At 35.0% G+C, this 144,179-nt stretch overlaps 3 protein-coding genes across 4 annotated transcripts in view; 1 reads left to right on the top strand and 2 right to left on the bottom strand.

Annotated features, from left to right (window-relative positions):
- Positions 1 to 56,089: 56,089 nt before the first annotated feature.
- Positions 56,090 to 56,989, bottom strand: CAPZA3 (capping actin protein of muscle Z-line subunit alpha 3; the record flags this gene model as incomplete). The annotated part of the gene is made up of 1 exon (XM_081058211.1): positions 56,090 to 56,989. The coding sequence occupies one exon, from the start codon at positions 56,987 to 56,989 to the stop codon at positions 56,090 to 56,092; it is 900 nt and encodes a 299-aa protein (XP_080914337.1).
- Positions 56,990 to 58,914: 1,925 nt separating this feature from the next.
- Positions 58,915 to 97,209, top strand: PLCZ1 (phospholipase C zeta 1; the record flags this gene model as incomplete). 2 transcript variants are annotated; one of them, XM_081059596.1, is made up of 12 exons in its annotated part: positions 58,915 to 59,031; positions 64,180 to 64,411; positions 68,826 to 69,027; positions 73,803 to 73,947; positions 78,362 to 78,511; positions 80,962 to 81,204; positions 82,484 to 82,640; positions 86,725 to 86,841; positions 87,879 to 88,051; positions 92,650 to 92,782; positions 96,210 to 96,359; positions 97,124 to 97,209. In XM_081059596.1, the coding sequence occupies 12 exons, from the start codon at positions 58,921 to 58,923 to the stop codon at positions 97,207 to 97,209; spliced, it is 1,899 nt and encodes a 632-aa protein (XP_080915722.1). The 2 variants fall into 2 exon arrangements, with proteins under 2 accessions (XP_080915722.1, XP_080915721.1); XM_081059595.1 differs by having other exon boundaries at positions 58,921 to 59,031; positions 82,493 to 82,640.
- Positions 97,210 to 122,213: 25,004 nt separating this feature from the next.
- PIK3C2G (phosphatidylinositol-4-phosphate 3-kinase catalytic subunit type 2 gamma) overlaps positions 122,214 to 144,179 on the bottom strand; it is a 276,846-nt gene continuing 254,880 nt past the window's right edge. The window contains exons 33-35 of the mRNA XM_081059023.1: positions 143,484 to 143,578; positions 129,177 to 129,302; positions 122,214 to 122,758 (exon numbers count right to left, since the gene is read on the bottom strand). Of these exons, the coding sequence (XP_080915149.1) occupies positions 122,606 to 122,758; positions 129,177 to 129,302; positions 143,484 to 143,578 (374 nt within the window). The 3' untranslated portion in view covers positions 122,214 to 122,605. The remainder of the gene's footprint in view (positions 122,759 to 129,176; positions 129,303 to 143,483; positions 143,579 to 144,179) is intronic.

Genomic DNA, 144,179 nt, shown 5'->3' with positions numbered 1-144,179 from the left:
GGTGCTTTTACAGCTATAGATAATGCAGACAGAATTACCTCTCTCTAGAGAGTCATCAGAATCTGCTAAGGTGCTGCTGACAGCCTGCCTTGTCTGCTGCAACATAATAAGCCAGTTGGCTAAGTTACTAATGAGGCCAAGCTCAAGGTGCTGAACCTTAATAGAGCCAATCAGCTTTGTACCATTCTATAGTCACCCATTGTTCCTAAACGCTATCCAATTGTTTTATAAATGCATGCTGTCTTTCACAACAGGAACTGGGCAAGAGAGGAAATGGAGCAAGACAACTTTATCATTACTGATAAATAAATAGCCAAAATAAACAGGAAAATTAAGTAGTATCAATTTTGTGTTTGAAGTACAACAGATCATTACCATGGTAAATTTTCCCCCAAAAAACTTATGATTCTTCTTATAGATTATTTGGCTATTGACCTCTCCGACTGTCTGATTCTCTCTTTTACACACAAGTGTTCAAACTTTATTCACGACAGATTGTTATTCTAATGAATGTAGAGTAGTGCTCCACATATAATAGGTTGTTAATAAATGTTTATTAAATGACTTTTTGAAATTTTGAGTGCGAGAAAGAACTAAAATGACTTTTCCTTGTTAACTTGCATTGTCTTTCAATTTTCAAAACCAAACTGTAATTATGTTCATAATTCCAAATATTTTATTAAACACAGACAGTCACATGAACACTTTTAGCTGACTTTTGACTTGTCTTCTGAGCACTCTTTCCTTATTCTCAACTACCTCTTGGATATTTCCATCTAGATGTCCTGGTCATTAGTGAGAATAGTGCTTGAGAAAGATGATAATCTTGGCCACAGGATCACAATATAAAAATTCCTGTCTGGTCACAATAGTTATCTTTTAAAGTCTCCAAAAGTAATATGTGCATAAAGAAAAATGCCAGGAAGATGCCATATTCCTATTAATAACTGTGGCTCTGTATGAAACCCTAATGTAGCCCCCCGCTGAAAGTGACAGATGACTTTTACTTTTAAAAATGCAGAGCTGGCCAAATCTTCCCATTCTGGCCCAAGGTATGCATTGGTAGGTAGCCATAAATTCATCTCCCAAATGGTACAGAAATATGAGCTACGACAGTGTCATAGAAACTGTTCTGAAATCAGTAAACCTTAAAGGATTTTAGCTGAAGTAATTGTAAATTTGATCCATTAATAATAAATAAATTTGATCAATTAATAATAAATCACGATAACAATTCATTAACAATACATTTATTAATAAATTTATAAATTTATTAATTTATAAAGTTATTAACAACAAATAATTAATTAATAATAATCAATATATTAAAATGAATAATTAATAAATAAATACGATCCATCAATAATTATAACAATTCATTAATAAATTTATCAATTTATTAATTTATAAATTAATAATTAATTAATACTAAATTAATGATCCATTAATAATAAATAAAATAATAATAAATAATAAACTGGTCCACTTTGAACTTTTGTAAATATTTCCCACTGCATATGAAAAACATTGTAAATTATGCAATGAGTTAGAGTAAGCAGAGGAAAGAAATTGGATTGTTCATATCTGAACAATCCAAGACTTATCTAAGAGAAAAAGACTTACCTAAGAAAAGCTCTGAAATAAGTGTGCCTAAAATGTTCAAAGTTCTCTCTTGAGAAATAAGGTAACCTATACAACAAGAACACAGCACTGAAGAAAACAATAGGCAGATTGAAAAACACCCAAATAAACAGTACAACAATCGAAAATATAGTTATTGAAATAAAAATCTTCATAGATAAATTAACAGTAGACTAAACAAGGTTAAAGAGAGAATTACTGAATTTGGTGACAGCTTTGAGGAAATTACCTAGAATGTAGCATAAAGAGATAGGAAATATTTAAGAGATGTTTAAAGATATAAAAGATAGATCTAAAAGCTCCAACAAGTGTTTAATACACAATACAGAAGAGAAAATAGGGGAGGAGTGAAATAGGAGACACAGTAGTTGAGAATTTTCAGAATTAAAGAAAGATTTGCCCACTCAGGAAAAGCACAGCGTCATGAGAAAGACTAATAAAAATAAATGCATACTTAGAAATGGTTTATTCATTCAGCAACAAAAGTTTTTTGAATACCTGGTATGTTCCAGGTATTGTTCAGGGCACAGAGGATTGAACAAAACAGATGAGTTTCCTGCCCTCATGGAGCTTACATTGTAGTGTATGGGTGGGAAAGAGAGAAAATAAATAATACATCAGGTAGTTATGGATGATAAGAAGAACATAAAGCAGAGCATGAGGAGTAGGGAATACTGGGGGCAGGGCAAAGTAGGTAAGGGTTCTTATTTTATATAGATCGACCAAGGAGGACCTGGCTCAGACCTGTACTCCGACAAGGGCACATTTGAACAGAGAGACCTGAAGGAAGTGACCCATATGGGTATATGTATGCAAGTAGCAGTGAACAAATAGGAGGATGTCTGGCATGATTGAGGAACAGCAAGGATCCAGCTAAAGTGGAATGTTAATCATCAAAAGAAAGACTGATAAGTTGAACTATGCTAATATTAAGATGTTCTGTTTCTCAAAAGATGTCATTTTGGTAGATTAAAAGGCAAGGTGCAGAATGCAGAATATATCTGCAATATGTATTTCCAATTAAAGGACTGGTATCCATAAAATATAAAAACAACATAGTAGAAAGAAAAAGACAGAAAACAGTAGAAAAATGGGCAAAATATTTGAACATGTCATCAAAAAGTAAATGTTCAAAATGCTTATGAACATATGAAAAGATGCTCAACCTTGTTAGTCCATAGGGATATGTAACTTAAAACCACGTCATGATGCCATATCACACCTAGAAGATGGCTAATAAAAATAATACTAAGAAAGTGGCAAGGATATGCAGCAACTAGCATTCTCATACATTGCTGGTGCGAGTGTAAATTGGTAAAACTACTTGCAAAACTGGGAGTATTTAATAAAGTTGAACATAATTTTTCATAGTTGCAGCTATATATCCAACTGAAATGTTTTAGTCTTTTCAGGCTGCTATAACAAAATACCGGAGACTGGGTATCTTATAAACAACAGAAATTTATTTCTCACAGTTCTGGAGCCTAAAAGTCTGAGGGCCGGGTGCCAGCATGGTCGGGTGAGGTCCCTTTCCAAGTCTTAGTCTTCTTGTTGTAGCCTCACATGTTGGAAGGGGTAAGGGAACTCTGTGGGATGTCTTTTATACGAGTACTAATCCCATTCATGAGGGCTCCACCCTCATGACCTAAGCACTTCACAAAGACTCCTCTCTTAATACAGTCACATTGGGTATTAGAATTTCGACGTACCAATTTTTGGGGAAAGCAAATGTTCAGACCATAGCAAATTTGTACATTTGATTACCGTACAACATGTACAAGAATGTTAATTGTATCACTATTTGTAATACTAGGTTGCTGCAAAAGTAATTGCGGTTTAAAAGGTTAAAAACAATTGCAAAAAGCACAATTACTTTTGCACCAACCTAGTAGCTAAAACTAACCAGAATATAGTAGAATAGGTACAAATTTTATGGTCTATCCATACAGTGCAATACTGTATAGCAACGGAAATGACTGAGTTGCTGCTACATGAAATAACATGAATGAATCTCACAATCATAGTATTAGGCAGACTAAGCCAGACACAAAAGAGTACATATGCATGATTCCATTAATAAAAAAGTTCAGAAACAGGCAATACTATTCTGAGTAGCAGTTACTTTGGGGCGAGGGGGTAGATAGTGATTGGCAGGAGGCAAAAGGAGGCTTCTAAGGTGCTGCTAATGTTTTACTTCTTGATGTGGGTAGGATTACACAGATTTGTTTACTTTGAGAATATTCGTTGAGTTTTACACTTAGATTTTGTGTATTTTTCTGTTTTCTGTGTATATGTTGCTGAACCTTTTAGGAATGACCAAGAACCCTTCTTCTCAACCTTTCTGTTTTATGATTCTCTGTGAAGGAACTATGTTAAAGAATCCAATATTTGTTAAGGAATTTGGGTTATATAGGCTTTTTTTTTCCTATCCTAGGAAAAATGTTCTTATTTTTGGTGAAGACATCTGTAAGTTTATAAACATTGTTCTAATGCCTTAGTAATTGTTATGAAAACTCTGCATTTCTAGGTTTCTAGGATCTACTGTACATGGAGTAGCACTGAAAGTCGTTGATTTTTCCTTTCTAGCTAAACACCAAAACCTTGCTGCTCATTATGTTTCCAAGGAGGCTTAATCATTAATTTTTCAGCTGAGCCACTAAGTAGACTTAGAAGGATCACAATTAATAGAAGTGCTTTAGTTGCTTCTTCAGAGAATGTAATTGTTCGATGTTTTATTTCATAACCTGTCAATTTTTTTGATTCACCTGGCCTCATGGTTTAATGTCACGATTTAGAACTGAATTCAGAAATGAACAGGCAAGAGGCTAGCACAGTGGACACTACATAGACTATATCCTGAACTATGTGGTTCAACAGAAAATTCTGTTGTGTAAATCACTCTGGAAAGATCCATAAAAACTCAGATATAAGGGAGAGGGAAAACTTTTCATTTCCCACACTCAGTCTGCTATCGAGCATTCTCATCTAGCTAAAGTAAAAAGGCAACTTTTGGTTGAATTTGGAGTTTCAGATTCTCCCAATATCAACACTTTTTAAAATTCAATTTTTAATTTTTCTTCATTTGGTTATTAGGTCATCTGAAATAAGAGATCTTACAGGGGAAATAGCAATGCTTGATATATAAATGTGGTTGACTCATTTTAGGAGTAGAAGTATGGCTTTTTTAGACAGTAGAGATTCACTGAACTGAGGGAAAATTACTTTTCTTCTCCATTTCCCTTCCTGTGATTTATAATGTAAGAGTGACTTATTGGCAAAACATTTGGCTCACGGTGGATGTAGGAGACAGAAAGTAAGCTTTTCAGTTTGGCAGTCAAGTTACTCCCTCCTGAACATGTTAAGATGTTTTCCTTCACAAGGGAGAGAAGAATTTTATGAGCCAGTAAATGACTTAATACAGAGCTGATAACCAAGGAAATCCCGAGGCCAATCCTTGATGCTCACGGTGGAGCAGTCATGGAGAATCTAAGGAGATTTGAGTGGTGCTAGTTATTTTGGGGACCCTTTTGATCAGACTTCTTGTCTAAATTTTAAACGATAATTTGATTTTATAAAATATTTAACATCTATCTTCATATGTAGAGTTATATACCGTAAAAACCAACTGGGCAATAATAGTTTGCATTTCAATTTGTATTTAATTTACTCTCTCTCCAAATATTTCTGCTTATTTGCAGGGAGAAGTCAGGTAGGAATGAAATGGGAAGGAAATGTGTCTTAAACCTTGTTTGATGTCTCACTTTATTCTTTACTTTCCTGCAATTTATGATCTGAGGACTGGAGTTTTGAGCCTCCATAAAAGAAAAGGTAGGTGTGGTAGTAATGTCATTGGAATATGCAGTAGAGAAATGCGCTGGAATCTGCCTTAATTTTGTTTATGATCACAGGGCATTCGCTTGGCGAGACAGCTGGTTTTATTTGAAGCCTTTAATGAATTAACTTACAAGAGAAACAAAGAGAGATTGCTCTTCCCTGAGTCTTATCATCTTTAGTCTGTGCCTTTATGATGACTATCAATGTTTAGTTATTTCAGCTCATCTGAGCACAGTGCTTATCAGTTCCAGATCATTAATTCAATTCCCATATGGGCCACTTGACTTTGTTCAGTTCCATGGCCACAGGTTAACTCTGAACTGTCATCTCACAAATAGGTGCTATCGCTCACTAAAGACAGAACCACAGATTGTGAATGAATAAACTCAAATCCATCTCCACTGCCAGAAGGGAACTCAAAACACAGGCACACACCATGGCAAATTCGTTTCATCTTATATATATATAGAAAATAAAATAATGAGTTTTATTTATGTTAGTATTTGAGGTCTGTACAGCACTTTTAAATTAGCTCATTTAACCCTTAAAGCAACTCATTGAGGTAGATATTTTATTTCATTTGTACTTACCAGAAAATGACACTTCATGAGGTTAAATATGACAGAGGGGAAAGATGATGTGCTTTGGGCTCAGATAAAGTTGAGTTTGAAGTCTGGCTTTCATAATGTATAACAGTGTGAAGTGGGAAATTTACATAGTTTCTTAATAAAATAGGATAAAAATATCTGCCTTACATTATAAAGGTTAAAAGAAATGAGGCCTGTAAATCACTTAGTGTTAAGTCTGGTATATAATATTTTATGAAATGATGCTTGAGGTCACTCAATTAATGGCAGAATTAGGACTTGCCCATGGGTCTTTGACTCTAAGTTGAGTGCCCTCTCCTCTAAAAGACGGTTGATGTTATGCGAAATGAAGAACGAGGTAAAAAGTCACAGTCATTTTTTTTCTATATCGTGGTTCCCAAACCTACCCGTGCATTAGGAGTACTAGAGGAATATGTGTTCCCTCTATGTCTGTTCTCCACATCTACCTGGGCACCTGGCTGTCCAGCTACAGACTATGTTTCTCAGTCAAATGTAAAATAAATCTTCACCAACAGAATGGGGTGGAAGTGGTATGGGTAACTTCTGCCCTATTTGCTGATAAAATATCACTTGGCTTGAACTTCTATTCTCTACTCTCCCAAGAGCTGGAAAGTGAATATGACAGTGACCTCACTTTGACCAAACAGTCAAGGGCAAGACCTTAGGCATTCTGTTTGTAAAAACACTTCTTGGTTGCCAGCGGGTTGTATGGATGAACAAGGAAGGAAATTGGGATCTTTACTGATTAGGTGGAGCCCAGCTACTCCACCTGTCGGGTTGCTCATGTCAGGACTGTTAAGGGAGAAAGAAGTGCATTCTTATTTATGTTGCCGTATGTTTTGGCGGGGGCGGGGGGAGGTGCTCTTTGTTTCAGGAGCTTAATCTCTGAGCCACTGAGGGAACTTTTAAAAATATAAATTTTCTTTATATAAGACTTTACATGAGTTACTGCCGCCAACTTTTCTGCCTGTTACTAAGGCAGAAAAAGAATAGTTTGACTAGAGTAGAACTTAAAAGTTCCCTTCAGCCCTCAGATTTTATGATTCTATGATTCCGCATGAATAGTAAATGTGGAAGAAGAAAGAACTGTCCTTATGGATGTCTTCCCTCTCAGTATGGTGGGTAGATCAAAAACGGCAAATATTCACACATTCTCTATATGTACCCTATATGCTCTAGTGCTTTTAATCCTCATATTGACTCTGTAAGGTCAGTGCTGTTACTGAACCCATTTTTCAGACAAGGAATCCAGGCCCAGTAAGTTAAACACTTCGGCAGCAGTAAAGCCAGGGTCTGAACACAAGCAGGACAGCTCTAGGATCTCTGCTGTTATCCAGAGCACCAGCTACTCTTCACATGTGGTCCACAGACCCACCTGGAACCCTGAGACCCTTTCAGGAGGCTTACAAAGTCAAAACTACTTTCACAATAATACGTAACATTCTTTGACTTTTGCACTGCCACTGCTTCTGGAGTATACAGTGCACATTACTAGTGCCTACGTGGCCGATGATGAAATCCTTACTTTATCAGCCGATGGAATGTGTGCTTGGGTGCTCTTGTGTTTTGAAATTGTTTTTCAGGTTCAATTGCTGATATGATAAACATTGGTAAATATAGCCCACATCCATAAAAGATCTTTGGGTTCTTTGGTCATTAAAGCATGTACATGGGTCTTTAGACCATAATGTTTGAAAACAGCTGAACTCTAAAAAAAAAAAAAAAAAAAAAAAAAAAAAGGAAAGAAAATACAAATTTGCAAGCCCTACCAGACTTAAAGTCATAATCTTTGTGAATGAGGCTCAGGAATCTATGTTAGTAAAATGTAGCAATGGATAGCTATACTTGAAAACCACTGGTCTATGTAAAACAGAGATCCCTTTCTTTGGAAGCCTTCCCTTTTTATAGAACAAGAAAGATTCAGAGGAGAGAAAGGATAATACATATAGAGAGAAGCATAAAGCAAATGACCAGAGAGAAGCTGAGACAAGACTGAAGGTTCCTGATGTGTCTGGTGGTGTTTCTACTTTTGGATCCAGTCCCTCTTTAAGGTTGACTTAGCAATTCTCCTCTTGAGACCCTTGCATATCTTTAAACCTGTGAGGAGAAAATATTTGTTATTTATAATGTTTCCTACCTTCCAAGTAGGTGGGTACCTCACCCACGTGGCTGAAGTATGTGAGGCTGGGGATTTAGAGACCTCAATTGCTTTGCATGAGAAAAGGGGCTCAGGTCTCAGTCTTAGAGCTTGAAAAGCTGGAAGAACAGGACTTTAAGGGGAGAGATACACTGCTGCACTGAGAAAAGATGTTTCGGGAAACTTTGGCCATAGTGGATGGAACATAAACCCTCTTTACCATCTCTTCATGAAATTTCTAATGACACGTCTGTTTTAGAAATATTTTATTTTAATTTTTCAATTACAGTTGATATACACTACTATATTAGTTTCAGGTGTACAACAAAGTGATTAGACATTTATATAACTTACAAAGTGATCACCTCGATACATCTAGTACCCATCTGACACCATGGTTATTACAATCTCATTGACTATATTGCCTATGATATACTTTACATCCAATGACTATCTTTCTGTGTGTAGGTAGGATGTTGAAACATCTGGATGCCTGGGATATTTAAAAGTATTAAGTCCACCTTTCAGATTGGTGTGAGGTGAGATGAGCAGCTGTCTGTGGGATCTGACCAATATCTCTTACAACAGTTGGTTTCTATAATTAGCGACCAAAAAAGCACCAATTTGGACTATTTATACTAAATAGATAGAGACATAGCCTTTCAGTATAATCCTCATGCTAACTTCTATATACCTATTCAATTTTTGACACTAACTCTGTGTTTTTCAATAATGACCCTTGAATGTTTATTTCCTCCACACCTGATACTTAAACTCAATTTAGATGTCAAATTGAGTTTAGGAAGACAAAAATGATGCCAGCATTTTCAGCTGGGTATAGCAGTCAGCTTTATCTTCCTGTTTTAGGCTGCTACTCCTATTATGATGAACAGTCACACTTCACTTTGCAACAGCTGCATTTTGTTGATGTAACTTGTTATGTTTGTAAAAAGCCTATAGGTTGCAAGTTGGCTTGAGTGCGCAGTGCTCTGATTAATGATCATCTGCAAAATGACAAGTGATAAAGCACTTGAGGATTCAGTGGATGAAGAGACAACCTTGTAGCATTATTGGAAGCTCTTGAACCTCTAGTAAAAATACTTTTTGAAAAATGGGTTAACACGTACATTTTCCAAGAGGTTAGAATTTGGGATAAACACCTCCATCTCTTGTCAAAGAGCTATTGCCCAGCAGTCTTACACTTTAGTCAGATAAAATTCATAGTGTGTATATGGTATTTGAAAGCTGTAGAAGACTTCATAGAGTAACACGTTTTTATCTTTTGCGTTCAGGTTATAAACTAATAGAATACAGAATTTGTATTTATAATCAAAAGACAGCATATTCAGTATTCTAGGAATATCCCAGAAGTATTAATAAAGGAAAGCTATGCTGGGAGAGTTTATTTGTCTGTGAACTGTTTCACTGTTGTTATTTTGTTTAGCTTGGTTTTTCTAACTTTTCAGAACAGGAGAGTAATTACTTCTATTGCTATAGTCTTTTTTTCCTGAGGACACTTGTGTGAGACACTTGTCATATTTTAGATGAAATAGAATCTCCCATTGACAGCAATGCCCTTTCATTTCATTCTATTATTAAGAATCCTTTTTTACAGCTCAATTCTTAAAATTTACATCTGGAGTAGGAAAATAGAGGATTCTAAATATGTCTTTGAGAATTCATATTATAGTAAGTCTTCTTGTCACTAGAGGATTGAAACATAGCTGCAGATTCCATTTGAATATGCTTTCTGGATGCACAGTGGGATTCAGTTAGTGAACAGGATGAAGAATGTATTGAAAAACAAGGGAATATTAGGGATGATAATCAGCAAGCATTAAAAAGTTTATGTTTTTAAAAGTGATCTCTGAATCAAAAGTCGTAATTACTCAGTCACCTGCTGGGTTCATTTGCCCTTCAGAAATGAGGACATCTTAAAAATGTAGAACATTTTAATAGGATTGCTCCAGACAAGCTAGTTATGTAAAATTTTATTTGACAGGCTGGAGCTTGTTTTCAATATTCTCATTCCGCATTACATGAAAAACTGTATTCTAGGGTACATTGTGAAAGGATAAATTGTAGATAATATAAAAATAAAATAAAGTGATCTTTTTCTCCATTTCTTTACCCAGATTATCTTCCCATGGCTGTGACTACTAGATCCCATGATAAGGCAATTAAATAGTCAAGTTCATTTACTAGGGTTACTCCAATGACAGGCTGGGAAAACTTATACAAATAGACATACCATTTGAGCATGCAATTTGATAAAATAAACTTGATAAAGCATGATACTGGAAATGGTAAGGCATTGCAACCAATTACTTTTTTTTTCTTTCTAAAGTCTTTGTAAAGACTTTCCTACAAATTGACTTTCCAATCATGTCCTTTAAGAGAATAGCAGCATTAACTTGGTTATTAATAATTTTTTATCTTTTTTGAAAATTTTGGACACATTTACTATTTTTGATAGGAGGGAAAGAGTTCATAATCTTGCTGACTTTCAGTCTATGTTCATGAATATATAAATTTTGTCCTCCAGGTCAAAAAACAAAGCAGACTGAATTGGATGGGAAATGATGAGGATCACTCTTCTATAATCTGTTCTTTCTCTGGGAACAGCCTGTATCAGAATCGCATCCGACTAGCTCATTTTAGGGTACCTGGACTTCAAAACACCACCCTGCCTTGTTTCTCTAGATATGCATTCCCAACATTATTTCCTTCATCCTTTTGAAGAACATTATAAATCAGAAAATCTTACACTGTATTTCATAATTCTTATTTTATTACTATGTTAATTGTAGAAAATTCAGAAAAGATAAATAAAAGTCCCCTAGCTCTATCCCCAGACATAACTGATATCAACATTTCAGTTTCTTTTCTTTCTTTCTTCCCTCCCACTCTCTTTTCCTATCCCTCTTTCCCTCCTTACTACCAGATTACATAAAATTGTAAATAAAGAGCACAGTTCTCTTTATTTACAGTCCTCCAATGCATTAGAGAACTCATCATTTGGAAACAGAATGCCCACCTGGCCATTTTGGTCCATCAATTCCTCAGGTACGTGATGGATGTACACATACAAAGACATTTCCCAATATTTAGGATGCTGCTTACATTCGTGTGCTACTTGGCTACTTCTCCTACAGAATCTTTTCATAGAGCCTCATCTGTAACTTTTAACATAGGTGTTAGAGACTGTACTGACGTGGCTGCTGTTATGAGACAATGTCTTATCCTTGTTTTAAGCATAGAATCAGGTTGTGGAGACCATATGGAAGGGGATAGCAGAAGTTTTTGTGCTTATGTTTTTGTTTCCAGCATAGTCAAGAGCCACACAGGGGGAATGGGCTATTTATGAACAACATAGTAGTAAATTACAGGTTCTTGAGTCGGACAGACTTAGTCATGGATAAGTGATCTTAGAGAAATCTCTCAAATCATTCAAACTCCCATGTCCTCATCTATAAAATATAGATAATAATATGGTCCAGCTGATAGGGTTTTTGTGAGTGTTACTCTCCCTCTCATTTGCTCTCTTGTTATAAGGCCTTCCTCCAAAATAAGCTACTGTATTCATTTTGATAGAAGTTAGAGTTTCTTAGGTCAAGTTCTTGGAAAACGCTCTAAGATAGATTTCCAAGCAGGAAGTTTTTCAAGGAATGTTTTCTTACTCAGGACAATACCTGAAAAGGAAGTAGGGGAGGCAGGAAAAGGCAGGGAGAAGCTGACCTGTGATGCAGTTATAGTAAAGGCCTTGGGTGATCCCCCAGGGAGCTCTGGATCAGGGATGGTCATTCCGAGTTGTTCCAGATTGAAGTAGGGTCTGGGCCTTTGTACCTCTGCATCGAGCAGGCGCTGGCTCTGGGCTGTTGCGGGGAAGGGGCATGCACCTGGATTCGCTGGCTCCCCTTGACTGAGTGTAGTTCCCAGAGAGGGATACAGCTTTGATGTATCAGCAGCCAACACTCTTGGCAGCTGGGGATAAAAAAGTGCCTTACTCATGAAGGCGTATCACCACATCCTCTACACTCCACCCATATGCTACTTGGATCTACTGCTAGTCTGGTGGCTTACTTTGAGGTGCCTAGATCTTTATCCCTGAGAAGTCTTGCTTTGTCATCATACTTTTTAGGGATGTAGCTTCTGTTTTTGTCCATTTACCGTCAAAATTTGGCAGCAGAGTACCAAGAGACAGTCAAGTGACAAGTGTGTCCATGCCACATGCCTACTGATGTTCATGGTCAGTGTGGTAGCCCTTTCCTTGGCTTTGCCTTTGGCTAATAGCCAACTTACTGTGTTCTCAGGTAGAAGCATTCACTGTCATGGAACCAGACCCTCCACATTGGCAGAGTTCACATGTGTATGGGTAGAGCACACAAATTCTCCAAGTGTGTCACTGGAAGTGTGGTAAGCAGAACCACTTCTACTGCTTTCTACTGCCGAGTTCTTGGGCCCGTGTATTATTCAGTAGGGGCCCAGCACCCCATGCAATAGTCATTGCTTTAGGGCATATGTTGAAAAATATATATACACTGAGGGGAAAGTAAAGTATATTACACAATAACAGTCACTAAAACTCCTTTAAGAGAGTTTTAAAAAATATCAGTATTCTTGAAAATGCGAAGGGAAATGTAGTCATAGTGCTACGAAAGTTTCTTGAAGTTTTTCTTTCCACATCTCTCCTGGGATGATTGATCACCTTCATGGCACCATTATTTTGATTCCCTCCCTGTATCCACACCTATAGTGGTTTGTTAAATTAATAGTCGCCGATAATCCTAACACCCTGTATCCATGCCCTGGTGTGATCCCTTCCAGCATTGACCCTGGACTTGGCTCTGAGATTTTCTTTGACTGTGGGAATTGCTTTCGTTAATGGGACATTAGCAATCATGACACAAAACACTTGTCTGTTGGGGCTTGTTCCCTCTTGCTTTTGCAAACCAACCATCACCTCCAGGAACCCTGGGTTAGCTTATCAACGATACAGAGTCTAGTTGAGAGCTAACATCAACTGTCAGACTCCTGTATAAGGGCATCTTAGATGATCCAGCCTCAGCTAAATTGTTAATTAAGCCCAGAAAAGATCTGCAGAAGAATCCCCCTGAATAGTGAGCGAATTAAATGATAATTGTTTTAGGTTACTAAGTTTTGGGGTGTTTTTTTTAATGGAGCGATAGGTAACTGACACAACACCCTTTGCCTTATGACTGTGACATTTACTAAAGAGGCAGAGTCCATTTTGCCATGTTGATTCTGAGTTTGGCCATAGAACTTGCTTTGGACAATGGGATATTAGCAGATATGATTCAAGTAGAGGTTTGAAAAAGCATTTGTGTGTTTTTGCGTTCTCTCTTGCTCTTCTGCCTTTGTATTGAGAAAGCCTAGCTTGCTAGAGAAGAGAGTTACTAGCTTGCCAGTTCAGAATTGCTTCAGTTCCAGCTGAAACTATTCAAGGTCAGGTGACTTGCAGTTGATTGCAACATGTGAAGGAGCCCAGCTAAGGCCAGAATGGCCAAGCCAAAATGCCAGCCTACACTGATAACTCACAGACTTGTGACTAAATCAATGTCTATTGTTTTAAGCTATGATTTTTGGGGTAATTTGGTATACAGCCTTATTGTGAATAGACAACTAATGCATCACCCTTGCGTGTTATGTGCTCACAACAGTTGCTATGAAAACACTGTTTCATTTCACTGTAAATGAAAACACTGTTTCATTTACCCAAATCTTTCCATATGGTTCTCTGAGTATTCTAAGTTTCTCAGTGTATGTTTCATCCACTTTCATCAACCATCTTGGAGACTCAGGTAAAAACTCTATATTTTTGGTTCTGCTCCCAAAGGGCCTCTAGCACCACCTCAAACCCAATGAGCTTCATAACTCTGATATTTATGTAGCCCTCACTTTTATGATAAAACTGTTTTTTTGAACAATTGATTGATAAAACTCACATTTTTTGGGACTGAATCAATTTGGATTCTTAAGGCTTAGCTATTATATATTGTTCTTAGATAATTGACTCACTACAGCAGTCCCTCCAATAGAAAAATAAAAATGGAAGATTTCTCCCCATTTTGATGTTTGGTTATGAATCCTGCATGCAAATCCTTGCTATGTTTTAGTCTGCTGTACAATCCTTTCTATGGCAGGGAAACAGTCTACCAGGGACATGGAGAGTGGTGTTTTGGAATTTTGAAAACAATTTAGATGCTGGGTCCTGTACACTCTCAATTAATCCTCTAGCCTTATCAATTGCAAAACCTGCTGTCCTTTCAGCATTTTTAGTGGTTTGTGCTAATCATGACTCAAAGGACTCCTGCAGAAATGGTGCTAGCTAGAAATTTTTCTCTTTATGGTGTTAGTATAGCCCGTATCTGTGTAAGTCTGGTTGGACCAATTGAAAGACCCACAACAGCCACCAAGTCTCCAGGGGAGCCAGTTATTAAAACAGAAATATGAAGTTAAACTAGTTTAAGTGTGTCTAATTAATCTTTCCCTTGCAAAAAATGGCATGTGTATGGGATAAAACAAAACCCACTGTTTATAAGAAGTCCTTAATTCTTTAAGATACAAATAAACATTTAAAGCAGTCATCGTTATTATTCATTTTATTGAGTAATATTCTATTATAATTTCCTCAATAGAATTTCACATAGGTTGATCATTAACAGTATTGAAAGAAACTGTAAGTTTAATGTGTAAAATATATTGGAGTGTCCTTAGGTTTTTTAAAGGATCTTTTTGTGATTTTTGCCAACCAGCTATACTTTATGGATGATGTTTAATGAACCAGAAATAGCAGGATTCTTTTATACCTATAGCTAGTATTCCTTTCATTATTTAAGGTGAACTGGACTATGATGTCTTACAAAATAATATTTTGTTTTGACTAAATGGCGAGAGGGGTACTAAGTGCAATATAATAACAGCTTTCCACTGATTACCCTGTATTATTCTAGCTGCCTTATCTCTTACAATTGACCTTCATTGGGTAGTAGCTACTTAAGCCACTTCCCTTACAAGAGATCTGAGGGATCAGTAAATGAATACTTAAATGCACCTAGGGAGTAGCTTTTAGAGAAGTCCTTTTGTAATTCAAATAATGACCCCCTAACGTTTTATAAGGGTTTTTCGAGGAAAGCTTGCTGTTGCACTGTACACTCTCCCATGGGATAAGAGTGCTTTCTCCAAAAGGCAATGTGAACACATGTTTTAAAATATATTACACGTTTTGAAGTGAATAGTAAGCACAGGGAAAAATAATAAAGTCGAAAGAAGCAAACACAGAACTTCAATAATATTGAAGGATTTCTAGTGAGAATTGGTATCTAAAGGATTTATAGCATGTCAGTTTAACAAGAGGAAGCAGAAGTCTATGGGGAAAAAGAATCAAATTGACATAAACAAGAATAAAGAACAAGGAGTTCTCTAAACAAAGGTGAGCTGAATATTTAAAAAAAAAAAGCAGTAGGGTAAGATTTTATAAAGTATTTTTGAGTCTCTTAATAACTTCTCTCCTCTCCTGAAGGGCCTTACACAGTCATATTAAATGTCAAGTGTTGCCACAAAGGGTGATGCCCTTTCATTGCTGTCATCACCTATTTGCTGAGCATATAGAAGGTTTCTCTGATTAGAAATCATTGACAGAGAAGCTCAGCATGGTTTCTTTTGAACAGCCATTAAGGAGTTGAAGACTGGTATGCATCAAATCAAAATTCCTAATTGTTTCCAAATGGAAAAATATATTATCTTCTATAATTTAAAAATGACTTTGGACATGTGTTCAGATATAACACACATTCAGATCTGGAGCAATCAGATCAAAGTCTCTTTTAATTAATATTGAATTTAATATTTACAACCATTGGATCTGATTCGTACAGGATCAAGTGTCCTTTCTGGTTCTTACCTTTGGAGATTACCTATCTTTCATGTTACTTGAGAAGAACCAGAACATCGTAACATCTCACAACTGGAAGGGCCTCAGCTTCTGTTTTGCTTTGCCTGAGTTAATGGCAGAACCACTGCTAGAACCAAGTCTCCACCTTCCATCTCCCATGGTCTTTCTACAGTAGCACTACTCCACGTCCATAGATATTGAATTTTAATACAGTTGTCCTCCAGTGATTTATTTATTATTTTCTTAATGGAGGGAAGGGTTGGAGTCCTTCAGCCTCTGCCTTTTGCCAGCTGTGAAATTGATTCAAATTACTAAGCTTCTCTGGGATTTAGTGTTTCTTTTTTAAAATGATCAAGAAATTAGATTAATCATTAAGGTCTCTTCAAATGCCCAGATTCTGATTTTATGCTATGCTTTTCACTACTGAACATGTTACTTTTAATATCTGAGAAGGATTTATCAGACATCTTCTGATTAGTGCATGATGAGGAAATCAGTCTTCACAGCTCTCAGAGCTGGTTAATATCTCAAATACCAAAAAGATCCATAATGTGTGATTCCCGTGGACAAAAACTCTGGGCTTTTGTAGATGTTCAGTATCTTCGTGGAGAGTTATGGAAACCTCTTCCTGATATTTGCTAGCTTGTGACCAGTTTTTTCTCTCCTGTCCAGTAGTGTTAGGATTCCTTCCCCCATCTGAGTGTCACAAAGCCCCTCTTGAGCCATGTGGACATCAAAACAACGGGAGTGAGGAAAGTTTGTAATCTTAATTCATCAAAGAATTGGGTTAAGGTATTCCCCAGCCTCTAGTGGATACACACTTCCATTCTCATTCTCTGACATCTATGTTTTATATGTGAGAAAGTCGTGTTTGAAATTCTGAGTCTGTGGTCTCCCTCCCACCCCCAACATGTGCAGATACTTCCAGAATAGGAAAGGTGTGATGCTTGTCCTTGAGGACCACAAAACCTGGACTATTCCATTTCACAAAAAAGTATGATGTTACAGCTTAGCTCCATTAGACGTTGTAAATATCTAAACAGGAGAAGGACGTGAACAGCATTTGGACACTGTAAGGTGAAGATCTCCAAGTAAACCATCAAGTTCTGGTGTTTGGTGACAGCAGGGGCGGACAGAGTAGAATGAAAGATCATGTTGAAAAAGTGATTCTCGAGTTAGACAAGTACCATCAAAGCATTTGTAGCACTCGCTGATGTCTCCAGTCTTATAGATGAAGAACCAGGTTCAGAGAAGTTAAATAATTTATCCAAAGTCACATAATTAGTAGCAATAGATCCAGGTTTTAAATTCACATCCATGGAATTTCACAAGACATTATTTTCCTATCCCTTATCCAAATCCCTTGGTATCAGATATATTTTGAATATCAGAATTTAATAGGCAATACAGTGCAAAAATCATGTATTATATAAACAGTTACTCAAGGTCTGATGCTCCCTGTAATCACATTCATATTTTGGCAGAGAAGCATGAATATTCACCTAAAGGGAGATAAATGAAATCTATAAATAGCCACATAACATTTCAGGACAGGTTTTGCAGCCAAATGATTCATGTCAGTTTAGTTTTGCTTCTAAAATACTTATGAGCATTAGTACTGTCTGGATTTCAGGGTTCTGGATTTAAGGATTGTGTGTTTGATTGCTATTCTGCCTGAGTCTGTTCAGGGCGTTTTAGTGGGCCCAGGGTTTTCTGACCAAGGAGACTGTGTCTCTATCCGGGGCCTCCATGCAGACCTGTCAGAACTGGTGCTGAACTTCAGGGGCTTCGCCTCTCACTGTGGAGGGTACAACGCACAGACAGGGGTTGTGATCTGAGCAACAACGCCCAGGACAGTCAGAGCCATGCAGTGCACCAAGCCAGGGGGAGCCTCTGGTGTCCATAGTTTTACTGGCCCTTGAACCTCCTTCGTGCCAAAAGTTTATAGATTGAACCATTTCAATGATGTCACATTTGGAAGGTCATTGAAAAATATAGGACTTACTCTGTATAAATTCACATTGCAGCCAAATTCAGTGAAGCATGTCTAATTTGAAAAGTGATGGGTATCTATTGTTAATGAGCTAAAGCTGTGTTATTGTAAGGTTATTTGAAAACAGAGGGAGATTAGAAGTGGAAGTGACAGGGTTCTCTCCGTCCCCTTCCCTTCCCCACCCCCCACAGGCTAGGCTGCTGAGACAGGGAAAAGCTAATATGTGCCTGAAATATCTTAAAAACTAATGTGTAATCATTTTTTAACACAGTATTTGAAATATGACTAGTTGATGGCTTTTTTATTGTTGTTGTTCTATAGCTCCTATTGGTTCTACATCTTAACATGGTATAAGCATTAATAATTTCTAAAGTGTGATTATACATAAAGTTAATGTTATGAGGACATGAAGAATTCGTGCCATGGCAGTAGCTTGAAATATGGAGGTACATTAGGTTGCACCCAAAATAAATTTGACCTTGGTGCTTCACATGCATTAATCACTTTCTTCTGGGCACAATAACAGAACACTAATGTAAATAATGAATGCGAAATTTTTAGATTAATTTTTAGCATTTAGTTTTTACAGGGTATGAACACAAACCGAGGTACTCTGGTTCTCTTTCAAGCGTTCAGATTGCAAGATATTTTTAATTTATTAGGCTTAGAGTTGTTTTTTTTCTCTTGCATCAACTAAACTAAATAACTGTTACTATAAAGATAGATGGTGTCCTCTAGGTGTTTTGTCTTTCCCTTATTTCTAGAATCAAATCCATGTTGATAAGGTTAGATGATAAAAACTGAGCATGCTAGATTTCAGCAAAGCACCAAGGATCAAACTATATATTAATATCTATATATATGGTGATGGATGAGAGTGAATTTATACAAATAAGAATCATCAAAGACATATATTGTGCTGGAGCTAATCTGATTATGAAGTTTTAAAATCAAAGTAAATCTTTTTCGTAAATTGACTGAAAAGCATATATGCTAAGAGTTAGTACCGTCTTCTGGCTGGATAAAGGTCCCTAACACTGGTCTTTACCCGTTATATTCTAAGACTTAGAACATAATTTGAACTTTATTTAACTTTGATGTATTTAAGATTGCTATATTCATTTTGTTTAATAAACATAGACATTATCATAGAATCTGCAATACTTTGATATTCTGAATTTATATTACTACACTAATTTCACCTATTTAACATTATAGAATCAGATAAAGTGGGATGAATATAAATAAATGAATAGAAATAAAAGAGCTGAGTCAGTTTCTATGATTGAGAAATAATACATCCATATTTATTTTGCATTTAGAAAAATAATGTTCAACAGTTCAGTTATTATTGGGGGCATTACTTTTCCTCCTAAAGAGAGGTTTGGTTATGAAGAAATGTTTCAAAGACTGTTTACACGTAAATTGTATTTTTCTTCCTGCTACTAAGATATCTATTTTCAAATTATCCTTAAAGGGGCTTATGGCTGTATTTTCATTCTTTATGAGGATTATTTCTGTTAAAATAAAATCAGCATGAGACAAATCTTCAATCATACATATAAGTGACTGAAGTTTGTATTTTGCATTAAGATTAGAGCCTAGAGCTAGCTAAGAATTGTTTTATAATTAGGTGATATTTCAGTTTTCTCAGATACATTTTTCTCCTGAAGAAATGTGGGAGGATACCCCTTAGGATGGTTTTAGTATCATGCTGGTAGCTACTGTTTATATATGTCTAAATAGAAAATGTATTTTCTTAATCATTGTGGAATGAGGCTAGCATGTGTTTCAGTGTTGTTTTCAGTTTGAGGATACATATCATGATTGTTATGACATATATTAAATTTTACATAATGAATTAAATATTGATATCTCATAATCCCATTATTCATAACAATAATATAAAATGTTCTACACGATATAGTTTCTGGTGAACATACTCTACTTTCCTGGAAGGGAATAGTTGTGGCAATTTACTGTGTGTTTTATTGATATGATCAGCGAATGAAACACAATTATAACCCTTTCTGTGAGATGATATACCATGCAGAATGGGAAAATTAATCTAACTGCGGAGGCTAGCAACCAAAAGCAATTCATAAATGGTTGTTTTAAATAAACACAGTTTTAAATAGAGAATATGTCAACTTAAATACTTTTAACTTTTGCATAGATTTTGAAGTCTCTCTTGAAAAAAGGGCCTTTTTCTGAGACGTGAGCCAGTACCAGGATTGTAGCCATGGATTCATGAGTAGATCACTACTCATGTGTGTGAGCAGTGGTAGGGTCTTATAAATTATTTAAATGATACTACACATGACACTATGTCACATATTTATGAGCCCTAAGATCACTGTAAAGCTGCAATGGGATAAGAAATCTAAGGCTTGTTTAGAGTATCCATTTGGGGATATAGGTGAAACTTGTCAAGACCTTGCCTCCCATTATATGGCCATGACAGTAAAATCCTATAAAGTTTACGTAAGAAAAGAAACATGAAAGAAAAAGGGAAACTCTACCAAGTGACAACACCACTGTTATTCTCTAGCAAGTTTATTCTTTCTTGCACAGCATTGCAATCAGAAAGCATTAGTAACATGCACTCACTATTTAATAATATAAGTCTAAGATTGCTTCATGCATTTGTTTCCAGTATGACTGAATTATATAATACATGTCTCTAGATAGAACAAGATGGATTCAGTCACTGAGCCAGAGGTTTCTTCTGTGAGAAGCGTAATGTTGATTGTTGTAACTTTCCTTTTTCTTTGCTTCCATAGCTTACAGATCCCCTTTTATTGATAAGTACATATTCTTCCTGGAGTAATATGTTTTTCTATTTCCAACATTCTGGGAATCTTCATAACGCCCCCTACAAACCAATAACAGAGCTTAGAAGTCATCTTCAATGAACTAATAAGCTAGTAGCATTGTAATTTTGGAAAATTGATTACCTTTTAAAAAAATAAGATAAAGTACACTCTAGATCTATCCAGATGAGGCCAGAATACTAGAATTCATAGGATTAAATAAATTGGTAAGTATTTACTAGAGTGGGCCATAGATCTGCAGGGAGAATCAAAATAATCAGAATAGCTTTATGTAATGTAAGATTTTCAATCAACTGTGCTTTAAAATAAGTATTGTCTATGGTCAACTAGAAAGAGATTTGGGATTGACAAGGTTCAAACAGTGTTTCTTGGATTATTAACTTGAGAAAAATAGATCTTTAAGATTTCAACTGGGAATTCTTCCTTGAGCTTAGTTATGACAATCATGCCATGAGTGATTATACCCATGAATCTAATCTCATTCCCTATTTTAATTGCCAAACCCAGATCATTATACTAGAATATTAAGAAGGTTGTAGTATGATTTAAATTACATATGCTTTTAAGTGCCTTCTGAGGTCTTTGATGATGGCCATTTTGCTTCTCATTTTCCCTGTCAAATAATAACAATCAGGGTGTGCCTCATTTACACTCAACTAGATAATTATTTTTTTCATTCAATACATACTTTGTAAACACAAACAGTGTGCTCAGTTCTGTCACAGAAAGAGTTTCTGCCCTCAAGGATCTTACATGATAGGGATGAAGGACATATAAATAAATAAAGAAAGAAGTATATAATATGTTATATGGTGATAAGTTCTCTGGGGGAAAATAAAGCAGGATAAGTAGGCAGGGAATACTAGGAAAAGTGGGGATGCAGTTTTTATTTTATATAAAGTAGTCAAGAAGGGTTTCACTAATATGGTGGAATCTGAGCAGAGACCAGAATGGCGTGACTCTGTGGTTCTCTGGGGGAAGAGCAGCCAGGCAGCAGGAATAAGTGCAAAGGCACTGGGTAGGATGGGGGGCATGTTTGTAGTGTTTGAAGCAAAAGGCCAGTGTGACAGACTGATAATGGAGAAGAATGGTACGGTATGAGTTCAGAGAGACAATGGAATGCCAAATTATGCAGGGCATTTTAAGCATTTAAGAAGTTATTTTAAGTGACTTGGGAACCCACTGTAAGATTTTGGGCAAATGAATGACTTAATCTAATTTTATATTAAAAAGATCAATCGTATATGTGTGAGACATCTATAGCTAACATCATATTTAATTGTGAAAGACCACATGCTCCCCACCCCCAAGATCAGGAACAAGGAAAAGATATCTGCTCTAATTATTTCTTTTTAACTTCGTATTGGAAGGCCTAACTAGGACAATATTGCAAGAAAAGGAAATACAAGATTCAAGATTAGAAAGAAAGAATCAAAATGATTTATTCTCAGATGATGTTTTTTAATGGAGAAAATCTTAAGGAATCCAACCAACAACAACTAGAATGAATAAATGAATTCATCAGCAAAGCTGTAGTTTACTAGGGCAATATAGGTAAGTACATTTATTTCTATATACTAGCAATAAGCAATTGGAAAATGAAATAAAAAATGTAACTCATAACAAAAACAAAACGTTTCTGGATAAATTTAACAAGATTTGCAAAATTTAAACACAGAAAACTACAAAACATTGTTTGAGTGACATTGAAGAAGACAAATTAAATTGGAGAGATACATCATGTTCATGGATTAGAAGACATATTAAGATGGCAGTCTCCTTAAAATAACAGCCAACTTAGTGACTTGAACTTGGAGAAACAAATCCCTATTTAGGAAGTCATGGCACTTGGGATATTCCACTGAGATTTATAGATATCTGTGTGACTAGTCATTAGTCAAATAATTTTTTATTTCTGGAAAGAAAAACAAAAGGCTTATAATTGTTTATGTAAAGTGATGAGTTTTATAAAATTCTGGTCTTCAGCAAATATACAATATTAAACTCTATTACAAAGGCCATTGTCCAGGAAGGCTTATCTTTTGAAACCCAATCAGTATATTTGAAGTAAAAATAAAAAATGTTTTGCTGAAACAAGACTTTAGAATATTCTGTGTTTACAAAGGCAATTTGCTAGTTTCTCCAAATTATAGCTTTATTCATTTGTAGTATGTTCTTTCTGAGTCTGCTACTTGCTTAAAAGTCTGGGATTCTCAGGACAATATTTTACGTAATAGTCAGGTTTTGTATATGCTACTCCACACCTAGTAAATAGAGGATAGTATTAGATAATTTGTGGCTTTTATGAAGACTCATTCAGAGTCATTAGACTTCAGTGGGATTTAGAGTGGTTAATGGCTACTGCCAGATAGAGGAGTTAGAAATTGCTACCATGTGGTTATGTTTTACCTGTTCCTCATTCCTTCTCTGCCCACTTCCTGTTTTAAATTTATATTTCCATCTTCTCCTGCCTCTTTTGGGTGAGCTGGATGTATGCACTTGCTATGACAGACAAAATGATAAGTTTTGTTTAATGTGCTGTCACATGATCTTTCTAGTTAATAATTGCCAGAAAAGGACTTCGAATCCTCATTTCTAAAACTCAAAATTTTTATCTTTATGTTACAATATTTTTTGGTACCTATTCTCTCATTTTTAACTGGGCAATGAATAGCAATGCCTTATTTTTTTAAAAAATGAGTGGTTACTCTGTTATATATTTGGCTAATAGTTTATCCTGGAAGGAATATGAGGAAACCTCATCACTCACAGCTAAGCATACGTACGGAAGTTGCTTGGGCACTTGGGAGAGTCAGGATTCTGGTTTTATTGGCCTTCAAAGTTTTTTAGACTAAAACTATTTTGACCATATTCTTTAGACGAGAGCTTTCAAACTTTGCTCATTCATTCATCTTTGTCCTGGAGGAGATTCAGAGTAATTTTCTGAGAAGAGTCCTGGCTCTGCTCTGCTCACAGCAAAGGTGATATGTTAGATTTTTTGATTTGTATCCTTTTTTTTTTTCTTTGCAAGGAACAGAAATCCACTCAAATTAGCTCAAATAGAAATGGGGTTTATTGTGAAGTCATAGGGTTTATGTTAGTTTGTCAGGGCTGCCATAACAAAGAACCGCAGACTGAATAGCTTAAATAACAAGAATTTATTGTCACAGTTCTGGAGGCTAGAAGTCCAGGAGATTGAAGTGTTGGCACGGTTGATTCCTTCTAAAGGCTGTGAGACAATGAATTCTATGCCTGTCGCATAGCTTCTGGTGGTTTGCTGGTGATTCGTGGTGCTCCTTGGCCTGTAGAAACATGCCTCCTATCTGCCTTTATCTTCATGTGGTGGTGTCCCTGAGTGCCTGTGTCCAGACTTTCCCCATTCGTAAGGACACAGTTACATTAGAATAGGATCCCACCCTACCTTGATATCTACAGCGACCCTACTTCCAGGTCACATGCTGAGGTACTGGGGCTTAGGATTTCAACGTGAATTTTGGTGAACAAAATTCAATGGATTTTCACAGAACTCCTTTGTACAGTGTCCACCTGGGCTTCACAGAAACTGGGCAGCTCTGGAATGTTTCTACCATTTTGCCTCAGGGGTGTGTTTTCCTTCTCTGTTTCTTTCTGCAGGTGCGTTCTATTTTCTTCTCTAAACCTGCTCCTCCTGAAAGGCTTTTGATTTTGGCCACTCCCTAGCTTTGGCTTGTTATGGTGCTGACTCTGGCTTCTGGGTGTTCCTTGGCCTATAAAAGCATGACTCCTGTCTGTCATACTGATACGTGGCACATTTCCTGACCACTAACCAACTGGGGTCTCTTAAGAATGTTAACTAACATTCTTAAGAAAGACACTGCGATTGCTTCAGCCCAGCCTTAGGTTGCCTGAATCCAGAGTCCAGCTTGGGTTCAATGAGCAGCGGCTGGGGATGGGAGTGGGGCACGACCTCTAGGCCAGCGATGATGTACTATAGGTGAAATCTGATACTTTGTGAAGGTTCCAGGGGCAAAGCATGGATAAGGAAATTATATGATTGAAGATAGCCACACATTCTTTAGCCGTCCTCCCACTGAAAGGTAAAATTTTATGTTGGTATGAGTTCTTTGAGAACTAGATACCAGGATAGCATTAAACGTGCAAGGATGTTATTAAAGGCAATGCCTGAGTGAAAGGAAACAGGGAGGGAGACAGGAACAGTTGGGAGAGGCATCAGACAGCAATGCAAGTCTGGCTCTGAGTGAAAGAGAGACGGAGGGAAGGGTAAAAGCATCCCAGGTTGTTGTATATCTAAAGTTTCTGCAGAGCTGTTGGGGAGCCCTTGGGCCAAAGTTGAGTGACAGAGGAGTCTTCTGTCTTCCAGGAATGGGTCTGTGTTATGCCCGACATACTCAGTCACTGGTGGGGAGATAGGAACTTCAAAGTGCAGTACCTGGGCCCTTCAGTCAATTTTTCTCCCTATAGTAGGAGGTCTATAAGCCTGTTTTCCCCTCCACTTGAATCTGAGTGGGGTCTGTGGCTGCTTTGACCAATAGAATATTGCAGAAGTGACACTTGCCAGTGTCCAAGCCAAGGCCTTAAGAAAATGGTAGCTTCCCCTCCCTTTCTCTGAGAACACTGTCTTCTGAGAGCCCTGGGCCTCCATGGAAGACTTAGGACCATCCTGAGACATCCATACTGGAGCGCCTATGTGTAGGTGCTCTGGTTGGCAGTATCCACTGAGTTCATCCTTCTAGTCATGTTTGCTAACATTCCTGATGCTAAGGGAAGCTGGACTGGACTCTCTGGCACAGCTGAACACCCTCAAATAACCTCAGTCAATGCCATGTGGAGCGGAAGAATCACCAGTGAAACCTGCCTGAAGCCTTGACTTTATGAATCATAAAACATAATAAATTGGTCATTGTTTTAAGTTTCTATGTTTTGAGGGTAATTGTTACAGTGATAGATAACCAGAACATGAAATCTCTCATATAGGTCATACAATATCAGATAATTCCATCAGAGGTGAGAGAGTCCATTTAGTTGGGTCCTCCTAGAGGAACAAACAGAAGGGGAAAAGCAGCATGGCATTGGGAGAACCAACTTTGAGACCTGAGTTCTGAAGATTGATTTTGTTCGCCTTTGGAATTTTAGTCAATCCAGAATGATATCCTGTTGAATTTGATAAGATAAAGAATCGCTAGAGCCCTGTTAATGCTGCCTGTATACAGGACTCATATCAAAGAGTTAACTAGGCTTCCCTTTCAGTAGGATTTTGGTGATCTAGAAAGGCTTTGAGGCAGGGGTTTGAGTGATAGCAGCAGGGACTAACAGAAATTAGCTGTCTGAATTTAAGCTCTCTTAGGGGGGAAACTTCAGGTCCAGCCAGAGTAGGCTTGTTCCCCTCCCTGTCCCCCCATTATGAGGGAAGTAGGCCCATGTACCAGGAGAATCCTAGAGCCAAGTGGAGAAAGAAGGTAGAAAAACTAAAGGTAGAAATAGAACAAGAGAGTATATCTTAAAAGTTCTCATTCACCAGAAAATAAAAAATTGTAATTGTCTGTGTTGATGGATATTAACTAGACTTACTAAGGTGATCATTTTGCAATATATTCAAATATCAAATCCTTATGTTGTACACCTGAACCTAACGCAATGTTATATGTCCATTATATTTCAATAATAGTAATAGTAAAAATAAATATGAGAGGTAGAAAGTGCTAGAAACAGGGCCTTGGACTCAGAGTGTTAATTTTCCTCTGTGAATTCTGGCCAGAAGTTCAACATTACTTGATACTTTTACCTCAGTCAGATCACACTTATAAGGGTGTGACCGCTGACCTAACACCTGCCTATCCTGTGCCATAAATGTGGTGTGGCTTGCTCTAAATCTATAAATGTTAGCCACCATGGAGTTTCTGATAAAAATAATAAATGATAAATACATTTAAAATCACAGTGATCATAAGAGAGTAAATGTGAGGTATACATGGGGAGGATTTTTATCACCCTGGATAAGATGATTATTAACCTATGAGCTTCTCAAGATTACGTCTTCCTGTGGGGGTTGAGGGAAGCCAGAAAACTGCACATTGAGGAGAGCTAGAAGTGGGGAAATGAGGACAGAGCCTGTAGCTTTTCTTGTTACAATGGACTGTCTTCTCTCTTACTACTCTCCTGACTATGACTCTTGTCAGCCATCATGAAACCACATCATGAGGGGAAAAATAATTCATGTGTAAGTGGGAAAATACTTACATTTAAAATAGTAAAAGGAAAAATCAAGAACTGTTAAAAACACCAAAAATGATTATGAATGTACATTACAACCAAAAGTTAAAGAATCATTTGAAAAAATGAAATAAAAGGATTATAAAAAATATGAAATTTCAGAAAGTTAGGAATAAAAATCAGACTAATATTAGAGAGTTAAAATGTTAAGAATGCTAATAAGATGAATGTCTGCAAAGAAAAATTAGATTAAGAAAAAAATATACATATTTTAAAATTACAGAGGAAGTAAAATTTTTTTTAAAAAAATCAAGAGATTTAAGGAAATATAAATGAGCACCTAATGCATTGATCTTGTAATAGGGGAAAAGCAACATAAACCATAATACACCAGAATAATGGGAATCATGCTGCTTTTTGGATCCCTAAGATGAAATAGAGCCCACAGAATAGAAAGAAAAGAACATAGAAAATTATTATCCATTTGAATGAAACAGCATGCAAGTGGTGAACTTCTGGTAGAGTACTGGTTGGAAATATATTCCTGAGGCTACCTTCTGTGCCTAATATGTGCGGCCCAGTGCCCCTCAGAGAGCAGCTCACAGCTGGGTCTGGTCCTGCCTTCTTCCCCTAGACCTGTGCTCTGCACTGTGGGCACACCTGTGAGGCCCAGCTTATCTGCCAGTTAGAAATCTTGGGCAATATGGTCTGAACTGGGCTCAGTGCCCAGAGCAGTTTAGATACTTGGCAGAAACCCATATTTTGATTATATGCTAACAAATTACTTCTATATTTTAATTTTTAATCAAAAACACACCATTTGTAGCTAGCAATAAAAAATACAAATATATAATTATCACTTTGAGGCTTTTTAAAATTTGGTAATTTCATTATTGTTATCTCCGTGAAGGGAAAAATGTTCTACTGTTTTTTGCCTGTTCTTTTCAATAAGATTCACTAATAATTTTTTAATTAGTATGAAGTTTTCTTGTGTAGTCATTTGAGTCCAGCCTTTGTCACTTACTACCTATTGATTTTAGATAAATACTTGATTTCTCTTATCCTTGATTTCCTGGTCTGTAAAGAGATTAGAATTTAACTCATAGGATTAATGATTAAGCAGAAAATACAAAAAATGAAACTAAAGCCCTTTCCATAATAACTGCCATATAGTAAGCAATAAATGCTGTTAATTATTACTATGAATTTATTATATATGACAACTGTGGAAGTATTGACATCTTTTCTACATTTAAACATTCACAGCAAGAATTTTAATATATTACTACAACTATTCATGTCTTTTGCTGTTATGGTATTTAAAAAAATCCAAGCTGTTACAACCTAAATTAAATGAATATTCTAGCATTTAAATATGTTGACTTCTATTATCAGTGAAATTAATTTCATTTCTGAATTATTCTAGTCAGCTATCATTGTTGTAAAGAGATGCAATTAAGTTTGGTGGATTTATCTTACAGTCTGGAGTCTTGCTGGATTATTGTCTCTATTATAGTTTCAATCATTTTTCCTTTTGGCTTTCCAGATACATATTTGTACCATCTGCAAATATGTTTCATTTACATCTTCATTCTTGTGTTTATACTCCTACTTCTTTATTCGTGGAATAGTAATTGCCAATAATATTAATACACAATTGCAAATATTATAATCATATATATATATATACATATATATATATATAAATATTAAAAAGGAGCTATTCATTGTCTTTTTCTTCTTTAGGGAAAATTAATATATATTAAATAGATCAACACATGGCCTGAAATAGACATGCTCTTTGACAGTCAGTAAAGAAAATCTCAATGACTTTAGTTTTAGAAACAAAATTTGAAACAAATATTGGATTTTGTCAAATGTGTTCCTGGTACTTACCCCGAGAAACTTAGAAGGTTTAAGCTTTTTTTCCTCCTTGTTACTGTGATGAGACACATTGATTATTTTCTTAGGGCTATATCAACTTGAAATCCCAGGATAAATTGTTGGCAGTTTTTATAATATTTGGATATTTGTATATCTTTTCATAATTGAGATTGGCCTAGCTTAATCTTTTTTGATATTTTCTTTTTAGATTTTGGAATCAAAGTAGTTTTTGCATTATAGATATGTTTTGGCTATGTTTTAATTTTAAATATTTCTGGACAGTTATTATTACATTATCTATGTATTATTCTTTAATATCTTTACAAAGTTCTGTAAGAATATGTGATAATGGAATACTCTTATTATGTAGTGACTTTTTATTTGTTTGTCTTGTTGAGTTTTATTGATGTGAGGCTTTTTTGTTGCATTTGTATGAATGTATTCTATTTTTGTAAATAGTTATCAATGCTTCTTTGTTCTCTAGTTAAATGAATGTTATAGTTGAGAATATTGGAGAATATTTAAATTAAGCATTCTTTTAAAATATAATTTATTAAATTAAAAAAAATTATTTATCAATGATGTTGAGTTTTTCTGTTGGTTAATGAAATACCAGCACAGAGGATTGGATTGAAAAACTTAGACACACAATGGGACATAAATCTTATCTAGTACCAAACTTTAGAAAATAAGGCCAAGGCCCTAGACAGTCAAGAGGTTCAGATGCAATCGAGAAAAGTTCTTCATGTGTTGAATATGCCCTTCAGACCTGGAATAGATAGATCTGTGTGTGATGCTGATGGCAGCACTGCACACATGTCATGAGAGCATGTCAATAATGAAACATGTCTATTTTATATCCTGGGTGACTAGCTCATGTGACATTCTATTTACAATAGATAATCTTTAACTGGAGACTTCCTGTTGAAGGCTTTTCAGAAATAAATTCCCTTTTCCCTAACAGATATTCCCAGTCTGTTTATCCAGAGATTTCGTTGACAAGGAGGTCACTTGCCTTTTGCCTGGGTGGTTCTTCCACCCCATGAAGGGAGTGAATGAATTTAAGCCAGCTGCTTTAATCCCTTTCTCCTATTTAATTATTATTTCTGGCGATCAAGTTTTGCTGAATTTTTGTCTCCCTTTCTTAAGCATTCTTGTTTTTGCTCTTTGTTGCATCATTTCTCTTCTTCAGCTTTATTTGGCTTAATAATTTGTTTCTTTCCCAAGTCTTAGGATGATGTCAGCTAACGTATATATTCACCAAAGTATATTTTATTTTAAATATTACTTTAGCAATATCTTGTGAATTTTGATGTCTTATATATTTTTTCAGATATTTTGATAACCTATTTCTCCCTTAAATAAAATTTTTAAGAAGTATTTTAAACTCTTTGTTATTGGATAACAGTTTTTGTCTAATTTTGCTCTGAATATTGAAATGCAGCACAAGTTTCTGCCGTTTGGTATCTTCCAAATAAATACTTTAGCTTCAGAATAGCATGTATTTAGAGTGTCTACAAACATCTATGAAGCCCCTAAAATGTGCCAAGTACTCCTAAAATGGGAGAAGTAACTTTGGATGTTATTTCTTCTATTTCTTCTCATTTCTTAAGGATTTTGTTATTGTATCCTCTTTCTCTGTCGTTATCACTTTTTCCTTTCTGCTAGATTATTATCATGAACATACTGTTTTGTCTCCAATATTAAACGGGACAGAAGGACTTTGGGGGACTCAGTACATGTCCTAATCTTCAAAACTTGTGGGTCCGTTTTCTTATATGGCAAAAAGAACTTTGCAGATGTGATTAACTATCTTAAAATGGAGGCATTGTCCTGGAGTCTCCTGGTGGGCCCAATAAGAGGGAAGAGTCTTTATAAGAGGGAAGCAAGAGGATCAGAGCCTGAGAAGGAGATGTGATGATAGAGCCATGTGTGGAGCCATGACCCAAAGAGTGTAGGTGGCCTCTAGAAACTGGGAAAGGCAAGGAAACAGGTTCTTCCATAGAGCCTCTAGAAGGAGCATAGCCCTGCCAACCTGTTTTATTAGACTTCTGACTTTCAGAACTGGAAGATAATCAATATACCCCGTTTTTCTTTGTTTGTTTTTTGTTTTTTTAATTAAAGTTTATTGGGGTGACAATGCTTAGTAAAGTTACATAGGTCTCAGGTGTACAATTCTGTAATGCATCATCTATATATCACATTGTATGTTCACCACCCATAGTCAGTTCTCCGTAAGGCACTAAGTTTGTGGTAATTCTTTTACAGCAGCAATAAGAAACTAACACGTTCAGGAAACTGTACTACCAACTGAGAGAGTGCTACCTTATGTCCTACTTTAGTAGCCATCTTTGTGCAATCAAGTTTTTCAATATCTTTGCCACTATAGCCACCTGATATAAAGTTTAACCATGTCTTTTGTTGTCTTTCTGTCAATTATTGTTCCATTGTAATACCTATGTGGATAAAATGATAAACTGATCTATAGTTACAAAGGAGTGATATAGAGACTATGCCCTAACTTTTAGGTTGCAAATATTTTTTGATTTAGGTGTAACTCTTATAAGCAATAGCTTGTTGAATTTTTTAAAATTTAATTAAGGCTGATTTCGTTTTACAGAAAAATTTAGCTTCCTTCCCTAATAGTTATTTTTTTACTTCATTCAATTGCATTATTCATTATCTGTTTATAAATTAAAATTTAAAGATGTCATTCTTTGCTTTCTTTTTTCATTTGCATGATATCTCAATGGACATTAAACTTTTCAAACTGCATTTTATTTCACACTGTTTTTGAGAAATTTCAAAGTAAGTTATTGATATTAGACTATACATCCTAATCTTCAAAATTCCCATTGAAATAAATAATTAGAAGAAAAATCTCAGATTACATCTGAGGAGATAAAAATCAAACTGTCCTCAGGAATAATTTTTGTGCCAATGACTATTGTAGGATAATGCAGGAAACTTACAGTATTCTGGGGGAAAATTGTTTGAATTAAATACCAGGAAATTTTTCATTCATGGGCAAGGACACAGGAAGTTTTCAGATATGCACAAAAAAATGAAAAATGTGTCAAAGAACCCAGCAATGATGAAGTAGCAATTGGAAAGAACTAGTAGTGACCACTAAAGTCAAATGATTTTTTCATTTACTCTTTCACTCTACTAAAATTTATTGAATGATTATTATGTCTTGATTGCTATTCTAGGTGCTGGGGAGATAGCTATAAACAGATCTTCACTGTAGAGTTGACATTCTAGTGGAAAAGAGAGACAAAGAAGCAAAGTAAATAAATGTACTATACACTCTGCTGGGTGGTGATGGGTATAATGAAAAAACTAAATCAGGAAGCGGGATAGAGCAGGAGTGTATGGAATACTGTGTATGAAGTAATTTTAAATATAATTATTGGGGCTAAGATGACATTTGAATAAAAATATGAAGAACGTGCTAGACCAAGATTTTAATACTTATTTAAATGCATTACAAATCAAACCCAGTGTTTTAAGGTTATAATCTATACAATAAAACCAAAGAATGTATTATTAAATTTCAGAGAAAGTGTTTTAATGCAGTACTTTAGTGTAGTAGTAGAGTTCCTGGGTTCAAAGTCCAGCTCCACCACATAAAAATTTGATGACCATTGGTGAGTTAAACTCTCAGCAGCTTAATATTTCTATCTGTAGTTGGGGACAAGAGTAATACTCATAGGGTTGTAGTGAGGGTGAAATAAATTAACCTTGGAACAAGGTGAGTACTCAATAAATTTAGCTATTATTGTTATCATTCTTATTATTATAATATTAAATCTACAAGGATTGGAAAGATACATGTAGATCAAGAGTAGGAACTCCTGCTTTTCAAAAAAGGAAGTAAAATAATATTGCTCTGTTATTGAATGTACTAGTTAATGTAAGATAGGTCATTGCAAAACCATGGGATTCACTAGTAGAAACAAGTTTGATTCTGTCTCTTTTGAATTTCTTAAAACAGAAATAGCAGAATAATGAAGACAATCACAAATAGAATGTATGAAATAAGTGTAGGAAGATAAAGCAAACCTAACAGTCATGATATTTAATTAAATGGGTTAAATCTCCATATTAACAAATGAATTCCATCTAATGGCTTTTTCCTTTTTTTAAACTAAGGAGCAGGCTTTACACAAGAGTATACCATTATAAAAAGAAACAAAATCAAATATATAGGAAAAGTTTTTAAAAATTTGAAAAAGCAAGGATGGCATTATTCACACCAAATTGGAAGAAATAAAGACAGAAGTAAACACTTTGAACAAGACAGTTATTTCAAAATATTGAAAGCTACAATACATAATTGAGACAAACAAATCTTGAAATAATAACATTTTATAATTTATAGATCAAGATCTGTTAGAAGTATAAAATGAAATGCACAAAAAGTATAGTGGGAGATTTTAACTTTTCTTCATATATCTATGTTAGAGCAAGAAGACAGAAAACATAGATAGTACTTGAATAATCTGGTTAATTTTGAATTAATAGTTTGGTATATAACTTTATAATCTACAATCAGAAAATCTTTTTTGTTTTTCAAGTGTTAAAGGGTCATTTATTAACGTAAAATCTTAAAGGCCAAAATAAACATGAATACATTGCCAAAGTAGAAAGTATACAGAAATTGTTATCAATTTGGAACATAATTAGCAGTTGCTTGCCAAGTTGAAGATGTGCATAACCTAACATTGGGCAAAATCAGTCCTAAGTACCTTATAAAAATTCTTCCTCATGTGCACAAGGAGATCCACACAAGAATATTTATTATAATACTGTCCATACTTGCAGAAAACTGGAAAAAACATAACTGTTCATCTACAGAAGAATAGATGCATGAGCTGTGGACTATACATGTAGTATAAAGTTCTATAGCACTTCAAATGAATAACCTATGATTGATATATGCAGCCATGGATGGATCTAAAAAATAGAAAATTTACCTAAAAAAGAGCAAGTTCCAGAAGGACACAGTATGGCACCACCTATATAAATTTACAAACATATAACAGTATATATTTTTAATGGACACATGGAATATACACCATCAAATTTTTAAAAGTAGAAATTCTAAGTATTAAATGCAGTGTAATGATTGCCTTTTGGAATGTAGGGGCCAACCATGTAAGCCATATTCTTGTTACTTAAAATAAAACTTGAATTAATAACACAATTTTAACAAAACAATTCTTCAATCACTTGGATATTTAAAACATCCTCACAAATTACTATAGGATCAAAGAGGAAATAATTCTACAGCTTAGTAAAGAAAAAATAAATATAAATTATATCAAGACTTACGTAATTTGGCCAAACATATACTCAGAAGTAAACACCTTCACATATTAAAAAAAAAAAAAATCAAGAATTCAACTCAAAAAGATAGAAATAAAACAAAAAAATAAATTTAAGAAATCCAAGTGGAAGGAGATTATATATTATATGTTAGAAAATAAAAAAATAAGAGATAATGAAAAATAAGATAGAATTAAAAAAGGACAGTCAATATGATTGTATATTGATGAATATATACAAGAACCAGTGTTTCAAAGTAAGCCAAACCAATGAAAAATATAAAAAGAATATGCAAACTCAACTCGAACTGAGAGAGGATTTACAATAAATGAGAAGTAGATAAAACTCATAAGAGATTTTATGCTTATTAAAGCATACAACTTGAACATTTCAGTGACAGGAATTACTTACTGTAGAAAAAGTATTAAAGTTTACTTAAGATGTAGAAAACCTTTCTAATATAATTGTTAGGAAAGGAATTGAAAAACAGGCCAATTATCTAAAAATATATGCTCAGGAGTAACAAAGTCTTTGAAAATTGTTCCTTTAAATTTTGAAGGAGTAGCTCATTTCAACAGTCTATGCTTTGCTTTAGAGCACTGATCCCACTGTGTGTGCTATATCCTTCATGCGCCCCCTCCCCTACTCCACCCTGCCCTCTGCACCAGACAGTACATCAGACTCCCTGTCCTCTGCTTTTGAACTGGGTCTAGCCAAATGGGAAACCCAGCAGCAGACAGGAGGAAGGGACGGAAGGAAGGGTGAAGTATTGATTCTCTTGACTCTCTTTCTGAGGAGTTACCTGTTTTAAATCCCAATTGAAGATCATATGTTTTCTCAAGGTGACCATTTCCAAGTTATTCACTCATTCCAGGTGCTGGTAACTACTGCTCCCAGCATCTAGGTGTGTTCAGTTTTCTTCTTTAGATCTAGGTGTGTTATCAGCTCTAAGGTACAGTATAGCTTCTGGTATCTCTATTTTCTGAACACCTCTCTGTACATCTTAACTCCATTAATCTTTGCAATTATCTTAATTTGACTATATGATATTTGTTTCTTGCTGGTATTCATATTGATTCAACAAGCAAATCATTTAATAAAGTATTATGTATAATACCAAAACCTGAAAAATATAGTACATTACAGAATTACAAATTAAACTTGTCTTTCTTAAAAAAGAAAATTCTAAAGGAAATATTAATAAATTGATATACTCCACCATGGTGTAAAACACTCCACCATGAGTAGTTTGTATTAAAAAAATGCAAGACTGATTTGATATTAATGCATTTATTTTACATCAATAGATTAAATAAGGAAAAAATAATCTTAACATACTAAAAATAAGTATTTAATAAAATCTAATGTATTTATGATTTAGAAAATCAATACTTAAGAAAATAATTACTAAAGATTGTCTCAAACTAAGAGCTACATCATCCTTAATGGTGAAACAAAAGACCTTTTCTTACCATTAAGTTATTTTTCACACTATAGTATTTAGTAGTACTCCAGAAGGTCAACGTAACTAGACATGAAGCAATAAAAGCTACAATGTTTTTGGAAGAATGAGACAAATTATTATTATTTGCAGATGTTATCAATTTTTAATGTAGATATCCTAGAATTAAGTAATCTCACTAAAGTAACTGGATTCAAGAAAATTATACAAAATCAATAATTATTAACAGTATAATGACTACTTAGATGAAATAGAGAACTTGCATTCACAATTGTAACAGAACAAATTGTTACATTAGGAATTAGCTTAGATAATATAAAGAAATATAAAGAAAACTATAACATTTTACTGTGGTATATGTAAGGATACTTGAATGGATGGAGATATACATTGTAATATTTGATGAGAATGATTAATATCATGGGCTGGGAATCAAACTGGCCCAGGCTTGGATTCTGGCTCCTCCATTCACTAGTTGCTTAAAGTTCTAAAGATTCAGTTTCACTGTCTATAAATTAGGGAGAATAATGATCCTTTCTAGGATTCTTGTGAGTATAGTAAGTCACAAATTTTTGTAAAGCTTTTATTTAGCACAGTGTCTTGAAAATTATGAGGGCTCAAAAATTTCAGAATGACTAACTTTCATTCTGACTATTGAATTTCATTCAAAATTCAATGATAGGTTTCACAGACTCCAAATCAAATTGAAAAAATATTTTTTAAGGGGAACTTGACAAAAATTCTGACATTAGTCTAGAGGAAAATGTCCAGGTGAGAATGGTCTAGATCTTTTTAACTAAGAAGACTTATGATAATATCCTAAAGTGACATATTTGAAAACATGTGATAACGATTTAAGGGAAGGAAAACAGAAAGATGGAAACAGACACAAGTATATGGGAGGATTTAATAAAGAGGGTCCATTGATTAATGGGATAGACAAGGATATTCACCCAAATGGCATTTACACTGTTGGAGGAAAAAAAAAATCAGTTTGATACCAATTTCACACAAATTGGCAAAATAAAATTCGGATGGTTAAATGTTTAACCATACAGTAGTTTCTCCTTATCTGCTGTTTTGCTTTCTGTGGCTTTGGTTACCCTCAGTCACCCGTGGTCCAGAAACAAGTGGAAAATTCCAGAAATAACCAATTCATAAGTTTTAAGTTGTGTGCTGTTCTGAATAGCGTGATGAAATCTCATGCGTCCTGCTGTCCCACTTGGGATGTGAATCATCCCTTTGTCCAGCGTCTCTGTGCTGTGGACGCTTCCTGCCCGTGGGTCACCTTAGCAGCTGTCTTGGTTATCTGATCAACTGTCATGGTATCGCAGTGCATATATTCAAGTAACTCTTATTTTACTTAATAATGGCTTGCAAGTGCAAGAGTAATGATGCTAGCTGTTTCGATAGGCCAAAGAGAAGCCATCAAGTGCTTCCTTTAAATGAAAAGGTGAATATCGTACAATAAGATATTTTGACACCACATTCACATAACATTTATTACAGTATATGGTTATAATTGTTTTATATTATTAGTTATTATTGTTAATCTTTTACTGTGTTTAATGTTATATTAAACTTTATCGTAGGTATGTATGGATAAGAAAATCATAGCATATGTATGGTTTAGTACCATGTGGGTTTCAGGCATCCACTGGGATTCTTGGAACATATTCCTATGGATAAGGAGAGACTACGTATATCTTCACACTGTCTAATCAGAGGAAATTGTGTGTAACTTAATTTAACTTTCTTATTGAAATGTACCTTGCTGAAAACTGGTAAGTGTACTTTGACATCATTGATAGATTGTTTAGGTTCTCTAGGTCTTAAAATAATCTCTCTTTATAGAACAAATTTACATGCTTGGATACTTTTTGTGATTGCTCCATTTTTTATTTTAGCATTGCATGCATTCTTCTCCAAATTTTTTATAGTAGCTGCATGGTCACATGTAAAGTTATTAATATTTTGTGTTTTAAAATAGTCCCCTTCATTCTTTGGGGGCAGATAGTAAGATCTGGCCTTGATTTACTTTTGAAAATCATGACGTTAGGACTTACAAAGTATTTATTATTGCAAATGGTGAGTTTGGGTGGTCAGAGGGTTTCTCCCAATTCCATATCTTATAGACTTTAAAACAGTTTATGACTTGTTTTCCCCCGTCCTGAGAATAGTCTGCTTAGCTAAAGATGGTATCTTTTCCCCCATAAAGAGTTACTCTTAGAAGTACTAAATAAGAGTGTTTTCTTCGTCTAAGGGAATGATCTTCTATTTCTATCTTTCATGCTGCATTTTACAGATAACTAGGGGTGCTGTGCTTTTCAGATAACTAGGAGTTTCAAAAGAGCTTTGTTGTGATGATACAGTCCATTTCTCTATGCAGAATGCTCCATTTTACTCTCATTATGGTTTTCTTTTCCTGGCTCTGAGGTGACATTTCTAGCCTTTGTCCCTTTAATTCTTGAAGTGGCAGAAACTTGGGGACCATCCTGAAAGTAGCATCTGACACTTTTATCTTTCACCATAAAATGACTAATGAAATGTTGTACTAAGATAACTATAGTGCCTAAAACAAATGGGCGTGTGGTCCCATTGTACTTGACTGATATATAAATATATCAAGTTATATAATGTTCTATTTTGGGTACCACTTATTAGGAGGAAACTTAAAAAACTGAAATACCAGTAGAAGAAAGTAGAAGATAGTGTCTAGATAGCATAGTACACAAAGCATAGATGAAAGACTAGAGAGGTATAGCCTAGGAAATGTAAGCTTGGTTTATGTAATTATGAGGCAGTAATACTACTATCACATGGTATGTTGAAGAGAAAGAACACTGAACTTGAAGTGAAGTGAGTTGACTTCTGTAGTAGTTTTGCTATTGAGTAGCACTGTGGCCCTGGGGAAAGCATGTCATGTCTCAGTGTCTTCTGTACATTTACGGTATTGGATGAGATCGACTTGGCATTTTTATAATACTATTATTTCACTGTCTTTTTGTTATACTGAAATGTGTCTGTGGTTTTTCAAAATTATTATTATTATTACTTTTTTAGAAATGTGGATCTTTTTTTTTTTTTGAACAATGTTTATTGGGAACCCTATTATATAAAAAAACCCAAACCAAAACAACAACAACAACAACAACAAAGCAGAGCTTGTCTGGTTGAATCAATGACAAAGTATTAGAGTCCTACCCATAAGGTTTCCTCCTCACATGGCAGTAGACCTGTCATGTCTCTTTAAGTAGCAGTGTAATCACTTCCACAGAATTTCTCTATGGAGAACACAGTCTAAAACCATAGAAAAACTGGGTGGAAAATGAACATTGACGTTATAGGCTGAACTGTGTGAAATCTCCAATTCTGTGCCCCCACCACGGTTGAAAATCAGAAATTTCAAGTGGTTAATCCTAATATAGAGGTTGAGAGGGGTTAGAGTCTTCCTCTTTCTGTCCTTCGTATCTGTCCCTTAAATGAATTTAGGATTTGGGGCCCGCATAGTTGTTGGTTGTGGAAAGAAAAGAATTCCAAAAACTTCATACCCTTCATTAAAACACCTTACTCCTATTTTAGGTGGGAAAAATTCACCTTGGTATAGCAGTGGAAAAACACATATTTGTAGTAGTGAGTCTGCTCTGCTGTTCATAATTATAATAGTTTTCTTTAATTGGCTTGTAATAAATTAAGTGATAAATTTTCATAATAGAAAATATTTTAAGCCTTTAAGGAATGTTTTTCATGGTTCTCTGAATACAGAAATAGATCTTAATAATTTTCAGTACTAACACAAATATCTGTACATATCCATTTTACTTTGTAGATAATTTAATCAAGTTCATAGTAGGCCATGTGTAATTAAGAAATATCCCAAGCATCTTAAAAAAGACGGAAATGTGTATCAATGATTGCGTTCTTTAAATCTGTCTTAAATAGATTAAGGAATACTAATCAAACTCCAGAGGGTGAAACAGCATCTTATTTCATGAAGAGTCTACAGATTAGAACAGTTAATATGTTGATGTGACTTCAAAGCGACCTTTTGATGGAGAGAAAAATGTTGACAAAGTTATAATATGCTTAAATAAAAATGAACTTCAAGTAGCATCTTAATTATTAAAGTAACTGGACTGGAAAAGACTATGTTAGTTGAAACAGTAGTTAATTTTTCAGAAAGTGCTATGGAATAAATTGACATTCCCAAGTAAAGCAGGAAAAATTGTAGCAGCAAATATATGAACCCCTCTTTGTTTTAACATATTACTAGAGCATGAGCAGGAAGGCGACTTTAATATAGATGCACTTGAGGCTTTAATTCATTAGCAATCCAAGGAGGAATAATAAATACTTCAAATAAGCTGTGCTTTTCATATCTGCTCACTAATGAAATTTTAATTAACTATAGAACCAATTATAAAATTTTGTATAAGATGCTACAAGATTAATTTTTAAAATGTAAATTAAAGCACTCAAGCAGTTTTTCCACTAGGCTTTCTTTAAAAAGACTTTTCTTCTTTTTCTTTCTCTTCATTTTTTTAAAAATTCATAATAAACATGAATACAGAAGTATTTAGGTTTCAACAAGTGAAACTCTCTATATTTCATATATATGGCAATTTTGAAAGTATACAATTGCTTATCACCTAATTTATATTATTGTTAGCCAAAGAGGGATTCTCTTCTAATTTGTAGGTCCTAAATGAATCAGTAGGACCCATGATAGGACAGTCAGTGTAATACAAAGAAGTCTAGAAAGCAGACATCAGCCTAATGAGTTTTTCAGTAAAGTCCCTTGTATTTTTCTGTAAAACTATTAAGTCATACACAGATATTGCTTGTACTGGTTTTTCAGCTCTACAATGGTAGTTTATTTTTCCTGGAGTTATTTTGAATGATTGAACAGTGAAGATGTTTCCCCTGCTCAGCCCAGTAGGCCTATCCCCAGTGACTCTTATACCCCCACCCCATCTCGTCCACCCTGTCTTAAGAGGCAAACTCTGTGGATCAAATTGAGCGCTGCTTACCTGAGGGGGAGGTGACTCTCTCTTTTATTCCTGAGATGATTGGGAGTAATGACCTCCAATTACAACTTCTCCTTTTTTGTTTGTGACATAAAGAGGTAGACTTCTTCTATTCTTTAATAGAAATATAAAGAAGCAAGTGTGCAAGTGTGCAAAATCTCTGTGACATAGAGTAAGGCAAAAACTTTGCCAGATATCTCATGCTTTTGTTCATTTTCTTATTATTAGGTAGAATCCTATTATATTTCTAGCAGCCTAGAACTAGACAGCACAATCCTTATGATGGCAGTTTTCCAACTGGGTTATGAGTATCTTTGGGAGTTTGCAAAAAAAGTTAAGGAAGTGGTTTTTTGGTTTTTAATTTCCACATGTACTTTTCCTAAAATAAATCTGCTGAGAAACCTCCTGAATGGTCAAGTAGATTCTCTTCTGTCACCTTCCTTTTCGTATTATAATAACTTTACCTCCACTCTATAAATCAAAGGCATATCCCTCACCTAAAACTTACTATGGTATGTTTTCCCAGGGTGTACCAAGTTCTAGGGTGCTAAGGATGTTTGACTATTGATCGAGTGTTGTCATGTTCTGAATTCAAATACATTGGAGAGTGGAATAATGCCTCTTCACCTCTTCTATTGCCTTGAGCCACTTGTCATCCTCAAACCATGTGACTGGCTTGAAATGAAGAGCCACAGTATTGGAAATTAGGTTGTCAATGCTTTTACATGTAACTGGAAAATATTCTGACAATATGAAATTTTTTAAGCTACTGGATGAAAACTATAAATGAATGTTTCATGTGACTTCTTTAACACTGGAATTCATTAATTGCTAATGTAGTTAAACTTATTTTCTCAAATTATTTAATAAATATTTCAATTTCAGTCAGTCTAATCTTTTCCATCAATAAAATATTTAATAATTTCTACTTCCTGTTACAAAAAATAAAACTGTATGCTGATTTTTGGACTAAATAATTTTTAGCAGTACACATCATTTCTTTCACTAAATACATAGGGAATTTTGATTGTGGATTTATTATGTTTTATACGTGGTTCTTAATTATACACCAAAGCTGAACACCAGAGTGTAATACATGCATGTACACATTTACCAAAGAAGTACTGTGCTAGATATCATACTCCTCACTTCATAAATAACTCCTAATTTTACACATAACAGTCTTGCAAATTAAGAAATAAAAATGGCATTTTATAATGCTTTCAACTTAGAATATGGACAAATTCAATTATATTAAACGTGACAAATTTTAGTCTTAAAACAAGATTACAAGATAGGCTTCCTCATTTATTTCACAGTGATTATTATATCTCTAAAAATATGTATTAACACTTTCATTGTAAGTGAAATTTTGAAGTCCATTTTTCTTTTTTCTTCTGATTTGGCTGATTGATGTGAAAATGATGGTTGGTTTTGCTAATTAGGTTATATGCTGGACGTTTTCCACTAATTAAATGAGTTAACTCTGCAATTCCTGAAAACAACTATTGAAAAAGGATTATTGCATTAACAAAGGTGTATTGAATTTAATATTTTATTTTCTCCTCCTTGTCTGAGTATATCAGATTAAATAAAATGCCTTTAAGTCAAATAGTTACAGGCATAAGGCTAGTCACTGGATGAATCTTGGCAAAACTTTTGTGCTCTTCCCAGAAGCTGAGAATGTCAGTGACTCTAACAAAGCTCTTTGCACATAATTAGTTTCTAATTCTTTGCTTTCAATACAATAGAAGGGCTACCTGACAAATTGTGAATTGATATCATTAGCAATAGTTGTTGATACTAGATTACTGTATGAATTTTGGTGTAAACCTCAGAAGATTTTAAAGACCAGAGTGACATTGTTATAAGAAAACTCTTGTTACTCCTATCTACTTATGTGTCAGATCAAGTTTGCTCATTGCTTATCTTTATGAAATAAAAAACAAAAAATAAATTGATGCCGAACCTGCTCTCTTTATAGAAGTAATATTCATTCACAGATATTTAAGTTAATTGGAAATAAATTATCTCAGACCGTATCAGGATGACATACATTTGCAATAAATTTTATTTTTTTAAAATCTTTAATAACCAGGTATCAAATTTGTAATATAATTATGTTGTTTTGAACAATTATTAATAGAAGAAAGAAAAAAAATTAGATTCTTAGACCCTATGGGCATAGGAAAAATTATATACATATTTTTTGTAACAGATATGTATTATACTTTCCAGCATGAAAGACTTTTACTTCCAGTATAAAAATATATTACATTAGGATAAAATTTGTTGGTGAAATGACATGAAAAAGTTCAAGGAGATAAAGGAAAAAGAACTATATAAAATTAGAAAAACGTTTGTTTTAATAATTTTTAAAATAGATATATCTAGGGTATTTAGATTCTACTGGATACTTTTAAAAACTTGATATGAATATTTTACTTCAAAATGTCAGTATTTACAATATGTCTGAAATTAACATGCAACCATTTAAACTTTTTATTAAAATAAATCTCGTGTAACTTACAAATGTACATACAGTGGACATACAGTTCTCTAAAATTCTTTTGAGGGTTTTTAAAGATTTGTCAGCTCGGGAGGCCATTTAGCTCAATTGGTTAGAGCGCCATGCTCTTAACAACAAGGTTGCCAGCTTGATCCCTGCATGGGCCACTTGAGCTGTGCCCTCCACAACTAGACTGAAACAACTACTTGACTTGGAGCTGATGGATCCTGGAAAAACACACTTGAATAAATAAAAAAGCTTAAAAAAAGAAAAAAAAAGGTTTGTCAGATGATGACATCTGCTTTAGGGACCATGCACTCTTGATGACTACTTTTAAAGTCTGTCTTTTTGTCCTTTGCTTGAAATAGTTTACCCTGGTTAGTGGCCAAGCCTTTATACCTCCAAGAGGAGACTGTACAAAGGCCTCAGGTATTTTCCCAAATTAAGGATCAAATGCTTGGTTTAATATTCATGGCCTTTTAGTTTATCCCAGTTACTGCTGTAGCTTTCTCTACTGACCAACCATAACTCTATATTCCCATCACATCAAACTTCCTAGTGTATATTCAACAATACCAGGTCCTTTTGTACTTTGGTGGCTTTGTACATTTTCTGGTGCTGGCAGTCATCTTCTCACTGTGAATGGCAAAAAAAAAATCCCAGAACAACTAAGGAGATTGATTTTATTCAGAATATTGCAATAGGGAGAGCATCCCAGATGCGAGGATCAGAGTATCTTGGTAGGGTGGTTTTGCCTTAGATTTCATAGGGAAGAATAGACAAGTTATATGTGGAATGATTTTATAGTTGAGATTGGTTTTTATAATCAGTGCAAGTCTTAGTCAGTCAGATGAACAAGAAATGTTTTCTTCTGTATCGAGCTAGTTTTGGGGGGACAAACAGTTCAGCCAGTCATATATGAAATATGTGGTTCTTCGCAGTAAGCCTTTTTTGGAACACAATAGAGCAAAGGTTTTTGAAAAACAAAAGGTTGGGAGGATTAACCATTTTTATTTTCTAAGGCCATATAACTTAGGTAAACTCAACATTGTCACCACCTTTGTCTAGCAAAATCTTGTTAAATCTTTCAGTCTCAATTAATTCCTTTACCAAGCTGTCATAGTCAGTTCCCCAGGAGTCCTCTTGGAATGAACCCCTGTGGGGAGCAGGTGAGGAAAGCAGTTTTGGTAAAAGAAGGTTAAGCAAACCAAATCTGGCCTACAGCATGTTTGTATGTGTCCCTAAACTCAGTAAGAAGGTGTTTACATTTTTAAAGTTCTGAAAAACAGAAAAATAAAAAAAAATAATACCTCACAGAGACCCACCTATGTGGTCTGCAAAGCCTAAACATTCACTCAACAGCCTTCAGAAAAATTTTGCTTACTCCTGGGTTAGTAAGCAAAAGGGAAGATGAATTGGGGTAGGTGATTGCAGATGTAGTCACAACAAAGGCCCTAGCCACTCTTACAGGGAGCTCAGAAGTGGGATAAGGGAGCAGAGTAGTCCTGAATTAGTACAAGGGGGTGCGGTCCCTCAGCATCAATCAGTGCTCAAGTCCTGGTGGGGTGAGCAGGGCCTGGTTGAGGGGGTGAAGATGGCAGCATCCACTATGCTCGTCTTTCCTAACTTTCCTAAGGGCTGTTTGTTATTCTCTTCTTATTCCCCCCTGCAGTGCACAGTTTATGACTCTACTCATTATGTAATTAGTTCTTTACATGCTAGTATCTCTTATTCAGCAGGGACCTATGCAAGAACAGGGATAGTGTCCTATTTCCTATTGTGCTTCTAGTGCCTAACATAAGGTCTAGTACAAAGAATGGGCTCAATAAATACTCAATGTAAAAAAAAAAAAATCCTGCTTTTCATAAGCTTGAAAAATAGAAAATAAACTGTCCAGGTTTCATAAAATAACTCTTTGGAAGTGCCTTTTAAAATTCATGTTTCTTGTGTCTTCCAGTCAAGATGGTGGAGTAGGTAAATTCTGTGCTCACCTCCTCCCACAATCACCTCAAAATTGAAACTATACTACAGAACAACCATCACTGAAGAATTACTTGAAGTCTCCGTTGTTTTTCACAGCGAGAAGTTATGGAGACTTCTCTTCTTGGCACTGGAATCCTGGACTGGGGAGCCTAGTGGAGGGCTGGGACCCCTTGTGCTCAGGGGGGACCTCTGAAGCCAAGATATCACCCTCAATTTTCAACTGCCACATGTGGGTGTGGGGACTGGTCTGTTCTGTCTCCACCACTCCTTCCAGTCTGTATGTGGCTTCTTTTGTGTTTTCTTAGTTATAGGACTTCTGTTCAGCTAGACTTCAGGTGTTTATCAATGATGGTTGTCCTGTAGTTTATTTGTTATTTTGATGTGGTAGTGGGAGGAGGTGAGCACAGCATTTACCTACTCTGCCAGCTTGACTGGAAGCTTAAATATATATATATATATATTTAGAGGCAGACTATCTCACAGCTTTTTTTAAAATTTAAATTTATTGGGGTGACAATTGTTAGTAAAATTACATAGACTTCAGGTGTACAATTCTGTGTCTCACATCTTTTAGTACGTTAATGTACAATGAGACTCTTCAAGTAGGTACATATATACCATTTTTGAACTTGTTTGTCCTTTGAATCCCATACAGTTTTTAAACCTTATGACATCCTTTGTGTCTACATTTTCATGTTCACAGTCTCCTGTTGGTGCTTTAAAAATTAAAATATATAGTGGAAAAGTTATCTATTTAAAGGAAATAGCAATACAGTTTATTTTCTTTCTTCAATGTATTCATCCATTCAATCATCCTTCTACATATTTAAGTATCTACTAGATAGTCATTATGTGTCAGACTCTTTAAGGGGATCACCAAATTAAGTGAGATAAGATCATTTTCTTCAAGGCATATGAAGGGAACCAAAGTTTTGCTACCTGGAAGCTGCCTTTTGGGATATTAATTTTTTTAAGCTGTTCGTTAAGAAACAAGACTCAGAAAGAATCTTTGACCCTCCCCACATCCTGCCCATGAGATTCAGATAGAATTTTCCTGCCATGTATGTTCCATCTTCCTCAACTACCTGTAAATCACCCTTTCTGACTTCTGAAATATAATACCCTATCCCCCGCCCCCACTTTCTCCTTTATCCAAAATGTCATGCATACCCAATATGCCTCACTGTCTTTGGAGTTTTCACTCTTATGTGAATTTACCATGCACATAAAAATTTGATTTTCTCTTGTTAATCTGTCTCTGTTAATTTTATTGTTATCCCAGCTAGAAGAACTTAGAAGATGGGGGAAAAGTATTAATTTTTTTTAGCCCCCACACATATATCTATAAGTAACTATTTTTTAAAAATTAATTTAAAAGAAGGAATTGAGTGACTGAAAGGCAAAATGGAAGCAGAGTTAGTAATAAGTAAGTGAAAATGTTTTGGAAAATAATTTTGGGAGTGGGTTAAATAAATTTACAGTAAGGGAGGATCTTGTTATTGCAGTCCCTTAGAAAGAAGGAAGCTGAGACACATCTGTGCACAGGTTGGGTAACCAGATCAAATTGTTCTACAGGGTTCTGAAAGGTTTGATATGAGGTATTCATGGGGAAAATGAATATATTGTGACAATTTATGTTGGCTGGTGGGTTAAAAGGACTTCCTGGACCAAGATAAGTAATTAATTAAGTAATTAAGCTAATTCAAACTTTCCATAGACAAATTTCCTGTGATAGATATGTACTGGGAGTCCATAATAGTTTCAAGGAAATGCCCTGAATGGTACTATGTAACTATAAATAGCCACTCTTATTAGATTTTCTTCTCCTCTTTCTTGAGGTTTTGTCATTGGAGATCATGATACTGCAAGGATTTCTGAAGAGATCATTTTGACATGATTACCAGTGCTAGACATGGCTAATTTAATTCCAAACAAACACTCTAGACCCTTCTTGAACTTTAGGCATTCATTATGCTATAATAATAGTTTGGTAAAAGAGCCCAGATTTTCTTTTATTATTATTTTTTTATATATCCAGAAGAATTTGAACTGTTAGATTAAAGATTGTATGAGAATGAGGTACAGAAAGAAGTACTGACATGAACATAGGAAATACTCACTTAGAAACATTGGGATACTGTTCAGGTATCTGCTGAAACACACGTCTTTATGGAATTTTTTGCTTTCTTCACTCTCTCATACCATGACTTTCTCTGAACTGAGGGCTGCATTTGCATGCTCTTAGGGTCTTAGGTCACATTTTTAGGGAATATAAAAATAAATCTGTCCAATTAGTTAATCCAATTCACACCCTAAATTCTCTTTATTCACATGATTCTGGAGCATGAACATGGTGCTTCCAAAGTGAGGGCACTTCACATGTTCTAAAATAGGGATAAACAGTGACTAGGAGATAAGAACAGTATGATAAGCATTACATTTATGTAATAAAATTATTTCAGGAAAACTGTTGCATTTATAATAAAGAAGAGGTTGTTCTTTTCAAGGGAATTAAAATGGACTAAAATACGCAGAAAAATTAATTGAAAGCCTTCCAAACACATGTTTTAGGTAGCGCTACAAACTATATTTATTTATTTAATGACATTCTACATGAACAAAAGGATGAAATATATTTAGTTAATCCCAGAAGTTCATCTTACTAAAACAAAAGCTCTGTAAGGTGTCAGAAATCACATTCAGAGAAATGAATGTGCCTGGTATCTTCCATTTTCTTCCCTTCACCACCCTACCACTGGCTTTGGGAAGCTGATGTGCATAGATTGTATTAATGGACTCTCTTGCCCTCTTGTTTTTTGATTGGGTTGCCAATTGGGAGCTCTGGCAGAAGCTGGAGAAGGAAGTAAAGAGTTTATGACCTTAGCTCTTTTCCTGAGGCGTTTCCTCAGGCTGGCAGTGTCCCTCCACAGAAAGTCATTTCCTTTCTTCTGCTGGCCCATTATATTAACTCCTTTTTCCAGGTTCCAGTGGCCACTCCCTAACCTTGTCCTAAAGATGTGAACGATTTCCATGTCATTCCACTGTCCTGATGTGCCCACATCTTTGTTGATCATCCCTTCATTATACCTTCTTTGAGCTATCCAATTTGTATTTGCATTTATTTGTTTCCTGTTGGGACACAGACTGATTACATTTGGAAGACAAATGTTGTCCCTGGAACCTTCTTAATGGATCTATGTCCATGTGGCATATAGTAAGACATCAAGAATGAATTGTTGGGGAAGTACAATGTGGGAATTATGTTCTTATCATGTACCAGACACTGTGAAAGATCTCTAAAATGAAAAAATGTACTTTTAACTCAGGCATTTGTAAATTAGAATTCCTGAAAGGTGGAGAGTTTGGTTGGATTGAGGATTGATGCTCTCAGAAACTTTCTCTTATCTTGGGGAAATACTGCTTGTGAAGCTCTGGCCAACCTGAGAGACTGGTGAAAGCTCTCTTCTCTTGGACATTTATTCCCCAACCATTTATTGCTCACATAGTATAATAGAACATGCCAGGTATGCATTGAATCCTCATTTAACAAATGAAACAATTGAGTATCAAAGAAGTCATATATTTTAACCTTTCCTAGTGTCACAAAAGTAGTAATTGTTAGAATATGAACATAGATATTCTGACTCAAGGTTTCATAGATTTCCACTACATCATGTATGAATGAAACAAAAATTCGTTCTTTAGTCTATTAAGAGAAACAGGACAAACGCATACATCTAATATTCAAAATAGGGTGGACAAGTACCAAAATAGAATTAGAGAGAGAAAATGTGTTCATATTTAGGAAATGTAGAGAGCGCTTCAGGTGAAGCTTCTATTAGGCTTCTTGGAAAAGGTGGTTAAGTCCAGGTTAGCTATATTTGATCCATGGAAGAGGTAGGGGCACTGAGATCAGGGAGCACCTGGGAATGCTAGACTAGGGAATTTGAAATGTATTTTCTAGTCAATAGGTATCTTTTTTCTTAATCAATTATTTTTTACAATTTTTATTTTTCAATTACATATATTATAGTTGACATACAATATTAGTTTCAGGTGTACAACATAGTGATTGTTTGTTTATATAACTTCCGAAGTGATCACCCCAATAAATCTAATTCCCATCTGACACCATACATAGTAGTTACAATATTATGCTCTATATTCCTTTTGCTATATGTTACATCTGCATGACTGTTCTTTAACTATTATTTATACTTCTTAATCCCGTTCCCTTTTTCATCCACCTCTCTACCCACCCTCCCATGTGGCAACCATTAAAATGTTCTCTGTATCTATTTGTTTCTCTGTTTTGTTTGTTCACTTATTTTGTTCTTTAGATTCCACACACAATTGAAATCATATAGCCTTTGTCTTTCTTTTATTTTTCCATCTTATTTACTTAATTTCTAAAAAATTGTTTTCAATTACTGTCATACAATATTATATTGATATACAATATTATATTCATTGCAGGTGTACCAAATAATATAATGATTAGACATTTATATAGATCAAGGCTTTGAATAACAAAAATGAGTAATCATTTGAGGTTTATGAAACTTAATTTTGCAGAACTTTATAAAATAGATTGGTTATTTTAAAAAATGAAGGCAGACCAGTTAGAAAACTTGATGAGAAGTAACAGAGATTATTGATAAGATGATAAAGGGAATAAGTAAGAAAAATATTTGCTGAAACAGAAAATACTCAATGACTAATTGGATTTTAGGAAATAGGAAAGAAGTTAAGGATGCTTGAAATTTTGGCCTTGAGTGAATGGCAAGACATACTTCTAAGAGCAGAAAAAAAAAAAAAGACAAATAAAGGGTAATTTGCTTGAGGGGGAGAGAGGCAGAAAAGAATCAAAGCTTAGTTCTGGAAATGTTGATTTTGACATTGTAAGGTAGAATTTGTAGGTTATATTGGAGAAGTGTAAATGAAGTCCAAAGTCAAGTTAATTGGAGTCATATGTAGTATAATTATTTAGTAGATGTCTTCTTTTCACTTGTTGAGCATGGGAGAACCGGGGTTGGAGGGGTGGTGGAAGGCAGTGTGGACAAGGGGGAAACTGCAAGATAGGATATTCTTGGAGGTCAAGTAGAACTGAGAGATGTGTTTATGCAAAGCTGTTCTGGCAGAGTGTGGTCAAGGTTGTATTTTAGAATATAGGGCTTCGTGACAGTTCAATAATAAAACAAAAAATAGAAAAATAAGCAACAAAATAAGCCAACAGGGAAAGTAAAAGATGCGATATTCTATAAAACAACACTGTTTTGAAGAGCTATTTAGTGACAGGCCAAGGATAGTGAGTGCTGGAGTTTATTCAATACTGTCATATCTGATGAATACTGTGAAAAAGGGCTGGTTGCTGGAAACCTTCGTGAATGAGTGTGATAATGTAAACAGAAGAAGATGGAGAATTAAAGTTTGTAGGATGCATGTGTTTGAGTGTGGGGTACAGTGGAGGATCAGAAATGAAGGGAATTAGAGAAGGGGACAATAAGATGTAGTTAAACTGAGGAAATAAAAGTTTTTCAGCATAAAGGAACAGTCAAGTTCCCATGATGATAACTGAAGCAAAGTCATTGGAATGAACAATTGTGATATTGAAAACTTTTGAGAATGGGTTTTCATTAGACTGTTGGACTGGAAGCCAGAAGGTGCCGAGTTAAGGCAGCATGATACGGTGTAAAAGGAGTTTTAAAGTGTGACAGACCTGATTGGAATCCCAGTTCTGTCACTTTCCAGCTGTGTCAATTTGGCAAAGTTACTTAAGGACACTCTTAGTTTCCTCAGCTATAAAAAATCATTCCCAGTTGTATGATTGTTATAAGGATTCAATGAGGCAGGTGAAATTGCTTGGTAGAATGCCTAGAACAAAACAGGCTCTTAATTAAATCCATTCCTTTAAGAAAATATTAAGTGGTAAGGAAGTAAAAAAAAAAAAAAAAGAAAACAAACAAAAATAAGAACACAATAATCTTTTGAAAAGTTTCATGGTGAAAAGACCTGAGAAATTTGTAGGAAAGATTGTTTTAGGATAGTTGGAACTGAATATGTTTGCTGATAGAGGAGAAGAACAAAAATGGAAAGAGAAAGTGAACAGTCAGGAATGAAAACCATGGGAGGGGGTGTGGGGATGGGCTGAAAAGGTGAAGGGGATTAAAAAGTACAAATTACCAGTTATAAAATTAGTCACTGGGATGTAATGTACAGAATAGGGAATGTAGTCAATAATATTGTTATAATTATGTACAGTGACAGATGGCTACTAGATTTATTGTGGTGATCACTTTGTAAGGTATATAAATGTCTAATCACTATGTTGTACACCTGAAAGTAATGTATTATTGCTTGTCAACTAAAATTAAAAAAATAAAAAGGTGAGAAAATCAACAACAAAAAGAATGAAAAAGGTCTTTGTGATGAATCAAGAGCCTGAAGGACAAAAGATCAAGAATTTAGGATCAAGTACAGAGGAAGGAGAGTCTTAGGAAAAAGCTTGTATTTCTTTGGAGACTATTTGGAAGGAGAAGAGTGTAAATATATTTTAAGTATAGAGAAAGGAAGCTGTAAGAGTTCCTTTTGAAAGCATGTGTCTTAGTGAAGGGACAACGTCATTTACTAAGTGAAGGAATGATGAAGATGTAGAGTTTAAGTCAAGCAGAAAAGTTTGAAAACATATCATGGAGAAGGCTGTAGGAGTCAACAGAAAAGAATAAATTGATTGCTCATCAGGACTTTCAGACCAGTAGGTGACTGATATGGAGATAGGTTTCAGTGGAACTTAGGAGGTGCTAGCCTGGGAACAATTCTGTAAGACTAATAGTGTAGGGGTGGCCAGTTAGCACAGTTGGTTAGAGCGAGGTGCTAATAACACCAAAGTTGCCGGTTCGATGCCCGCATGGGCCGCTACAAGCTGCACCATCCTTAAAAAAAAAAAAAAAAAAAAAAAAAAGGAATAGTAGTATATCCTAGGAAGCTGCTGAAATTTTCTAAGTATAAGAGCCAGAATCTAAGTGGTATGTCATGATGAGACGATTGAGGAGAAGGTGAGATAAATCAATAACATGGCCCAAAATTGGCTGAGTAGCAGTGACCTGAAAGTACTTTTCATATTGATTCATTACAATCTAATCAACTATGGGGGCTTCATAAATATCTAGAGCACCTAACAAGAGCTCCATTTAATTATCCGAGACCAGCATGATAGGTAGAAGTGAGTAGTTGGGGTTTGTACACTGTGCTGAAGGTTCTCACACAAAGAAGGATAAATGAAGCCTGCCTTAATTTCCAGGCAAGCCTGAGGCTAGGACATGTACTGGAAACAGCAGGGACTCACCTTGACATAGGTGCAAGTTGAAGGATGTAGGCTCCTTATTGCACCTCTGCTTGAATAGAACATGATATAGTCATTAGACTAGTCCTCTGGACTATGTCCCTACGGGGAAGGGGAGAAAATCTTTGACAGAGGATCATGTAAAATTGAAAGAAATATATGGCTTTTGAAGAACTTGATTTTCTCAAACTTGGAGCAGAAATCTCTCTCCATTTGGAGTGGGGGAGAAACACAAAGGTTTTCATCAGAACAAGAGGCAGTCAGTGCCAGCTTCAGAATTAAATCAACTGCCTTAGCATGACTGGGTCACAATATCAACCTTGGAGATCTGCAGAAGAACACATGGTTTCAGCAGGTATTGATGGTTTACAAAACCTGAAGGCCAATTAAACCTACCATGCTTCATATTTTTATTCATTTGTTCATTCTTTCATTTATTGAGCATCTATCATGTGACAGACAGTAATGGACTAGATACTTAGACTAGACAAGGTCCTCATTCTGATGGAGCTTATATTTAGTTGGGAATGGTACTGGAGGGAGAGAGCACTGGGATATTAAAAAAATACTACACTGAGTCTTCAGGATCTGAAGCATTTTGTATGTATGTGTGTGTGCCTAGGCATGTGTATAGGTATGTGGTCATAGTGTAGGTTTAAATGTAGGTGTGTGTGTGTGTGTGTGTGTGAGAGAGAGAGAGAGAGAGAGAGAGAGAGAGAGAGAGAGAGAGAGAGAGAAAGAGAGAGAGAGAGAGAGAGAAAGGTACAGAGAGGAAGCAGTAACTGTAGATTTTCCTGGCTATGCCAGCCTCCATATAAAGAAAATAACTACCAACTAACATCATTGTGAAAATTCTTTTGGTATAGTGTAGCATAAGTTAGTGAAATACTTTTTAAAATTTATTTTGATAAATTTGATATTAAAGAAAAAATTTGATATTCAGTATTGCCAAGATTACTATGGTGAGCTAGACATTTTCTTTTGCTACTGATGGGGTTATAAATTGTTAAATCTTTCTGGAAAGCAATTTGTAATATGTCTTAAGAGCATTAATATGTTCATATGTTCAATATGCATTTTTAAGGAATAATCCAAAATGTAGAAAAGCTTTATGCACAGAGGTACTCACCATAGCTTAATTAATAACGGTAATAAAATGCTCAAAATTTAAATTATGTATGAATAGAGAAATGATTGTCTTGCTGTGGCTCATGCACAGTATGAATATCATGTAAATAATTAAAATTACGTGTTCAAGGAGTTTTAATGACATGGGACAATATTTATGATATAGAAAGCTATGTTAAAAAACAGGATATATTAATAAATTTTTATATACTATGTATTCTTAATATTGTAGACAATTCCATAAAATTGAATGGAAAGAAATAGGCCAAAATGCTTTCTACTTTAAGCATTTTCTGTGATTTATATATGTGACTTTTATGTCCAGGAATGCCAATAAATATTATTACTCTTACTTTTAAGATTATTTTTTTCAGTTACAATTAACATTCAGTATTATTTTATATTATTAGTGTCAGGTGTACAGCATAGTGGTTAGGCATTTGTATAATTTATGCAGTGGTCTCCCTGATTAGTCTAGTACCCACCTGTCACTATACATAGATGTTGCAATCAATAAATATTGTTTTTAAAACCCTGTGTTAGAGTGGGAGCTTAATGCCTCTGTGATTGTTCCATAAACAATTGAGTCATATTTGGGAATTATCTGGAAAATCAACACTTCCATATGTAACCATATTATTAATTCAGATTTTTCCTAAAGAATTTGTCAGGTGGTTATGTTTTAGTGAAATGAGAGCAATTTTTTTGCTGCTTTTCTTTAGAAAGTTCTTAACTTTCAGCATGACAGATAAAGGCCTGTTCTTTGTGCATGGTGAATCCAGTGAAGTAGTAGAAATGACCTTAATTGGGCAATGATTTTAATTAAGTAAGGGAGTGATTTTAATTAAGTAAATAGAAAGAAGAGATATGTTACTTTAATGTAAGGGTAATATTTCTTAATGTGGGATTCTAGGACCCCTTGTTTAAAATGTAGACTTCCTGACATACTAAATGAGAATCTAAGAATGGGTTTTGAGAGACTGTATTTTTAAAGACACAACCTAGATTATTCTGCTCAGATTCTCTAAGAACTACCAGTTGGGAAAGAGAGGTTTGAGGTTTAGAAATTCTTGGATAGGATCTTCTCTGCTCTAACATTTATTAAGTAGAATTAGACATTTTCTCAGTAGCATGAGTCCAAAATATACCTTGCATCTTGGATAAGTCAGAATTAAGGAATGGGACCTATCTACTGCTCTACTGCAGTCTTAGTAGAGAGGTTTAAAATTGGAATTCTTTGAGAACAGACACAAGTGGTCAATAACAGTGCTGGGAACAGTGGCAGGGTGACTGTACAGGAACTTGTTTTGGCTACAAAATAACAGTCTGCCAGTTCCAGTTCCTTTGTGGGTATTCTTTCGGCAGAATGCTTGCCTAACTCATTGTACAGTAGAGTTTACAAGTCTTAATGAAACAGGTCTCCACAAAGACCTGTAATACCCTAGGGATTAAGAGCGCAAATGCCAGAGTCAGACAAACCTGTCATTTGCTATGTACCTGGATGAATTAAACAACTCAAAATCTTAGATTCTTCTCATGAAAATTGGGTTACTACCAGTACCAATCTAATGATGAAAAAGTGTTTTCAAATCATTTAGCACAGGGTCTGGCATAAAGTAAGCATTTGTAAATGCTTATAGTGATGACTTCCCAAGAGCTCAACTATATAAACTTGGGAAGTCAGTATTTTCCAGTTGATTTTTCAAAGACCATGTTAATTATCAGAAAAGTTTGGGGATTTAAGTATTTAAGTAATCCCAAATTCTCGTGTGTGTGTGTGTGTGTGTGTGTGTGTTTGGTGTGGGGTGAGGGAGTTGGCAGTAGATCCAAGTTTATAATAGTCCTTCATCTGAACCAGATTTTTGATATCTGTTCGTTTCATGGAACATCCAACCCTAATGGCACTTATTGAAATCTAACCTCTCGGGGTTGGTGTAGGCCTGAATTGAATAATGTGAATTATCAATTGCAGAGTGACTTTCATTTGCATACATTCTCTAGTTCCAAAGAAAGTCATCCCTATATACACACATACACAGCACACACACACACAAACACATAGAACCTTAACTTTGGATACCTCTATAATACTTCTGGGGTGCCACATTCTATAAATCTATTTTAGGTTCTAATAAATGTCTCTGGCTTTACAGGTTTCTCTAGTGACTTCTCAACTTTAGGAAAATAAATCCCCCGCCCCCTTAGAAACATGACTAAATCAGGTCAAGACAATTTGACCAGGAGCAATCACTTATATTATCCAGTTGCATAATACACTTCTTGAATAGATGACATATCCTAATTTAGGATACATCACCAGATTCAGGTCAGAGAGTATCCTCTGCCAGTCAATAAGAGTGCGGGTCACGGGAAGATCTCTTCGTAGAATTTTTCTCAGGGCTTCATTTGATAACTCCTGTAATTCTTCTAAGACTGCAGCTTGAAATTTATTCTCTTGCTCTTCCACAAGCCTTGCAAAACTTAGAGCCAGTTGAGCTTGGTTGACTATTTCCAAGCTTTCTTTCAGGTCCTTGGAAATTTCAATATGAAGGTTGACACACCTGAAGAAGTGAGCTTGCACAAAAATTCTTCCAGTAACTTGGGTAAGAAATGGATTTATTTGGAAAATCCATTTAGATTTCCAGAGGCCATTCCAGAAATTTCCTGTTTCATAGCTGTGGTCTTCAATGCAAGCTATCAAGAATTCCTTATTTTTCACAGTTTTTCTCAGCACGTTGCAATTTCCTGATGGATAGTGATCATTCACGTACAGTTTTAAGGCACACAGAACAACAGTTCTCAGGTATTCTGTCTCATTCCGAATGATACCGTGACTTTGGATGTCTTGTAACTGGTTTTGAAGCAGGTCGAATTTGAAAGAAAGTTTGCTTTGACAGTCAAAGAATCTGAAGTCACCCATTACATTGTGGTGAGACAAGAGGACTGGGTTTCCATCAATGCAGAGCGGTACAGAATATTTTTGGCAGTGTTGGTGACCTGCACACTCACCTTGATGGTGCATGAGTTTTTCATCACGGATAAGCAGACAGAGATCATCAAAGGCATTTACAAATTCCCCCGGAGGAGCCTGTATTAACAGTCTGCGAATTATTCTTTCTTTCTCTTTCCTACTCAGAACACTACGTGCCATTTTTGGTTGCAGCAGAAGCAAAGCTTCTGAAATAAAGAGTGTTCAAAGGATGAGAAAACATTCCATGAGTCACCTTTCCCATCAAGGTGTTAAACATTCAAGCTTAAGATTACTATGCCTCACCATGAAAACAGGTTGTCTGACCAGCTCTGAGTCTCCTGATGAAGTCATAAAGAACCCTTCTCTATGAGGTGTGGGACTTTTGATGATATCACAGTGGGTGCTTGGATCAAAAACAAGAAAATGACAGTCACCTGACAGCTGGTGCCCAGTCAACTAGTTATACATATTTTGAAGATTTTTAAGAACTTAGCCTCCTGAACAGCCTTCTTCAAAGTAGTGTATCTCCATGTACATGATATGTTGTCAGGGATCTAGAGAAGCAGCCCAGCATTTCTAGAGAATGTTTTGTAGCACTTTGCTCCTTCTGGGACCATAGTGGCGTTGACTTACACTCAGGCTCTCAGAATAGCTGTCCTATGCCTACTGGAAACACATCACGCTGAAAGGTTTGAGGGCTTTAAACAAAATAGCAAAAATAAAGTGAGATTTGATGGCAGTTTATGGAAAAATGCCAGACAGCAGGGGATGCAGCATCTACAAACATTGTCGGTGTGGAGATGGTCAGAACATAAGCAATAAGCCAGAAAATTTCAAGGGCAGTAAAGTGCAGGGGCCGAGTCTTGTTTACTGTTTCTGTGGGAATGAAGTGTGAGCTAACTCCAATGAACAAAGACAACAAACCACAGTGCATCCTCTGCTTTCTCTCTAGAAAAGGGCAGTGACTACAACCGATGAGCATCAAGAAATTTCTTTCCTGCAAAAGGGCAGAGCTAATTACATTTGGACAGCACCTACCCGTGACAGCACCTAATGGGGAGAGACTTCTGAGCGAGGAGAAACGGAATGACAGGTCATGAAAATATGGAGAACAAATATCCATTCAAAAGTTTTTTTCTTTTCTCTTCTTTCTCTTGATTTAACCCCTTAATTCTCATCTCGTTCTTTTTGAAGAGTCCTGAAATTAAGTCTCTCTCATTTAAATACTGATTCCTTCCATATCTGTCCTGAGCTTTGCTGCTTCCCTAGCTTGCTGTATCTTTTCCTTATATGAGCATGCGTTTTTCCATATTAAGTCATAGCCATTAAAAGTAAGGGCTTCTCATTAGTTCTAACAATCTGAAATTGAGTGGATTGTTGAACAGTTTTTATCAATACCTTTCATGATTTTATAGACTGTCATGTTCTTTTCAAACTTAGTTTTCCAGTTGAAGTAATTTGTGTAGTGTATCTGTATATAAGAAGTAAGCTTGATTATTTTCCACTTTCATACCAAATATATATTCACCATGACATTTTTAACCCCTTTGGATGGATCTTAAAATGTTGCTTTTTGGGGTGTGTATGTAGCTGGATATTTGGGTAATGTAGTGGTAATAATTATATCAGATATGGTTACTATTTATTGAACACTCAGTAGCAGAAACTGTGTTCAGTGACGTGTTATGAACTCATTTCATGTCCCCACTTTTCCTAAATATTAATTTGACTACTTTTCAGGTAAGGGAACTGAAGCTGAAAAGGTCAAGTGACAAAGATTTCTTGAAGCCCAGCTGCCTCCCTAGTCCATACAGACTGTTTTTCCCAAATGATAACTTGATTTCACAAATGTTTATTTTTCTTTTCCCGTAGTTTTTATGGTGTTATGCCCTTTCATACCTCTACTACAGAATACTACCTACTTAGTTTTGGTTTAAATATTCTTTATCATAGAATTATCTTGTCCTTTAAGAACAAGATAGACTATTCTTTAAAAATACAAATAAACTGAAGATAGATCAAATATTTCTTTAGGCATTTTAAGTACTTAATGACTTTCTGTGAGAATTTCCTTAACTTCATTTTTTGTGCTTCGTACATGGTTTTTGTCGATGATTCGGGATGACTTTAGAGGTGGAAAAATTAACCTAGAAAAAACTTTTCACTTACTTGAAAAATTACATATTCGATGCAATTATATTCATGTGAAATATATTTTTAAGGTGAGATGATATCTGTCTACCCCAGGAAGGGCTTAACTCAATATAGGGAAATGTTGATAGTCACTTGGACGCTTTTTGCAGAAAATGCATGTGAAATATTAGTCTTTTAAGAATTAAAGCGATTAATTATGCTAAATATATTTATAATCAAGACAGAGAGAATTTAGGTAGAAGGTAGAATGAGTTGTGGATAAAATTTGAAATAATACCAAGTTATCGGTTTAAAACAATCTGCTGAATATACAGGCATGTTCACATCAGATTAGGATTGGTCATACGATTAAATTAAAATCATATACATGATGAAATGATAAATGGATGGATGGAAAGTGATTTATAGAAGAAATGGATAATCTTGAGAAAAACTGTGTTTTACTCACCTCAAAGTAGAAAATCATGCCAAAAGTTCTCTTTGTTTAAAGAACTGGTAGAAAGGAAACCTAGCTCAGTTCTGTCACAGAGGACCACTAGAGGATGAAGGGAAAGATCATGAATAAAGTATGAAAAAAACAAGTGTTTAGCTGAGTTTTGCACTAGTAATATTGCAAATTTCTCAGCCAATCAGGCAAGACTATTAGATTGGCCAATTCAGGTAGTTAGGAAGATAGAAATCCTGATTTTGATTTTGTTTTTTGGGAGCAGCAGACAATACAATCTATGTTGTAATTGTTACCACTGAAACGAACCGGGAAACTCGTGTTACCTTTCTTGCAAGCTAACCAGCTAGCCTGCTATGGTTTCATATTTGCCGGCAGAGGCAGGCTTCCAGTTCACAGAAGAAAGACAGCTTGTGACTCACAAAAATAGCAATTGCCAGAGTATCAGAAATTTGGTGCCATTGCTCTCAGCCCCAGTTCCCAAAGTGTGATGTAAGGAGGGCCAGGTTCCACGTGCATTACCATAGGTTGCGTTACCAGAGAAGAATCTAAAGTTTAAGAAACTTAGATCTTTTATTATGGGCAATAAGCCTGTCTAACCTTTACCCGGGAGGGTGTCATTATCATTATTATCAGGGACAGTAAACAAACCTACTTATTCCCAGAGAGATACTATCTCTTCATTATGCAAACATCCTTGAAAAGCTAGTCCTGAAGAAAGGATATTGGTGTCTCTGCTTGGGGAAAGTGCAGAAACACAATGGAGAACAATGGAGAACTACCTCTCAACAAGCACTTCTCTGGATAAGATATAGCCCCCCCACTCCCCCCACCCTCGCCATAAACCACAAAGAGGAAGTTCAAAAGAGAAAAGCTGAATTTCTTAGGAGACCACAGTAAAAGACAAAGTGTCAGAGTTGTTTTTATGAATCCAAGTACATCTTGCTGCAATAAGCTATCAAAATTTTAATCAATTCATGTCTAATACCACATCCGAAGAACACAAAGTTTTGTGAAAGACCTTTGCACATAGAATTTCCCCTCAGGGGTATCTCCCAAAGGGAGAAACAGCTATTTGCTTTCTGTTTTAATAAAATTCACATTCAACAAAATATATAGGTAGTAGTTATATCTCTATCAAATGTGAAATACTATAAATTTTATTCAGTGATCATCAGGTTGCTTTGAATTATCTGCAAGATAGAGCTATCTGTTTGCAATGCACTTGAGTGAAATGCATGCTATATTTAAAAGCATTATGTAGAATGCTCAACAGTTATAACAAGTAAAGAAATAGCTCATTAATTGAAATTGATGATTATTTAGACATGGCAAGGTTGAAGGTCTATTTTGTTTAGCAAAACCTTTTTGGAGTGGTTATGAAAACAACATTAATTATAAAAATTAGAGACGCAGAGGTTGCTTTGAATACTTCAAAAACCTTTTAAACATGACCTCAAATACTTTAGAAGCATAAATTACATTTAAACAAGTTTGATGGCCATAATAAACCATCCTTATCTATTAAAATAATCCCCCTGGACCCTCTTATAAGTGCTTTGTAGCCTTAAGCTAAACTGCCATGTATTTATTAAAATGTTGATTAAATAGAATGCTTAAGGTAGGTGTATTGGCTAACTGAATTTTCTGGATAGCTGAAGATTCATCTTCTTAAACATCCCATGATTTTGCTTCAACTTTTGTTGGTAATCTTTCCTCACTTTATGGGTATACCTTTTAGTCAGAGTAGATAAAATGAATTATAATGAATCTTATTTTGATGACCAAAATCTTTCAGTGTCTCAGGGTTGTTTTTATTGGCAAGCTCAGTGGGCACTAGATTCTTCACTCTATTAGCTCCTAGCTATGTGGTACTTGGCAAGTTAGCAATATCTCTGAGCAAATGTTTTAATCTGCAGAATGGGGATACTAATATAGTTATCTTGCAGTAGTGTTCTGAATATTAATTAAGATATTATTTGTGAATGTACCTACTGCCAGGTTTGACAAAAGGTAGGCACTCAGTAAATTAGTTGAAGGTACATTTATCATTATGTTAAAAAATATACGTAGAAAATTGCATTACATTTATTGATTTCCTAAGAAGCTGATATAAATTCTGACATGAATTTATATCTTCACGAAGAATTTTTATTATAAAATTTGAGTAAGGAAGATATAACGCTATGAATCTAATGACATACTCTAATCTTTTTAAATCCCTTAATTAAAAGAATCTTCATTGCTTTCATCATTATTTTTAACTTGTAGCATTATAGGAAATATGTGTCATTTTAAAACACATAGCTAGTCTTCGATTACATTCTCAATTGTTGGTTGAATATTATTGACATAAAAAAGTCTGGAATTTCAAAGGTGTGTTAACTTAGATGCACAATACAAATGGACAGGGCTGGCTTAAAACCTTTCACTAAAGAAGTTATAGGCCTGGGTCTTGACTACCCACCATGAACTACCCAGTCAGGAATTTGTGATTGAATCACCCTGTGGGTTATTTTCCATAGAAGTCCCTTTTTTTGTCCCACAATACCATTTGTTCAACATCTACCATATTCTAGGTACCTTATTAGGTTTTTGCACACATTATCTTAACAATTATCCAAGGAAGTTATTATTAGCCCTTTTTCGTATCCTTTTTTCGGATATTGAGGATAAAATGATTAATGTAATCTGTTCATATTTTATATAACTGTGGACACTCATGTCTGGGTATGTCTGACTCCAAAATCCTTGTTTCGTTTTCTCCTATAACACACCAATCCCCCTTTCCTGTCTCTGCTTGGATGATCCAGAGTACTTCAAGTTTAATGTTTAAAGTGAAACTTCTCTGTAATACTTTATATTTGATTCCCAGCTCAGACTGCTTCTTCGATTCCTCATGTCAAACTCTCTGGTAATCACCACTGAACTTTTCCTAATGAAATGAAGAAATCTCCAGCATGTTTGTCCCATACTGTACCCTAGGGGTTCACTTGATAGGCAAAACTGTCAAAAGATGAGACACTAGGCTGGATGATGTAAGCGAAGCAGATATAGATACGACTTACGTAACAATACATTGAAATGTAGAACCATTTCTTGTACATCTTCCATCCCCGTAGCAACATGATGACACAGGTAGTGTTATCTATCCCCATTTTGCAGATGAAAAATATGAAGCTCATAGAGTTTATATTTCCAAAGTCCCACATACGTTGGAGCTACAAATCTTCATTCTGTCTACAAACTGCCAACTTAGCACCACAACACAATGGCCCTTTAACATATGCCCCATATACTCAAGCTGTTTACAATGTAATGAGAAAGTTAAGATATAAATAAAATAGCCTCTTTTGAAATTAAGTGTCTTTCTAAGGTGTACCCTCCAATGTCTCAGTTTTGTATTTTATTTGTACATGATGCTATAATTCTACTAATTACATAACTCCCTCAACTCCAGAGATTTCTGACTTCTCTCCCTTATGTGTCAAAAGGTTTAATGTGTTGAATCCTTCTGACTTTTTCCTTCATAATTTCACTGGCACCTGTTGTTTAGTTTCTACTTACCACCTCCCACTTGGATTATATCCTCACTGTTCCCTTAGCAGTTCTTCTCTTCCAATTTGGAATGCACAATTTACAAGACTCAACTTCTGCTTTTACTAGTCATTTTCTTACTCAGAACTTCACAATGGTTTTGTGGCTTTTAATAACTGGACCTAGCCTAATTTCTTGTCTCTTATCTCATCAAGTTCAAACATGAATTTTCCAGAACAGCCAAGTAAATCTACTCTTTCTTATTGGAAACTACCTTGTTTGTCGCTGCCCCAAACCCTTTGGTGATTATGCAGATTCCACTTCCTCTAGGTATTGAATAACTACTACAGCTTCTGTAGTTTACAGTGACCTTGAGCATCTCTGATTTACTCTCCCATTTATGGTGCAGTCTGCATCTTGGCGACGTAGGAATACCTACTGTCTGGCATGATTTTAAAAAGGCATTGAAATAGAGTGAAATAGAAAAAGATAATGCGTAACTGAAAGACAATCTAGAATACTCATTGTCTCCCATACTTATTCACTCCCACTATGACCCCTTTTTTATTTTTAACAATTTTTAAAATTATAGTTGACATTCAATATTATATTAGTTTTAGGTGTGCAGCAGTAGTGGTTAGAAATTTATATGACTTATGAGGTGATTCACCCCAATAAATCTAGTACCCATATAGCACCATACATAGTTATTACAATATTATTATATTCCCTAAGCTGTACTTTACATTCCTATGACTATTTTGTAACTCCTTTACCCTTTTTACCCACCTCCTCTAACCCCTCCCATCTGGCAACCATGAGTTTGTTCTCTGTATCTATGAGTTTGTTTCTGTTTTGCTCGTTTATTTATTTATTTATTTATTTACTTACTTACTTACTTACTTACTTACTTATAGATTCCACATTTAAGTGAAATTATATGGTATTTGTCTTTGTCTGACGTATTTCACTTAGCATAATATCCTCTAGGGCTATCCATGATGGCCACTGGGTTTTAAGTGGTGATGATCCATTAAACTTTTCCCAACTTTGGCATCATTTCATGCAGTTCTACATGTTTTATCTGAGATAAAAATCCCACGTAAGATTCATCTTTTAAATGTAAGTTACTATATATATTATACAAATACTCTATTCATTTTGTGTATTTGTTATATTCACCAGTCTTGTTGGCCCACCAGTCTTTTTTTCCTTTTCTTTTTTTTTCCAGTAGGATAATGACAGGCTGAAGCAAGGAAGAATCACCATAGAAGAATTTAGATCAATTTACCGGATTATTGCACACAGAGAAGAAATTATTGAGATTTTCAACACATATTCTGAAAACCGGAAATTTCTTTTTGAACAAAATCTGGTGGAATTTTTGAAACAAGAACAGTATATATATAGCATGAATAAAAATATTGCTTCCGAGATCATTCAAAAATATGAGCCTATTGAAGAAGGTATGCTTGCATTTCAAAGTTTTGTCAAATATTTATGTACAACATATTTTTTATGAATTACAATTATCAAATTCAAATTTTGGATGGGCCAGATTTTTTCTGAATAATATAAAATATTGGAAGTTTTGTTTTTGAATTTTGTAGAATGTGTATTTACCTTTTAGAAAGCTACATTGTGTAACCACAGCATTCTTTTCTATTTCATTGTCCACCGTTTTCTTTTAACTGTTTTCATATATCTCTCAAGTGTTTAGAGATAGCTTTGATGTGGAAAGCAGGATGAAGATTCTGTTAAATGTACTGTAATGGAAGAAAGTGTCTTTATATTCATCAGTAAGATTAAACCCCAGTTACAGGCAGTCTTCCTTTTTTATACACTGCATTATTGAAAATATATATGAATATTAAATTACCTAAATTAAAACAATTCTAGCAGAGAAAAATATGAGGTGTGATCAAAAACTATGGTGCATGTTTAAATTTAAAAAACACATTATAGTAAAAGACACATTGCCATTAATTCCCCACAAGGTACTCCCCCTCGCTTTGAACACTTGTCCTATCGTTCTTGCCACTTTCTAAAGCAGTTCTGGAATCCTCTTTGTGAGTGTCTTTAATTGCGCTGTCGTGGTTGCCTAGAATTCCTGAATCAATTCAAAACATTTACCTTTCATGGTCATTTTGATTTTGGGGAAGAGCCAGAAGTCTCATGGTGCTAGATCTGGTGAATAAGGTGGGCAGGGACACACTGTAATGTTTTTATTTGACAGAAATCGCTGTACCAGAAATGATGTGTGACATGGAGCATTATAATGATGGAGGATGAAGTAGGCACTCATGAAAGAGGACTTCCAGAGCTGCTTCAGAAAGTGGCAAGAACTATGGGATAAGTATGTTTGAAGTGACGGGATTAATAGCAATGTGTCTTTTACTGTAATAAATTTCTTTTATTTAAACATTCACCATATTTTTTTGACACACCTTTTATTGCAAAATCACTAATTCTAATTCTTCAACTGTCTATATACATAACTGACTACAACATTTTATAAATATTTAAAAATTTTGCTTTTTCTTCATGTTTGAATACAGTCATCTGGTTTAAATTAAATGACCACTTAGGCTAATAATCCGTCATATAATTTTTTATTTTTGTCTCATGTTTTAATGGGTAAAAAACTTCAGTATTTTTTATTTATGTTCATCTTTAAATAAAATGATGAAGGCATAATGTAATAAAATATTCATATAGTTCTATATTTAGCACTGTTAAAACATGGTGTTTAGTCCTACAGAAATTAATAGAAGAGCTCAAAATATTTATTTAACAAGGGAGGTAGAAAGTCCAAGTTTTGACTTTGTAAGTTGGTTTAGGGTTACCAGTGTTTAATATATAATAATAGGGGTTTTAACAAAACTAAACTTATTCCTTTATTGAGTCATGCATTCATAATTTATTCAAATATTTATTTGTGGCAACCCATGTATGTTTTTAGGGGCTGGAAATGCAGTGGAAACAAGGCAAACTAGGTCCTATATTCCTGATGGGGGTTGGAGGAATGTTGACACTAGATAATTAGACATATAGCAAGACAATTTCAGAGTACTATGTACAATGAAAAAAATAAAACAGAGAAAATGATAGAGACTAAACAACCCAGGAAGTCTAGTTCAGTTTGGGTGTTTTGGAAAGTCCGTTATGAGGATATGACATTTGAGCTGATACCTAAATGATGAGAAATAGCTAGTCATGTGACAAAATGGGAGAAGTGTCTGAGGTTGAGGGAAGAAAAATGTTGGATCTGAGTTGGAGAATCCAAGGAACAAGAGGACAGTGTGTTTGGAACTTGGAGGGTGAGATGAGTTGGGAAAGATGGGCAGGGATCAAACCATGTTTGTCTTTTAGGCCATAATTAAGGTTTTGGCTTTGTGACTCAGTCCTACCTAAAGACTTGGAAGGGTTTTCAGGATTGTAGTGGTAAGATTAAATGCGGTGCCAGCAAGAGTTTGTTCTGATCACTATTAAAACTCTTGCAGGAAACCAAACCACACCACACCACACCACACCACACCAAACCACACCAAACCACAAAACACTCTTGCAGGTTTGCAACAAAATAGCTTGTGTCAGAATGTAAAACAACTACATCGCTAAGCACATCTGATGAGTTCAGTTGACTCCTCCTACTACTCCGCCTCCTCCTCCTCCCCCTCCCTCTTTTCTTCTTCCCCCTCCTCCTCCTCCTCCTCCTCTTCCTCCTCCTCCTCCTCCTCCTCCTCCTCCTCCTCCTCCTCCTTTTCATCCTTTTTCTTTTTCTTCTTTTAATACAAAGACTTTCTCTGAGAAAGTAGTGAATTGAGTTGTGTTCTGGCTCAAGTTCTTTACATCACTGAGGACTGGAAATGGCCAGGTCACCAAGTATTGTCAGTAGTACTGATCTAGTGACTATTAAACAAAAAATTTACTTAGGCACTGTTACCTGCTGGTGGTAAAAGATACACAGGGATAATGGGATGGTGGCAGTGACATCTCGGAATTGTGTTTGCATTTTAATTACAATATTACACTGTTCATCCATTTCATTTTCTGAGCCTTCCTCTGCCTTAGACCCTTTTGTACACAGCCAAGTCCTTGCATTTTATTTACATGCTTATTGATCACTTTAGAGACTTATTGAGGCCAATTTGAATTATGATTTTACAGTCCCAAATGCTGCCACGTTCCTCAGTCTCATTCCACATTGGTATGTGACGTGTACCAAACGAGGGCTTAAAAAATCCATGAGATTAGCTCTCACCTCAATCTAGTAGTTTTTAAGGTCACAAGATTTGTTTGTTTTCTGTTTCATTTCTATTTGATTTCTAATAATTAAGTGAAGGACATTCACTTAATTATTCAGTAGTTCAATAGAGCTATAAGTCAATCACTGCTAATTACACTGGGAAAAATAATAAATTTATATACACCATTACTATTTCAATATATGATGCATTTGCCTCACACTCTCCCATATTCTTAAATTTTCAAGGCTTTGAAATAGAGTTTGCATGTCTATGAACATTCTATGTATTTTCTTCTAGCTTTCAATATTTTTAAACCAAAAAAAAGCGCTTCGATTGCTGGCTTTTCTAGTTATGATTTCATAAACATTTACTTATGTCACTATTTTTCTTATACATTATTTTTAATGGCTGCTTAGTATTGTGTCATATCTTGAGCTTTAATTTGTATCTTCCTGTTATTTAGTTTTTATAAATAATGCTAGTGTGAGCATTCTTGCACGTTAATCTTTATTTGAATCTCTATTTCCATAGTATAATTCCCCAAAATAAAATTATTTGTCAAGGATCACTCTCTAAAGTGAATACTCACACCAGTTTGTCTCATTTTGAGACAAACTGAATTATCAAAAAACAAAAAACAAAAGCAGCAACTAACATAGAGCTAATATATAGGATAGGTGCTATTATTATCACCATTTCAAACAGAGAGACATTAACTGACATGCTCAGTGTATAACAGTAAATGGATTTAACCCAAGATGTCTAATTCCAGAGCCAGTATTCTTTTTAAATAGATAATTTTGGTATATATTATACTGTGTGTAAAGTTATACTGTGTGTAAAGTTCAAAGTTACTTACTAAAGATGATAAGACGCAAATGATCCAGCAATTCCATTTGTAGGCATGCTCCCAACAGAAATGTGTACATATTTGTACCAAGTACTGATTGTTTATAGCAGCACTCTTTGTAATAACCCCAAACTGGAAATTATCTAAATGCTCTTCAAGAATAGAATCCATAAATAAATTATGGTATACTCATTCAGTGGGATATTATAGAATATGGGAATGAACAATGTCTAACTATATGCAACTGCAAGAATAAATCTTAGACACAGTGTTGAACAAAATGAACCAGTCACAAAAATGCATACTGCATGAGTTCATTCCTATATAGTGCAAACCCCAGAGAAAACGAATCTGTGTTGTTAGAAGGCAGACCATTGAATACACTTGGGTATGTGTGGGGTGGGGGATACAAAAAATTAGCAGAAGGTCGACTTCTGACGTGCTGTAATGTTCTGTTCTTTGACCTGAGTGCTGGTTACCTAGATGTTTAGTTTGTGGAAATTCATTGATCTATGACATATATACTTGTATGTATTTTTAAAACATTAAAAAAATCATAGATAATTAAAAAATGTATTCTCTACTTGAATGTTGATAAAAAATAATTCAGAGTATTGGTTAGAAAAAAATTGTTTTCAAAGACAAATTAGAAATAGTATTAATATTAATTGTAAATCAATATTTTAAAAACGTGCTCTACTACTGAATAAGTTTTAAAGTAAGATATAATTTTTACATAGCTAATGATATTTCTGCACCCTTTTCAATTATTTTTTATAGTTAAGGAAGCACGCCAGATGTCAATAGAAGGTTTTACAAGATACCTGTGTTCATCTGACTGTCAACTATTTAATAATGAGTATGAAAAAGTTTATCAAGATATGACTCATCCATTAAATGATTATTTTATTTCAAGTTCACATAATACATACTTGATATCTGACCAATTAGTAGGACCAAGTGACATCTGGGGATATGTAAGGTATTTATTTTGATTTTAAAATCCATTACATTTTAAAACACTTGGAATTTCCTGGTGGTATCTACCTTCATAGGTAATACTTCACAGTAAAAGCAGGCTGTGTGTTAGGAAAACGCATAGGAAAGAACAATTTTGATTTGTGCAAATCTTAGAGATTCAACCTTTAGGTGGCTATGTAATTTATTCTGTGTATTAGTGTCATACGCTTTCTTTCTAATTCTGCCTACTGAACTCTTCTCCCTGATCATTGGCCCTCGGAAGTTTCCTGAATAATTTTAATGCTTCTTATAGGAAGTATATGAAGTAGGCTTAGAATATTTAGCTAACCAGAACATCCTAAATTTTGAAAAATATGATTAAAATTAATTCTCAGACGTCGGGACACAATGCTATGAATAAAGCCAACATATAATCAGTATAATGGTATAACTTGGCATTTATAGATAATAATATAGATTTATATGTCAAGTGATTTACATAGATTAAAAGCAATCTATGCTGTACCTCTAATTTTGCATTCTACAGTGTATTATGAGGTGTGATCAAAAGATACAGTGAAAGTTGAAATAAAAAATGTATTATAGTATAAGACACATTGCCATTAATCCTCCTCAAAATATTCCCCCTCACTTTGAACACACTTATCCCATCGTTCTTGCCACTTTCTGAAGCAGTTCTGGAATTCCTCTTTCGTGAGACTGTACTTCATCCTCTATTGTGACAACGTTCCATGTCACATATTCCTCTAGTACAGCAATTTCTGTCAAATAAAAGCATTAGGGTGTGTCCTCATCCACTTTATTCACCGGATCTAGCACTGTGTGACTTCTGGCTCTTCCCCAAAGTCAAAATGACCATGAAAGATAAACGTTTTGAATCGATTCAGGAATTCTAGGCAGCCACGGCAGTGCAACTAAAGACTCATGAAAGAGGACTTCCAGATCTGCTTCAGTAAGTGGCAAGAATGATGGGATAAGTGTGTTTGAAGTGAGGGGGAGCATTTTGAGAGGGGTTAATGCCATGTGTCTTTTACTGTAATACATTTTTTTAAAACATTTAAATATTCACCGTATTTTTTGATCACACCTTGTATATTATTAACACCAGGCTTCAGTTTAGCGAGTGAGCTGAGGATACAGTAGTGAGCAAGATTTTCAAAGCTGCTACCGTCATCTGTTCATAGGAATAAGCAGGTAAACAAATTGATGTTTTCAGGGCCTGATGAGTCAGTCATATAGAGAAGATGTACTAGGGTAACATGATAGAAAGTAACTGTGGGTTGGAGGGTGTTACTTGGGTTAAAGGGTCAGGAAAGTGTTCTAAGATTTGACATGGTTATAGTCTATGTGACGATAAAGAGGAAGTCTCAGAAAAATCTGGTAGGTAGGGCATGCTAAGTAGAAGTATAATAGTAATAAGGGATTGGCATATTCGAATGTAAAACAGCAAGTGTGGCTCGAAACAAGTAAATGCACAATGAAGGGAGGTGAGTTTGAGGAGGTAGACAGAGTCAATATAGGAAGGTCTTAGAGAGCATGGTAAGGAGAATGGATTCTATTCTAGTTACACTGGGAGGCCATGGGAGGGGTTTTCCTTAGGATAATGTCATAATTTGATTTACTTTGTACTGTGAAGGAAAGACTGATGGTGCAAGAGTGGAGGTAGATGATGATTTGGGAAGATATTATAGCAGTCCAGGTGATGATGGTTATTTAGATGGCGAATTCATGAGGCTGCAGTTGATATAAGTGGTTGAATTTGAAATATTTTAAGGAGGCAGAGTGAATAAGACTTAGCAGGTGATTTAAAGAGAGGTCTGAGGCAAAGAGAATATCAAGATTTTTGGCCTAATAACTTAGAGAATGATGATAGATTGTCAGAGATGGCGAAGCCTGAGAAGAGGCCATTGTAGGATGTGAGGCAAAAGTAAGAATTCAATGGTTCTGACATTCAGATTGAGATACCAATTAGTAATTAAAAGGCCACATCAGGTAGTCAGTTGGGTATATGTGCCTGGGATTTAGAAGAAATATCCAGACTGAAAAAATAGAATTGGAAGTAATCAGCATATAGGTGATATTAAGAGCTATGTGATTGGATCATATTACTTTCGGAAAACCATAGATAGAAACGATATCTTATAATCCCAAGATAATATCAAATTTACAAATAAACATTGCTTCTCTAATTTAAAATCTAAATAAATACATAGCTCCACAAACTCAGAAATGTATCCACTTAGAATTTTGTAAGAATAGCCCAATTCATAGCTATACTTTCATTATAGACATTTCTGCTCATACTTTATTATTTTAATTTTTTTAAAAAGAGAAAATATAAATTTTAACCAAGTTGCTTTAGAAATACAGGCAATTACTTTTGGATTCCAAGAAAATGTTCCACACAACTGAATATTTGAATTTAAATTTAATTGTATATCTTCCTCTATTTCTTTACCCACTTGTGGAAGATACGCTCTCAGAATACAAGTCTTTCAAAATTTCTCTACTTATGAGAGGTAATGTTTACCTATTAATATTTAAATTTCTGGTGCTGATCTTTTTTCCTTCCCCTCATTTGTTAATTATGTGACAAATATAACCTCTTTGTGTCTCAATTTCCTCACCTTTAAGAGAGGAAAACTAATATTAACTGTCCTATAGCATTTAATGTTTTAATCCATATAAAATCCCTGAAACTTATTTAAGTGGAGCATTTCTTTACTGAGTGAAATTTCCATTATTCATTCCCCAAAAAGGGACTTGGTGTGAAATAGTAGAAAGTGGCCTCAATAATACCACTGGAGAAGACACAACTTTTCCTTCCATACCTCTGAGTAAAAGGGGTTGGCATGACACAGAGCAATTCATTCAAATCTTTTTTGCTGGGGACCACATCATGTAGTCAAAACAAGCAGTTTGGTAAAGGTTGGTTTGGATCTAAGGATGAAATAAAAACTACCTAGAGAAGTAGCAAGAGTCAGTATTATTTAGGTTGTCCTTTATGATGAGTTTTATTTCATAGTTGATTTTTCGGTAGTTTTGTTTTCCTAGCAGAGAATTCAAAATTATTCTCCGTTAGCACCTCAGAGAAATGATATTCTGTGTGATAAAAAGGGCAAGACAGTTTAACTAAGAGGAGAGTAAAGCAAACATTCTTTCAGGGCAACTAACAAACTTTACTAACAGATAATTGCTTCTTCAACAACTTCAAATCTAAATACATAAATAAATCCTCAAGCTGAGAAATATATTCAGTTTGATTTCTACAAACATAGCCCAATTTTGGACTTGTACCTAAAATTGGTTTGCCGCCTTATTTTCCATGCAAATATCAATAGATCAAACAAGATTTCCCTAGAAGACAGTTCTAGGCCCGTTCCTCCAATACAAGGAAAAGTGGAGTAGAAAGCTCTAAAATTTTATATTATAGTGCATCTCTGCATGCTTTTATCAAATAATGTGCACTTAGAAAACAAATAACACCCTCAAAAAACCTCAAAGGGTTTATTAGTCATTTAATTTTATATTTTGTATTGTTTTGGTGAAACCTTCAAGATACATGAACTTTATCAATTCCCTTTCCTTTGAATGCCCTACCTCCTCAGTCAGGTTCCTTTCATCTTTTATATATATTATTCCTAAGGGAACACAAGCTCCCTTTATTCCTGAATTTAGCACTTTGACTTGAGGATCATCAGTGCTTTATCTTTTCTATTACACTCTGACCTAAATACTGCTTGAGTTATCTATCTAGAAAATTGACTAAATATGATCCCCAAAGAAGTACTAGATCTCAAAAGTCTCTTTTCTCATATGGTCTATTTGGTACTCTGTATTTCTGTTTGAAGAATTACTGATTCTATATCAAGATTTGGTGCTAGGACTGCACTCCCTTCTTTAAATTGTTATGGCTCAGGTAAGGGTTTTACAAAATCTTCCCATTTTAGGTCAGATAATTCTTTGTTGTGAGGGGCTGGTCCTGTGCATTGTAGAATGTTTAGCAGTATTCCTGGCCTCTGCCTACTAGATGCCAGTTGTAAACCTCCACAACATTCCCAGTTATAGCAACCAAAAATGTCTCCAGACGTTGCCACGTGTCTCCCAAGAGGCAAAATTGTCCTGCCTGAGAAGTGTTGGCCTAGAGACAGAGGGCTAATTCAATATTCTTGGTAAACAAGTATTAATTTGGTTTTCTATGGGGAAAAATGTCTTCATGTATGCAGGGGCTTCTTTGACCTTCTCCTGGTACATGAGTATCAATTCTAAGATCCCAGTGTTTCAAGTTAGCCTTTTTTCATTCAGTTCTCTCTCTTCCAAGATTGTGTTTAGGAGATCATTTCTGCCTGCCTACCCCTTTTCTTCTTATATCGATATAGCTTCCATTTTTTTCTAATATAAACCCAATAAATATTTATTGATAGTGAACTATATATCAAACTTATTTTTATGATACTGACATTTCAGTTTCTGCCCTAATGGAACTTAAAGCCTAAGTAATAGGTAGCAGTTGCAGGATTCAGAGTCTATAGCTCTGCACATTGCATCATCTTGGGGGTGCTGGAACTGTGGTTGCCAAGTATTAGTTCTGTGTCAGTCTACGCTCACAGAAAATAGGAAGAAAAATGTTCAGTTTAACACAACAGCTTGTCTTAATTATGGATTCATTTATGCATTTATTACAAAATTACAAGTAGTCTTTGGAATTTTTTGAGACTATGATATACATGTTGAATGATCCAGGAATGACAATTTATTTTGTTTAAATTTTACTAGTGCCCTTATGAAAGGTTGCCGTTGTCTGGAAATTGATTGCTGGGATGGATCACAAAATGAACCTGTTGTATACCATGGTTACACACTCACCAGCAAGCTTCTATTTAAAACTGTTATCGAAGCGATACACAAGTATGCATTCATAGTACGTGCATGTCTTTGTTAATTTATCGTTATTTAAAAATAATATAATTCACTGGTTTCAAAATTGTATACTGCTTGGCCTTAGTTTACATCAGTGATATTTCAAACTGTGTGTTATGATCCATTAATAGGCAATGAAATTCATGTAGTATATAGTTAATTGTAGATTTATCAAAGTTAATCTCAGATGGTAAGGTACATGTTTCGTGGAACTTTTTGTTTAAATCTATCATCTATATCTATATCTATATCATCTATATCATCTATATCATCTATATCCATATCCATATCCATATCCATATCTATATCTATATCTATTTCATATATATGTGTGTATGTGTGTCACAAGGTAAATGTGTGTATGTGTGTAACGTGTGTATGTGTCACAATGTAAAATGTGTTTCTTACTGTGAATTATGGCCAGAAATGTTTGAGAAGTACTATTCTATATAACAGTAAATATTTTACCAATATTCAGCTATTTTAGCTTCAAGACACAAAAATAAAATATGTCAAAATATGTTATTTCAGTTGTTGACATTTTTATGACTATGGTGGCAGCTATATAGCAAAGAATGTTTAGAAGTTTATTTTGTATTTTAAAGTTATTCAATTTAATAAAGCTACAGATTCAAAGATCTAGTTTTTTCTAGAGCTTCTAAATTCAGATTGCAAATCTCTGTCTATAAATTGAACAGTTTTGAACAGTTACTCAATTTTGAATAATAATCGGTCCCATTTACAAACTTGGCTAATTAAACACTTTCAGATATTTTAAATTGTTTTGTAAACTTTGTGTATTTGATTTCTTTCTTAAGTACTTCAATTGTAGTACAATTGAAGAGATTTAACAAAATCTTACTGAATACTTAATGTATATCTAATAAATTAAACTTACAAATTTGATAAACCTAAAAATCTCCTAAATAGTCAATACATGATCTGTAAATATAAACATAATGTAAAATCACAAATTTAAATCAATTGCTCTACTATTTATTAGGAAGAGTATAAAATACTAAATATTCACAAAATACGAATATAAAATATGAAAAATTTATATCTTAATATAAAACACTGATGTATGGCATTGATTCTGTTAAATATCTAATTTCTAATGATTTCTAAATTTATGTCTTTACCCAAACTTCCCAAACTTCCCCCTTGAACTCTATACCAATATAGACAACTACCCATTTGACATCTGCGTATTTACTAGGCATATTTGGCATAACGTGTTTAGAATTGAGCTGCAGATATTCCTCTTTCTGCCAGACAGGCTCTTCCCGTGGTCTTCCCAGTTTCCCTGAATGGTAACATCTATGTGTTCAAGCCTCAGTCGTCGTTGTCAACTTTAACCCTCCCCTCCTTCTTTTCAGCATCTCCATAGCTTCTTCAGCAAATCTTCTTTGCTCTACTTTCAGAATAGGTATATACCGACTTTAATCCTTTCTCATCCTCATTCTCATTGTCTGGTCAACCACTAGCACCTCTCACATGGATTATTGTAATGGCCCTTATCCAGTGTTCCTGCTTTTCTTCCTCCTCCCTTGCAGTTTCATCTTAATGTATCAGCCAGAGTGACTGTTTGTTAAGTCAAATCATGTCATTCCCTTTCTCAAAACTTACAATCCCACCCAAAATAAAAGCTAAAATCCATCCTGTGATTCCCCAGGCATTAATCACTGGTTTTCTATTACCTCTCTGAACTCTTCTGCTCCTTCCCCCCTCGTTCACTTGTCCATTCTTGCCTCCTCACTCTTTTTTCAGAGATATTTCAAAGCCTTTGCACTTGCAATATATATATATATATATATATATATATATATATATATATATATATATATATATGAAAGCTTTTAATGGGAAAAATAATTTTCACAGAAAGAGCTGACATTTGAAGAATTTTCAAGAAAGATACAAAATCAAAAATAAAGTTTAAACTTACTGGACAGAGATAAGAAAATTAATTGACACACTGAATAGTGAGTGCACTAATCATCAAATAACTAAGCATCTATGTTAGAAGGTGTGGAATATACTGGAAAGCCCAAAGAAAAAGAATGCAAATCAACCATAACTTTTGTAGCCATTATTTTGGTAAATTGCCCTCCTGGTTGGAGATGCCTGCAATCCATCCAAACTATCACACAGGGTAGAACCCATATTTCATCAGTAGGTTAGTACAAATCAATTTAGTGTATCACAACTAGTATTTTAAAATTTGAAATAAAATAGACTTGAAAATGTTAGAGTGAATTTATTAACACTTAATCTGAAATACTCTTCCCAAATGTTTGCATATCAAACTCTCTCGCTTCATTCAGGGTGGGTAACCGAGGGACTAAAAGGAAATAGAGACAGTCTTAAAATTAAAGGCCTAGAAAAGATGGAAACCCCGATAGCTTCTAAGATTCCTATGAGAAAGAGATAGAAAGAGATAGGAAAAAAGGTTTTAACCAACAAAGGCTCAATGAGCCTTCTCAGTTGAACAGGGTAACTCATTTTGGCAGTAACTCAGTTTGGTAGGAAGTTTGAACTTCCTACTCAAGATAGTCAACATTAATTTGGGGAAAGCAGAGCAATAAATAAAATGAACGTGGTATCTATGAATAGGAAAGAACTTTGGTTATAGTTATTGGCACATGTAACTTACTAGAAGCAAACAGATAAGAAATCTAGTTTTTAAAGGAATTATACTGTCAAAACCAAAATAAAATATGACAAAACACAAGTCCCCACTCTAGGGAAGCCTTAAAATAACACTTGGTCAGAACGTGAGCTTCAAAAATTGCTTGGCTTTAAGGAAAGCAAATGCCTCAACACCTACTACTTAGATGTGGCCTAGGAGGATAAAAGAGAAGAGGACCTTCTTAAAGGGTGGAGCCAAGGATCATCACAGAAGCCAAAAAATATGAACTCTACCCAGTTAGTGAAGTCAGGGCATAATCGAGGAATCCATCAACTAAACCATCACTTTGCCTAGTCTCAAAAATTGTTTTTTTATTTTTGGGAAAAAATTTTACATGTTCTCTTGATGTTAGAGTGAGTCAGTATATATGTATGTGGGTATATCTGAGAAGGTTATTGTAATAAGCTGAATAAGGCCCCCGAAGATATTAGGTTCTAATTCCTGGAACCTGTAAATGTCACCCCATTTGGAAAAAGGGTCTTTGACGATGTGATGAAGTTAGGAATTTGAGAGGAGAGGTTATCCTAGATTATCTGGGTGGGCCCCAAATGCCATCATATGTATGTTCATAAGAGGGAGGTAGAGGAAATTTAGCATACATGGAGGAGGTAATGTGAAGATGAAGTGAGGAGACTGGATTGATATGGCTATAAGCCAAGAAATGATGGCAACCATCAGAAGCTGGAAGAGGGAAGGAACAGATCTTTCCTAGAGTCTGTTGACACTTTGAAGTAATTTTTTAGCCAGTGAAACTGATTTTAAAGTTCTGGCATTCAGAATTGTGAGAGAAATTTATGTTATTTTAAGCAACCAAATTTGTGGTAATTTGTTAACAGCAGCCACAAAAAACTAAGATACTCATACATTAAAGAGGTATATTATTATACCTCCTTTTCAAAGGTCTGGCATACTGCAGCATACTCTACAATACCTTGGCTTGTTTATAAGTTGGTAAATTTGTGCCCTGATAATCATATATGGAAACAAAATAAGGAAAATTATTTTGAATAAAATTCAAAAAAGGGTGTTCTCTCTATTTTGTGGCATGTTTCAAATTTACAGTGGTGAGAAAGGGCAGAACATATCTTTGTAGAGTCACCTTTATTTAATATGCCCTCTTTATCATTAAAACCTGGAAATATTTTTATCTTTGTTTTTAATTATAAAGCAATGAGTTTTGATTTTAGAATTCAAAACTGAAAAAGTAGAAAATTAACATTTCTCCTAACTTATCAGTGTTAAAGTTTTTTCCTTCACATTTTAAAATATCTAAATAAACACACACATGCACATGTATGTACTTTGAAAAATAACAATGTAGGATCTTTCTTACTTTTTGGCAACTTGCTTTTCTTTAAAAGACTATATTTTACACGAGTTTCTGTAGCAGTATATCTAGCTGTACCTCATTCTTAACAGATGTATATCATTTATTTAAACGGATATGCCATAGTCTATTTAAACAAGTACTCACTGTTGGACACTTCAGCTACTTCCTGTAATTCTAGTGCAGGTAGTAGTCATTTTCCTTTTTATGTAGATTTAGTGTTCTCCATTTTTGTCACACTTGGAAGTACTTAGTAGTTTAAATAATATTTAGCTATTTTTGCAAAGGTATTGAACATTAGAAGTAAGTTTTAAAATAGATTAATTGCTTGTATTAATTGCGTGGAAGTTATCAAGGGGTTCTGATAAATAACTATAGTACTGGTTCATTTTTTAGACATCTGACTACCCAGTGGTGCTTTCCTTAGAGAATCATTGCTCCCCTCTCCAACAAGAAGTGATGGCAGACAATTTGCAGTTTATTTTGGGAGATGCCTTGCTTTCTGATATGCTTGATGATTTTCCAGACAAACTGCCTTCACCAGAGGTAACATTTTGTTTGAGATGCTAAGGTTGAAAACAAAAGAAAAAAACATGTCACTATTATATTGGCTTATGAAACTGGGCTAGAGATCAATGAAAATGCTCAGATTTGGTTATTTATAGAGCTGTATCTTTGCAGTGTGTTGCTTCGGAAATATTTCTGTGAGCATTTAGGTGAATATATTTTGATAAAGGGAATATTTAGAAATATATGTAAAAGCCCACATTTTTATTGTGTGTCATACCCCATGAGTCCAAAATTTCAAGTCAATTAATACTAGGTCACGGGAATTTGGTATGACCAAATGTTTTATAGGCAAAAAGCTAAGAAAGAAGCAAAAGTCTAAGCTGTAAATAGAGTCTAAGTCCAATAGCTTAGCATCTGGGGTAGGGTATTGCTCTTTTCTATTTTTCTAATCTGCTCCTTTCAATTTTCCTGACTCTATTGGCCCATTTCCATCTTCAGTAGTGCATACTAAAGTAATTGGTTTAAAAAAGCACCCTACCCTCAGGATTTCAGTTTGCTCTGCAGTTATCTTTTTATTGTTTCCTGTCTCAACACAAAATTCCATTTCCTCATCTCACAGTCTATCTAATCAGGCTTCTTCTTTCACCTGCACTACAGTAAATGTCTTGTGGTCCTCAAAAACTTTTCTTCTGGTAAATTCTAATGGACCTATCTCAGTCTTTATCTGACTTGTTCCCTTGACAACATTCAATACTGTGGACGCCTCTTTCCTCTCCTTGAAACTTTTTTTCTGTAACACCACATTCTTTAGGCATTCCTCATTCCTCTCTGGCCATTCGTTCTTAGTTTCCTCTGCTGGCCTCAAATTTTATCAGGTGATAAATGAATTTTTTCTTTTTTGCATGTTAGTATTGTCTAACAACCAGTAGTTTATTTTTGACATGTCATCATTTTGGTGTAGAGCAGTATTTTTATAATATTTGAATATTTTCTTTTATTTTTTCTTATTTAAATGAGTGAAAAACTTAAAGATGAAAGTGTTTTAACAGTAGTAACAAGAAATATAGAGCTCATGATAGAACTGAGATGGTCAAAATAAATTTAATATATGGAAAGACTTTCACCTCATAAGAATGCTCACCAGATTAAATGTATTTAATTATGGCAGAAAATAAATATTAAGTAACTTGTGCCAAGTGCTGGAAACATCATCAAAGATTTAATCTAAGAATCTTGGTCTAATTCAGTAAGTCAATAATATTTAACTTTGTATGAATAGAACCCCTCCTCCTATTATTTATAAATTTATTTGTTAACATTTAGATATGTAGTTTTCATCAAAGATTTTGCGTCCATACTAAAGTAAGGAAATGCTTTCTAATGAGTAAATGAGGAATTAGAGATAAATTCATTTTCTCATACTGTACTCAGTCTTCAGTGTACAAAAGAATTGCTTGGAGACTTGTTAAAGAGGCATAATTCCAGTCCCAAGACTCAAGATTCTGATTCTCTCATTTTGAAGTAGATCCCAAGAATCTGTTCCTTTAACATGCACCTCAGGTGATACTTTTGATAAGTGTAGTTGCAGAGGGCACTTTGGTAAAATCTGTATTGAAGAGTAATATAAGGGCCATGGTAAAAGAGAGAAGGCCCAAAAGGATGGAGTCGTTTGAGTGGGTACCTAAGGATGATGAAGGGAAGGGATAATCGAAGCTTCTTGAAGAAAAAAACTTTACTTCATAGTCCAGATTTCAGTAGCTTTATGTATAACATAGCAGACACTTAATAAGTATATTTGTTATTTAATGAATATTTTAAAAGGGCAGGAATAACTAAGTAAAAGATGAAAACCAGAAGGCTTTGGATTTAGATTGAGTGGCTCTGATGCCATGCTCCTAGTTTTGATGGATGGGAAATATTAAGTTGGTGATGCCAGTGTGCAATACAGTTGAAATGTGAAGAACGTTTACAAATCTTTAAATTTTGTTTATGCTAGATGCCAGACACTACAATAGGTATATTTACATACCTGATCTCTTTTAATATTTTTTATTGTTGGATAAAAGAGTGATCACCTGAAGCATTTACTACCAGAAGTTGTAGCATTCTAATTTCTGCAACATAGCAAATATTTTAACTATATATGATCATATATATGTGTGTATATATACATATATATGTTTATATATAAATGTGTATTTTTCAAAATATTTCAAATAATAGTATTTGTGGAATGTAGTAAAAGAAATGGAGCTACAGTAAGTCCCACTCATAACGGTCTTATTTTTTGATGCATTTTGGTCAATACCATAATATCACTGGTGGCTGTTAGGGCATTTATAGAGGTATGGAAAAGATGAAATGCTTACATATCTTACTGCTGTGAGGTATGTGAGAATATGATGAAAGATTTTTCAATGACTATTACAAATGCAAACTTACCTGTAAATGTGTAACTGTGTCTCTCTTTCAAATTGTTTCTATAGGCATTAAAATTCAAAATACTAGTTAGAAACAAGAAAATAGGAACATTAGCAGAGACCCGTGAAAGGAAAAATTCTGATAAGCATGGTCTGGTACATGAATATGAAGAATGTGAAGAGACAGATCAAGATGAGGAAGAGGAGAAAGTTAAAGAACTGGAAACTTTGGTTATTTTAAAAGACAATTCAAGGAAGAAAGTAGAGTCAAGAAGTAGAATTGCATTACCACTTTTCAGGAAAAAGAAGGTGAGAAGATGCTTTGGGAACATCTTACACATGATTGAAAAGTTGTCTTATTTTCTTATTGATGGAGGATTAAAAAAAATTTGGAGGGAAAAAATCTTTTTCCTCCCTATAGAAACTTTATCATTTAAATTTGGGGGCGGGAATTAGCAGTGGAAAATAATTTTTAAAAGTTATCACTTTTCCTGTGTTAGTTGTTTTTAAATTTTTCTCTATAGTTGAGAAACATTATGTGTTTTCATGTACCATGCATTGTGCAGTGTACAAAAGATAGAGAGATAAACAACATGTCTCTGTTTTCAAGGAGGTCATACTGTCAGAGACAAGAAAATCACTGTTTATGATACATAGTGTTATAAGTATACAAATTAGCGTGACGTAAGAGGTATATCAGGTTGTAAGCGACACAAAACAAATTCATGTGGTTTAAGTCAAATTAATTAATTTTTTGGCCCACTTAATTGGTGCACATAAATGAAAAGTTTAGGGAAAGGGATTCTAATTTCAGGAATGACTTGGTATAGTGTGTCAAACAAAGTCCACAGAATTTTATTTCTTCCTCCAATTTTAGCCTCACTTTCTCAGTATTGGTGCAAGACTTTGCAAAGCTTTAGCTTTGTCTGCTTTCAGGCTCAACGCCAATGGAAGGCCTATCTATCTTTCAACTGATCCCAGCAAATTCTTCTCGTACGTTGGCTGTGACCCGTTATATACACATTACTGAACCAATTACTGTTGCTAGGGGAATGAAAAGCTTTGATTAGCCAGGTCTGATCCACATTATCGATACTTAAGCACATAGATTGAGCATGAGCAAGAAATATTTTCCCAAAACAAAACTTGGGAAGGAAATAACAGAAGTGTAAAGGATATGGATGCTGGGCCGTAAAAGGGCCAATGTACATTATACAACAGAAGTTACTTCAGAATGTTAGATCATACTGGAAATATGACTTACTCATGATTAAAATTCCTAAATTTATAAAATTAATAAGAACAAACTGAGGTCTTTGGGAAAAAGGAAATGATAATTGTCATCCTCAATACTTATTACATCAATTGGGATTTTTAGGTTTGGGCTGTTTCATATTAAGTACTTTTATGATGATTAAATACTATCATCATAAAAGAAAAGCACATAGACCCATTCTAGATAGTTGTTAAGGAGATAATTGTATGAAAAGACTAAAATTATTGATGTGAAAGCATATTTTCTTTGTTGAAAAGAAAATTTTTCAAATGATTAGTGCAAAAATGTGAAATCGTTGTGTTTTATTTTTACACCACGAAGGTAAAATTGGCTCTGGCCTTATCTGATCTCGTCATTTATACTAAAGCTGAAAAGTTCAGAAGCTTTCACTATTCAAGACTCTATCAACAATTTAATGAAAGTAATTCTATTGGGGAGTCACAAGCTCGAAAACTTTCAAAGTTGGCAGGTAAATTCTTATGATTCAAACAGATGAAGTGTTTAAACAAGTTATAGTCACTGCTAAGGTGTCAAGATTGGTCAAAAATATAAAAAACACATTCTCATAAAATTTCAATATACTTACCTTAATTTTAAAAAAGGGTTAAATGCCTCAGGTCACAGTAAATTTTCTTTCACAGAATTTAACCAATAATCAACTTATTTAAATCATGAAATTTTGACTGAGAATGTGTAGTGTGGATACATTGGTAGGTGGGGCTGTGGGGAGTAGTTTATATGGGTGAGCAGAGAGTGACCAGGCTGCAGAGGAAGGCAGGGTCAAATTGCAAGTAACCTGAACTTTATCCTGAGATCAAAGGTCAGCAGGAGAAGAGTGAAATCTCAGGAGTTACCTGATCCCCTGTGTGTTTCTGAAAGATGCCTCTGATAGCACTATATGGGTGAGACTACCTGTAGGGAAGAAATGATGAAAGCTTAGGGAGTGAGAGTGAATAGGGTGAATGTTGTGGACTCAGCACGCATCTAAGAGGTAGAGTTAAATAGACCTCGAGGCTGTATGTCTAAGGTGAAGCAAAAGGAAGAAATGGCACCCAGGCCAGACTGCCAGATAGCTGTACAGTGTGTACTGCCACTGCACACCAGTCGAATTACATGCATCTCTGCATCTTCTTTTGCCTGCCTTCTGATTCTAAATCTGAGGTGAGTTACTCTGTTTGGTAAAGCCCAAGATGCACGAAAGCCAGGGAAAGAGAATGGGAAGCAGACCCTACCTTTTCTCAGAGTTACATGGCGGGGAATATCCTTCACTTAAAAAAGGGATGGGTAAATAACCCAACAGTCAAGTGACTCTCCAGAATCTTCTGAGAAAGAAGATTGTATAGAAACACCTCTTGTATAGAAACACCATGACAAGAAAATCAGCGTCTGCAACTGACTTGAGAAAAACTGTTGGCTGTTTGGAAATGTGGATTCTGATATATCTGATGGTTAACCTCATTAGGCTGGTCACTGGTACCCAACGGTGTTGAGGTACATGTTAGCTGATCTCCTTAAACTGCCTCATAGACAGACCCTGGATATTTTAAGGCCTTTTTAAAACTGCACGTTATGACCAAAAATCAATTCAGTAGGTCTGGACCACAGTTAAAATAAGTGAAATGGAATGGAATAGAATGGAATGGAATGGAATAGAAGAATGGAAAAGAGTGTGTTATATGTACTAAGAATAAGTATTTTTTCATTTATGATTTATAATTGTGTGTGTATATTGTATGTTGGGTCATGATATAACACATATTTCTTACTGTGAAGTCTTATCAACAGGGTTTGAATTTGAATGACCTACTTTATTAGTGTCTGTCCTTTCAAACTATTGGATGTTTTTTTGTTGTTCAGAGGGATGGAATTTTGGGGCACAGCAAATTAGTAATAATTCTTTCAGTCTTATTATATTAGACAGTTGCTCAAACTCTGAAAAGGGACTGGGTAATTCTGAGTAGAGTTATAAAGTGTATCATCCCCATCTCTTTAGAAAGAGTATAGAGCGTTTTTCTTGGACCCAAAATCAATAGTAAATAATTAATGATGTGGGCCAACGTGTACTGCAAGGATATTCATCATTATTAAAAACATAAAAATCATTCAATTTATAATAATGAAAAATCAGAAACAGAACATTTCATAATATAACATTTTTCAGTCATTAAAAAATAATGTGGTAAGTGACTGTTATTGAAATTGAATGGTTTTCATGTTATTTTAGCAAGTAAAAATGGGAAAGTTTATAAAAGCAATATGATTCAGTTAAAAATAAGTTAATACGTATAATAGAACAATGGAAATATATATACCAAGAGGTTACCAGTGATGATTTATTGAGTAAAGAGATTATATGTGGTTTTATTATTTTTTTAAATTTGATTTTCTCATTTATCTAAAATGAACATGAATTTCATTTGTAATGACATAGAATGTTTAATTCCTATAGGTTAATATCAGAAGTAACAATATCATATCATGTTAAGGATCCTTAGTGACCATTCATAGTTATCATTTTGAAGATGAGAAAAATTACGACCCAGAAGAGTACATGTTTTACTAAAAGATAAAACCATCTAGTTTAGGATTGGGTAAGGGATTGTGATACTAGGACACGCAATGTTTATTTATACATAAGTAACTTTAAAATATACTTTCAAGGAGTGTATAACTTCTAAAAATGAGTGCTGATGAAGATAACTGTAATTAATTTTAATTTCAATAACTATTTTTTTTTATTTGATAATGCTTCCTAAAGAATAGTATTCAGGATGAGAGTGGCAATGATTTTGTTCTAGTTTGACTAGCAAATGTAGTGGGGCCATAGGCATTAATCATTTCTCCCATGACTGGTCGCCATATTAGCAGGAATGGTTGTGAGAACACGATCTGCCTAGTGAAAGAGTAAAAACCTTGGAGAAACATAAAATTTGTGTTCAGAAATTTGAAGGAGTGTTCAGTGGTAAAGGATGTAAATTAGTTTTGCATCTCAAGTGATTTAAATAGAATATTTGACAATAGAACCTTGTAAAAATATATATTAGTAGAAACAAAGAATATACTGGGGTGCCAAAAAAATGTATACACATGACTTGTATTCATCTTTTGTTATTAGTGTATATTGAGTATTACAATTTTTTTTGAGATTATCAGATTTATATATTTATTCCTTGATATACTTATTATGTTTCCTCTTTTGAATCTCCAAAACTATTAACTAATTGAATAGATCCATACTTTCTTGGAGTATTACAATTTTAATACTGTTTTATCCTTTCTTAAAATGTGTACACTTTTTTTGGCACCATCTGTATATAGATACTCAAGTAGAAGTGTGTGTATGTGTGTGTCTGTACACTACAAGTATAGAACTTATTTCAGTAAGAAAAGCTTTTGAAATAATCAGAAGTATTGGGAGGTAGCAAGTTGTCTTTCAATGGAAGATTGCAAACAGAGATTGAATGAATTTGGGGGTAAGATGTTGTGGTCATTAGTGTTAGGAGCTTAATTGCATAACTTTAAGGTCCCTTTCAACCTTGAGAATATATTAAATATTCAACCAGATTAATTTGTATGTCATCATATGGCTTTATATGACTTACATGTGATTCTGTCCTAATGTGAAAACCAAAGAAAAGGCAAAATGTGGAAAGATATTACCTTTGTTTTAAAAAAAGGGATGCATCTTATTTTGGAATTTTGTATATCCTTATGTCAAAGTGAAATTAATTTCGATATAAAAAAAAGAAATATGTTATCTAATCATTTTTATCTCAAGTGAATGATTACTATAAAATTGTATAATAAATTATTATTAACTTCTCAAGTTTTCCATGAATTTCAAATATTTTTGCCAAGACAATACATATAAAAATTGCTGACATTATTTATTGTAGAATTATATAATATACGAGGTTGGACAATTAAGTTCTGGAACTCATCTTAGAACAAATGTTACATACCTCATTCGTGAATGTCACTAAGGTCACCTTTGAAGTACTCCCCTTGGGAAGTACTGATGCCAGAGCCTAATCCACCCTTCAAAGCAATTTTGGAACTCTTTTTCTGGAATGGCCATCAGAGCTATCATCGTATTACACTTGATGTCCTGAATGTCATCAAAATGTCTTCCTTTCAATATTTCCTTTATCTTTGGGTAAAGAAAGAAGCCATTGGGGACCAGATCAGGTGAGTAGGGAGGGTATTCCAATACAGTTATTTGTTTACTGGCTAAAAACTCCCTCACAGACAATGCCCTGTGAGCTGGTGCATTGTTGTGATGCAAGAGCCGTGAATTGTTGGCAAAAAATTCAGGTCATCTAACTTTTTCACACAGCCTTTTCAGCACTTCCAAATAGTAAACTTGGTTAACTGTTTGTCTAGTTGGTACAAATTCAAAATAAATAATCCCTCTAATATAAAAAAAAGCAACATCGTTGCAACAAGCTCTTGAACTTAATTGTCAGACCTAGTGTGTGTGTGTGTCTGTGTAAACAAAATCATTTATTTAATTTATTTGAAATCTTTCATATTGTTTTCATAATTTTTTTCAGCCCATGAATTTGTTTTTCATACCCTGAAGTTCATTACCAGAATATATCCCAAAGCAACAAGAACAGACTCTTCTAATTTTAATCCGCAAGAATTTTGGAATGTAGGTTGTCAAATGGGTATGTTATATAGGATATTTAGCTTTTTGCAGAAATAAGATAAAATGAATTTTTTAAATTAAAGGAAGATTCTTGAAAAGAGCTTCTTATGAAAATGTCTTTTTTTTTTTGGCCCTGAGTGTTTTGTGGTCAGGCAATAATAATCATTATTTTCAAGAGTTGAAGTTATTCCTAACGGTGCTGTGGAAGGTAAATCTAGATCAGAGTTGGGGGAATGGAAGTTAAATTCATCAACAGTTAGCATGGGAAGTGTAGGAAAGGAAAAAAAGGAAACCAAAACAGATGTAAGAGGAGAGTGAAGATCAAGTCCGTTGCCTAAAAGATTTGCTAAGGACAAATTAAATTAAATTAAGTGATCTCTTTACCTTTTATACTTTACAACAATTTCTGCATTTACAGTTGAAAAATGAATGAGATCGCATAGCTCCCTGGTTCAAAGCACTGGCATTAACCAGTCAGAAAGTGCCAGGTGTTAATCCTTCTGCTACTGCGTTGTGGCAAGGCCTGTAGGTTTGCAAGGAGGGGAAGAGCAGGGTTAGGATGGTGGTGGTGGGGGTGTTGGGCAATGCATACAGTGGTTATTCACCAGCTTATATAAAGGTATTTCTATATTTTAACAACATTGTTGCTCTGCCTCTTTCTCATTTTTTCCTCAGTTGATTTTGTACCTGAAAGTTTATGGTATAGTTGCTCTTCCCTTCCAGCATTTAATGTATCGATTTTCTTTATTCTCATATTTCCTGGATGCTATCTGATATGTACATTACTATTATATAATCTCTAATGTATGCCATTTTCATTCTTTGACTCGAAGCTAGAAAATAATTTATAGATTAAATTTTGAAACTCACCTTCATATGTTAACATAGACATGGCAAGAGGAACTGCTTCTCCATCATGAATTATTGGCTGATGAAGCTTGCTCTTAACATGTCTGAAGAATTCTAACCCATGATTAGGTTTCCGTGAATCTACTAATTGTTTCTGTAGCCATATCCTCTATTTCCTGACAATATCAAAATCCTTTTTTCTCACAGTGGCCTTAAACTTCCAGACCCCTGGTCTGCCTATGGATCTTCAAAATGGGAAGTTTTTGGATAATGGTAGTTCTGGATATATTTTGAAACCACAATTTCTAAGAGAGAGTGAAACACAGTTTAATCTAAATGAAGTACTAGAAAACAATAATCCAGTTACACTTATGATAAGGGTAAGAATAATTAACTTTTTTTTCTTATTTGGTTATTATAAAAGCTAGATAGTATACATTCACAGTTTGAGTTCCATTGATTTCCTTTAATACCTTTTAAGTTTACTCTGGTCTTTGTGGATATTATAGGTGAGTGGTGTTTTAGCATACTTCCATATTCCAAAAATCTCCTTCTGTTGACTTTGAATGAATGACTACCAGCCTGTGAATAGGAACATTGAGGCTAAAGCCTTCTCCTCTCCAAAGTTTATTTATATTATCCCATCGTCTTTAGGCATTTAATATTAGGAGATAGAGGAGTCTGAGTTCAGCCCACCAATTACTTTGTGGGTATACTGCTTTTTTCTTCCATAACTTTAAGGAGTTTTACCAGGAAATTCTAGGAACTATTTGATTTTCATTAATCTCCATAATTAGACTTTTGTAGTTCAGGACTTCCCCCGCCCCCCTTATGTCTCTGAATATTCCTTGATTACTTAGAAACCAAAAGTATTCATATAGTTTCTTTGAGTGTCTTCCCTTCATGTTTACTAGTTTGTGTCAATTCTATCATTTTCTTGTTTCCTCTCATTTGATTTTACTCTTTGCTGATTCTAATGTAGATATGAATTTTTCACCTGTCTTATTAGTTCCTCCCCCAATTTTTATTTACCTCATATAACTTCCTTTTTATTTATACCCAGCATCCTTCCCCCAACTATCTTGTTATTCCATCTCTCATCTTTTGTTTTATTACATCCATACCTTGTATAATTTCATAGCAAAAGTAGTTGTCTAAAATGTATTGTTTCCCATAAATACATTTCTAAAACTTTCTTCTATAACCTAAGTGCCATTTTTGTTTCCTTTGTTTAAATGTCACCCCATCTTTTGAAAATCCTTAGCTTTTTCTCTCCACTTAATTATAAGCAATTCTAGTTTAGATTGTATCTGCACCTGTTGTTTGCAAATAAATTGGGTGAGTTTGGTCTCTGGATTTCTCTCTATTTAACTGGCTGCTACTAGAATCACATGAACTATCTCAGATTTTATTCTGGAATTTTTGGTACTTATATTGCCGTTCCTGGTCAGTTTTATTGTGTCTCATGTTATATGACTGAGTGTAGTTCTGCTGGCTATACTGACCAATGAGAGCCCTCCTGCTCCTGTCACCTGGCTGTCAGAGGGCAGGAAATTCTACAACCTTTAGACTGCACTTCTCCCACAACTCTTCACATCTTAGCTCCTTCCTCTACTGTCTTAAAAGTCACAGTGGATTTGGGGGCACCACATTTATCCACTTCAGGCCCTAGCCATTTTGTTTTGTCTCAGTTGAGAATGGGAAGAAGTTTAAGATCTGTTTTCCAAAGATTAATGCAGGAAGAGAGTACAGGAAAGAATGAATGGGACAAAAATGATTCTGGCCACCATAGGAAATAGTGTCAGTGAAGTATGTAACTGACATTTTTCCTGATTGTTAGGGATTTTGTGACTCTAAAAGAGGAGCATGTAGACAATAGGTAGAAATTGTCTACAGAACTGGATACAGCCCCAAATCAATTAAAAACTAGTGGTAGTTCTAATGAGAAGAAGCAATGAATCAACCACCTTTTAAGATGCCTTCCTACTCCACACAAATCTTGCTGTGCTTCTGGGGCTTTTCTTTCTCCTTTTCCCCCCTACCTCCTAAGCAATTCTTTCTCACTTTCATTTGTTAGCTCCTCTTTCTCTACCTTCACTAAAATATGTATTAATATGTTGCCTAAGACTTTTTCTTAATCCTCATCTAGAACGAAATTATCTCCTTGTGTCCTTTTATACATGTGCATGGTTTCAACCACCAACAAAGCTCAAATCTTTAATCTGGCCTCATTTTGGGAGTATAAAAACATATTTTTAATAGCCTACTCAGCCATTCCACCAAACTAATCACTGTTCCACCAAACTAAAAATATTAAAGCCTGAACATCCCTTCCTAGTCAAATATACTTCTATTTTATTTAAATCTCAATGAATTGAGTCGAATTCATATCCCCAACTCAGGATAGAAAATTGGGAGCCATTCTTCACTTCCCCATCTCCTTCACTTCCCATGTTCAGTCAATCTCAAAATTCTGTGCATCATACTACTCCTAAATGCCATTCTTATCTATTCCCTAGGTTTGATGTCATTTGCTGTTGTCCTTTTTTAGGAGTTTGTTACCTGTCATCACATCTATTCCTTTAGCTTCCTAAGGGGTTTTCAGATAACCTGTGTCAGTCCACCTGATTCATCTTTCACATGTTTACCAGAGAGATTTTGCTATAGTTCTAAACTTATACCTATTTAATACTTATTTGTGTCTTCTGCTTGCTTTCTTAGCCGGGCCTTGGCTTATTTCTCTAGCCCCATCTCTCACTACTTCCAGCCTTTCACCTAAGTCAGTAACCATAGGAAAGCCTTTTCTGTCTATGATGACAACTCCATGTATTGCATATGCTGTTTTCTTTGGACTATTCTTCCATCTTTCACTGGCTATTGTGTTCTGACTCATTTTTCAAGACTTAAGTGTCACTTCTTGTTGGAAGCTTATTCCTATGCTTAGTTATGCTTCATTTTATAATTTTCTTCTGTTTTTTCCAGACCACCCTATGCATGTACTATGGCACTTATCACACTGCATTGTCATTGTCTATTTACTTGTAATTCTTGTCATTCTCTCCCATTTGTCTAAGGATCTTTTAAGGATAAGGACTGTGTTTTGTTTGATCCTTATCCAGAGGGCCTGACACGAAGTGTATGCTCAATACATGTTGGTTAATTGAATGGATGGTTTCTTTTTCAGGTTGAAAATGTTAAAGAGAACATACAAGCTCACTGAGAAAGTGAAAATGGAAGATAGCTAGTATGCACACATGTTTACAAATGCCATCTGTTTATATTGTGGGGGAATCTCATGTAGGGGTGTAAGTGGCATGGTGTGAAATAGACCGGATTAATGATTTTCCCAGAAAGTTGCTACATAGCTATGTGGGTCTTTCCTTCTTGCTTTGATCATACTAGGGAGCTTTGTGATTATATGATGATTTGCACAAATTGTGGAGGGCATGACTTGGAATTCAAAAAACTTAGTTTTGTATCTTTCTTATGCCCTTGATGACACCATTCAACATTTTTGGTTTACTTGTTGTCATCTGCAAACTAAGAGTTTTGAATTATGTCAGTTATTTTCAAGCTTATGAAAACTATGAAACCATTTTTTAAGCTCCCAATCTCATGCATAAGGACAACAGATGAAAGTAGACCTACTCTTGTTGACAGCTGAGGGTTTTCTGTTTGACATCCATCCTCTGCATTTGTTCCTTGAGGGTTTTGTGAACCAGAGTGTACAAATTATTTGAACAATAATCTCTAAATTATTTTTCAGTTCTCACATTCATTTATTATTATTTATTTATTTAGACTTTTTATTTTTCTTTCTGTCATGAGGGGCACTAAAGGAGAACCTTTTCCTTATTGGTAAAGATCTGTTATCTGTGGAGCTGATATTCAGCTAGTGGGCTTTGGTATTGGTGTATTAGTTATTTATGACCAATGTTCTTTCTAATTACCCTAATATCTAATTCTGTTGATTGATCAATGCCCATTTCATGCTAGTTGTTAAATATTTGCACAGTCACTCTAGTTTCTAGCTAATGCCATGATGTGTGGCTGTAGAAAAGGAAAAAATTATATATTGACACATTCTTGTTTTTTTTTCTTTTCTCTTCCTTCTTTTTCTTTTCAAACTTAATTTTTTATTTGTTCCTCTTTATTACAATCTTCAGAAATTGAAATCATGCCTCAATTTTTACATCGTACATTTTATAAATTAGTGCACTTCAAATATTGATTTTTGTTCGAGCTTTTTTCTTTAAAATGAAACAAATCTTTGCTTCAACAATTAGCTTGACTAACAAAAGGCTAAGTAAAATTATTATTAATTACTTTGTTAAGCATTTTTCTGATACCCAGTACCCAATATGCATATGAAATAATTGATTTTGTCTGACTCAGGTTACTTTTGATAATATAAGCAAAAATGGATACTGTAAAATTTTGTGATAAATTATCTAAACATATAAATTATACTAACAAATACTATCTAGGAATTTATGTGATACTTTCTCTTACATTTCAGAAGTAATATTCATATTGTTTCTTATATTTTTTGCTGTATATATATATATACAATACAAATTTGAACATAGTTCATGTTACCATGAACTGTGTAACTCAGCCTGAGTTACAGTATAAGGTGATCATAGCAATGCCCTTAAGCAATACTTTTTAACAATCATAACAAATACTTGTAAAATAAAAACACATGTTGAACCATAAACTTTGTACAATATGATTTATACTATAATCACATATCAGTAAAATTGAATAATTTAGACATGTTCTTGGTATTCATCTATTGATACTTGAGGATAAAAGAGTTAAATTTTAAGCTTTACATTATTTTCCACTTTCAAGTTTTTTAGGGTAACTGACTTATAATCTATCATTTTTTTGGAATACATATTTTATTGTGAAATTAAGTAGTGATGCAGGTTGATGTTCTGTGAAATTCTTGTATTCAAATATTTTTGCACAGCTCATCAGTGGTATCCAGTTGCCTCCCAGTAATCTTTCGTCATCTAACAAAGCTGACACATTAGTGATGATACAAATTTTTGGTGTTCCGAACGATCAAGTGAAACAGCAGACTCGTGTAATTAAAAGAAATGGTGAGTTCCTAATATATTTCATTGAACTTCTATTAAACTTCTTGTTGGAAAGCTTAAAAATTATATATTGATAGAGTTTTGATACATATTTATTATTCATGAAGCAAATATTTTGCATTATGTTCAAGATGACAAAAGTGTTATGCAGCAAAAACAATTTAATAATGATTTAATGCATTGTTTAGATGTATTTTCAGTTTACAGATACAAAAATTTATCTGACCTGAAACATTACTACTTTTTTTCACTTTTTCCTCATTTTTCTGTTATCCCCAATATCACTGAATTAAGAGAGACATTTGATGGCTGAAAATCTACTTAGCTTCTAGCTTCTGTGTAAAAGAAAGAATTTATGATTATTCTGATACAGCATGTTATACATTTTTACTTCACTACTTGCATTATTTTACATGAAGTTCTGTGGCTTCTGACTCATGCTAAGGATGCCACAGAAACCTACTCATACAATGTTTGGATTCACAATTCAGTCATTTTTGCCAGAAGGGAAATACAAGAGTGGAAGAAATGACTTTGGTAAGATTTTCAGTATTCTAGAATCCCATGATATTTTATGTAATATAGTACTGACATTGCCATTTCTTCTCAGAGGTTTAAATCAGTAAGGGAATTACAAAAGTATAGATTCCTAGGATTAACCCTTGGTCAGGATCACCTTGGAGAAGACCTTGGAACTGATCCTTGAGTCTAGAATGTTCTTTGACTGGATATTCCCAAAGTATATTGGACTCCATTTCAGAGTCTAGAAATATGCTCCAGGCTAAATGGCATTGACAGAGAAGCAGGTGAAGTTTTATTAGTGTTTTTCTTCTTGGCTGATAATCCTTTTTAATGCTCACCAGCTTCTTGCCCCCGTCCCCGCCCCAACACTTCTCTGGCATGGCGCTAGTGCAAACCGCATGGGAAAAAAGATTTGGAAAGTTTTGCTACTTCCTTCTATGTAATCCATGGGAAAGGATATTGGTGATGACTTACTGCCTTAGTTGATACCCCTTAGAGCTGAAGGCACATTACAATGACAATATCTGTGAATGGTGACTGTTAATATCAGGAAGCTTTTAGTAATCGATCTCTTGTTCTCTCTATCCTCTTACTTGAATCTTCATGGCTAAATGCACAGAACATTTACCTATTCAGTGCATCCTGTATAATACTACGATATTCCCTGGGTTTTATGGGAATATCCCTGCAGAAATTCAGTTTGGTTCATCCAGCATTACTGAGCCCATCATTAAAAACCTGATGCTAAGTATCAAGAAGCTTAAAATCTTGGTTTATTAGATGTATTATTATGTATGTCCCAACTAACACTATTGTAGATAGTTTACAGTTCAGTATGGGAGATAAGATATAAGTAAACCTATTACGATAAAGAGAATTGTAGTGGAAAGAGTGAATTTGGAGATAGTTCTAGAGGAATGAATAGAATTTTTTTTTTTTTACAAAGATTGGGGATAAAAGCATTTAAGGCAAAACGTGTAATATGAGTGCTAAAACATGGAGAAGACAAAATTCAAACATGCTAGGGAAAAATAAAGTCAAGTGAGTGAAATACAGGTTACTTAAGAAAGATTAGTGTGAGATAAAATAAGAAAGTTATATTGGGGATGGTCATGGATAATCGTGAAAGCCATGATAAAGCGTTAGGAACTTTCTTTTCTATAGAAAATGAATAAAATTAAACATTTTTAATCAGGGCTATAACACTAATAGAATTGAGATATAGGAGACTTGCTGCAGATTAGATAAAAAGTGTATGAGAGGGAAATGAGAAATACAAAATAGAAAATAGGATATAATTTCACTGTTAGAGGATATGGAAATCAGGGTAGTAAGAAGGAATTGTGATACAAGAAAATGAATGGAGGATGTATGTGAGGAAGACTAGCAAGAGTAAAAGTTTAGATAGCTGGAAAAAAGGGATCCTAAGACAGCTTAGCTTCTAGGGTAATGGCAATGAAAGACATGAGAGTCTGGGAGGAAAAAGATCACATTTGGATAAGGTGTAAAAATCATTATTTTTGATTATGCTAAGGAAATTATATTTCTGACTATAAAATTTGGTATTCTATTTTACTTTTTTTGACAACTAAAAGGACTTTCTCATAATATATATGAGTGTGTGTGTGTGTGTGAGAGAGAGAGAGAGAGAGAGAGAGAGAGAGAGAGAGAGAGAGAGAGAGAGAGAGAAAGCATTTGTAGTAAAGAGTGTATAGTAAAGTGGTGTTGGAAGAAGTAGGTAGAATAGATCAGTATAAGAATTTTATGCAGATATTTTGCAGTGTCTGTGAAGAATTGACTCTTAAACCTACCCCTGTACTCCATGGAATTATTTCTCTTCTTAGGGCAAGGTAATACCGTCATTATTACAGCATGGTTCAAATTAGTTTTATGTATTTGTGGATCTGAATCCTGGATTACTGTCCAGTAAATGTTCATATGTGAACGCAGACACACCACAGAAAACATAGATTAAAGTATAATTAGCCACAAATTTTTCTGTGTTTCTGGAAATGTAACTCAAAGAACAAAATTTGAAAAAAAAAAAAAAAGAGCAAAAGCTATTGACACAACATGCATAGCATTTCCTTTGTCCGTGAAAACCAATGTGTATTGTTTCTCTGTGAACCTTCAAGTCTTTATTAAGTACATTATATTTGATCTGGATGTGAATTTCTGGATTCCATTAATTAAATTATGCTTAAATATTGGAAGGTTTGCATTACACTGTGACACAATTTGGATTACTTGTTGTTAGGATGATCTATTTTGCTAGAGACCTGCTTTACTCATCAACTTTGGACTTTAAAAACAAGTACTTAGTTAAAAGAAAGGTCAAGAGCTGGCTTTAGAGCACTTATTATCTAGTTTTCAGGCCATCGTCTATCCATGGAGCTCTGCTCATAATAGGACATGGTATAAAAAAAATGATGTTACTTCTTTATGTCTCAAGTTCTTTGTTAATGAAATGCCTAAACACAGCAGTCATATTGCATACCGATTAGACGTTTCTTCTCTGAAATTAGACTCCATTTATTTGAATTCTTGTCCCACTACTTAATGGATGTGTATGTAAAGCTCTTAAGAAGTTATGTGGCAGCTTTCTGGCTCAGTTTTTTCATCTATAAATGTGGATAGTAATAACCTTCTTATGGTTGTTGTGAGGATTAAATGAGATTATCTACTTCAAGTTCTTAGGATACTACCCAGCAATAGGAAACACCCAATAAATATTGTTATTGTCATTATTGTTTTCTCAGTGGGTGTATTAAAAATTGAAGTGCTCTAAAACACAAGCTATTATTATTAAAGTACTGAAAAGAAAAATTTTGGAGAACAGGTATTACTCATTTTTCCTTAGAAATAGTGTCTATGATTCTTTGATACTATCTGTTTCTTTATGTTTCAGCTTTTAGTCCAAGATGGAATGAAACATTCACATTTATTATTCAGGTGCCAGAATTGGCATTGATACGATTTGTTGTGGAAAATGAAAGTAAAATAACTGGAAATGAATTTCTTGGGCAATATACTTTACCAGTTCTATGCATGAGCAAAGGTAATACTCCTAAAAGTAAAATGATTGTGCTGACATTTAAATATAAGTTGAGTTTACCGGAGACATGCTTTGATATAACAAATACATCTATCCATGACAGCCAGATGTAAAGGACATTTTATGTATTGACACATGTTTTGTTTCGATGGAATTATAGAAATACAGAATGTGAGATTGGGGTGTGGGATCTCTAGGAAGACTAATTTGACAATCTCAGCATGTATGAACATCTCTTGGATCATAGCTTTTTTGTTTTATTTAAGAATAGTTATAACTATCATAAAGAAATGAAGGATGGGAATGAAAGAGGAGGGAGAGCCAGTGAGTCATTCTTCCCACGTGAGGAGAACCAAGACTATTCTTTCTTGACTCTTTTCAAGGCTGCATTTATGTTACAGTTACCTTGCAGGGTGATTTACACTGTACTCATAATTACCTCGTCTCAGTATGTTTCCATTTCTAACACTCCCTGAGACAGACCCAGGAAACAGAATCTGAAGCAGATGGGTGGTGGCAAATTTTGGAGATGCTGCACTATGAGGGAGGAAAAGCGTGAGCTGTCTGCTCAGTGACTCAGTAGGAAGTCAGAATAGAAACTTAAATATTTCAGTTTTGTGGAAAATTAATATAAAAGATAAATAGAACTATACAGTCATAGTTTTCAACGTATGCTTAATAAAGTATGTTCTTTCTCAGTAGCACTGTAAGACTATTGATGGTTAATTTAGTTTGACTGTTCTAATTAGATACGATTCCCTTTGCAGGTTACCGTCATGTTCCTCTGTTTTCCAAAGTTGGGCAGAGTCTTGAGCCTGCTGCACTGTTTGTTTATGTTTGGTATGTCAGATAGCAACCAATAGTACCTGACATATTGTTAGGTATACATTGCAATAAAACAGCCAAGATAAATTTTGTCTACTTTTTTCCTTTTTTTTAAACACAGAGCAAAATGACTATTTACAAAAATAGAAATATTGAGCGAATTCACTTGTAAATATGCAACATAGAGCAATGGCAAAAAAAGAAAAGAGAAATTTCAGAGTTTCCTGACTCACTGTGGCATTCTTGTCAGTCAGTTTCTGCTGCCTCTCTGCTGCTGAGGCTGCTCTTTCAGCTGGCTTGTATCACTTTTAATTAATAGAACTTAACAACCTTTTAAAATATGTCTGATTGTATAGGATACTTGTATGTTGGCAAATCTTTGGCAGTATAAAAGAAATGTGAAATCTAAGAGTGTCTCAACTTTTCGGCACCCATTATTGCTTATTGTAGTGGGAAGGAATTAGATTTCCAGGCATTTTGGGTCCTTTTATATCCTAGATAGCCCCTTTTATATCCTAGATAGCCCCTACATTCTCTTGCTAGTTCTTAAATACTGTGCACTGGATTTGGTACCCTGTAATTATACAGACATTTTTATGAGTGCATATGAAATTGATTTGTATTCAAACTGTATTCAGACTCCATATCTATAAAAAAGATCTACTGTGTGGATTTACATGCTTAGATCTCTGAATGGATTTGCAACATTTCTGAATCTGTACTAAATGTAATTTGAAGATTGTCTCTTGATTAGAGATAAGATTTCTGTGCTGTTTCATATGCTTAGCTTCTCACCATCAACAGGACTTTGCTTTACTAAATGTCATGTAGGGAAGAATGTAGTTCCTTATTAACCATTCTTCAAAAACCAAGCTTATTAATACTAATTGTACCACATTGTTGTATGGTAGTGAGGTGAATACCTCCTCATAGGTATTCATGGATATTAAATCTGAACTTATAACTAAAATATAAAAAAATGACTATTTGAGATGTACACTAATGCATTAGCTCTTGATAACCAGAAAAGTACAAAATAACTCATCTAGCATGTTTTACTATTATCATAGTTGACCCTCGGAACTAAATATTCAAAATAAAAATGCCACTGGGAAATAAAATATTCAAGCTATAAGTAGTGACAAATGTCCCATATTACTCAGCGCATAATCATTCAGATTCTACCTCATGGGCTCTCTGCGTCTAAGATTAGGGTGCACTCTTCTCCGTAGAGATTCATAGCCAGTTCTCAGAGGGGTGCTTCCATTTTGTCAGACTATGGGAGGGTCTTATTTACATCATCTCTTGTTCAGCCTAATTGTAGGTGGGGTGTTTAACTTTCTCTAACCTCCTAAAATCTTTTGAATATCTGGAGTTCGATGAGATTTAAAGACTTTTTCAGAGGAGTTTTGCAGGAGAGTTCATTAATTCTGGTGCAGGATAAACTTTTTCATTCTTTTTTTCTCATTTATACCAACAAGATTTGAATAAGGGGAATAAAGGATATATTTCCTTTTCTCACCTTTTGTTCAGGTATCAATAAAACTCAGTTCACTAATTTTAAAGACCAATTCTTTCATTTTTTTAACATTCCATTTTAAATTAGAAACGCAATTTTGAGAGGAAACATTAGGTTATTTTATTTTCTGTCTAATAATCTGGGATGTCTTTAAACATCTCTGGTTCTGTTTTTGGGCGCATTATTTACCATTTACTTTACCCTTGAAATTAAACAGGTGTCATCATCGTCATCATTGTTATTATTTTCTCACAAGAACCTTTAACAGATACTACCTATAGAAACTCTGCAGTCAGGGAATGTTCTTATACTGGAGAAAGTTTGGAATGGTGTAATAAGCCAGCTTTAATTTGTGTTTTCTCTGCATGATTCACGTGCAGGAAAAAATAGTGTTGATGAGTGGAAGAAAACAGAAGAAAGGGTAAATAAATCACTGGGCTAAGGCAACAGAAGACCTTTTAACTTTTAAACTCTCAGTTTAAAGTCAGTTCCTCAGGGAAGCTAGCATGATCTCCTGGATTCGGTCATGTTCCTTGGTTTATGTTTCTATACAATTGATAAAAGTGATAGAACTGACTGCATGATCAGGGAGGTCTTGGTGTTGCTAGGAGCTGGTCTGATGCTCATAGTTAGCCTCATGGTGTTCTCCTGTTGAACATAAACAGTTTCACAGAGCATCAATACCAGACAAGGCCCCTCTGTGACCACGATGGATTAAGAAAAAAACAAAACCACCCTGTAATCATGCTTGAACACATGAAGTTGTTCAAGTTGAAAAAAATACAAACCCTAAAAAAATAGCCCCGTCTCAACTCGGCATTCTTTCTGGCATTCTGACCAATGACTTGCATCAATGGTACATGAAAAGTTTTCACTTGATTCAGACATGACATGTGCAGTCTAACAGCAGGGTGAGCCAGCACCTAATCAGATTTGGTGATATAAGCCTCCCTAAATTGAGGGATATGAGATTGAGTGGGGTGCTATGCATAAGAGTGCTATTTTAGACTCTGGGCTTCTGGGCTTGCTAGAAACTTTTATGGAGTTGCTTGCACAATATTTATGGCCAACACCCATAGCCTGAACAATCATTTAATCAATGAAAATTATTTCTAATATCCCTTATGTTAACTGACATACTCTCGTGTAGGTACAGGCAGGAATTTGTATAACCCTTATAGTAGCCACTTCTAGAATATGGATTTCTTATTAGAGTTTAAAAATATTAGCTAACCTCTTTGGAAGATTGATTAAAACTAATTTATACCCACTCAAGCACACCACATACAGAAACACACATGCTCATACATATATACGGAGGTTGCCAAAAAATGTACACACATTTTAAGAAAGGAAAAAAACACTGTATTAAAATTGTAATACTCAATATATACCGATAACAAAAGATGAATACAAGTCACGTGTATACATTTTTTTGGCACCCCCAGTATTACGTATTTTATTCTGAAGTTAATTATAGATATCCAACCAAAACAAAAGATTTGTGCTTGGAATTTTCAGATATATCTATTTAGAATACCCAAACAATTATTTTTGTTCTTAGTCTAGAACAGTGGTTTTCAAACTTATCTACACCCTGAAATCATCCAGAACATTTACAAAAAATGTTTGTAAAATTCTGATGAATTTGGTGTGGCCTACTTCGGTATTATGATTTTTAGAAGCTTTTCAGGTTATTCAAATGTATTGTTCTCTAAGAGGTCCTTGGCCAGTAGCAACAACAAAATCTGGGAACTTTTTAGAAATGCAAAGGCCTGAGAGGAAGCCCACCAAGAAACTGAAGGGAGGGAAGAGAATGAGTTCAGGATATCTATTCCTCCCAACGAAGTCACCTTTGAGTGGTAATGTTCCTCAGTGTGACTTGCTTCCTTTCTTGTATTTGATCAATAAGAAACAGTCAGAAAAAAAATGTCAAAGGATGAAAACAGGTGTTCTGATTTTCTTTTATATTCCTACGAGTGTGATGAGTAGTGGAAACAGAAATCAGCCTCCAGCATACAGAATGTTAAAAGTATATTAAATGGTACAAATTTACTTTTATGTGGTTTTTTTACTCAAGATTTGTACTAGTTTTCTCTTTTTCAAGTTGTTAGACTTTAATTCCAAATTCTATATTGAAACTTACATAATCAGAGATACCACATTAAATGATTTATTGAGAAATGATGTAGCTAGCACATAACAAATGAGTAAAGTAAAGAAACAATCAAAAGCCTAATTCTTATCTTAACTCAGGAAAAAATTTTGGCTAGATGAACCATGAGGATTGAGCTTGGGGGTGGTTCGTACATGATTCTTACAGAAGAGACAGTAAGCAATAGAGGTTCTGAGAATTAAGTTAAAATGAGGAGACACCTGTATTTTCTCATTAAAAAACAGTAACACAAACCAGTTTTCTGAAGTAACATATGCTAATTCTGCAAACCCAAGAAATGTTAAAAACTATAAAGCTATAAATCATGATCAACCATGAAATAAAATAATCTCTTTTAATTCTTTTTCAATTTTGAAAGTAATCTCAAATCTCCTCTTTCCTTCATCATTTCTTTAGAGCAGTGCATAAAATTGTCTGCAACAGTGAAATTATTCTGTATCTTCTCTCTCCAATAGGGTAGCCAGTAGCTCCATGTGATTATTTATCACTTGTGATGTGGCTTGTGTGTACTTGTCATGGGGCTAGTGCCACTGAGGAACTGAGTTTTTAGCTGTGTTTCATTTTAATTAATTTAATTAGCCACCTGGGGCTGGTGCCTACCCTGTAAGCTTCTCAGTTTCAGGCTTTCTCTGTTAGGCTGACTCACACACCATCCGTTATTATCCACATATACCATGATCACACCCTATTTTGCTGATATGTGTCTATTTCTTCCCCACCCTCTCACTCTACTATGGATTTGATCCTATAAAAAATATCGTATCTTATTTGTATGTCCCTTAGAAGTTTACAAAATGCTATCACATACATTATTTAGTTTCATCCTCATAATAAATACAACTATAAACTGTGTTTTTCTTAAGTGATTTTCCCAAATGAAAGCTTCCTAACTGATTTGATCAAGTAAGGAGCTCATTTGAAAGACTGGCAATGTAGATACTAGTGATTCTGGTTATTGGTTAGAAAAGTATACTTAAAATGGTTCAGAGTCATAATGTGAAAAGAAAACTAAAATGGACATCAGGAGACATGTGTTTGCCATGAGTAACAATAATAATAATAATAATAATAATAATAGTAGTAGTAGTAGTAGTAGTAGTAGTAGTAGTAGTAGTAAAGTCATGTGTTAAGTACTAATGATATTTCAAACATTGTGCTAAGTGCATTATATGCACTAACTAGTTTAATAACCATCATAGCAAACCCAGGAGAATTTGCAGATGAAGACACTAAAGATTAAAGAAGTTAACTTCTCATTGCTTATTTAATCCTCTTTAAAAGTGAGAAGAAGATATTTATTTAAGTTCACCTCCTGTTCTCTGTAACACAGAGAACTGGAATGTCTACAACAATAATCTGATTTTTTGGCAGTGTCTATTCTGATGTTGATGTGTGTGTGTTTGTGTGTATAATTTTTGTGATTGTGGAAAAATGTAGCAATCAGAAACAGAATAACTCTTTTGAAAAATTTATTTCCTAAAAGTATTTTTATACTGATCTGGTTTCAAGGTAGCATATTTTTATTTTATGATTTTATATCTGTTATGGAATGTTTGTATACCCCCAAAATTCACATGTTGAAGTCCTAACCCCAATGTGACTGCATTAGGAGGTGGGCCTTTGAGAGAGAATTCAGTTTAGATGAGGTCGTGAAGATGGAACCCCCATGATGCTCTTTGAGGAAAAACAGACAGTAGAGCGCCTTCTCTCTGCCACGTGAGGATGCAATGAGAAGGTGGCCATCTTTCAGACAGGAGGAGAGCTCTCACCAGAAATTAAATCTGCTGGCACCTTGATCTTGGACTTCCTAGCCTCCAGAACTAAAAAAAAAGTGTATGTTGTTTAGGCCACCCAGTCCGTGGTATTTTGTTATTGCAGCCTGAATTAAGACAATATCTTCTAGAATCTCACTGAGAATGAGTTTAAAAATTGGGGTAATTATTTCTATCAAACAGATTGATTGTAAAGATTAACTGAAACAATGTATGTAAAATGCTTACTACTAAGCCTGTCACATAATAAAGATGCAAAAAAAAAAAGCCTAAGTATAGTTGAAAGAGAAAAAGAAAATATAGCCTAGTGGTTAAGAGGATAGATTCTGGCACTTGATTTCTCAGGCTCATATCCTCTGCTGCCTACTAGATGTGGGACCTTGGGCAAAATACTCAATTTTTTAAAAGTTTTCACATCAGGGACATTAAGAGAATAACCATTCCTTTTTTAAAAAATTTTATTTGGGTGACAATTGTTAGTAAAATTACATAGATTTCAGGTGTACAATTCTGTATTACATCATCTATAAATCTCATTGTGTGTTCACCACCCAGAATCAGTTCTCCTTCCATCACCATATATTTGATCCCCCTTACCCTCATCTCCCACGCCCCACCCTCCTTTCCCTCTGGTAACCACTAAACTATTGTCTGTGTCTATGAGTTCTTGTTTCTCATTTGTTTGTCTTGTTCTTTTGTTGTTTTTGGTTTATATACCACATATCAGTGAAACCATACAGTTCTCTGCTTTTTCTGTCTGACTCATTTTGCTTAGCATCATACTCTCAAGATCCATCCATGTTGTCACAAATGTTCCTATATCATCTTTTCTTACCGCCGAATAGTATTCCATTGTGTATATATAGCACAACTTCTTTATCCATTCATCTATCAAATGACATTTTGGTTGTTTCCATGTCTTGGCCACCATAAACAAAGCTGCAATGAACATTGGAGCACACGTCTCTTTATGTATAAATGATTTCAAATTCTTTGGGTAGATACCCAGGAAAGGGATTGCTGGGTCATATGGTAATTCTATTTGTAATTTTTTGAGGAACCTCCACACTGCCTTCCATAGCGGCTGCACAAGTCTGCATTCCCACCAACAGTGTATGAGGGTTCCTTTTTCCCCACAGCCTCTCCAACACTTGTTACTATTTGTCTTGTTGATGATAGCCATTCTGACTGGGGTGAGTTTTTATTTACATTTCTCTGATTAGTGATGTTGAGCATATGAAATATATGTCTATTTGCCATTTGTATGTCCTCTTTGGAGAAATGTCTCTTCAGGTCCTCTGCCCATTTTTCAATTGGGTTGTTTGTTTTTTCTGTCGTTGAATTTCATGAGTTCCTTGTATATTTTGGATATTAGACCCTTATCAGAGGCACTGTTTGCAAAAATCTTCTCCCATTCAGTTGGTTGCCTCTTTATTTTGTCAGTGGTTTCTTTTGCTGTGCAGAAGGTTTTAAGTTTCATATAGTCCCAATTCTTTTATTTTAGCTTTTACTTCCATTGCCTTTGGAGTCAAATTCATAAAATGCTCTGTGAACCCAAGGTCCATAAGTGTAGTACCTATGTTTTCTTCTATGCAGTTTATTGTGTCAGGTCTTATGCTTAAGTCTTTGATCCATTTTGAATTAATTTTGGTACACAGTGACAGATACAGTCCAGTTTCATTCTTTTGCACGTGGCTATCCAATTCTGCCAGCACCATTTATTGAAGAGGCTGTCTTTCCTCCATTGTATGTTTTTAGCTTCTTTGTCAAAAATTATCTGTCCATATTTATGTGGTTTTATTTCTGGGTTCTCATTTCTATTTCATTGGTCTATGTGTCTGTTTTTCTGCCAATACCATGCTGTTTTGATTATTGTAGCCCTGTAGTACAAGCTAAAGTCAGGGAGTGCGATACCTCCAGTATTGTTCTTTTTTCTTAAGATTGTTTTGGCTATTTGAGGTCTTTTGTGGTTCCAAACAAATCTGATGATTTTTTGTTCTATTTCTTTAAAAAAATGCCAATGGGATTTTGATGGAGATTGCATTAAATCTGTATATGGCTTTGGGTAATATGGTCATTTTAACTATGTTGATTCTTCCAATCCATGAGCACGGAATGTCTTTCCATTTCTTTGTGTCTTCTTCAATGTCTTTCAAAAATGTCTTATAGTTTTCAGCATATAGGTCCTTCACATCCTTGGTTAAGTTTACTTCTAGGTATTTTATTCTTTTTGCTGCAATTGCAAAAGGAATTGTTTTTTGTATTTCTTTTTCTGAGATTTCATTGTTAGTATATAGGAATGCAATGGACTTTTGTACGTTGATTTTGTAGCCAGCAACTTTACTGTATTCGTTAATTGTTTCTAATAGCTTTTTGGTGGAGTCTTTAGGGTTTTCTATATATAGCATCGTGTCATCTGCAAAGAGTGATAATTTAACTTCTTCATTCCCAATTTGGATGCCTTTTATTTCTTTCTCTTGCCTGATTGCTCTGGCAAGGACTTCCAACACTATGTTGAAAAGCAGAGGTGATAGGGGACAGCGCTGTCGTGTTCTTGAACGTAGAGCAAAGGGCTTCAGTTTTTCACCATTAATTATGAGATTAGCTGAGGGCTTGTCATATATGGCCTTTATTATGTTAAGGTATTTTCCTTCTATACCTATTTTATTAAGTGTTTTAATCATAAATGGATGTTGTATCTTGTCAAATGCTTTTTCTGCATCAATTGGTATAATCATGATTTTTGTCCTTTATTTTGTTTATGTGATGTATCACATTGATGGATTTGCGGATGTTGAACCATCCTTGTGCCCCGGGGATGATCCCCACTTGGTTGTGATGAATAATCTTTTTAATGCATTGTTGTATTCAATTTGCTAGAATTTTGTTTATGATTTTTGCATCTGTATTCATCAGAGATATTAATCTGTAGTTTTCTTTTTTTGTGTTGTACTTAACAGATTTTGGTATCAGGGTAATGTTGGCCTCATAAAATGAGTTAGGGAGTACTGTTTCTTCTTCAATTTTTTGGAAGAGTTTGAGAAGGATTGGTATTAGATCCTGTTTGAGGGTTTGGTAGAATTCACTAGCGAAGCCATCTGGTCTCAGACTTTTGCTTTTGGGAAGGTTTTGGATGACTGATTCAATTTCGTTACTGGTGATCGGTCTGTTTAGATTTTCCAATTCTTCATGGTTCAGCCTTGGAAGGCTATATGTTTCTAAAAACTTGACCATTTCTTCTAGGTTATTGAATTTGATGGCATATAATCCTTCATAGTATTCTTGGATGATCCTTTGTATTTCTGTGGTATCCGTGATAACTTCCCCTTTTTCATTTCTGATTTTGTTAATTAGTGTCTTCTCTCTTTTTATCTTAGTGAGTCTAGCCAAGGGTTTGTCAATTTTGTTAATCTTTTCAAAGAACCAGCTCTTTGTCACATTAATTTTTTCTGTTGTCCTTTTGTTCTTTATTTCATTTAGTTCTGCTCTGATTTTTGTTATTTCCTATCTTCTGCTGACTTTGGGTTTCACTTGTTCTTCTTTTGCTAGTTATTTAAAGTGTAACATGAAGTTATTTATTTGGGATTTTTCTTGTTTCTTGAGATAGGCCTGTAATGATATAAATTTCCCTCTTAAAACTGCTTTCGCGGCATCCCAAAAATTTTGGTAGGATGTATTTTCATTGTCATTTGTTTCTATGTATCTTTTGAGCTCTCCTCTAATTTCTTCTTTGACCCAGTCGTTCTTTAAAAGTATGTTGTTTAATCTTCATGTATTTGTGCTTTTTCCTGCTTTCTTTTTGGTATTGATATCCAATTTTAAAGCCTTGTGATCAGAGAATATGCTTGGTATGATTTCAATCTTCTTAAAATTGCTGAGGCTGCTTTTATGCCCCAATATATGGTCTATACTTGAGAATGTTCCATGTATACTAGAAAAGAATGTAGTCTGATGTTTTAGGATGAAGTGCTCTATATATGTCAATTATATCCATTTCATCTAATGTGTCATTTAGGGCTGCTATTTCGTTAGTTACTTTCTGTTTGGATGATCTATCCATAGCTGTCAATGATGTATTTAAATCCCCTAGTATAATTGTGTTTTGGTCAATTTCTCCCTTTAATTCTGTTAGTAGTTGCTTGGTATATTTCAGTGCTCCCTGATTGGGGGCATAAATATTGATGACTGTTATATCTTCTTGTTGTATAGTCCCCTTTACCATTATGAAATGTCCATCTTTGTCTCTTGTTATCTTTTTCATCCTGAAGTCTGTTTCATCTGATATCGTTATGGCTACACCTGATTTTCTCTGGGTACCATTTGCTTGGAATGTCAATTTCCACCCTTCACTTTGAGTCTATGCTTGTCCTTGTAGCTGAGATGTGTCTCTTGGAGACAGCATATGGTTGGGTTTAGTGTTTTGATCCAATCTGCTACTCTGTGCCTTTTTATTGGTGACATCAGCCCATTTACATTTAGGGTGATTATTGATATGTGAGGATTTCCTGTCATTCTATCTTTAGTTTTCTGGTAAGGCCATGTCTCCATTGTTTCTTTGCCTTTTTGTTGTTGTCTATTATTTCTGTGTGGTGGTATTCTATGATGTTTCCCTCTGTTTCTTCTTTTATTACAGTATATATTTCAGTTCTGGATTTTTTTTGAGTGGTTACCCTTAAGATTATGTAAAAGAAAGTTTGATATTTAGAGTATTCCATTTTCTTCAGCACGCTTGTTTTTTCCATTTTCATATTCCGGTTCAGACCTTTATTCTCTCCTTTTTTGTTTTGGTTGCCACAAATTGTCCCTGTTGATGGTGGTCGAATAGCCTCCTTTAGTATTTCTTGTAGTGCGGGTCATGTATTAGAAAATTCCCTCAGCGTCTGTTTGTCTGGAAAGGGCTTTATTCCTCCTTCATATCTAAAGGATATCTTTGCTGGTTATATTATTCTTGGCTCATAATTTCTCTCTTCTAATAGTTTGAATATTTGGTTCCACTTCCTCCTGGTTTGTAGAGTTTCTGCTGAAAAATATGATGATAATAATGGGCTTTCCTTTGTAGGTTAGCGTCTTCTTTTCCATGGCTGCCTTGAGGATTCTTTCTTTGTCCGTGATTTTAGACATCTTCAATACAATGTGCCTTGGAGAAGGCCTGTTGAGATTGAGGTAATTAAGTGTTCTCTTTGCTTCCTAGATTTTTGGTCCACAAGTTTGGGAAGTTCCCATCAACAATTTGTTTGAATATATTCTCTGTTCCCTTCTCTCTTTCTTCTCCTTCTGGTATGCCCATTATTCTTATATTGCTCTTTCTGATGGAGTCAGAAAGTTCTTGTAGAGTTTTTTCATTTCTTTTAAGTCTCAAGTCTCTTTCTTCTTCCATCTGTGTAATTTCCAGGTTTCTGTCTTCAATGTCACTGATTCTTTCCTCCATCTGGTCAATTCTACTACCTAAGGTTCTTAATTTCTTCTACTGAATTCTTAATCTCCAGAAATTCTATTTGGTTCTTTTTTAAAATTTCAATCTCTTTTGTAAAATGCTCATGTTGTTCTTTGATTGTGTTTCTGAGTTCATTAAACCGCCTTTCTGTGTTTTCTTGCATCTCGTTGAGTTTCTTCAGAACTGCAATCTTGAATTCTCTGTCATTTAAGTCACATATTTCCATATCTTTAAGTTCCTTTTCTAGAATCTTTTCACTTTCTTTCTGAGTTGTCTTGTTGCCTTGGTTATTCATGACAATTACTGATTTATTATTGCTCTTCCTAGACATCTACAGGAGTGGTTTCTGCAACAGGTTGATAGGAAGAGGTATTTCTTTTGTTTTCCGGTACTTGTTGGTAGAATGTTTTATTTTCTCTCTGACTGCAGCCTTTCTTTTCTCTCTCACACAGTAGTGCTATGTTTTCTCTGCACTATTCCAGCTTCTCACACAATGGGCAGATTCCCTGGGAGACGGGCTTCTCCTCTGTTAATAGTTTGCCTGGGTCACAGGGTGCAGTGTCCGTGTGGGTATGTGGAGAGCTACTGAAGTTCCAAAGCTCGTTCTGCACCTGATTCAGAGCCCATATGTTTCAGCAGTTCTGTTTACTCCTGCAGGGATCCGCCCAGATAGGTGGGGCCAGGGGCGAGGTGAGTTGTGAGAGGTGGCCCAGAGCAATGGTGGTGACCACCACCGCAGCGGGTCCTGCTTCTACAGCTCCCTTCCCTTTGCAGAAGTAGTTCTCTGCGAATCTTTTTCTGCGGTCCACACTTCGCAGAACAGCAAATATTCTGTTCTTTTGATCTGACACTGCTACTGTTCCATTTCTAGCACTTGGAAGGTGGGGGTGGGGAGAGCTCTGGGAGGGAAGGGAAAGGGCGGCTAGTCTCAGTGCCTAAGTCTTCCGTTCTCTGCTAGGCAGTGAGGGCTTAAACCGCCGTTTTCAGTCTTCTTCCCTCAGTCTTTGCTCCGAATTCTCTGCCGTGAGTGTTGGGTTCAGCCATGTTATATGCTGCCCCCTCAGCCCTGTGGGCCATATGCGGAATCCTAGCAGTCCGAGTTCTTCCCTCTCCCGCAGCTGCGGTAGTTCCAGGATGCAGCGAGCTCGGAGTACTTAGCTAGGTCTGCGTCCTGTGCTGGCGCGGCTCCGTCTCCACACTTCTCCCTTCCCTCCTCCCCCTCTCATGCGATTTGCCCACCTTTAGGTGAATTCATTAGTGGTCCTCTTCGTCTTGACTGTGTGCTGTGCAGGGAGTCCTTTGTGGAGTTATTGTTGTTCGATTAGTTGTAAATTCGAGGGGAGCTTTACAGATGCTCACCTCATGCCACCATTTTGATAGAATAACCATTCTTATAAAGATTAAATTATAAAATACGTAATGAATTTGGAACAGCATTTGAAACTTGAATCCCTTATACAAATTAGCTATTGTCACTATTATTATTATTATCATTTTTTTTGCTTTAGTTTTTTTTCAATGGAGGAAGTTACTCTGATAACCCTGAAGTTACTCTGATAAACCCACTTAGAGCTTCTTTCCTTTTCTCTTATTATTTTTGTCACATATCAACTGATTTTTTTGGTTTCTGCTCATATTTATAATTGGCTAGGTGAGCTCTCTCTGCACTAGCGAATTCTGATGAGTGGGCAGATATGCATCAGAGCAGGGTCGGCCTGATATGTGTGTCAGCAGGCACATCCCTGGGCAGTAAGTGTAAATATGGTGTTTGAGCACTTCTACACAGAGAGTAATACATGGCCTTCATGTGGGCTGTTGGTGACTTGGTGTGAGGTGAGCAGCACCTTGCAGAATGGAGATAAGATCTGTGAACTTCCCCAGAATGTTTGTCCTATCTTCAGTGTGCCAGAAGATGACTGTGCAGCAGGCATAGTCTCTTTGGAGAAGGCAAGGGACTGTAGGGCTGCAGCCTTGGTGCTTCAGTGCTGATAGATGGTGGGTACCTATGTGAGTGCTGCTCTCAGTTCTTGTCTCATCTGAAGAATTTTGATGCTGCATTTTTGTAGCTTGGGTTCCACCTCGTTTCCAATAGATGATCAACGTTTTCCTTTCTTTCTTTGATCACCTTAGTAGGAGATTAGTAAACTGATAAACTTACAAAGATGTACTAAACTCTTCATCTCTTCAAGAAAAGTATTGTCAGTAGGGAACTTCTGGTGAATATAAATCTATTTTTTACAAACTGGAGTTTCTTCTTAAGAAATAACATCTTTAATGTGATATTACATAAAGGACATTATTGAGGGTACAGCTGGACTTCTTTTCCTCACAAATTCCACTATCCATTTGTCCCTGAGAGACATAAGAGGTTAGGATAATAAGGAGGTGGAGGCAGGGGTTGGGGAGAGTTTCTGATAATATAGGTTGAGGCTGAGAAAGAGAGATTCTTTAAACACACTTGTCAGTAAGAGATGGTAACTGGATATTTATTTTGACTACATCAAAAATCTGATTATATTTAGGGTATTGTCTCCTGAAGGTAGACCTCGGGTAAAAATCTTCCCACTGCTTCTGTTCCTCTTCAGGATTCAAAGTTTTCCCCAGCCCTTTACCCCACTCTCCATCCTATTTTGTTCACTAAGAAAAAAATCTGGTAGAGCCATGATCTGCGTCCCTCATCTTATGGCAGAATGGTGTGGTAGAAGTTGCGTGGCCTCCCAAGTCAAGTCAGAACTGGATTTGATTGCTGGGTTCAAAGACATTTCTTAACCTTTTTGAGATTTCATTTTCTTTTAAAAATGATACCATAGTTTATTTTGCAGAGTTTTCTGAAGAATAAATCCTATAGTGTGGGTAGAGTGCTTTATGCATATTAGTTCTTCAACAAATGTTAGTATTTTTCCCCTTTCTATAAAAACTGGTGAACAAAGGTTGGTTAAGAAAGGAACTCCAGCAAAGGCAAAAATGTCTTAACATGTTTTTTTTAAAGCAAAACTCTAGCCTCTAGTGTAGTTAGTTCACTTCAATTATATTTCTAAAATACAGTACTTAGTGTTGCTAAAGACCATAACAATGTCTTTTCATTTCAGCCTGAAAGACCCCCCCCCCCTTAGCATTTCTTGTAGGGTAGGTCTACTGATAATGAGCTCTCTGTTTTTCTTTTTCTGAGTTAGTTTTAATTTCCCCTTAATTTTTGAAGGACATTTTAATAGATATAGAATTCTTGTTTGATTTTTTTTTTCTTTTAGCACTTTAAATATCCTAGCCTGCTACCTTTTGGCCTCTATGATTTATGATAAGGAATCAACTAATAGTCTTATGGAAGATCCTTGTACACAAAGAGTTGCTCCTCTCTTGCTGTTTTCAAGATTCTCTCTTTGTCTTTAGCTTTCAACAATTTGATTATAATGTGCCTCGGTGTAAATCTCTTTAGTTTATCTTATCTTACTTGGAGTTTGTTGGACGTTTTGGATGCATAGATTCATATATTTCATTAAATTTGGGAAGTTTTTGGTTATTTCTTCAAATATCCTTCTTGTCTCAGTCCCTCTACCCACCCTCCCTGTGACTCTTAATATGCATATGGTTAGTTGTATGTTTGATGGTATCCCACAGGTCCCTTAGGATTCATTTATTTTTCTTCTTTTTTTCCTGTTTCTCAGATTCAGTAATCTCAACTGACTTATTTGCAAGTGTGTGGATTGTTTCTTCTGCCAGCTTAAGTCTGCTGTTGAACTCCTTTCATGAATTTTTTATTTGTCATAATTTTCAAATTCAGAATTTTTATTTGGTTCCTTTACATCTCTCTCTCTCTCTCTCTTTTTTAAATTTATTGAGGTGACAATTGTTAATTAAATTACATAATTTCAGGTGTACAATTCTGTATTACATCATCTATAAATCCCATTGTGTGTTCACCACCCAGAGTTAGTTCTCCTTCCATCACCATATATTTGATCCCCCTTACCCTCATCTCCCTCCCCCCACCCCCCTTACCCTCTGGTAACCACTAAACTATTGTCTGTGTTTATGAGTTTTTGTTTCTCATTTGTCTTGTTCTATCTTTCTTTTTATTCTCTATTTATATTCTCTGTTTGGTGAGATATCACTCTCATGGTTTCCTTGAGTTCTCTGTATATGATTTTCATTAGCTCTTTGAGAATATTTAAATAGTTTGCTAAAAGTCTCTGTCCAGTAAGTCCAAAGACTGGTCTTTCTCATGGACAATTTATATTAATTTCCCTTATTCCTATGTAGGGGTCCTCCTTATTTATTTGTATGTCTTATACATTTTTTGTTAAACACTGGATATTTTTTATATTATAATGTGACAACTTTAGAAATCAGATTGTCACTTTCCTTAGAGTTTATTGCTACTTTTTATTATAGTAGTTGTTTGTTTAGTGAAATTTTTGAACTAAGTTTTAAAAGTCTGTGTTCTTTGTTATGTATGGCCACTGAAGTCGCTGTTCTTTTAGCTTGATGGTCAACAAGTAATTTGACAAAAATTCCCTTAAACTCCTGCAACCAAAAAAAAAATAAAAATTCTTTTCTAAATCTTCTAGTCTTTGTATGTGGACCTCTGTGTGTGTTTTGGGAAATGCCTTCAACACTCAGCCTGGAAGCTTGCAACTCTGCTTGAGCCTTCACTTCTTGCTTGCGTAGAGCTGAAGGTCAGCCAGAGATGAGAGCTTTGTTCCTTGTCAGGTATTTTATGAACATGTGTGTGTTCATAAAACACATGCCTTGGTTCATGCCTTATGAACATGTGTGTGTTCTCACGATTCCTAGGAATATGTGAAAGCTTTTCCATGCCCTTCTTCTCCAAAACATCTCATTCCTTAGCCTTTTCAATAGTCTGTTGTTTGCCCAACTATTATCCCGTCTCCCCAGCAACAGTGGTTAATACATTTGACCTTAACTTGTTTTTAACCAATGCTCCCTGGCTAACCACCTCAACACTGGGAGATTTCAGAGTTAGGTGAAACACAGACAAGCCCTTTGAACTGTTCTTCATGGAACACCAGACAGTTCAAAACAAACAACCAAAATTCTCTTAGAATGAGGGGTGTTCAGCTGTTCAGCTTCCTCCCATATTAGGAACCTATGCCAGGAAGGTGGGCTACTGCCATTATGGGTGCCACCAAGCTGGGAATTGGGGGATAAGTTCAGGGTAAGTTAAATGCCACAGAACTCTGTTAATAAAATTCACCTGCTTTTTCTTGATTAAGCATAATTTTGTTGCTGTAAAATTTGATTAGTTTCCATAGTTACAATAAAGTGATTCTGACAGTTTTTGCCAGTTTATTTGCTGTTTTTAATGGAAGAATGGACCTTTGGAGTTCTTTACACCACCATTTTGGCAGATGTCACTCTCCACCAATATTATTAATATCTCATATTAGTATGGTACATTTGTTGCAATTAATGAACCAATATTGTTACATTATTTTTAACTAAAGTCCATATTTTACTCAGATTTTCTTAGTTTTTATCTAATGTCATTTTGCTCTTCCAGGATCGGATCTAGAATACACATTACATTTAGTAGTCTTATCTCTTGAGGCTCTTTCTGCTTATGACAGTTTCTTATACTGTTTTTATTTTTTTTAATGAGTTTAACAGCTTCTGGAAGTTCTAGTTAAGTATTGGTAGAAGGTCTGTCAATGGGGATTTGAGTGATGTTTTTCTCATGGTTAAACTGGAGCTATGAGTGTTTGAAAGGAAGACCTCAGAGGTAAAGTGCTATTCTCATCAAATCTTACCAAAGGTACATACTATCAACATGACTTTTCACTTTTGAGATTGACCTTCATTACTTAATTAACTCTGTGTTTGTCAAGTTTTGCCCCCGCACTTTCCATACCATAATCTTTGGAAGAAAGTCACTATATGTAGTTCACACCTAAAGAGTGGGTATTATGTTCCACCTTCTAAATGCCCAATATATACCTAAATTATTTGGAATTCTGCATAGGAGATTTGTCTCTTTCCGCATTTATTTAGTTATCCAATTATTTACATCTGTATGGACTCATGGATAACTATTTTACACTTTAGGTTACAATTTAATACTACTTGTCCAACTTATCCCAGGCTTGGTCATTGGGACTTCTTCTAATTGACTCCCGTGTCCTAGAGAGTAGTTTTCACCCCCATCACCACATTTGATTCAGCTGGAGTATCACTGGAGGCAGATTCCTTACATAAAGCTACAGTTGATGTCTGTGAACAATAGAAATCTAGGGATGATTAATATTTTTGCCATCTGATCTTCAAATCACTTTATCTTCTCAGTTTTAAATTTCATAAATTTTGAAAAGTATTTTATTCAGTAAAAGCCATTTTCTGAAGACAAATACCAAACACCTTTGGTATTTTTTTTTCCTCTTATTATTTCCATATTCTTTTCAGACAATTTTAGCTGGGCATATAGCTTTTTATTTAGCTTTTTACAGTGGTCTCTTCTCTAGCTCACATAGGAATTACATTGGTTCTTGGACCTGGCTTCCTTTTTTACTTTTTTTTCCCCTTTGCTCTCTGTGAACTCTGGCTCAGACATTATTCCTTATTTATTTATTTATTTATTTGTTTGTTTATTTATTTATTTAATTTTATTTTCTTCAGACATTTGTGTTTCTAACTTTCTACTCTCAGAGTTTTGTCTTGAGAGAGATAAAGCCAGTGAATTACATGTTTGTTACACATTCCTTATTCAGAGAAGTCTTGATAATCTTGATCCTCTTGAGTAAGATAGTTCCACCTAACTAAAAGATAATATTCCTATCAAACCAACATCTGATCCAAACCAAGTCCTAATCTGTAATTATCTTTTATGATTCCCTTTAATTAGTCTTCTCTTTGCTTAATTTTCTTTTAGAGTACCAGTTCCATGAATTATCTAGATATGTTTCCTCAGGGCACCCCCTTGGAAATAATTCTGTTCCTTTGAAGCTCAACATAATAATTCTTTGAGTCCTTTATCTGTATCTTTTTGGATTTTCCTCTTAAATCTGACTAGATTTTCATAACCACTTAGCCACTCTGTTCTAGTTTTTCAGGAATGGTTTTCCAGTGGTTCTTATAAAATTCTATTGCTTTAAGAAGGATCTGTTTAAAAATTTCTCATCCTAGGTCTCTCTCCAGGATATTTGCTTTCCCAGGTGTTTCCTCTTTTTGACTGATTTATTTATTTTTGGGTATCAGTATTTTCTGAACCAATAAAAACTGAATTGCAACCTTCAGCATTGTGGCAGTTGGCTGGGACGGGGTCACAGGGAGCTCACCAGACCAATCAGATTCAGATTTGGCCTGTGGGGGCGGGCTTAACACAAGAAAGATGGCGCCCCTTGCCAGCTGCACCGGATAAAGACCAGAAACAGGGAACATGGTGACGGTCTTCCAGCTTCTGTCCCAAAGCCACACACTTCAGGCTGCTCCCTGTATGCCTTCAAAAGCCCCCAAGATGCCATCTCTCTGCTGGAGCCCAAGGTGAATGCCTGCAAGTGAGTGAGTCTGTATGCAGGCCATTTAAGAGAACATCTGGGTTTTCTGCTGCCTTCTTTCTCATCTGGATGGTCAGAATCCCCACTGTTTTTTACAGCCAAATGTTGTGGGGGCTCCCTTTCCAGCATCAGTACTCTGGGCTAGGGACCCTGGTTTGGGGCTAGGGACCCTGGTATGGGGCTAGGGACCCTGGTATGGGGCTAGGGACCCTGGTATGGGGCTAGGGACCCTGGTATAGGGTTAGGGACCCTGGTTTGGGGCTAGGGACCCTGGTATGGGGCTAGGGACCCTGGTATGGGGCTAGGGACCCTGGTATGGGGCTAGGGACCCTGGTATGGGGCTAGGGACCCTGGTATGGGGCTAGGGACCCTGGTTTGGGGCTAGGGACCCTGGTTTAAAGCTAGGGACCCTGGTATAGGGCTAGAGTCTCTCGCTCTTTTTCGGGGAGCCTCCAGGGCTGAGATATCACTTCTGATTTTCAACCGCCTTGTGGAGGTTTGGGACCTGTTTCATATCTGTTCCTATACATCTTGGCATAGCTTCTTTTTTATATCCTTAGTTATAAAACTTATGTTCAGCTGGACTTCTGATGGTTCTTCAGGTTGATTGTTCTATCGTTTAGTTGTAATTTTAATGTGTTCATGGAAGGACGCAGACAGTCCTTACCTACTCTGCCATTGGATGTTCTGTGTACGTATCAAGTATATCACCTTTGAAACCCTGCAGTTCTGTCTGCTGCTTCTTAGCATCCACTGCCCCTTCATATCTGCCCAGCCTGTATTTTAAGGTATCAGTATTTCTTTTAGGGAAATGTCTTTCTCATTACTACTCAGTCTGATATCTTCTATTTTATTTTCCTTCTTCCACTAACCTTGTTCTGATAGTAAGGAATAAGGTCCCTTTTAAACTACTCCAATTCCTTCGTGATTCCAGGGGTAAATAAAAAACTCAGAGCCAGTCTGATGGGCACAGATTTCTAAGTTGCTTTTTCTGTTTTTGGGAATTTAATAATCTCAGTCAGTTTTTTTTTTTTTTTTTTTTTTTTTTTGCATCCTCAGCCTAGGAAGAAGGCATATTCTCTTTATAAAAAGACTCTCTATTCCTTTTGGCTTAAATATTAATAAAATCTGCCTTTCTGTGATAGCAGCCATGGTTTAACTATAATAATCAGAGTTTCTTTAGTTGTCAAATGCAGAGCCTACTTGAGACTGTATTGTTGAGGTAATTTCAGTCAATGGATGTAACACATGAATTCGAGTTTGATCTTGTCTCTTCCAGTACTCACCCTAAAGTCACTTCAAAATAGCGTGCAAGCACACACACACACACACACAAATGCGCACACACACACACACACACACACACACTGGAACACAATTTGGGGAAGTTGATATAGTAGGCAGACACACCTGTCTGGAGCTAAGAATTTTAAGCTACAACTTCACTAGAGTTTGGTGCCCATTTTGAACTTAGCCACTGTACAAATTTCTGGCCTATTAGTTTGAGATCTGGCTGAGAAATTCATTAAAGAAAGCACCCAATGTTCTTTTATCACACAGTCCTTAAAAAGCAAAAGGTTTGTTGTTCCTTATGATTTGTTTTGTTCCCGGGACTACATCTTATGTGGCCTATACTCACTAATGCCTAAGGTTTAATGCTATATCCCTTTAATGAGAAAAAAACAGTAATTTGGTGCAATATATAGCATTACAAACTACCAAGGTTAATAAATCCACATGGCAATGCTTACCAAAGCCTAAAGTATAAGCCGCGTGTCTTGGCTAGCTCACTGACTTCTGTGTGGATGCTATGTTGTCCCCAACATTCTTTCTGAAGAAAAAGCTTCGATTAGGTTTAATCAGTTTAACTAAAATGTGTTGAAAGCATACAAGATCCTGTACTAGGAATAGGAAATAAAATATATCTTTCTATGTGACACTTGTGTTACAATATAAGGGTTAAAATTGCTGTGTGATTGCTTTAGGCACTAAAGTTTATTCCATATGCTATCAAGTCTTCACTTTTGGTACAGATAATATGTAGATAATGGTACCTCCTCAATAATACATGTTTTTTTTTGGGATCAAGTCCTGACATTAAAACATATTTGCTGGCAGTGAGTCTTGTATGATATGGGTCATAATGTTGTATCTGTGGTCTTAGTTTCTTTTAGCTTGTATTTTTTGAGATGTCTTAGTTTTCTGTGAAAGTTTCTCAGGAATTTTCAAGACAAGAATGGCGGGGTATTGTGGACGTAGCCAATTGTCCAATGCTTCAGGTCCCTCACATCCACTTAACTTAAAAATACTTCTCCTGAAGCTGAAGTAGAATAGTATTGAATGTCAACTATAATTATATATATATATATATATATGTATATATATATAATATAATTTTATATAATTATATATGTAATATATAATTTTATGTATATATACTCACAGGATGTAAAGTACAGCATAGGGAATATAGTCAATGGTATTGTAACGGCTAGATACGATGTCAGAGGGATAGGAGATTGGTGAGGTTATCACTTTGTGAGGGGTGTAAATGTCTAACTATTACATTGCTTTGTATACCTGAAACTAATTTAAAAAAATGCTTCTGCTGTCTCTCTCTCTCTCTCTCTACGCACTCACACACAAGTACATACATACATACATACATACATATATAACACATTCCATTTAAGACATCAGCTTTCCCATCTCGTTAGACTTCTTGTAAGGAATAAATAAAATACAGGTATAAAAAGGCTAAAGAAGCTTTAAAACATATGAATGAGAGTTAAGATTAGGGACCTTGTTATTCTTATTCACTGGTGTATCATTCAATCATTTGTTTAGGCATTAATTCACAAATACTTATTGAGCATCAACTAATAGCCAGATATTTGTGGGGTTAAAACAAATAAACAAAGAAGACCCAGTGTATTAGTTAGCTAAGGCTGTTGTAACTAAGTACCACAGAATGAGTGACTTAAACAACAGAATTTTTTTTTTTTCCTCACAGTTATGTAGGCTAGAAGTACAAGATAACATGGTTGCAAGGGTGGCTCCTTTAGAGGGCTGTGAGGGACACACTGTCCCATGCCTCTCTCTTTGGGCAGTTTGCTGCCAATCTTTGGTGTTCCTTGGCTTGTGTCACCCCAATCTCTACCCAATGTTCACATGGTATTTTCCCTGCCTGAGAATCTGTGTTCAAATTTCCCCTTTTTAAAAGGACAAGAGTCATAATGAATTCAGGGCTCACCCTATTCCAGTATGACTTCAGCTTAATTAATTACATCTGTAGTGACCCTATTTCCAAATAAGGTCAAATTATGAGGTTACTTGGGGTGAGAACTTCAACATACAAATTTTGAGGGGATGTGATTCAATCTATAACACCCACATACTATCTACCTAATTTTACAAATAAAGCTAACAAGTTGTTAAATACAATAGGTTTTATGCTCCTGTTGTGACAGATACACCTTTACAAACAGTCAGAAGGACAGGTTTTAATTTAGAATTCTTGGAGATCCAGCTGGACTATGGTAGCCTGAGAAGGATTGGCTCCTGTCCTGCAGCCCTCTGTATGCCCTGCTTTTCTTTCTGCCCCAGGCTCCCTCCTGCATTGGGAGTAGCCTCATGCTCATTTGTGAACACTCCAGCTGGCACATTCAGGCTGCATCCATATACTCTGTAAGAGGCCTCCCCTGGGTCACCCCTAGGACCTAAGCATTACTCACAACTGGTGGTGCAGTTTGACCTCAGATGAATGGACTCTTACAAGAGGACTGCAAGGCTATTGAAGCAGGGAGTTCTGGGGGCCTGGTCTAGAATGAGGGTTCTGGGTGTGGCTAAGAATCACAATTAGAGGAGGCAGGATTCTCTTGGTAAGGGCACCAGGGCAAGGATCTTCCCTGGATCTAAGACTATACTGTCAGTGAACTAAACTCTGTAGTCTTTGTTTTCTCGTGGAAAAGAGACAAAGCTTAAATAAATCCAAACAAACAAGTAAATTGTATAAAATGTTCAAACCTGTTAAGTGTATAAGAAAAAAAAATCGTAGAACAGAGGGGGAAGGATCTGGTATATATCTGGGGACAGGGCAGGTTACAATATTATATAGAGTTGTCAGGATAGGCCTGACGAAGATGGAAACATTTGATCAAGACTTGAAAGAGGTGAGTTAGGCCAGTAGATCTATGGGACAAAAGCCCATAGTTTTTGAAAGAAGAGGCCGTCTGATTAGGTTTGCAGAAGTGAAGTATACCTAGAGTGCCCAGGGAATGGAAAGCAGGTCTGTGTTACTTGAGTGTTATGAGCATGGGAAGATAAATCAGAGAGATAGCTGATGGGAGGCCAGATCACATAGGACTTTTTAGGTTTTTTTTTTTTTTAAAGGTTTGGTGTTTTACTCTGAGATTAGATGCTCCTGCAGAGTTGTGAGCAGAAGAATGACATAATCATTCCAGTTGCTATGTTGAGAATAGACTATGAGAGAGGCAGGGTAAGCACAGAAATAAGGAGACTGTTTAGAAGAAGGCAATTGTGGTAATCCAGGACAAAGATGATAGGAGTTCCTTGGACCAGAGAGGTAGCGACAGGGAGGGATAGTGGTTGGATTTAGGATATATTTTGAAGGTGGGGCCAACGAGCATTGCTGATGTATTGAATTATACTGAAGGGAGTAGATCAAGGATGACTTCAAAGTTTGTTGCTGTCTAAAACAGGATTTGAGGAAAAGATTAGGAGTATAGTTTTGGACATGACGAGTTTGAGATATTAGATATTTCAGGAGGATATTTAGTAGGCAGTTGGGTACGGAGCTCTAACACTTGGGAAGAATTCTGGGCTGAAGTTATAAAGCTGGAACTCATTAGCATGCAGGTGATACTTAAAGTCATGTGATTATATAAGATCATGAGGGAGTGGAGATTGATGAAGAAGAGGACAAGGAGTGAGCCCTGGAACACTCCAACATTGGGGGCTGTGGAGAAGAGGGTGCTTCTGCAAAGAAGACTGAGAAAGAGGGGCCAATGTTACAGAAGGAATGCATAAGTGTGTGTAGTATCCTGGAAGCCAGGTGAAGAGCCAGGTATTGACGAAGACAGACTTACTGACCGTGTCAAATACTGCTGATAACTAAGTCAGATTAGGGCTGAAAATTGGCCTTTGGATTTGGCTACCTGGATGTCAATAGGGACCCTGACAAAAATAGTTTCATTGAACTGCTGGGGGCAAACACCTCCTTGGAATGGGTTTGAGAGAAAATATGAGAAGAGAAACTGGAAACAGAGAGGAGAGACAACTGTGTTGAAGAGTTTCGCTTCAAAGAGAAGCAGGGCAAGTTGTCAGTATTTGAGAGGAAGTGGGATGATGAGAATTTTTTTATAATGGTTGTAAGATCGTGTACCATTGTGGTTGTATGCTGAAGAAAATTATCCAGTAGAGAATAAAGAAATGATACTTGTCAATAGAAGAGAATTCCAGTAATCTTTGTGAGTAGGTGAGAGGAGCTGGGATTCAATGTAATGAGAGATTGGTTTTGGGGTAGCAGCATAGGTCATTTTTCTATGGTAATAAGTAGGAAGATGGAGCATAGAATTTGCTAGGTGGGTAGATGAGGTAGTGGAATCTATGGAGGTTTTCTTTGGACTGATTGCAATTTCTAGTAAAGTAGAAAACAAAATCATCAGCTGAGAGTGAGGATTAGGGGAGGATGTGCTGGGATTTCAGCAGAAAGAAGGGTGTGTAATCATTGTCTCACAGAAAGGGCAAGTGAATGGACTAGGAACATAGAATTATTGCCAGCAGCATTAATGACTTACTTGACTTGAATGATCATTTCAAATGGGACCACATCAGCCCATACCAGGCACTCAAATATTTTCGATTAATAAGTGTACAGACTTTAACATGTTTATATGGTTATATAGATGACTGTATAGAAGAACTTAATTTTTTTTAATTCAAACACACTAAAACATTGAATAAAGCAAGCATTTAAAATCTTTTTAAAAGTAATTTAAAAGGGAGGAATTAAAAAAAATCCTATTTAATTAATTTAAAGAATGTGGCATAATGCCTTGAATTGTACCTACTTTGCAGGTAGAAACCTGTAGGATTGATGAGTATAAAGGTAGGTTCAGAAGTAAGGAAAATACTTGATGTGCTAAGGGAAGAGGATTGATCAGTGGTGAGAGTTTCAGAGTTTGAGATCTTGGAGTTAGGAGACAGTGAAGTTTAAAATGTGATCGTGCCTCTGAATGGGTGAAATCCAGTGATGCTGAATTGTTTGGAGGTGAAGAGGGTAAAAAACTACAAACAAGTTTCTTCCAATAATTAAATTTAAGAATTTGAGGCATTTATGTTTTGTTTTTCTGATAGAAAATAATACAGCATTCTGCTGGAGTTTACCAAACCTCTCTCTCTCTCTCTCTCTCTCTCTCTCTCTCTCTCTCTCTATATATATATATATATATATATATATATATATATATATATATACACGTATGTATGTATACGTGTATATATACACGTATATACATGTATATACGTATATATATGTATATATATATATATACATATATATATAGTTCAGTTTAAAAAATGTGTTGCAGGTATGCTTAGTTCTTGAATTAATTGATACGATTTATTTATTTGCCTGTACCTCTTAGAAAATACATTAAAAGAATCGCTTTTAACTGGAGGCACACAATTAAAATGTGAACATATATTTGATTTAAAAGATGTATTTAAATTAAATGTCCTTTTATTATTTTTACATGTTGAATTTTACACAATTGATCAGCGTTCTATTTGAGGAAAAAGGATTCTAAAAAAACAGTGAAACACAGACAGAGAATAAATAGCTATAGAAGAGTGATTCTGTTTTCTTTTTCTTGTGTCCTTAGTAAACTACACTATCTATCTTTGACAACAAAAATGTCCTGCTCATGTGATAGAGAGACCCAGCAGTGGAAAAATACAAGTAGTTAATGAATAATGCATATGTTCATTGTAATGGTCAAATTATACTGTTTCCTAGTAGATACCATTTTTCTTCATTGAGTGGGACACTACAAAGTTGGATGTTAATTGCTCCCACAAATATGGTTTTGCTCTTCACAATTAGCATTAAGACATGTCCTTGGAGGTCTGTAACTTCATCATATACCACCTGAAAAGGGAGAGAGAAATAATGAAAATATAAATTAGATCTACTAAATGAATCTTTTTAAAAAATATCGTTTCTAATAAAAATATTAACTAGTTGCTAATACCTTATATCTTGAAATGGTAGGTTAATGTTAGAATCTTTCATTTCTAACTCTAATTCTGAAAAGATAAAGGTTCTGCTAACATGATGAATTTTAATAATAGACTATTTTTATAAGAAGCTTAAAATTTACTCTGATTTCATTAGTAATTGTCCATTCCAAATTTAGTAAGACTAAATTAGTCTCTGGGAAGAAATTTAAATACACTTCACCTTTTAACTGTCCTTGAACTTTCTGTGCAACATGGGAACTTGAATGCTATCTCTCTTTGTTGAAGGCTAATGATGATTTCCTCATGTGATTTTAATGCAAGTACACCAATATTTCTTTTGACGTGTGAAGAAGTCACTCTGTGGTTACTTTATTTAAAATTGCTCAATTTTAATTATGAAAATACATACTAATTAATAAAAATATTGATGAAACTGAAAAAGAACAAAAAAGAAAGGAAATATCTGTATTTCTACTATTGGGAGATAATTACAGTTAACATTTTGATGATCTTTATGTTTTCTATATATAATCACTTTTTAAGAATCTGAGTTGTAATTGTATTGTATGTACAGTTTTTTGTCTTGCTCTTTTCCACTTACTAGTCATATAACTTTTTAAAAAAGAGGCATGTTTAACTGTATTTCATAATATTCTGTAAGTCACAGGCATTACCACTGGGTGCCTGTGGTGGTAAGGAAACTTTAAAAGTGTAGTACTATCAAGAAATTAGTCATCAATCATGAAAAGAAGGGAGAATTGTGAGTAAATCCAGCATGGTTGCCAGGGAAAGTCCTTAGAATACATTTAGAGCTTCATATGCTGCTTCAAACTTGCTTGCTTTTTATAAACAAGGTGCAAGATAGAAGTGTTCTCAACATATGCAAAAAAGAAGCAGAGGAAACAATTTAGGAGGAAGCCCTTTAAGTTAATTGGAAAGCCTCCCCAGTGTGTATGGATGTAGTTTCTTGTCTGTTTCACTGGGATTTGCCTCCCATTTCTGAACCCATGAAATTCCCTTCAAGATCTGTTAGCTGCTCTGAACAATGATTCACTTAACAAGTAGGTGATAATTCAGTCAAGGGTGTGAAATCCAATGTAATATGTTATATGTTATATGTAATTATATCCAATGTATGGATATATAGTTATATCCAATGTAATATGTTAACCCTGCTTCATATGGCAGCCCCTGGCTACCTCCTGTTCTAGAATCTTATTCACATTCCAGACAGGAGATTATCTTTCCCCAGGACTGCTTATTCAAATAATTCCATATCATCTATTGAGCTCCTCTGGGATAATAAAGGATTTTAAGGACTGCCTTAAAAATCTCAAAATCCTACCACTGTAATTCAACTTCTTTAACTTCAAAGGGGTGCCGTCATGGTCTCTGTGACCCACTCTCTCTCCTGGACTACTCTAATCTTTCTAGGACTTCAGAGTAAACTCCTTTTTCCTTTTCTCAATAGTAGCTATTTTGAACTGCTTAAACTGTTCTCCATTTTTCTTCCACAACACTTTCAGCAGATGAACCCATCTCCTATTTTATAGATAAATAGATGAAAGGGCCCTCAAAGTGTTACTGTATGTGAAGTAGAAAAATGGAATAACTCTACGCATTAGGCCTTTGGAAAAGTATGGCTTAAGAACTCTATGAATCATATAAATAAACCCTAAAGATGTAACTTGAAAAGAAAAGTGTCCATAATTTATATTTAATCTGTTGTCGATTACATGTATTCTCATTTGCATAATGGATAATAATATTTACCTTTTAACATTGTGGGGAAGAAAAAATGAGATAATGCATACAAGCCTTACTACAAAGTCTGATACATATTAAACACGAATAAATTATAGCTGAAAAAGATCCACCAAATACAGAAAAAAGAACAGCTGTGTCTTGGTATTTTATATTAGTTGACTGGAGAAAACATTTCAAGACAGACTTGAGTCTCCCAAGTATTTAGGAAGCTGTAATTCTCAAGAAATGCTCGTAGGAATTAATTGCCTTCTTGGTTAAAATACAAACTTTTGAACTCTGAAGTTTATATTACTTTATGGAATTTTTTCATTGTGCTTCATTATGCAAAATTAATTTTCTTAAAAGTGACTGAAGTTTTATGGGCATTGCACATCATAGATGACATACGTCTATTAATTCTTTAACTGCATCCTTGTTGTTTAAAAATAAGCATTCTTTTCTTACTGTGCAATGAGTAATTAGAGGATAATGCTAGTGAAGTACACAAATGATTATATTTTTGAAACTTTTTCACCAAATGATTTAATATGAATTCTGCCTTCGCATAAACAGATAAACAATGTACAGCTATTTTGATTTCATTTTATAATACATTTTACTCATGGGCATGAACCAGGTCTTCATTGCCTCCTGACAAATACTGAATTTGTAGGTTTGAAATTATTACATCAAGTAGAAAAAACCTTGTTTAAAGTAATTAATATCTATTAACTTATATATAAGCACTCACTGTGTGGTATTTAACACCAGGGTCTAGTTAATCATTCTAACATGTATTTTAATGATTGCAGTGGAAGAATAATAATATAGAAACCAAAGTGTCTGGTGCTGGTGGGAAGAGAAGTAAAGGAGACAGAACAATGAAAGGGAGAGTTCAAAACAACTGAGAACAGAACTCAGTGGGTGGAGAGAGGAGGGATGAGACAACATAGTTTAGTGGGGTCAATATGGTCTTTGGAATCATGCAATTTTAGACCTGAAGTCTAGTTATGTGGCTCTGGTTGAAATGTTTGACCTCATGACATCGATGTCTTTATTTATGAGTTGAACTTTCATTGTGTTCTGCATATCAAATGAGAGGACCATGCAGATAACAGTAGCTATTGCTTATTGAGTGTACCATATACTTAGCGCTATGCCAAATAATCATACACCTTCTGGAAGATATTTTAAAGTATGTAAAACACACAGAATGATCATGTTCTGTCCTTTCTGATTCCCCCCTTATGCTTTATAATAGGATAATTTCTAAGGAAGGAATACATGTAAAAAATACATTGACTATAATAAAATAATTCTGTTATAAGATAGAATCTGAGTCATTTTTTTTTTAAAAAAGATGGATTTTAACCAGGTGCCAAAGGTAGTAGAATGGAAAGACCATTGGCTTTGGAGCCAGAATCTGAGTTCTGCAGTGCAGTTCTGAGCGTCTGTCACCAGCCCTGCCCCGATTTGAGCCCAGTCATGTCTGCCACCGGGATTTGTGTGTGATGGAGGTTTTCTGGGAGACTGCTGGCAAAGCCTGTTGAGACTCACTCTGTGAAGTGTCAAGTAGACAAGCTTGGCTCTGTATGAAAGCTTTAGTATCTGAAGGGTGGATACCAAAGGGACACTTGGCAATGTCCGTGACCCAGCCTCTCTCAGGTCTAGGTTTTAGGGATGGAGGGCTGTGAATAGAAACAGAAAGAACTATTTTTATGAAGATTTTTGTAAGATATTGGTGATGCAATGTAATAACTCCTTTGTATTTCTCTAAGAGATTTATATAAAAAGGAGAGCAAGGTCATTCTCTCCCATTTTCAGAACAATGCACGGCTTTGGCGGTTTGAGAAATGCCAGCCGTGGTGAGTGGCTGAGTAGTAATCATTGGGAAACAAAGCAGGGGAGAAGTTAGAAACAATGTAGATGCCATGTGATAATTTACGGAGCTCCCTAGCAAATACATTAAAAGTGTCATTGAGGATGCCCAGAAATAATTGAGGGGTTTGGCACAGAGATGAGGACTTACATCACAGCTGAGGTGAAGAGAAAATAAAACCAGAGTTAAAACTGGTATACAGTACTTGTTTTTGCATTTATTAAAAGAAATATTTTTGTTAATACAGACACAGAGTATATCGGGTGAAAATTAAAACATAGCCCCCCCCCCTTTTTTCATGAATGTCTAAATTTAACCAGCTTCTTTGCCAAATTTGTTTATATTATGATAATCATTACTAAAAGAGTTAATTTATTCACACATTAATTCACATTTCTGCACATTTGGATTCTGTATAAATTGGAGTTTACTATGCAAGGACTATGGTTTTTGAAACAATGTTACATGTGTTCAAAGTTCCCCTGACAGTGGTAAGTGTTCATGCTATAAGTATAGACTGATGGAGAAATTTTTGCAGGAATTTTTAATCAGTGGGTCATAAATGTATGAGGGTCCCGAATTATTGCAAGCCAGCAGAAAATTTATGAACCTAACAAGCATATAATCTCCATGCGTATATATGTACTACTGTTTGTAATAATACATAACTCTTGAAATATAAAACACAAGTTTTTAAAAACTCTCCTGAATTGTTAGTGGCTTTTTGTCTTTATGTGCTTCCTTAGATTACAAATGCTGCAGCATAGCACTGAGTCTGGGAACTTGCACGATATCGAAGGAGGGGGTCTTGTACTCCAAAAGCATAGAAAGTAGTGATGTTGTTGGGAGGTTGTCATCTCTAGCTGTTGCCATCATGACAAATAAAATGTCAAAATACCTTTCTTTACTAAATTAGAGAAGTCTCTCTCTCTCTCTCTCTGTTTATATGTGTGTGTTTATAAATATATATATATCAATCTGTAAATATATATTATACATATAAATGAATATTATATTTATCCCAAAACAAAAAATATTTTTGAAAAGTGTCTGAGGATGATATGGTTCCAAGAGACAACTTAGGAAAATTACTGAATCAAGTTTTAAGGACTATGAATATCATATTTAGAACTTTTGACAGTGTACAGTAGGAATTGAGGAACCTTTGAAAATATTTAAACAGGAGATTAACAAATATGACTAGTTTGTGAAAGACATTTTACGTAGAAATATGAAGGATTTAAACAAAAAACACAAGCGAGGAGGCAGATAGGAGACTATGACAGTAACCAAAGTCACAAGAACCTCAAACAAAGAAATGGCGATGGACCAGAGAGAAAGTGACAGATTTAAGAAGCAGGCAGCTGCACAAGGAGAACTGACAAAATTTGGTGATTAGTTGGACAGGTGAGTGAGAGACAGGCAGATGTCATTGGAAGTTATCTTTTGAGATGGCAAAAAGAGGAGGAAAGCCTGGTTTAAAAGTGGTTAGGGAACATTCAAACGGAGCTCTTCAGTAATCAGGTAGAAATGTAGGTCAAAAGGTTAGGAAAAAAGCCAGGGCTTGAGGAATAGAATCAGATGCAAACATAAAAAAAAAAAATCTGTGGATACACCAGATAATTTGAGAGAATAACTATGGAGAAGAGATAAGGGTAGATGGATGATGGAACTCCAGCAACACTACTTTAAGAGGAAGAATGGCAATGAAGAAAAATAAGGGAGGGGTTAGACAAGATGGAAAGGAATTAAGAAAAGGAAGCACTCAAGAAGCATATGGGAGGTGTCAAGAAAGAGGGCACATTCAGCCGTGCTGTTGTGTAACTTCAGGAGAGGAAAGCCTGAGGGCTCAATGGATTGAGCAATTAGCTGTCTGTATTCAATGCCATATGAATAAAGCAGCATCAATTAAGGTCAGAATCCACATTGCAAAGGATTAAAAGGGTGAAAAGGAAGTGATGAAGTGAGTGCAGAAAATGTAAATTAATTTTGTAAAAGTTTGGGGATGACAGGGAGGGAAAGAAAAATTAGATGCTTTAGAAACATTGAGTTGAGGAGTTTGTTTCAATTGGTTTTTAAAGTTTTCTGAATCAAAGATCCAATTAGACAGCCTTAAGAAGAGCAAATAATCAACTGAGCAAGGTACAGAGAGATGTGAAAGGATAGGATCAAGAGAATAAATGTAGGGTTTGCCTTAGAAGCAGGGGATTGGATGTTCAAATCTTATAATACAAATGAAACAAAGAGCTATATCTAATATAAATTAACTTTAATTTAATTGGTATTTTGTATTTGTTTATTTCATTTTTTCAAATGTGATTTTATGAAATGTATTTTTATATACAGATTAGACTATACTAAGCTTATTAGGTAAGGAAAACCAGGTAAAGGAAAGTAAGGTTGGAGAAAAGAAGAAAACAGGGATAATAATAGTATGTAAAATAAATGCCACGTAATCTTAGATTCTTACTGGAGGCTAGCCACAATTTGAAAACTGGTTCATAAGCACTCTGAAAGCAGTATATTTTCCAGTTCTCACAGCATCTAGAATAGTGATCAGCACACAGTGGCTATTTTGGGAAATGTCTTTCCTTTATGGAATAATGCTGCCAATTACTGCAAAATTTCCATATTTGGTTCTTAAGCTGAAAAATGGTAAGAAAAATACAAAATGACTGAACAAGAGATGAACCATACTTACAATTTCATTGTAAGTGGGGTCAGTACATTTTGGAACAGATTTTGTTTTCCTCCTACGAACTTCACTGGGATATGGTAAAAGATAAAATTCAACATGTGCACTGGGCGCAGAGCCATCTGGGAGATGCTGCAAAGGAAAATGGTCATAAATATTAATGCATGTTGCTATCAAAGAAAACAAGTACATAGCTACTAAATATCTAGACCAAAGGCAGGATCAAGATGTATTACCATCACTCTGTTTATCAGAAAATAAGAGAACAATCAAAAAGAATACATCATGGTTCAGAAATAACCCCAGAGTGCAGTTTAAAAGAATAAAATTGTCTATCTTAAGTGTTGTGTCAAAGAACTAATTTAAAAGCCCATTAAATATAATTTACTTTATTTTTCTACAGTAAAATCTAAATTTGCATTTTTGACAGAAATGGTTGAGAGATGAATATAAGGCACAAGCAGAGACAGTAATTAAGTGCCTCAGGATATAGTACACCACTTGAACATCAAAAAATTCAAGTTTAACACATAAAATGAGATGTAGCATTTAATGATATGTATATTATCTAACGTCACATTTTAAAGCAGAATTTAATTCAAATACCAGACCTACAACTTTAATATACTTACAAGATTTTAAAATGGTTATAATTTTATTATCTAAATTTTCCTGAAATATATTAAATAACCCCTTTTAAATTGTGTTCTATGGAACCCCATACATTTTCTAAGTTGCTGCCTGAGCAAGGATGCCAGCTGGGTGGCTCTCTGGATTCTCTCTTCCCGTTATTCCTAACTACTGCGCCCTACCCCACACCTCTGCCATTCTGTTTCCAGAACTTTCCTTCTTCTTTTTCATCTTTCCTTATAATGGATATTTTTATTTCTTAATGTATCATTTGAAGAATGAGCCCACTCTCAACATTTGCAAACTGCCATGTTTCAAAGAAATGGGTTTTATTTTTGCACTCTTGATCAGAAGCAAAGTAAATGGAATTAAAACTCTGAATATCTGGTTTAATAAAACCAAATATGTTTATGTAATTTAAAGAGGATGATTTAAACATTAAACTTGAAGAATTAAGTGCTTATTTTGATACATTCCATGAAATTGGTAATTTTCAACAAATGTATTTTAATGCTTTGAATCACTGACATTCACATGTGAACATCTAGGGTCACCCCAATATCATTAACTTTGTGTTTACATCTTTCCTTAGCACTCAAAAAAGCATATTGGAAATAAGAAAATATGTTATTATTATAGGACTAACATTTATTCATTTCTAATATATGGTAAAAATTCTATCATTAAGAAAATTTGGTTCTTTTTTATCCACAAATTATACCAAATACATCTGGTCACACCCATATGTCAAAATACTAAGATTGTCAAAACTGTCGCTTTAGACAGAGCTCAAGATATCCCTCCCAGACTTGCAAGCTTCCCCCAGGAGGAGGAATTCTGAAATGTATCAATGGCATAATGAGATCTTCAGTGGCTCAGTGGCACAGAAAGAAATTGCTATTAATATTTGAGAGAGTGGATATTTTATTTTTGGTGAGAAGAATGAAGGGAGTGTTTTCACTCTGTGTAATTGTCTCTTATCTGCCAGTGGGTTTGATCTTACCATACCTTTAATCACTGTGTGCTTCAACTTATGGTCAGAATCATGGTTCTGGAAATGGACTTATTGATTGCAATCTGGGGCCTCCAATTTCCCAGCTATGTGGTTTTTGGCAGGCACCTTAACTTTTCAGTGGATCAGTTTCCAAACCCATTATGTGAGAGTACTATCTCATAGTATTTAAATGATTAAATAAAATAAACCATGTAATGTGAGGACAGTGCCTGAAATAAGAGTAAAACACAGTAAATGTTTGATACTATTTTTATTGTTTATAAACTCAACATGAATATGCTCTATGTACTGATTGGACAAGATATCCCTAATTTACTGTGACATTTATAAGTAGCGTTTTCAACCTTGGCACTACTGATATTTGGGGCCAAAGAATTCTTTTAATTCTCTCTTATAGTGGATATTCTGTTGCTGTCATCTAGTAGGTAGAGTTTCAGGATGTTTTAATAGTGTCCTGAAACTCTACCTACTAGAATCCCGTAGTACCATCCTTCCTGCTGTGACAAACAAAAATGTTTCCAGACATTGCTAAATGTCATTTGGGGGAAAAAGTGACCCACAGTGAGAAACACTGATGTGGATGACTTTCAAAAAACAATCTCTAGTTCATTCTTAGGATCCCAGCTTAGTGACCTGTGAATATTTCCACCTGGAAATCTTCTTAGCACCTTTATATAAACTCTAAACAAAAATCTATCTTCTATTCTTCCTCATCACTTCGAAACAGATTTTCCCCCACTAGTTAAAATTCTATTAAATGATACCATTTCTCTTCCCTGGTGCTTCCTTTGTCTTTGATTTTGAAATCCAAGTATGTACCAAGTTCAGCATCCTACCTTTTTGTTTCAGCTCACCCGCCACCACAGATCTTTAGACCATAGTTTATCATAACTGGATTTGAATTATGTTTGATGTCCCAGTCTTCCCACCTCTTTCCCTCCTTTATCCTGTAAATAACTCATTTAATTAACCTTCCTATAAAGTTGCTTTGATCGTGTCACTGTCATTCTCAAAACATTCAAGGATTCCTCACTGCCTGAAGAATAAACTCCCAACTACAGGAGGGGAAAATCTTTTGTATACCACACCTCACCAAGCATTTAGCAACTCCAAGTTTGGGCTTCTGTTTCCAAGTTAGTGTCCTTGACAAGGTCTTTCAATATCCTGGAGTTTTCAGAACAATAGAACAGCACAGATTTCAGTTTAAGTCAGGGGTGTATTAAATCTGAGCAGTAGGCTTCGCCTGTCCTTAGCAGCTTTAAATGCAGGCATTGATTCCTCAAGTCTTGAAGAGAATGTTTTTCCAAAGCAGCTGTCTTATTAACATTATTTTTTTCTCTTCTTACTGCACCGTAGCCTGCTTTTAAAGATCTCAGCTAATTTACTAAAGAAATCACTAGCTGTCTCCTCATCAATATTTCTCATTTCACGCTTTGCTCTTATGCTTATGTGAAATAAATTTTTCTTTACAACGATTGAATAACCCCTATTTGTCTAAATGGCTCACCGTAGGATTTTTTTGCTCTGGCTGCTTTTAGACCTTCACAAAGACTTAACGCTTTGGCCTGAAGAGTCATAAGGTTTTGGGGACACAGAGTTCTCAGTTTGACCCTCAATCTAAACAAAGAAGTACCTGTGTTACTTGGGGGGATTTCTTATTTTTGGTGTACTGAAGTCAAGCAGCACCACGACTTTCCTCCAGAACTTTGGCTAATATTTTTACTGTGCTCAGAAGATAATGTGAGGTCCTGTAAACTTCTTTTGTTGCTCGTATTAACTGTGAGTTCTATATTTTCTATATTTTCTGTTAAAATGTTCATCATTTTCTAGGTTTTAAAAATAGTTTCACATGTACGTTATCTTCCTTATGAGATCAGAAATTCTTCAAAAGGAATACCCATGTCTCCTCATTCCATACCTGCCTCTCCTCACATTTTCTGGGAGCTTTGCTCCATTGGTTACCTACTACCCTACTGCTCTAACCACCACCCCCCAGTTCCTTCTTCCTAAGCTGTCAAGATGTTTCTAAATCTTTAATTAAAAGTTTAAAATCCTCACTTGAAATTGGGCTTTCATTTAGCTTAATGTTTTCTTTCCTTTCATGGCCATGCCTTCTTTTTATGGCATTCCTTTTCTTCCCCCCCCCCCCCCATGGAAATCTGTCCCTAACACAGTGCTTGGTACATAGTAGACACTAATTAGTTATCAAGTGATTGAATGAATGACATATGTATTTGTAGTGTCTAGCTCTTTGAAAGTACTCCATAGCTATTTGTTGAGTCATTATTTATAATGCAATATAAAAACTAAAAGTTTTCCTTACTTCCCAAGATTTCATTTAAATAGTTTCTCTTCTCTATTGCAACTTTTCTTGTTATGATACTAAGCAGTAAAAAGCCAATTGAGGGTAAAGTGGATGTATTTTGGGTTCTGTTAGCATGTCATTGGATTTTGTGACTGATCAGGAGAATCTGTGTTAAGGTCTGCTCATTATGTCTAATATTTCAATGCTCCACTTCTAAAACTTTGACTTTATCTCCTGTCTCAAATCATATTAAACAATTAGATGTTTACTCTCCTTTACCTCTTTCCACCCCACTACTGGATCTAGACTGGATTTGTAGCATAATTATTTGTACTCAGTTTCAGAATAAAAGTCATCTCACTGTCTTCAATTTTATCTGAGACCTGATCTCTAATTGCTGTCCTCTTTTCCTGGAGCCTTACTTATTCTTCTGTGACAGTCTTCCCCATCACTGTAATTTTCTCACTTACCTCATTAAAAATCTTGACAATAAGCACAACAGGATATTAATATCTGCTTCTACACGCCTTTGATAACCTAATAGTTTCTTGGGAGCCTAATAAATTGTGGACTGTGAGCTAAAGTCATATTTTTGTGTTAAATTCCCATACCCTCACTCAACCTCATGCAAGTTTTCCCCTTCGTGCTCCCCTTTTGTGGTGTAATGGAAGAAATAGAAATAGAAATAGGTGCATTGAATTTAACTGGAGAAGTGCCTTATGGGAACCTTTGGATGGAGGCAGAGAGCTGGACCCACATTAGCACCAAGTTTTCCCTACAGAGGAAATAAAGATGTCTCATTACTTTTTTCTTGTTTACTTTTTTATTTTCTATTTCTGTTTAAAAAGAGGTCCCACTTTAAAAAGATTGAAAATAAAGGCCTTAAGATATTCACAAGCATTCACTCGTTGAGAGACTTTTTCTCAACTGAAGAGTGAAATGCAGGGATTTCTTAGCTTGATTATTATTTTAGTTTATAAAACTTAAAATGTATGTATGTATGTTAGTAAATATTTGTTCACAGTTTTGACTTCTAAATAGTATTGTTATAGGTGTATGAATAATTAAAAATACCAATTTTCTACCCCTTTGTTTCTTGCCTCAACTTGCAAACAGCATTTAAAATGGTTTTCAGTGCTACTTTATTTGTTCTCATAGTCATCAAATGAAAGTATGTTGAAAACATGGCTAATTTATCAAAATAGAGAAAAATAAAAACAAAGCCCATTATAAATGGTTTAGAAAGTAAATAAACCCATCTCACATTGTAGGCTATACCAACAACGCTTTAGTATTTTTATGTGAGTGTAGAGCGAGATATTTATTTTTCATACATATTAATAATAATAGTTACCATATAATGAGTTTCTACTTAATTTAAACTACCCTCTTTAATCCTTGAGCCAGTATCGTTGTCTTTATTCTATTGAAGAGTTTTTTTCTATAACACCTGTGCTCTTAACCACTACCTTATATTTACTCTACAAAGAATAAAAAGGAAACTGTCAGATTTAAATTAAGAGCCCTTCTAGATCAAGTTTTATCAGGAATGTGACAAAGATGCATGGTTTAAAAATATCAGACACTTTGGAAGCTTCTGTAGATTAATTCAAAACTTAATTTTATTTAATAGGTTATTATCTTTTTATGAATAATTTATGAGAATTTTCCGTCATGCTTTTTTTTTTTTATAACTTAAATGTTTCCAATCATAGGATAATATAGGTTTTGGTAGAACTCAACTGGTGATGATAAAAATATGATAGGCCTATAAAAACCCGAGGTCTATGCCAGAAACAAAACAACACAATAAAAAAGCATTTTCCTCATCTATGTGCATGCCAAATTGCAATTTCAAAACTTAGGCTAGCCATCACGAAGAGGTTCTCTAAAAAGACAATAAAAGTACAGATGTACAATAAAAGTGCTTTTGATATATGGTTTGTGTGTGCTTCAGTTCAAAAAATGGTGCAATGATCTTTCCAGTCTTTCTCTGAGTATTGATTAATATATAGTGGAATGATTTCAGGCCCTTGTGAGTTAAATTAGGATAGTCTTCTGCTTTATTTCATGCCCCTTTAAGCCTTGAATAGAATTCTTATTATCAGTAGGTGATTTCCAATAATTTTTCTAAAAATCAGTTTAAAAATCAAAGTACCATGTGTCTAGCACTTTGTATGGTCTGTGAGAGGAAAAGTGATCAAAATCATTTCTACCTTCAAAGAAATAACAAACTCATTTTCATGATCACCTTGACATATGTATATCATCTTGATATATATATATATATATTGACATACATACACACGCACACGCGCGCGCACACACACACGCACACACACACATACACACAGGTTGCCAAAAAATGTATACACATTTTAAGAAAGGAAAATTGTATTAAAATTGTAGTACTCAGTATATACCGATAACAAAAGATGAATGCAAATCATGATTGACTTCTGCAATTACAAGAGGTGCTCAAAGTGGTTATATCAGCGTCTAGACGCTTCTGATTACGGTGAACTACTTCTTGAGCAACGTTGACCAAAGTGTCCACTTACATACATTTTTTTCACCCCCATAGTATGTATATATGTCTGTGTGTACTGTATATATATGTATATATACGTATATATATACATAAATATATATTTTTAATCAACTTGAAGTGATTAACAACTACACAGAAGTCATAGTCTAGTAGCTATAATTTGTTTTCTAACTCAACACATACAAATTGAATTGCTTCTAAAAATTCAGAATTCTAATTAGAGTTCCAGACTTTGTTACTGAGTGCCTTGTGAAGTTTAGCAAGTTTTTCCATTTTTCAGTCTAATAATATGTAAGAAATAAGGCCTTAAAACTCATTTATTTCTTTATAATCTACTCAATAGCAAATGCTGAAGAGTTGTTTATTAGTTAGCTGGTAATTAAAGTGTTTTTGTTTGTTTGTTTGATTTTTTTTTTACAATTGGACTGGATTGCTTTAAATGATTTTAAATCTCTTAACCCTTAGCCTCTATCCCCAAGTGCTGAAACCATCGTACAAATAACAGACAGATTACGTTTTGTTATCATTGAGGAATTGAAAAGAACAGATGATATTCTAGAAGATTAGATTTATGATGTTGTTATACTTTATATTAGGGGAAGAAGATTGATTGCAAAAAGCAGAAACTAGTAATTCAGAGAGAAAATATAATAGGTTTACATATATAATATTTGCCTTGATCCTGTCCTACAATCCAGTGTTATCACTATTTAAATAAAGATACACATGTGATGTATTGGTTTCAGTAACCTGAGTGTTGTGGCCAATATGTTAGATTAGATAATCAGGACTGAGTTATGAGGAGCTGGAATGGTAAACTGTATGAGAATCTAACAAGGTTAAAAACAATAGGCAATGCCAAATTCTTCTTTTGGGTCTGGAAAACTCACTCTGTAAATACAGAATATGAAAAACTTGGCTTAACAATAGCTCTTGGGAAAACTTTTAAGAAGTTCTAAGTGAGTCTAAATCAATATATCTATGTGCCAGAGATTGCTAGCTACACGTACAGTATGGCTATGTATGTATGTATGTATGTATGTATGTATGTATGTATCTATCTATCTATCTATCTATCTATCTATCTATCTATCTATCATCTGTCATCAATCTACATATTTTCTCTCTATATATCTCTCTGTATCATATGCACAAGAACCTTACTTTAAATATAAAGATTAAAAAAGGTTAAAAGTAAAAAACTGAAAGAGGTATAGCATACTAACATTAATCAAAGGAAAACTGATTATATAAATATCTGACAACGTATATTTAAGAGGAAAAAATACTTCATTCATAGAACACTCCTTCCAACAAAAATTGAAACTACAGGATGAACCAAGATAAAAGTTTCAAAAGCTGAGATAAGGCAGTGAATATCAAGTGGATAGTATATACAGTCAGTGTAATATTAGAGGCCAAAGGACGGAAGGATCACCAGGTGCAGGAGTGACCCAGGAGCTTCAGAGAAGATGAGAAGTTTAAGCTCAGCCTGAAAGTTGAGTTGGACGTAGAAGGTAAATAGCAGATAGATAGAAGTATGATATAGTCAGCTGTAATGACATGTGTTTGACCAAGAATGAATAAACCTTCTAAAATATAATACAAGTTTTGTGTTGGGAAGGGGAATATAAAAGGCAGGTTACAGCTTGATTGTATAATACCTTAAACATTAGGCTAAGGAATTTGAAATTTATAGAGACTATTAAAACTTATTATTGATGTGACGAAAATGGTTTTATGCAAGATGAAATAGAGAAAGTAGAAAATAAGGAAAGGGATATCATAGAAGACAATCAAAATAATCCATGGATGAATTAACAGAGAATATAGAATAGGATATTTATTTTTAATTAAATTTATTGGGGTGACAATGGTTAGTAAAATTACATAGGTTTCAAGTGTACAATTCTATGATACATCATCTATATATCACATTGTGTGCTCACCACCCAGAGTTAGCTCTAGAATAGGATTTTGACAATAATAAAAATAACAGGAAAATAAAATGAGTAATGCAATGTGTCAAAACATAGAAAACAATTATAAAATGATTTAAAAATAATCGCTCAGGTGTTAGTGGAGGATGGTGCAATGATTTTTTTGAAATAAGTACTTCAGAGTGGGAGCTGGCTTTAGTGGAAAGTAAAGGACTGTAATTTAGAATTGTCAAATTTAAAGAAATACCAAGATATCAGAGTGCAAATGCCTGTCAGGCAGTTGGAAATACGTAAATTGAGTTCAAAGAATTATGAAAAGTACAGATATAAGTTTAGAAGTAATTCATACAATCTTTGAATCCGCAGGACTTAATGAAATTTATAGGAAATTAGTTTGAAGAGTTAAAGGCGCGAAAATTGGAAATTTTCCACATTTAAGGGCTAAGGGCGAAGCCAACATCTATTAAGTCACTACATACATTATCTAGCTTAAATTTGTAAGCGCTAAGGAAGCCTTGGAAAGAGTGCTGTCAAAGATGTTTAGGGAATGTACAGACGGTACATTCTACATTTCATGGAGATCCTGAAAACAGAAAAGTTTTAAGAAAGAAGGACTAGTTAAAGGTGTTGGTTCTTGGGAAAAGATCAATTGTAATAATCATACCAATTATCATAGGTTTATAAAACAATTTACAGTTTATTTTATTAAGAAATAATTGATAATCTTTGAGGGTCAGTGTTTCCCTGGTTAAAAAAAAAACACAACACAATAAAACACAATGAAATATTCATATCTGTACTGAGTACGTTTCACTACCCACTGCTTTGCATCCTGTTTTGTGAAATGAGAAATCAGTGTCCTAATGGGCCAACTCTGGAAGAATAATTTTTTATTCAGGGAATATATTCCAAATATAATTAATGGGATAATTGTTATTAGAAAATTACTCTTTAGCGAGAAATTGACATTTATTTAGATTGAAGTGCATATAGGATGGAACAAGGACAAATTTTGTTTACAAAACTGGATTTTTAAAAATTGAAAAGAATTGGGATAGTCACTTAACCAAGTTAGTTTTAAAAGGAAACAGAACATTTTTATTTTTATATGTCAAAATGTATGTATTGTCATCAGTTGAGCTTTATTTTCACAACCTCTTTTGTTATCTTCACCAAATCTAATTGTTGTTTCTGTTCTATTCCAACAGACATCACAATTCACTTGGTGTCAAGGATAGAACTCAAATTGCATGTAGAGTACCATTTATGGTATAAATAACCACTTGGGAAATGTTTTTTAATGTATGGTCCATGGACTGCTTGCATCAGAGAGCTTTCTGGAATGCTTATATTTGGGAGCAGGAGAGAGGAAAACAAGTCTAGAAATGAAGGAGTAGAGGAATTCATGACACCAGAAAATGTCTGAAAAACATAGATGAAGACATCCCAACTTACACTTACAGAATCAAAATCATTGGGAGTTGTACCCAGTAATCTATATTTTAGAAACAAGAACCCCCAGGCTACATATACACATTAAAATTGTAAGAAATTAAATATATATATGATAAAATTTTAATACGTTTCTGTATATTTAGCCTGGAGTTCTTGTTCTCTTTCTCTTCTGTTAATTTCATATGGTAACTATTTTCTCCCATTTTTATATTTTATGAAAGGATTGACAGCACCCAATTTTAGGTGTTTCCTGCTTTCCCTGATATTATTTCTTGCTCCTCATTTGAAATAACTTGTCTTCTGTTACAGTATAAAAGACTCTAATATTGTGAGCATATTCAATATCATAAGAGAGTCTGGCATGCTTAGTGATTACTTTTAGAGCCTTCTAGAATTCTCATATTCTGGAGCAGGTCGAAGAAAAGAGTCTAGAAGTGATACACACTGGGAGAAATCCATGGAACTGGGAGTGACTGCAGACATTGTAATGCACAGAGACACATGCATAGAGAGAAACTGCACAAGTCAATGGAAGAGAACATTTTAAAGTGGGCTACATGGGAAAATACTAGAGTGATTTTAAAAAAATTCAAATCGAAATAACTTTTACATATTTTTTGTTATGTAAACTGAAATATTACTTAAAATATCTTGCCTAAGCTTCTAACACTGCATTACTTTGTCAGTTGCTGTTCACTAGAATATATCATATCTTGCTGCTTTGAAAGGAAAACGCTTTAGCAATTTGTTTTATCTTGTGATCTCACAGGAGGAAAGTAATTCTCAGATCAAAGCTTCAAAGATTTAATATAAGATAAACAATTCTTTTCATCAAACCTAATAGTAAATTTAACAAAACTGCAGGCATAATAATTCATTTTAATATAAAAATAAACTCAAACACAACTCTTTAGTCTGATTACTTTGGCATGTGAAAATACTAAAGGCTCAAAAAATAAGTAACGCTTAGTTAAAACTTGAAATGAGCAGAGAAAATACGTTGAAAATTTATAAATAGATTTTTCTGTCATTTTAAACATAATCTTATCTCTGTCTTCAGAAGCAGAAGAAATAAAATAGTCATTTAAGAGAAGCTATGAAAATGCAAGACCTGAGAACTTTGTTGTGATGATTTTAGGAAGGTCAGAAAGGACCTAGTTCTTAGTTGTTCACATCAGAAGTAATTTGACATTCTTTCATTTAACAAAACGTTCAGTGAGCACCTCCTATGTACTTGACCCTGTTTTAGCCACTGGGGTTACAGCAGTGACACAGGGCAGTGGAGAAAATAAAGTAAGAAAAGTTTGGAAGTGGCAACAAAGAGGGGTGGTTTTGCAGTTTTACCAATGGAAGTCAGTGAGGACCTCACTGAAAAGGTGACAGTAAAACATGCTTATTCAGAGCATATGAGATTGAGCTATGGAGAATTTGAGTCATGAGTCTGGGGAGGAGCATTCCAGGTAAACTGGGCAGGAGGTACAGTTGTCCTAGGGCAAAAACATGCTTGTCATATTCAAGGAACAGCTAGGCAGTCACTGAGGATGAAGTGAGTGATTGAAAAAGTCTGTAGTAGGAAGTGAGGTGGGAGACGTCAAGGGGGCCAGATTGGTAGCATCTCACAGATCATTATTTTAATAAGTAGTTTGGCTTTCATTGTAAGTGATATGAAACTCCTTCCTAAAAGAATAATGACAAGAGAAGTGACAGGATCTGATTTATTTTCAGAGGAATGTTCTAGCTGCTAGGTTAGGAAGAGATTATAAAGAAATAAGGGCAGACGCAGGGAGATGTGTAAGGAGGCTACAGCAGTACTTGGGTTGAGAGATGATGGTGGCTTGAACCAACAATGGTAGCAGTGGACATAAAAAATGATGGGATTCTGGATTTATTTTGACAGCAGAGCTGGCAGAATTTGCTGGGAAAAAAAAGGCATACAGTTTGTGAAAGAAGTCAAAATGACTCTAAGCATTTTAACCTGAGCAACTAGTAGGATAAAGGTGCTATTGAATGAGATGATAAAATTTGCAAAAGAAGCAGGTTTAGGGGGGCAATGATCAGAAAAGTTAGATTTGGTATATGTTAGGTTTGTGATGTCTATTGAATTTCTATTAGAATTGTTGAGTAATAAGTGGTACATTTGGACTCTGGATTTTAGGGTGAGTTCCAGGCTGGAATTATAAATACAGAAGAGAAAGACATATAAGTGGTATTTAAAGCTACAAGGCTGACAATAGAAAAGAGAAGAGGTCTAGGAATGAATAGCGGGGCACTGTTAAGAGACTGGAGAGAAGAGAGGAACCAGCAGGCAGACTAAGTTAGACAGCAGGAAGTATGGCTTCCTCATTGATTTCTTTCGGAGGGTATTGACAGTGTATAGGCTCTAGTGGCCCTAAATGTTTTTCTTTTCTTTTCTTTTCTTCTTTTCTTTTCTTTTCTTTTCTTTTCTTTTCTTTTCTTTTCTTTTCTTTTCTTTTCTTTTCTTTTCTTTTCTTTTCTTTTCTTTTCTTTTCTCTTCTCTTCTCTTCTCTTCTCTTCTCTTCTCTTCTCTTCTCTTCTCTTCTCTTCTCTTCTCTTCTCTTTTCTTTTCTTTTCTCTCTCTTTTTTTTCTTTTTTTTTTTTTTTTACTTTTTGTGGGATTAATCTGATCGTTTGCCATTTAGTCATAACTTGATCTGTGCCCTGAAGTCTGTGCTTGCTCACTCCTGACGGGGAGCCTCCCTGCGTGTCTGCATCGCTTTCGTTTTGAACATCCTTATTGGGAGTGCAGCTTCATCTGAATGTAAAATGCATTTTTGAAAACTGTCAGAAGTACTTTGGGGATTCATCTGCTGAATGCAATGGGTGACTAAGTTGGTTAATATTGCTTCTGATCAAATATTAGGCATGGCTATCGAGTGACATCACTAAGTGTACTGTGCGGTTTATATGTCAGATCTAAAAGCAATGTCAACAGGCACATTCTAAAATGGTTTTGAGCAATGACCTTACTGGAATAAAAATTCAGTTTCCAAGGGGACTATCCTTAGTTAATAATCATATATCATATATCTATAAAAGTCCTGTTAACTTGAATAACACCATTCTTAATATTCTATTTTTTATCATATATATTTATATAGATACTTAAAGTACATGAGCATGGGTATAGCCATAAATAATATCTAATTGAATCTTTATTTCTCAGCCTAAGAATTTCTTAAACAACTGCTATTCCCATGTAAGATGATGATCTTATCAAAAGCAATTGGAAATAATTATATTTTGAGTAAAAATTCTACAAAAACAAATTTAATAATATTTGCCCAGCTATTACAAAAAAATTCTGATTGCCAACATCACAGATTTATAAAGAAGCATCCTTGGATATCTGGCTAATACCAAGTTTGTAATGGATGTATCCCCAGAAACTTATGCCAACTATTTCTTCATTGAACAAATATTTATTAATTTCTAGTATGTTCCAGATGCATGCCATGTTGAGAAGAGTTTGCTCCTTTAAATTCTTCCAAGTGAATCCTGAGAGATTTATATGCATAAAGGAGAAAGCTAAAATAGTGATACTGACTTTCTCCATATCTGTGTAGTCTCCTGGGGTGTTTCCCCATGTGGAGAACCCATTTTGACTAGACTAGAGGAAGACTGAAGAAGCTGGTAAGGCTTAGAGTTACCCTTTTCTGTTTACTGCACTAATAACTTACCTGTGTCACGGAAAGCTCCCTCTCTCACTTAATGACGTGACCCAATTGCTGTCCTTGTTTCTGACTTGACCCATCCTTCAGGAGGAATGGGGTGTAATACAGAGAGCAGATTTAAGTTTTCTTTAGAGGCTAACTACAGTTGTTCTAGGTTCTGGGGTGCAAAGATGTGGTTCATGTCCTCTAACAATTTATGACCTTTTGAGGAAAAAAAAATATCTGTGAGCAATTATATCAGAATATGATAACTATTGTGGTGGTATAAACTTAAAGTACAATGGGAGTCTGGGGTGAAATCCTAAGAGAGCCTGGCCTCGCAGAGAAGGTGCTGCAACCACTCAAAGAGATGAGTCAATCCTCTAGCAAGCTCAGCCTAATCAGATAGATGTAAATTCTTGCAACCAAGCTTTTTTATTTTTCTTTAGCCTTTAATACTCTAGTTAGTTCTACTTTCTCAAATATTTTCACTAGGTTTCCCCTCACACTTTATTTTGAAAAAAGTCTGTTTCATTCTAGGACTTTTCCTGTGAAATATTGTGTAGTCTTTACTCCAAGGATCACAATCATATTGAGGTAGAACATTGTAATTGGTTCATTGTTTGTCACTTACACCTGGTGTCTGGCCCCATTCCTCTCACTAATGTTGACATTAATTGTCTAACAGAAGCAAGTGATTTTTAAATGTAGGTTTACATGTTTCTCATTAGATATGACAAACTTACAATATTTTTCATGTGTTTCACTAGTATGGTCAGCTTCGCATCTTCATATGATATGACTAACTGCACCTTAGGCATCTTGTCAGGAAACTTCTCACCTGATAAAACAATAGAATTTCAGTGGGTTAAATGACAGTGGGTCATCACACGCTAAATCAAATGTTTAGGGACTAAAACAGGACCGTGGATAGTATGCAAAGAAAACGTTCTCCAGATAATGCTGAAAACATAGTATCTTCAGGAAACTGGGTTGGTTAAAGATAGGATTTGTATCGATTCTTCCTGAACCAACTTTTTCTACTCAATTCTTTTCTCTTCAGATTTTGGCTTCAGTTTTTTCTCCTCAAGGTTCAGTGCAATGAGCTTAAAATGTTAGAAAGCATAGAGGTTGAAAGTGTTGGCATTAGAAGTCAGTGAGTCTGGGGTTCAGGTCCCAGCACTATAATTAAGACTGAGTCATCATGACTACATTAATCAATGTCTAAAATGGAGACAAGTTCTCCATATATTTGCTCTCATCTCTTCCTTTCTTAGTTCCATAGCACATACTTCAGACTCATATGGACCTTTTGCCTGAACTACTAGAACATTCTCTTCCTCTCCCCAAAACCCAAATCTATCTGTGCACAATTGCCAGTATAATCTTCCTATAGCAACTTTTATAACATTACTCTTTTGGTCAAAGTACTGTTTAATATC

Source organism: Rhinolophus hipposideros, assembly GCF_964194185.1.
Source record: "Rhinolophus hipposideros genome assembly, chromosome: 9".
Lineage (NCBI taxonomy): Eukaryota > Metazoa > Chordata > Mammalia > Chiroptera > Rhinolophidae > Rhinolophus > Rhinolophus hipposideros.
This window is presented reverse-complemented; position numbering and strand designations above follow the sequence as displayed.